At 43.8% G+C, this 104,871-nt stretch overlaps 3 protein-coding genes across 3 annotated transcripts in view; 1 reads left to right on the top strand and 2 right to left on the bottom strand.

The window, feature by feature from the left end:
* Positions 1 to 7,510: 7,510 nt before the first annotated feature.
* GID4 (GID complex subunit 4 homolog) lies at positions 7,511 to 40,395 on the bottom strand. The gene is made up of 6 exons (XM_077449448.1): positions 40,116 to 40,395; positions 33,301 to 33,360; positions 30,433 to 30,540; positions 28,751 to 28,852; positions 25,083 to 25,213; positions 7,511 to 7,816 (listed from the first exon to the last, which is right to left on the bottom strand). Exons 1-6 carry the CDS (start codon positions 40,371 to 40,373, stop codon positions 7,753 to 7,755), a joined length of 723 nt encoding a protein of 240 aa, XP_077305574.1. The 5' UTR covers positions 40,374 to 40,395; the 3' UTR covers positions 7,511 to 7,752.
* A 102-nt stretch (positions 40,396 to 40,497) lies between these two features.
* ATPAF2 (ATP synthase mitochondrial F1 complex assembly factor 2) lies at positions 40,498 to 71,177 on the top strand. The gene is made up of 9 exons (XM_077449447.1): positions 40,498 to 40,664; positions 45,630 to 45,781; positions 49,774 to 49,818; positions 55,217 to 55,362; positions 61,081 to 61,178; positions 62,146 to 62,226; positions 64,694 to 64,806; positions 67,840 to 67,955; positions 70,766 to 71,177. The coding sequence occupies exons 2-9, from the start codon at positions 45,661 to 45,663 to the stop codon at positions 70,901 to 70,903; spliced, it is 858 nt and encodes a 285-aa protein (XP_077305573.1). The 5' UTR covers positions 40,498 to 40,664; positions 45,630 to 45,660; the 3' UTR covers positions 70,904 to 71,177.
* A 31,330-nt stretch (positions 71,178 to 102,507) lies between these two features.
* ROGDI (rogdi atypical leucine zipper) overlaps positions 102,508 to 104,871 on the bottom strand; it is a 53,399-nt gene continuing 51,035 nt past the window's right edge. The window contains exon 11 of the mRNA XM_077449449.1: positions 102,508 to 104,871. This exon is cut by the window's right edge and continues 638 nt beyond it. The gene's annotated coding sequence lies outside the window, so the exon portion shown is untranslated.

The raw sequence follows: 104,871 nt of genomic DNA on the forward strand, positions 1-104,871 counted from the left end.
TATCTTAAAATTTTAGGTGGAGAGACCATTTTACAATTTTAAGAAGACAAGACCTATACATTATTAATACAGTTTAAGTATTTATATAGCAAAGTACTGTCTTACTGAGCTCTTACAGGTTATGATCCATCCTTAGGTGCCCTGAGTCTATTATTTCTATTAAAGAAAATGAGCAGGTTTTGGAATCCCAAACATGTCAATAGGATTGCAAAACCGGGTTGAAGCGGGGAAATGCAACCAAAGAATTATGAATGGTCTCCAAAGCATCTCAAAGCAATGGCACCAATCTGACATCCACACAGACCATTCTTGCTTCGTGACAGTGAACTAAAAGTATTGAAGCCATTGGCTTATCAGAACAGCCATCCAACTAGCGTTCTTTGATGGAGGTCAGCAATAGTGGCTTTTACATCTTTGGAGGTCAGCAATGGCGGCTTTCTCCCCAAAAACAGGTTCCATTTTAACAGATCCCCACGTGACAACACATTTCTCATTGTGTCTTGGAGAGAAGGTCATTTTTTTTTTTTAAACTCTAAACAAAAGGCCATGCCTGTAAAAGAGAATGGTTAATATGCATGCCTCTCACCACCTATGCTGTCAAAACTTATGGTGTTCAAGCACTAGCTGAAAGATCCACATGTGCTCCTTCATTGTCAGCCATGGTTCCCCTCTCCAACTCTTATGCTGGTCATAACCATGCCCAATTTCAAACAATTTTCCGCTTGAAAAATCACACCTTTGAATAATCATTTGATTTTCAACCATTAGTGAGGCCACCAAAATTTAAGTCATCGGGCATGTTGGATATTTTTAAAACTAACGAATTTCTAGTCAACGATGGGAGAATTGTGCAAGAAACATAAAAAGAAATGCACATGAGCTGTGACCTGGAAAGAAAAAGATGACCAACCACTAATTTTCTTTTCCATAACATGAGGTGAAATTGAAGGTTTGGTCAAATTTCAAAATCAATGGTGGCACCATCGGATTACAAAACGCAGTAAATTTTCAATCAACAAATCTTTCGGAATTTGAGGTATCAGGAAGAAGGAACCACAGCAAGCTAATGGAAACGAGGTGCAGAAGATATAATTTAAAAAAAAAAAAAAGGAAGAAGGATTACGGTTACATGCCACTCCCCAACCCTGTATTTTAGATCATTGATCTGGCTAGTTGGGGGCTGAATCAGGCAGAAGCTTGTTCTTGCGCCCAAATTGTAAATCCAAGAAAAAAGCAGCAGCACATTCTAAAAACCTTAGTAAGTGAAACTTTGTTCCGCACAAACACAAAGCCCCAACTGGGACCTTCAGATAGAGGAGTACGTTTCAGGCAGTGCTTTGTGTTGCTTGTCTGGGACAAGAAAAGATTAATTGAAGAAGGGGTCTATGGCATGCCTCTTGATTTTATTTTATTTTAATTTTTTTGATGTACAGGTGCAGAAGAGGTTTCAGTCAGCAGGTATTGGCAGAACACGTGGCATGAGGAGCAAGTAATAACCCTACACTTTGCAGACCTGGTTTTGGCTTGAGGTCTAAAATATTAATTGGGTTTCCCAGTATAAAACTGTCATACACTTCCCAGTAGCCACCAGTTTAAAAAAAAAAAAAAAAAAAGTTGTGGGACAAAAGATTAGCATGACCAATTTCTTGTGGGGAGTGTTTCGAAGCCTCCAGAATAATAAATCACTTCCAACGTGCATCACAAGCTGCACATATCTACCAGCACATCAGTGGATAGAACCAAAAGCTATGATGCGTTAAAAACCCAGCAGGTAAAGTATTAACTTACATTTCTGCCTTTCATTTATCCAGCCAAGTTGTTCTTCCTTATGAAAGCCTATCTGCTTCTCAGTAGGCATTGCAAAAAATCTCCCAGATAGCACAAAAGTACAGAATTGGCAAACTGGAGCCAGGCACCCAATGTTTAACAACTATAGTAGGCACCTAGTTTAAATTTCTGTCTAGCCTAGTGCTGTCAAAAGTTCAATATTCCAAATTAAGCTGCTCTCCTGATTCACAATTTCAGTCAACTGCATTGCTCAAAAATCTAAACAAAAAGGCAACAAGTTAAAAAAACAAAAAACAAAAAAAAAAAAAAACGTTTAAACCAGTATTTCTCAAACAGTTCCATGGATTCCTAGGGTTCCCCCAGAGTGGGGAGCATTTCACCGACCATGAATGTTAAGGGAGCCCTTCAATTACCAACACTGTTAATATGCACTTTACCATTGACCATCCATATAAGCTGCCATCTTTCCACTGACCACCAAGTGAAGGAACACTACAATTTTCACCGCCTTCCTTTTTCTGGCGATTATTCATTTTAATATAAATTGCTGAAAATTATTTTGTGGTTTTGAGCAGCCCAGGGTGTCAAACGCAGTAACAACTCCACATTCTTTACACGTTCTATTATTTTGCAACTTACCGTTTGTGCTTAGGTATCATAAGAATTATCAGGGAAACCCTAGCATCAGAACATTTTTTAAAGGGTTCTTCTATTTTAAAGAAGTAAAAAAATAAACTGGTCTACCCGATATGGTTAAAATTACGTGGACACCCCTCCCAATTATTGAGTTCAGGTGGCAAAAGTAAGCTCCACATAGACATGGTTTGAGAAGTTTAGTGTGAAGGAACTCAACAGCCCTGCACAACTCTATTGAACAGCTTTAGGATGAATCACGAGACAGGTCTCCTCAACAAATAATGCAAACCAGACCTCACAAATCCTCTTTTGGCTTAATGGACACACATTCCCAATAACATACTCCAAAATCTTGTGGAAAGCCTTCCCAGGAGAGTGGAGGTCGTTAGCGCTGCAAATAGGTGGCCAGCACCATATCATGGCCATGGTTTTGGACCGAGATGTCCAAAACATTATTAGGTACAAAAGTTAGGTGTCCACAAACTTTTTGATTAACTGTATATCAAATGCCCAATACGTTTATGAAAATGACTAGGTTCTTATGGTCAACACACACCACTTTGTACTAAACAAAAACACCTGGATGCAGGACATATGCTGTGCCGCTAGAATATTTCCTTCTTAACAGGCTGCCACTCATTTTGCAATCATGGAACAGATTCAAAAAATTCAAGTACAAAATAAAATAACGACCAAATAAGCTGACCACATTTGATGATTGTGCCCTGTAGCAATCGTTTATAAATCTCACTCACACACACACACTATATCAGGGATAGATGAAACCTAAAAAGGCCAAGTCACCATTGCACATAAAAAAAGAAAGGAGGATTTTTTTTGAGCCTCATCTTTTGTTGTAAATGGACATAACTACACACAACTTTTAAAGTAAACCCTACCAATGAACTTTTCTTATTTGTGCCCTGCTGGTCTAGTCATATTACAACTCCTAGCCCTTTGTTATATCTGCTCGATAAGTGCAAAAATATACATTGATTGTGCCAGAAATTCAGAGCTTCCCTGTGTTGTCTCAGTGGAGTGATTAACCCTCCCAAGTCCTTATAAGCAGACTACAGAATGATCAGCCTTCATCATGTGGATATGGAGGAGTACATGGTTCCAAGTAGTTTTGCAAAGAAAACTGGGCAAGGCTGACACCAGTCAGTTCACAAAATTGCTGTGCGTCATCAGCCCACAACAAGACTTGACAAGTATTTAGGATGTAATTCCTCTCCCCACACCTGCAGTCACATTTCAGAATCAGCGCAGCTGTGTAGGGGTTCTGCCCACACAGCTGCCCATAGATCTGTGAACGGGAAAACTACAAGCCCTGTCTGCCACTGCAGCGGATTGCTTATAGTTCCAAAACGGAATTTTGGAACTCAAAAACTCAAGCCCTGTGGCTTTCAAAACGGACAGCCCATACAGAAGGTTTGGGCAGAGAGCGGTAGGAGCCTGACATTGCACCCGTGATTTAGAGCTGCACTATTTTGGATAAAATGAGAATCAATGTTTTTGCTTAGAATAAAGATCGATTCTCAGTCTAACATCATCTTACAAAAAAAAATTGGGCTAACGTTGCTGTTCATTTTTTTATTCACTGAAGTGTATTTTTTTACCTATAAAAAAAAAGTTTTGGGGTTCCAAGTAATTTTCTAGCAATTTTCTACTGATTTTAACCTGTGAGTAACAAGTGTCTGAAAAGGCCTGAACTTTAAGTGGTTAAACTAACCCTTCATTTGCAGAAGTTCATTCCCTTGATCTAAAAAGGACCAAATGATACAATGTTTTTTTTCTCTCAGCGCTGAGCAATGTTGTGATAAACTTTTCTAGCTGTTTTTATTGTATTTTTTTTGATAGCTCTGAGCAGAGAACAGCTCTGCACTTGTTACATTAGTGGTGGTAATGCTGGATTAAGATCATGAGGGATGTTGAATCAAGATCGCAAACGTTTCAACTCCAGCTCTACCGTGATCCACTGATCACAGGTATAATGCTTTTCAGATTCCTTGGGGGAAAAAAAATAAAATAAAAATTTTTTATGCAAAAATATGAGCATTTAATATTTTTGTCCCAAAGTTAAAAACTTAGCCTTTAAATAAATAAAACCGAAGCAATGTGCATGTATTGCAAATATGTAATGCATGCTTTTTCTACCTGACCTTAACAGTTAAGCCCAAGAACAAACATGTATTATGTTGCAGCCTATTGGTCTTTCTTAAGATAGGGTGGTTGCTCTAGGTTTCCTTTTTTCAGACCATGTACTTTTTTTTTTTAGCAAAAATTGCTGTTGATTTTGGCAGAAATGCAGTGTGCTTGCCACGAAGAAAAAAAAAAAAAAAATACACAAAAGGGTCCTTATGTACATTTTGTAAACTTCGATTCAAATCAATTCTCTATATGCAGTGGAGATAAACAAAATCAAAACATGGTTGAAGTCCACTCTGTCTGAAAACCATAGATACCCCCATAGCTACAGTGGAGAAATGAACATAGCTGCAAAAAAAGGTACAGGAAGTGCATTAGTAGGATTGTTATGTGAACATAATGGGGGACAAAAGAAAACAAATGCAGGGACCACATCTAAGGAATGGTAAGTTGCAATATATTCATTTTTGGGGGGGGTTTAGATCACTTTAAATAAAATTGGAAGAGTAAAAAAGGTAGGTCGCTACCGATGATCTCTAATCTAAGGCAGGCCATACATGGGTCGAATTTCAAAAGAATTTTTTTTCGAAAACCTTAAGAATTTCCGTTTGTATATCGCACCATTAGTGGGCTGCAGCAACAGCCGATTTTCGTGTGGCCATTGAATTTGAGTAATCGAACATGTCAGATTTTTTTTGTAAAACTAACAATTTTCTAAATAAAGATGGAAGAAATGTAAATCAAAAGAGAAAAAAAAGAAAATTCCAAGAAGGATTCCCAGCCACGAAAATTATTTTCTGTAGCAACATGAGGTGAAATTGAAGGCTTGGGTTGGCCGAATTTCAAAATCAACGCTGGCACCACAGGATCACAAACTGCACAAATGTTAAAAAGAAAAATCTTTCAGAATTTGACCATGTATGGCCAGCTTAAATTTGTTACACCCCACTGACCTGGAGCACATAAAATCGGGTATGACCATACTGACTTAATTTTTCTGCTGGTTTCAGATCGGGATTAGAAGCGCTAAAGTCAAAAGGCCAGGCAGCTAGTAGTTTTTAGACTGAACCCAAAAGCTCCATTATTTCCCACGTGACAAGTTTCGGGGGGGGGGGGGGGGGGGAAGAAGTCTTAGAATATTTGATTTCTTACATTATAAACAATGATAATGTACATATACACTACTCAAGGTATGTTGTAAAAAAACACATTCAGTTAGACACCAGGGACCCATGATTATTGTTGTCTGCAGGCTTAGTACTATTCCCCCATTTACCACCCAACTTTTTTCCCATACCATCTCATAAAAATGCTCTAAAGCTATATATAAAAAATAAAAAAAAAATAAAGTCACCGGTATTGAAAATAACAGGTCTGTGAAAACTCACAGACCAGGAACTAGCAGAGGTATGTGTTTTGTGCAAATCAGAGGATCGGAAGGCAGGTTTCCCAATGGCTAACATTTGTGACGTTTCAGGCTCAAGCTGCCTATCCAGCACTGGCAGAGAAAAACCTAAAAAAAAAAAAAAAAAAAAACACACAAGGGGCGAGGGGGTCTTGTATATAAAAATCTGCAGGAAATAAAAACTTTATCTGAAGCTGGATTTATATGTAAAGCAGAGACTCCCCTCCTTTAAAAACACTCTGCTGGTTCAGAGGCTGAACTGGGCCAGCTACAGAATGGAACATAAATCTGTGCAGCCCGATAGATCTATAGAATGTACACATCACACTAAACTGACCATGGCATCCTTAAACCACGACCCCTCCTTGGTAACGCGCTTTCTACAAAACTCTGCGCACACAGATCTGCCTTAGGACTGCAAATGAGACAGTCATATTTTCTAACATTTTAGCTTCTTTTTTTTTTTATGTCAATAAAAAGATCTACACGCAATAAGCTAGCAATGCAATACAAACCAAACCAGTAGCGGCAAGAAAAGCTCTTATGACACTAATCCCCAACACAGAAATTTTGGCGGATGTAATATAGAAAACATAAATAAAAGCATTAATCGGTGTTTGCTGGTCAGGGCTGTGAGATGAGCGAAAGTCCTAAAGCATGATTAAAAAACAGCGAAAGAAGCCATCCCATGCTTTTATTCTGCGAGACCTTTTTGCTGAAACGGCAGCGGTCCCGCTGTAGCTCCTCGCGATAAGTCACTTGCATTGTAGTCTTTTTCCGGGAATTCTGAATGATACTGCAAAATACAAATAGCCACAAGATGGCACTTTTTTTACGGTCCTGATTCAACCCCCCTTCAGTAGGGTATTTGCACAGCAGAAACTGGAATACCTTGGGGAGGCCGGGAGCATGGATCGTCACCCAGTAGGTATAACCTTAGTCGATCAGACTTCCGCACCACAAGTCATCGAGCCTTCACCTAGTTGCTTCCTCTGGAGGTATCCATAGATTTAGATTTTTGATTAAATATATGTGCATTTATAATATATATTTATAGATATAAAAAAATCTGACATTTGCCATTTTCAATGTGAAAACGGGTAAAATGTATTGCAGTCTAGAGTAGATTCTTCTTTCGTTGGTAAAAGGAATCAAAAATATCACTCTTGTAAGAATTTTGGGGCAAAAGAACACATGTGGAGTAGGAAGGGGGGGGGGGGTCCAGGGCAAATCCTCTACAACAAATGGAGTGTTTAGCCCGTCTTGCAACTGTTGAAGTTGACACGGAACATGCCCAATTTGAAGTCAATAGAATAAGCAAAACCGGTCTCTGTCACTCAATCCGTTATATATATATATTTTTTTTTTAAATAACGAGATGAACGAGCAAATGACAACTTCCCAATATTTGCTGTGGTACACTCTCCATCGGCAGGAAAAGGTCCCTTGTTGGTTTGAGCTTGGGATTAAACAGAGGAGCATCATATCAAGCGCGGGGGGGGGGGGAGGGCGTTCGGTGGGGGGGGGGGGGGATGTCGTGGGGGAACAAAAAAAAAAAAATCATAAAACAAGAAAATCCGGCGGATTAAAATAAAAACTGCGGCAGGTATAGGAAGTGGACGCCAGTAGACCAGTTCACGCGTCATTGCTTATAACACTCATACATTCTTCTCAGAGTCTCTAGCTTGGACAGAAGTGGCGAGCAGCAGTTTTGGAAGCGGACAGCTCCGCTCGTTCTCCGTTGTGGGTTTTTTTGTTTGGTGTTCCACATCTTGTCACCGGAATTCATAGATGGGCGCGCTGTGTTCAGGGACATGTGTCAGATTTAGAGACTGGTACCTGCAGAGAAAAACATAAAAATTACCGATAAAAAAAACAAAAAAAACACACACACACACACACACACACACACACACACACACACACACTGCTCATTTGTTCTATCTTTCCCTTTAGCTTTTAGGCCTCATTTTTGCATCATGGAGAGAGCGCTGCAGCATACAGCTGCCTGTAGTAATTAAACAGTTGTACTCTACCTGTATACAGGTATATGTAGATGCATAAACTCAGACTTCTGAAGGCGATTGGTTGCACTAGATTTTAGTTAGGGGTATCAGAGTAAAGGGGGCTAAATACACATTTGTAAAAAAAAATAAAAAATAAAAAAATAATGAAAACCATAATTGTGCTGGTCTATCACATAAAATCACAATAAAATACATTTGAGTTTTTGGTTGTAACAAAATGTTGAAAATTTCTAGGAGCATGAATATTTTTTTAAGGCACTGTACCTCCATTATTATGGGTGGCTAAACACTTTAACGGTCTCTCCCGGGTGCAGAAATACACAGCAACTGACGTTAGAAGCCTCAAATTGCCCATATGAGTCCTTAGAAGTCCAGAGACACAGACAGCTGACCTTTTTACGCAAAAATATACACCTTAGAACAGAGCTGAACTTGGACCTCCCGGCCCACCATCTAAATTTCTCTATTGGTCTTTAAATGCGATATGCGACATCAATGCATATTTACAGCAGTTTGCCAGTGGTACAGCCACGCCGCCCCATTGATTTCAATGGGCAGGAGCGGGGGAGCAGCAGTATACACACCGCTCCTTCCCCGCTCCAAAGATGCTGCTAGCAGGATTTTTTTTTTTCGCCCCAGTGTGAAAGCCCTCAGGCTTTCACACTGGAGTGAATGGAGCGGCTCTTTCAGGGCGCTTTGCAGACGCTATTTCTATCGCTGTAGCGCCTGCAAAGTGCCCCAGTGTGAAAGGGGTTTTAGGGATCTTACAAATTTAATCTTTACACAGGGCACCTAACCCCCAATAACTGTAGAATCATAGCATAAGGGTAACCAGTATAGCAGTATGGGAGTGAAAGCTTGTATATTCAAATAACAGCAGGGGCTGAGGCTCCCAGTACATACCCATCAAAAAGGAAGGATCTCAAAGTCCTGCAAGACTCACTTCATTCCAGAAATAGTGTATGTTTAAATTATAGCTGAAGGGCAGATATAAAATCTCTCTCCGCATTCATCAATACAGCATTTGCCTAGTTTGAATGGATTAGAGGTTTGCTTCACTTTTATAAAATTTAAAAACTTGCAAGTTAAATATCTGTCCTACAATGTAAATCCCACTCTTCTACATAAAGGCGGGCCACCACACTGCAATGTTTCGAAAGCAGAAAGAGGATGAGGACTGGGGAGTAGGTGGGTAGTAATTTCTGTTATGCCACTTTCAGCTTCAAGTGATACTCAAATCTGCAGACCTATAGATCAGGGATATGCAATTAACGGACCTCCAGCTGTTGCAAAACTGCAAGTCCCATAATGCCTCTGGGTGTCAGACTTAACCACTTTCAGACCGGACCATTTTGCTGGTAAATGACCAGAGGTCTTTTTACACTTTGGCACTGCGCTGCTTTAACTGGTAATTGCGCGGTCATGCAATGTTGTACCCAAACAAAATTTGCGTCCTTTTCTTCCCACAAATAGAGCTTTCTTTTGATGGTATTTGATTGCCTCTGCGATTTTTATTTTTTGCGATATAAACGTAAAAAGACCGCAAATTTTGAAAAAAAAATGATATTTTCTACTTTTTGTTATTAGAAAAATCCAATAAACTCAATTTTAGTCATACATTTAGGCCAAAATGTATTCAGCCACATGTCTTTGGTAAAAAAAAAAAGTCAATAATTGTATATTTATTGGTTTGCGCAAAAGTTGTCACATCTACAAACTAAGGTACGTTTTCTGGAATTTACGCAGCTTTTAGTTTACGACTGCCTATCTCATTTCTTGAGGTGCTAAAATGGCAGGGCAGTACAAAACCCCCCCAAATGACCCCATTTTGGAAAGTAGACCCCCTAAGGAAACTGATAAGAGGCATGTTGAGCCCATTGAATATTTTATTTTTTTGCCTCAAGCGATTGAATAATGACAAAAAAAAATTTTTTTTTTTTTTTTTTACACAAAGTTGTCACTAAATGATATATTGCTCACACATGCTATGGGCATATGTGAAATGACACCCCAAAATAAATTCTGCTGCTTCTCCTGAGTACGGGGATACCACATATGTGGGACTTTTTGGGAGCCTAGCCGCGTACGGGGCCCCGAAAACCAAGCACCGCCTTCAGGCTTTCTAAGGGCGTAAATTTTTGAGTTCACTTCTCACTACCTATTACAGTTTTGAAGGCCATAAAATGCCAAGATGGCACAAAACCCCCACAAATGACCCCATTTTAGAAAGTAGACACCCCAAGCTATTTGCTGAGAGGCATGTTGAGTTCATGGAATATTTTATATTTTGCCACAAGTTGCGGGAAAATTACAAACTTTTTTTTTTTTTTTTTTTTTAACAAAGTTGTCACTAAATGATATATTGCTCATGCATGCCATGGGCATATGTGAAATGACACCCCAAAATAAATTCTGCTGCTTCTCCTGAGTACGGGGATACCACATATGTGGGACTTTTTGGGAGCCTAGCCGCGTACGGGGCCCCGAAAACCAAGCACCGCCTTCAGGCTTTCTAAGGGCGTTACAGTTTTGAAGGCCATAAAATGCCAAGATGGCACAAACCCCCCCCCCAAATGACCCCATTTTGGAAAGTAGACACCCCTAAATTTAGGGGTACACTAGTGAGACTAGGTAATAAATGGCGGGTGCCCTGAAACTATAAAAAAATAACTAACCAACCAGCGTCACCTGTAACAGTTATATGGTGATCACTGGTGAAAGGGTTAACTAGGGGGCAATCAGGGGGCTTTATGCGGTAGTATATGGGGGTCCCTGGCGCTATAAAAAGCTGCGGCGAACCTAAATACCTACCTGCCTAACTAGCGTCACCTGTGACACTAATACGGCGATCAGAAAAATGATCGCTTATTAGGCTGGGTTCACACTGGAGCGATGCGGAAACGCCGCGAATCCGCGGCGGGTTCCCGCATCGCATGCCTCCCGGCGGCAGTTCACACTGCCCTATGCGAACTGCTGGGAGTGTCAGTGAAATGTTACTGACACCCCCAGATCAGTTCGCATATCGCAGTGCGATCTGCAAACTCGGATCGCATGGTGTGAACACCCATGCGATCCGATTCTGCTGCGGGCCAAAAAAAGGGTCCCCTGCGAATTTGCGGCGGGTGTGGCGGGTGCGGCGAATGGCTGAACTCGAATCGCACAGAGATCGGATGTGATTTGCACTGCAGTGCGAATCACATTCGTTCTCATAAACCGCTGCAATGTGAACCCAGCCTTAGTGACACTGGCGACGGGGGGTGATCACGGGGTTAAACCTTTATTGGGGGGGTTAGGGGGGTACATTAGAACTAAAGGGGGCTAACTCTAACTGCCCTAACAGTTATTACAGTCACAAATGACACCAATGCAAAAAAAAAAAAAAAAAAAAATGACATTGATGTCACTGTGACTGGGGGGCAGGGGTAATTGGGGGGGTGATCGGGGGGGTGTGAGTGTGCCTGGCATGTTCTACTGTGTGTGTAGAGTGTTGGTGCAACTCACTGATCCGCTCTCCTCCGTGTCGGAACGAAAAATACCGACACGGAGGAGAGAATACATCACTTCCTCTCCTGTGTTTACATTACAGGAGAGGAAGTGATGTCACCGGGGATTTCTATTCGTCGGGAGCGATCGCGAGGGGGTGGCCATGAATGAATGGCCGCCCCCTCGTCCCGGATCGCTCCCGGACGAAAACCGACCGCCGCAGGCACCGGGCGGGGGCCCGATCGGGCCCCCGACCCGCGGGAGGCAAGGGACGTACATGTATGTCCTTATGCCTGCCCGTGCCATTCTACCGACGTACATCGGCGTGCGGCGGTCGGCAACTGGTTAATATGCCTCATGGGACTTGTAGTTCTGCAACAGCTGGGAGGTCTGCTAATTGCATATCCCTGCTATAGACTATTGGGTAGGATCCCAGCTGCAAAAGATGATCCAGCATGCAGAACAAAATGGGGTGGAAGGGGGCAAAGTTTGGCATCTTAGCCCTGGCCACTGAATGACCTTGTACTGGCCCTTTAAAATATATCTAAAGCTACAGTGTTTTTACTTTTAGAAAACGTATGGAAGGATTAGCACCCTGTCCGTTTACTACTGTCTATCACCATGGGGGGGAATTTTTTTTCAGATAGGGATGGGAGATCCAAAAATGTTAGTCATCATCGTAAAGGAATGAAGGGGAATCAACATCACCTGGAAAATTTGGAGAGGTGTCTTCAGGAAAGAATGTGAAGGGGCACATTTCTTTATTGGTCTGACAGGATCATCTGAAGGAAAATCTCCCAGTGGGATGCGTTTTTTTTTTGGTCTGGACAGGGTTTTACCATACCCCGTTTTAGGAAAACGTCATTCAGGGAGGAATGCATCTTTTGACAGGTACTCACTCCCATTAGCTCTATTATCACCTAGGCAAAAATCATGTGCACTTAGGCACGTTCCCCTGCCCGCAGCCTCCTGGGACAGGTCACCCATCCCAGGAGGCTACAGGACCAGTCTCGCAGCACCGCGCAATATCACACATGCGCAGCAGGAAGCAGACCCATTCCTAAGGAAGTCACAGCCAGCTCCCAAATACAAGATGGCGGCGCAGGGACCTGCAGTGGTAAGAAGAACCAGCTGTGGAAGACCGCGCTGGACTCCAAGCATAGTTACATACCGGATTTTTTAAAATCAGCAGATACATTAGTAGCCACTGCCTTTACATTTAAAGTGGAGATCCACCCGATTTTAAGACATTAGACCAATGCAATCAACTCTATCTCCTAATGTAAAAACTGAAGTTTTTTTTTTTTTGTGTTTGTAACTTACTTGTCATTGTAATCTCTATTTCCTGTCTCTCCTGTGTGCGGATAGAGGCGTGGCTAGTGCGGCTAATTTGTAATTTCCTGATAGCCGCACTGGCTCCTGGGAGCTTGTGTCATTGTTCCCAGGAGTCAGTGAGGCAGCCTGGTGTGAGTTATCGCGGGATTTAAGCTACGTTGCCATCACAACAGAGCGGGACTTCGACGACGCCGCCTGTTGCGATGGCAACCTGAGCTATTGACGGCGCTCCAAATTCAACTTACTGCGCATGCCCGGAAGAGGATGCAAGAGGCAAGATGAGAACGGCCAAAAAAATGGAATTACGTACCGGTAATGTCCTTTTCCAGGAGTCTTTCAGGACAGCCACCTTAGAGAGACACCGGCTCCTCCCCTCTGAGGAAACACCGCCTTCAATTTCATAATTTAAGCCTCCTCCTCCCTTCGTTCCTCAGTTCTTCCAGAGTACCTCCGGCCAAACTGGGGAGACACAAGAACACGTCAAACAAATAAACTTTTTAAGTCTTACCTGACGATCTCATGTAATGAGTTCCCGATGATCTGCAACAATTTGGGTGGGAACCGGTGCTGTCCTGAAAGACTCCTGGAAAAGGACATTACCGGTACGTAATTCCATTTTTCCCCAATCGTCTTTCAGGACAGCCACCTTAGAGAGGATAAGCGAGTATATTACCTTAGGGTGGGACTACTGCCTGTAGCACCTTACGACCAAAGGCTTGGTCTTTGGCTGACAGAAGATCCAGTCTATAGTGTCTCACAAACGTAGAAAAACTGGACCACGTTGCAGCTCTACAGATCTGTTCCGGAGATGCACCAGCCCACTCTGCCTGAGAAGTTGCCACGGCCCTGGTTGAGTGTGCTCTAATGCCAGCTGGAGGATCTAATCCCCCTGCCACATATGCCTGCCCAATGGCTAACCTTAACCATCTAGCTATGGTACGTCTAGAGGCTTTGGAACCCTTCCTGGCCCCTGAAAATAAAACAAAAAGTGAATCTGTCTTTCTGAACTGACTTGTGCAGTCTAAATAATAAAGAACACATCTTCTAACATCTAGTCTGTGAAACATGTGTTCCTGTTCTCTAACTGGATTTGAACAAAATGTAGGTAGCACAATCTCCTGCATCCTGTGGAAACTAGAGGCTACCTTAGGCAAAAAGGCCGGATCTATCTTCAAAACCAGACGATCCGGAAAAACCTGAAAAAAGGGAGCCCTGACAGAAAGGGCTTCGAGTTCACTTACTCTTCTTGCTGTAGTGATCGCCACCAAAAACACCGTTTTGAGAGTGATCAGCTTTAATGAGCAAGATTCTAACGGCTCAAAAGGTTCCCCTGTGAGAACCTGTAAAACTAAAGAAAGATCCCAAACTGGGAAGGGGGAGCTTGAAGCCGGTCTTTGCCTACCTAGGGCCCTGAAGAACCTTACGACCCAAGGATCTGACGCTAGATGTTTCTCTAAAAACACGCTCAAAGCGGAAACCTGAGCTTTTAGTGTTCCAAGCGCTAACCCCTTATCCGCCCCTGCCTGTAGGAACTCTAGAACGGCTACAGGGCTATGCACGTTGAAGGAACCCTCTGAACACCAGCTGTTAAACCGTTTCCATACCTTTAAGTAAATGGACTGGGTTTCCTTTTTCCTACAGTTTAGAAGAGTGGCTACCAACCGGTCTGAGAAGCCCTTGGCTTTCAGCAATTCTTCCTCAGAAGCCACGCTGCCAGGTTCCATCGTCCTACCTGAGGGCAGAACACCGGACCTTGAGACAGGAGATCCTCCTGCACTGGGAGAATCCAGGGGGGTTCTACAGACAGGCCCTTCAGGATCGAGAACCACGGCCTCCTGGGCCAGTGAGGTGCAATTAGAATGAGGGTAGTGTTCTCCACTTGAAATGTCCTTAATACTGCTGGAATGAGCACTGGAGGGGGGAAAGCATAGCACCTGGAGAAACCCCAACTCTGTGCTAGTGCGTCCACCGCCAATGCCCCGTCCCCCCTGTTTATGGAGAAGAACGTTGCTACCTTCGCGTTTTCCCTTGCGGCAAAGAGATCTATTGCAGGAATCCCCCATCTCCGGGTGATCATTTCGAATATTTCCTGCTTGAGAACCCAATTGCCTTCTCTCAGAGTTCTCCTGCTGAGAAAATCTGCCACCTGATTTTGTTCTCCCTTCAAGTGGATTGCTGAAAGGGACAGGATATTTGCTTCGGCCCATCTGAGGATGGCTTCCGCTAGGGCCCATAAGGACTTGCTCCTGGTGCCCCCCTGTCTGTTGATGTAAGCTACCACCGAGGAGTTGTCCGACCTTACCCTTACGCGATTCCCCCGGAGCTCCTTCTGAAAGGTTCTGAGAGCTAGATCTACTGCCCTCAGCTCCCTCCAATTCGAGGATCTCCTCGAGTCCCTCTTTTCCCAAATACCCTGTATTAATCGGGAGTCTAGGTGTGCCCCCCAACCTGAGCTGCTTGCATCGGTCGTGACCACCCTGGAGGTTGGCATGACCCACTCTAGACCTTGGGACAAATTTGCTCCCTTCCTCCACCACCAGAGGGACCTCTTTACCTGATCTGGAATCGAAACCAGAGAATCCAAAGATTCCTGGCTGTGATCCCAAACCTTCAGCACAAATAATTGTAGAGGGCGGTAATGTAACCCTGCCCACTGAACCGCTGGAAGAGCGGATGTCAGCAACCCTAGCGCTGACATGATCTTCCTTATGGAGATCTGGTGGTTGCCCTGAAGAAACAACAGAGCCCTGTCTATCTTTTGAATTTTTTCCAAAGGAAGAAAGACCCTTTGTACTGTTGAGTCCAACTCGTACCCTAGGAAAGTGACCCTCTGGGAAGGGATTAAGTTGGATTTCTCCAGGTTCAGGAGCCAACCCAGGCTTACTAACAGGTTTCTTGTGACCTGTAAATCCTGAATTAACTGTGCTGGGGAAGGGGCAAACAGAAGGAAATCGTCGAGATATGCGATCACCGAGATTCCCCTGAGACGCAGAAATGCCAGAACTTCTGCCATCACTTTGGTGAAGATTCGGGGGGGAAGAGGATAGTCCGAAAGGAAGCGCTCTGAACTGAAGGTGTAGTACTTCCATTGGAGTTCTCACTGCCAGTCTGAGAAAACGCTGGTGGGACTCTGCGATTGGAATATGCAGGTATGCATCTTTCAGATCTATTGATGCCATGAAGCAGTTCGGAGGTAGGAGTGCTTTTACTGAGTAAACCGAATCCATCCGAAACCTTCTGTAGGTAACTGAGACATTCAGGGGCTTCAGGTTCAGGATGAGCCTGAACTTTCCCGAAGGCTTGCGAATCACGAAGACGTGAGAGTAGAAGCCTCTGCTTGTCTCTCCTACTGGAACCCGTACTACCACCTCCTGTTCTTCCAACTCCTGAAGAGAGGAAAGAAGGGCAGATGATTTTTCTGCGCATTTTGGCAGCTCGGTGACAAGGAACCTCAGAGGAGGGAGTTCCGAAAACTCCAAATGGTAACCTCCTCTGACGATCCCCAAGACAAACTGATTGGAGGAAATCATTTCCCACTGTGGGAGGAAGGCCCCCAATCTTCCTCCCACCGTGACCCTGTCACTGAGATTTTTTGGGCTGTTCAGGAGGGCGAAAAATTGCTCCCCCGGGGCCCTTGCTTTTGAGTCCCCAACTTTTCTTCTGCTGAACCGTACGGGGTGGTACAACCCTTTTCTGGGGACGAGTCTTTTTGGCTTGTTCCCCAAATTTTCTTTTAACAGGAAAGGCCTTTCTTTTGTCTGCTGTGCGATCTAGCACTGTTTCAAGACCTGGTCCAAACAGTAGATCTCCTGTAAAGGGGATTCCACAAAGTTTAAGTTTGGATGCATTGTCTCCAGGCCAGGTCTTCAGCCATAAGGCTCTCCTGGCAGAGTTGGTCAGGGCCAAGGACCTTGCCGACATTCTCACGGATTCCGCCGAAGCGTCCGCTATGTAGGCTATCCCTTTAAGAAGCATGGGAAAGGAGGATAGAATAGTCTCCTTTGTTGTCCCTGCTTCAATGTGTGCGCTAATCTGGGTGAGCCAATACTCCATGTTGCGGGCCACCACCGTGGTTGCCATGGCTGGCTTAAGATTTCCCTGTGATGAATCCCAGGCCTTCTTAAGAAGGTAATCCATCCTTCGATCCATAGGGTTAGAAAGTACCCCCATATCCTCAAAGGATAGATCAGTGTGTCTGGACACCTGGGAAAAAGCAGCGTCTAGTCTGGGAGATTTATTCCAGACGAGAGTCTCTTCCTCCGAAAAAGGAAACCTACGACTTAATGCCCCAGAAAAGAAAGGTTTCCTTTCGGGATCCCGCCATTCCTTCTTGATGGTATCGATCAAGACGTTATGCACTGGGAACACCCGCTTCTTTTGTTCCCCCATGCCCTTGTACATCCGATCATGGAGTGACAATGTCTTAGTTTCTTCTTGAATGCCTAAAGTGGTATGAATCGCTCCCAAGAGCTCATCCACATCCTCCAGGGAAAGCTTATACCGCGAGATTCTGCTGGATTCCCCATCCAACACCTCGGCGTCAGACTCCCCCTGGGAGTCTGAAACGACACTGTCAATTTCCTCCTCAGCTTCCTCCCTGGGACCCTCTGAATTCTCTCCCCTTGCAGGAGGAACATCCACAGGGCTGGATGGTACACTCTGCTGCGCTGGTGTAGGAGTGCTCGGAGGCTGGGGCCACTGAAAACTGGAAAGACCAAGTTAGACTTACCGGTAACTTGTTTTCCAGAAGTCTTTCAGGACAGCACCTGAGAGATAGCGACTCCACCCTCCTCGTTAGGAAACACCTTCTTCCTCCAGACTTTAAAGGGAGGCGCCTCCCTACCACACATCAGTTGTAGAAGAGAACCTCCGGCCCCGGCTGGAACACATAAACACATACGTTAGTCACAGCGTAGCATAATATAATACCATAGGGCGGGATGCTTGCTGTCCTGAAAGACTTCTGGAAAACAAGTTACCGGTAAGTCTAACTTGGTCTTTCCCAAGGCGTCTTTCAGGACAGCACCTGAGAGGATAACAGAGACTTACCCCTTAGGGCGGGACAACAGCTTGCAGGACCTTTCTGCCAAACGCCTGATCGCTGGCAGAAGTGAGATCCAGTCTATAATGTTTCACAAATGTGTGAAAACTCGACCACGTCGCCGCCTTGCAGATCTGCTCAGGGGTGGCACCAGCTCTCTCTGCCCACGTAGACGCCAGAGCTCTGGTTGAGTGTGCACAAATTCCTGCTGGAGGAGATAACCCTGCCTGGGAATATGCCTCTGAGATAGCTAATTTCAGCCATCTAGCTAAAGTAACTTTAGAAGCCTGAAAACCCTTTTTTCTTCCTGAGAAAAGTACAAACAGTGAATCTGAACGCCTGAAGGACTCCGTCCTTTCTAAATAACTCAGCAGAGTCCTTCTGACGTCCAAAGTATGGAAAGAAGTCTCCTTATTTCCTTTGGGGTTAACACAAAACGTTGGCAGTACTATGTCCTGTATACGGTTCTGAACTGAAGCTACCTTCGGTAAGAATTTTGCATCTGTTCTAAGAATAACTCTGTCAGGAAAAATGGAAAGATATGGTTCTTTAATTGACAGAGCATTTAGCTCACTGATCCTGCGTGCAGAGACAATGGCAATCAGAAACACGGTTTTTAATGTGAGAAACCTAAGGGAAGCCTCCACAAGAGGCTCAAAAGGCCCTTTTGTTAGAGACTGTAGGACTACCGACAAATCCCATCTAGGAAAAACCTTAACAGGAGCTGGCCTAGATCTTTTAAGAGCTCTAAAGAACCTGATCACCAGCGGATCTGAGGCCACAGATTTTTCTAAGAACACCGTCAGGGCTGCTACTTGCACCTTCAGGGCACTAACTGCCAGTCCCTTGTCTGCACCATCTTGTAAAAACTCCAAGATGGAGACAAGGCTCCCTGTCACCTGGGCGGCTGACAAACACCAAGTTTCATAACACTTCCAGACCTTAGAATAAATGGCCCTCGTAACCCTTTTCCTACTTGCTAAAAGGGTCGAGATCAAACGGTTGGAAAACCCCTTGCTCCTAAGGAGCTACCTTTCAGAAACCAGGCCGTGAGAGCCAGGCTGGCCACTCCTGGATGGTTCACTGGGCCCTGCAACAACAGATCGTGTCTGAGGGGCAGACGCCAACAAGGCTTGATTGCCAGGCCTAGAACTGTCGAAAACCAAGCCCTTTTTGGCCAAAAGGGCGTGATTAGAATAACTGGTACCTTCTCCCTCTGAATTTTTCTTAAAATTAACGGGATTAACTGAAATGGGGGGAAAGCATAGCAAAGACGAAATTCCCATGGATAAGCTAGCGCATCTGTGCCCAGCGAGCCATCGCGACTGTCCAAGGAAAAGAACTGGGGAACCTGGGCGTTCACCCTTGAGGCGAACAGGTCTACTTCTGGTAAACCCCATTTTCCGGCAATCATTGTGAATACCTCCGGGTTTAGAGACCATTCTGCTTCCCGAATAGCGTTTCTGCTTAGGAAGTCCGCTACCCTGTTTAGATCCCCTTTTAGGTGGACTGCTGATAGGGATAACAAATGTTTTTCCGCCCACCGAAGAATCTCCATGGCCAGTACCTGAAGCGACCTGCTTCTTGTACCCCCCTGTCTGTTTAAATAAGCCACTGCCGTGGCATTGTCTGTTAGGACCTGGACGTGATGGGACTGCAGTTCCTGAACAAACAACTCCAGAGCTAAGGCAATCGCCTTGAGTTCCCTCCAGTTTGAGGACCTTATTGTCTCCTCTTTGGCCCAGGACCCCTGAGTGAAACGTGTTCCTAGATGGGCTCCCCACCCCCAGGAACTGGCGTCGGTTGTTAGTCTTTTCCCGACTGGACAAGCCCAGACTAACCCTTCCGATAAGACCTCCTGTCTTTTCCACCACCATAGGGACCTTTTTACCTGGGTTGACATTCTCACCTCTGCCTCTAGGGATGCCACTGTGTGATCCCAAGATTTTAGAAGGAAAGCCTGCAGACACCTGAAATGCATTCTTGCCCACTGGACTGCTGGCATTGCTGAAGTCAGAACTCCCAAAGCTGACATAACCTGTCTTACTGTCAGATTTTGGCTGGTCTGTAATAAAGACACTGCACCGGAAATCCTGTCCTTTTTGTCTAAGGGAAGGAAGATTTTTTGCTCCACCGAATTTATTAGAAACCCTAAAAACCGAATCTCCTGAGATGGGTTTAGGGACGACTTTTGGAGGTTCAAAATCCAACCCAACGCCTCCAGATGGCTGCGAGCTTTGCCTAGATTGGTCTGCAATTCCTCGCTGGATGGGGCGAAAAACAGCAGATCGTCTAAATAAGGAATAACTGCGATTCCCTGAAGACGCAGTGGCGCTAAAGCTTCTGCCATTATTTTGGTAAAAATTCGGGGAGATGATGACAGGCCGAAGGGTAGGGCCCTGAACTGGAGATGATGAACCATACCCCCCAACCTCACCGCCAGCCTGAGAAACTTCTGAGACTGGGGAGAGATCGGAACATGTAGGTATGCGTCTTTTAAATCTACTGACGCCATAAAACATCCTGGCGTCAACAGGTTTCTGACCGAAAAAATTGAGTCCATTTTGAACTTCCTGTACCTTATGGACTCGTTTAAAGGTTTTAGGTTGAGAATCAACCGAAACTTCCCTGTCGGTTTCTTTACTAGGAAAACATGGGAATAAAACCCCTCCTGCTGTTCTTGCAGGGGTACCTGTACTACTACGCCCTGTTGCATCAGTTCCTCTAGAGAGGACTTCATGGCCAGGGCCCTTACTGGATCCCGCGGGGTGTTGGTAATCAGGAACCTTTTTGGGGGGTCGTTGACAAACTCGAGTGAGTAACCCTGCGCGAGAGTGGTCAGGATAAACTGATTTGAAGTTATCCCTGACCACTGCGGAAGAAATTCTTGTAGTCTTCCGCCCACCCGCAGAGACGAGTCATTGCGATTTTTCGGCCTGTGTAGGAGGACGGAAGAGAATTCCGCCTCTACCCTTCGGCTTCGGGGCGGACCAACTTTTCCTTCTCCCTTGCAACTTGCTGTCCTGATCCTGAGTTTTTTGAGGTCGAAAAAGACGCTTTGGTACCTGCTTTTTCTTTTTGACCGGAAAGGATCTCTTTTTATCGGCTGTCCTGTCAAGAATATTATCGAGGTCAGAGCCGAAGAGCAAGTCTCCTGAAAAGGGTAACCCACACAGCTTATTCTTTGAAGCCGAGTCACCCGGCCAGGTTTTAAGCCATAAGGCTCTTCTTGCAGCATTAGTTAGAGCTGCTGACCTGGCCGATATCTTAATTGCCTCAGCTGAGGCATCTGCAACATAGGCCACTGCCGTAATCAGGGTAGGAAAAGAATCTAAGATTTCCTGTTTAGGGGAATCTGCAGCTATATGTGACTTTAACTGGTTAATCCAGTATTCTAAATTTCTGGCTACACACGTTGTGGCCATTGCTGGTTTTAAATTGCTCATAACTGATTGCCATGATCTCTTGAGCAAAAGATCCATGCGTTTGTCCATCGGATCTTTCAAAACTCCCATATCCTCAAAAGGACAGATCTGTGGACCTTGAAACCTGGGAAAAGGCGGCATCCAGTCTGGGCACCTTGTTCCATACTGCTGCAGGGTCCTCCTCGAAAGGAAAACGCCTTTTGTGGGCTTTGGAGAAAAAGGGCTTTTTCTCTGGATCCTGCCATTCTTTCCTAATGGCCTCAGATGACCGGATGAACTGGGAATGTTCGGCCCTTAGGCTCATCCAACCCAGCATACATGCGGTCATGGAGTGATAATTCCTTTTTTCTCCTCACTTAAACCAAGCGTAGCATGAATGGCTTTAAGGAGCCCATCGACCTCTTCAAGGGACAGTTTGAATTTAGAGGGGGCTACCTCAGAATCCTCCAACTCCTCTTCCGAATCTTTAACGGAAAGAGCAGTGGACTGCTTTTCCCTATCTGAAGGGTCTTCAGGCAGAGATTCTAACACCGGGATTGAGAGAGACCCCTGGGAAGACTCTGAAGTGGAAGGCTGACTAGCAGCCGGGTTTGCTAGTGAGTCACGAAAATTCTGGATCGTGGCGTACAGCTCCTTCTTTACAGAGGCCACCAGATCCTCACATACAGAGGCAGATTCCTCTTTAACTAAAGAAGTAATGCAGGGACTGCATAAGGTTTTCTTCCAATTTTCTCCCAGCTTGGCCCTGCAAGAAGGACATCTTTTCTTTGGGTCAGAGCTCTTAGCCTATGAAGAAAAAGACAAAAAAGGGAAAAAAACCAGGGAACCCTTAGTGAGACCCAGTCTCAGCTTTGATAGGGATCACCACACAGGTGCACTAAGAAGAAACCAGTCAGCTTCTAGTGCCCAGACAGGCCCCTTGCCACCAGGGGGGAAAAAAGAAAGGAGAGAGCGAGACCAAACGCCAGGAAATAGAAAAAGAAAGGCAGACTTTAACTGCTGCCTCTTACCTGGGCCTTGCTGGTGCCTGTGCCTGTCCCCACCGCTGCAGACGCTGAATCTTCCATAATCAGCTGTGCAGAGATCCACTTGTGGCTAAACGCCGCCTCCGGAGTCACGCCGTGCAGCTGCACCGGACCGGAAGCGGAAATAGGCACCAGCACCTGTCCTCCCTCCTCCCCCCTGCGTCCACGCCGGAAACGACGTTTCAGCTGACCCGATGACCCGCTCTGTCACTTCCGGCGCGACCGCCGAAAACAAACATGGCGGCGGCACACGCGCGCCGCCGCGCCTACGAACGTGCGGGCCACCGAGTCTTCGGCTCTCTCCGAGCACAAGAGGGGAAGAGGAGCCCGCTTGCTACCGCTGACGAGGCGTGGGTAGGTCGGGAGGACAGCGGGTCTCTAAAGGAGGAAAAAAAGGGAAAGAAGCCTAGTCCCTCAGGAACACCTAAGAGAAACAGACTCCTTCCCAAAAGGTGTTCCCTCCGGGCCGGAGGAAACACAAAAACTGATGTGTGGTAGGGAGGCGCCTCCCTTTAAAGTCTGGAGGAAGAAGGTGTTTCCTAACGAGGAGGGTGGAGTCGCTATCTCTCAGGTGCTGTCCTGAAAGACGCCTTGGGAAAAAAAGTTTTGGAAGGACTGAAAGGTACCAGAGAGTTCCTTCATAGAAGCTACCAGATCTGCACCCTGCTCTACTGCCTGTTCCTTAAGTAAATCCTCAATACATTGTTTGCAAATAGCTTTAGACCAAGAGTCTCCCATAGACGTTCTACATGAAGGGCACTTCTTCTTAGAACCATGGGGGGACTTGCTCGTGGCTTTCTGAAAGACACAAAACACAGGAAGGGGCAGCATGAGCCTAAAAAACAGCAACACCAGCGCTACATAGAGGACCACCGGGAGTGCCCCCCCTAGGATCAACCATCACCAGGATCCCAGACACACTACCCTTCCCCCCGACCACCAAGGAGGAACACCAGTGGAGCTACTGGATACAAGTAAGGGAACACCTCCCCAGGTTTCCTCTTACCTTCGAGTGGCTGGTGCTGTTATCTCCAGGAGTTTTTGAAGCCTCTGCCTCGGACATTCTCCCGTTGAGGAAGCGTGGTACGAACGCGCCTCTAACAGCTACCTGTGCAACTGTGAAAAGAGAGGCTGCACCAGCCGAACGCTAGGTTCCCCTTCACGTGCCGCGTCCGGAACCGGAAGACGCGGATCGAACGAAGGGGTCCGCCCCCACCGGAACTGACGTCGCCCGCCTACCGGTCCGGCTTCCAGCTCCCAGCCGGCTGCGTACACAGGGGGGCCCTGGACGCCTTCGTTCAGCACCCCACTGGGCGAAGCGCAGGGATGAACCTCTCCAAAGACTTCCTGCTTTCCCCAAGCGAAGATTGGAGTGCGTGTAAAGGTCAGTCGAGTATTCAGCTTCCCCAGCCGACTGGACTGTTTGTTCCGTTGAAACCCCCGCGGGTGAACGAACGGACGACCCCATAAACTTCCTGCTTTCCCCAAGCGGAGTTTAGGGTATATGGACAGTACGAACACTTCAGCTCCCCGCTGATAGGACTGTCCTGGACCGACCGATGAACGGTCGGATAGCCGAACGGGGCCAGGGCTCCGCTCGGATGGCTTCAGTTTCACCAACCGAATTTAGCCTTAAGGTTCCTTGGCGGTGTCTCCCCGCCGGAGGAAACACCATAACTGAGGAACGAAGGGAGGAGGAGGCTTAAATTATGAAATTGAAGGCGGTGTTTCCTCAGAGGGGAGGAGCCGGTGTCTCTCTAAGGTGGCTGTCCTGAAAGACGATTGGGGAAAAGAAGATTTAAATGTTTTTTTAAACAGAAAACTGACATCTTAACGGCATAAAAACTGAAACAAGTGAGTTTTAATTTTAAATAATTGAATCGGTCACTTTTTTTTGCTAAAAATGATTTAGGCAGTGGAACCCCACTTTAAAAATGTCTGAAGCTCCTCTTTAAAAGCAGAGCTCCACTTAAAAGGGGAAGCTCTGCTTGTTTGCGCCCGCCACTGCCACATTTGGCATTTTTTGGAGGGGAGCCGGTACCTGGTTTTAATAGGTAGCGGCTCATAGTTCTGGCTCAGATCGTGAAAATTGACGCCCCTTCTTCCCCCTGCGGTCTTCCGGGATGCATCACAGGTCCCAGAAGACTATGGGACCATTCACAGGCACAGTGCGACTCGCACATGCGCAGTTGGAAACCGCAAAACATCACTTCCGGAAGAATCACTTCAGGTGAGGACATCACTGGATTGCTGAACGGCAAAGTGTCCTTATACTAAAAAACAGCAGTTACAGTATGTGTAGCTGCTGACTTAAATTTTTTGGGGGGAGCCTGGAGCTCACAAGTCATTGAAAAAGGAACAGATATGCAGCAATTTGGGTCATAATGTCAGAATTTGTAATCTGCATATTTCCTTATCTGTTCCGTATCAGAAATTTAATATCAGAAAAGAAAGCAGATGAGCATGACAAGCAGGCAGGAGAAACAAGCAGCAGCCATATTTTCCTCTGTACAGGCTTCATGTAGGGTACTTTCACACTGGGGTGGGGGGGGGGGTGTGTTAGCGGTAAAGCAGCGCTAGTTTTAGCGGCGCTTTTCAGCTGCTAGCGGGGTGCTTTTAACACCCACTAACGGCCAAAGAAAAAAGCAAAAAAAAAAAAAGCCAAAAAGCGCCAGTCTAAATAGCAATTTGCAAAAGAAAAAAAAAAAGTTTCACCAAGGGAGCATGTATATCACTGCAGGTGACAGGAAACAAATTCTGGCTCCTTACCACTCGGAGCTCCGATGGTAGTAATAGCCTTCTATTGTTGCAGCAGACTTCTGAAAGCATATGTAATAGAAGCCAGCAAAGGAAGCGCCACTGATGTCTTTGATTGTGTGATCGGGGACTAAGAACTGCTCCTATGGAAATAGGGGAAGAGAGGTCAGTCAGACACAATATAATGAATACCAAAAACATTGACACATCTAAACATGTTGTACAAAATAGATGATTTTTTTTTTACTGATATCGCTTTTCCAGTCTGTGTCTATCTAGTCCAAATTAAAACAGGGGTCTTTCTTATATGCTTGCATTGAACACATTGAAAAACATTGAAATCATGCATTAGGGTCTACAGCTTCCTTATCCCAGCCTGGCAATAGGTCAGCTCCGCTCTCTCAAGTAAACCATTCATCAGAGGCTTTATCCAGATTATTTTAAGGCTGGATTTAAACTGTTCATGTGCATACAATGGGTGGTAAAGTACACGTGGATATAAAATTAGCACAGTTTCCCTTTTACGCTAAACTGCAGTTAATAGGAGTGAACCAGCCACATAGGAAAGAATGGGATTTCTACTTGAAATTCCTTTTTAATGCAGCAAAATGCAAGGAATTTGCTGCATTAAAAACAGAAAGGCGTAAATAGACCCTTCATGGAAACTAGACATGTGCAAATAACATTGTTCCGAATAAATTTTCAGATGAAATTCAGCATATTAGTTAATTCAGAAATATTTGAATTAACAAAACCCCGTTAATTTTTCCAAAAATCCAAAATGTGAAACATCAAAAGAATGAAAATCCGAAATTTCAAAAATAATTAAAAAAATTATAAAGAATGAAAATTTGAAAATCCAAAATAAACTAATAGCCAACTATTAAATTATTAGGTATTGAAATTTCTTTTCAAATTTGGCTGTCAGTGCACTTAATACAAAATGTATCCAAAGCTACGAATTATCCCAAAATAACGAATGCCGCATCTACACAAATGGAATGTAGCAATAATAATTTAAAAAAAAATTATTTTGTTACGTTCCATATGTTTACATACGGCATTCGTTATTTCAGATAATTCATAACTTCTGATAAATTCGTATTCGTTACGTTCGCCAACAGCCAAATTTGAAAGGAAATTCCAATACCTATAAATTAATAGTTAGCTATTAGTTCGTTATTTCGAAATTTCATTCTTTAAAATTTTCGGAGTTTTACCAATTTATTTGAAATAACATGTTTCGATCATAACGAGTGACCCAAAAAAACAAAAAAAAAAAACAAAAAAAAAAAAACAAACCCAAATTAAATAAAAACGAACAAATTTTTCGACCATGCACAGGTCTAATGGAAACCACACTAAAGCAAAGCTGCAAGTATAATAGTCGTGGGCACATACCCTTACCTATACTTGTGACAAGGGGATTTGACTCCACACTCCAGTCCCGAACAGGTCAGGTTTTAAAGAGGAAGTAAACCTTAATGGGTTTACTTCTTTGTCTCCCTGCAAAGGTAAAGCGCATAATGGGCTACTATGTATCGCATAGTAGCCCATTATGTGTCACTTACCTGACACAGGAGCCAGCGATGTCACTGCTGTCCCCTGTAGCTCAGAGCGGCCTTCTTCCGGGTATCACTGCTCCGGCCACGCACATCGTTGGAGCAGTGATGACGTCACTCCCACGAATGCACACGGGAGCCACCACTAACGGCATATCTCCGTTAACAGTGGCATTCTGCGATAGTACGTCATAGACAGTGGTGCCTGTCTTCTAGTAAATATCTCCTAAACCATATAGGTTTAGGAGATATTTCTTGGACCTCCAGGTAAGCCTTAATCTAGGCTTACCTGTAGGTCAAAGTGGTTTGTAAGGGTTTACAACCACTTTAAAGCTTGACTTCAGGATAAGCAAATATGGTCCTAATAGAAGAGTAGTGCATTTTTGTTTTTTTTAAACAGTAAGTTTTTATTAAAATCTGCAGGGTATACATGTGAATTACTTGTTTCTTTGTGCACTTTGCATCTTCCAGATCTGTGCAGTAATCGTAGCTTTTCTTTTGTGCGGGAACTTCCTGTAACAAAGATCACTCAGTGCTGCTCGCTCTCCTTGTGCGGGGTGACTGGTCTTGTCCCCACCCCCTCTGCAGGCAGCCTGTAGTAGGTGGAGCCTGATGGACCCTCCTAAAGCTCTGCTCTATGCACAGGCTATGTACAGCAAAGTGATGAAATTGCTAATTTTACAGGATATCATCTCAGATTGACTTGACATTTGATGCACAAAACTGGATTTATATCCTTTGTAGCTATTAAACATTTGCCAACGTATGTTAGGATGTCATTTTGTCATATGATGTCCTCGGTTTGCAGTGATTATACTGGGATGAGGTCTCCAGCTACAAGCATCATCCCAGTATCAGCATTTTCAGTCGGCAATTCCCTGCGTGGCAAAAGTGATTAGAGTGGCTGTTCAGCCAAATCACTTCTGCGGGTGGTGAAAGGGGGCACCCTCATCCTGTCGCTACCTTTTCCGGGCCCTGCCGTCCAATCGCGGAGCCTGAGAGCACTGCGACTGGCGGCGACAACTGCGCATTACAGGGGGAGAGAGAAACCGATGCTGTTCCTCCCTCTGTGACCCCGGAAACAACCTGTTTACCTGGCTGTTAGTGGCCAGGAAAACAACCAGCCGATCAAACTAATCTGTGTCTGATCTGTGGCATTGGAGGCCAGAGGAGTTCTGGGGTCTAAGATATAAAGAGGACCTGTCATGGCCCATGCTGTCACAAGGGATATTTGCTCATCCCTTGTGATAAAGTTATTGCTAATACATTAAAAAAAATTTAAAGCAACATGAAAAATGTTTGATAAAAGTGACCCCCCCACGCTTATGCGCAAATGTAAACCAATAAGAAAATAATGTTTTAGAGTGTTTAAGTATTAAGGATTTTTACATGAGTAGATTTTTATAAAGTGGTCCCATTCAGAGAATGCTTTGAATGTTCTCAATTACGTCACCACCCTGCCTCTCCACCTTGTCCAATCAGAGAATGCTTTGCAATCATTGAGACAATGCAAAGCATTCTATGAATGGCGCCTATGCCAAGCAGCTGACCATCTGTGCTCAGAATGCATCAGGCCAACCACTCACCACAGGACCTGAAAACAAGAGAAGATTAGGGGGGGGGGGGGGGGGGGGGGGCGTTGTCCATTTCAGTGATTTCCAGTTGCCAAGGGCATTGGCCAGGTATGCTATATACATAGTTACACTGCTCTAAGTTGAACCAATTATAACATACCTGGGATTCATCTTTAAGGTGTCCCCCCCCCATTGATAGAAGAGCGAGTGAAGCATGGCACTAAATTACTAAGTTTGCAAAAGGTAACATCGTCATTGTCTGGACAAGCTGAAAGGTATTAAGTGATGCCACAACAACAATTTTTAAACCAGACCAATAGACAAACACTGACTTTAGGTCTACTGCTTCAAACTGATTCCTGGGTTTTAAAAAGGCAAAGCTCACAATCGCGGTCTCCGCTTAATAAAGAGCAGTAGAAAAAATAAATCAAAACTGAGGGAAGCTGCTGGGGAAACCAGACTGAGCCCCTATCAGCTGACAGGGAAGAATGGCAGAGTTCTAAATGGTGATTTATGACTTTAGATTCACTAGAATGAAACTTACCTTCCATCTCATGAAGACATAGTCTCCAGCTTTCAACTCATCAAAACCAAAGTCATCTGAATTGAAGGTTTTCGCATACTGGTAGAAGGCTTGGAACTTGCCCTGTGGAAAGACAATATGGTTAATAAAAAAAGGACAATTTCAAACAGCTTTACTTGGTTCTTCTAGTGATGAAGGTTTTAAACATAATTTTTTTGTTTCATGACCAAGGTCGGCTCTGGGTATGAGTGACTTTCAAACCACTGGCCCATAGCTAGGTGCAACAGGTCCAGATGCAATTCAAAAACCAGGAAAAGGATTTTTGGGGGTCATTGAAGGAGGCCGATTTCTCTTCAAAAAAGGTATCAGCACAAGGGACACATCCTACTGCTTGTAAGCCATGTCCCTCGCACTGATTTTTACTTTTAGCTACACTAAGGGGTTGGTTTATCAAAGGCACTCTGCAAAGTGCAGTTGCTCCAGAGCTTAGTAAATGAGGCGAAGCTTCACTTTGCAAAGCATACCCAATCACATGCAAGGAAAATAAAACAAACAGCACTTTTGATTGCACATTACTGGATGATGGAAGATTGCAGAAGCAAACTTTCCCCTTATTTACTAAGTTCTGGAGCATCCATTAACCACCTCACGTACATCTACTGCGGCAGCTTGGCAGCCCTGCGTGAACTGCCGTATAGGTACGTTGGCTCCTTTAAGGGGGAAACAATGCGCGTGGCTGGCGGTCAGAATGCCCGTCGGCCACCTGCGACGGTGGGCACGAGAGCCAGAACGGGGATCTGTGTGTGTAAACACACAAAACCCAGGTCTGTCAGGGGAGGAGAGACAGCTTGTCTATTCCTAATCAGGAACAGCAATCAGTCTCCTCCAGTGAGTCCCAAACCCCACAGTTAGAAACACACATAAGGGAACACACTTAACCCCTTGATCAGCCCCTAGTGTTAACCCCTTTCCTACCAGTGACATTTTACACAGCAATCAGTGAATTTTTAGAGCTCTGATTGCTGTATAAAATGCCAATGGTCCCAAAAAAAAGTCAAAAGTTTCCAATCTGTCAGCTGCAAAGTCGCAGTCGAGAAAAAAAAAAATAAAAAAAAAAAATAAATGTAAATCCCTTAAATCTATCCCATATTTTGTAGACACTATAAACTTTTGCGCAAACCAATCAATATACGCTTATTACGTTTTTCCTTACCAAAAATATGTAGAAAACATTGGCCTAAGTTTATGAAGTTTGTTTCAAAAAAAGATTTGGGGGGATATTATAGCAAAAAAAAAAAAAAACACCACACACGCAGAGGTGATCATATACCACCAAGAGAAAACTTAATGGGAAAAAATAAAATACATGGACATCAATTTTGTTAAGTTACAACGTTGCGTGCAATTGTCAGTTAAAGCGTTGCAGTGCCGTCCGGCAAAAAATTGCCTGGTCATTAAGGGGCTATATCCTTTTCCGGGGCTGAAGTGGTTAAAGATGCAAAGCGACCGCACTTAGAGGCAGTCTAAAAATGTGGAGAGAAGCATACACAGGAGGTGCTCCTCACATCAGTCAGATTCACACTTCTAAAACTCAGATGGGAAAAAACCCACAAAATTCCGACAGGTTGGCTTCTTCAACAAAAACGTATTTTCTTGGAAAATGAACACAATCAGAAGTCTGGGACATCAATACTGCCACTTACCCAGTGTTTCCGATCCACATCTTCATCTGCATCCCACTTCCTTGTTAAAAATGGGTGTTTTCTACTAATTATTTCCCCTTCAAAGAAGGTAGTGAGGGTCGGGTATTCCTGGAAGCGGGAGAAAGTGATAAGTCGTGGCATGACTGTACGAGAACCAGAGACGATATAAAATTACATACAAGGATACTATTCAAAGAGTGCAGCCAGTCTGTCTACACATGTGAAGAACATTAATAATAGCTCAGTTTTTCATTGGCGTTTTACATGTATTCTTAGACCTTTATCAGACATTTTACAGATGACCACACACGGGTTGTACGATCTCCTTTATATTTAGGAACAACCTTGCAATGCAGGTGCAGGGATTTATCTGGCTGGGTAAGAACTAAATTGATTTGATTGGGTATGTCCTCAAACTGCAGACTTGATGGTAGATCCGAATCAGATCACTGCAATTACAGCTGCAAGTCTTTTTGGGGATGTCTCTACCAGCTTTGCACATCTAGAGAGTGACATTTTTGCCCATTCTTTGCAAAATAGCTCAAACTCTGTCAGACTGGAGAGTGCCTGTGAACAGCAATTTAAGCCTTTCCACAGATTCTCAGTTGTGTTTAGGTCTGGACTTTGACTGGTCCATTCTAACCCATGAATATGCTTTGATCTAAACCATTCCATTGTAGCTCTGGCTGTATGTTTAGGGTCGTTGTCCTGCTGGAAGGTGAACCTCCGCCCCAGTCTCAAGTCTTTTGCAGACGCTAACAGATTTTCTTCTAAGATTGCCCTGTATTTGGCTCCATCCATCTTCCCATCAAATCTGACCAGCTTCCCTGTCCCTGCTGAAGAAAAGCAGCCCCACAACATGATGCTGCCACCACCATGTTTCACAGTGGGGATTGGGTGTTCAGGGTGAGGTGCAGTGTTAGTTTTCCACCACACAGTTTTACTTTTAGACCAAAAGGTTCAATTTTGGTCGCATCTGACCAGAGCACCTTCTTCCACATGTTTGCTGTGTCCCCCACATGGCTTTTCCAAACGGTAAATGGGACTTCTTATGGCTTGCTTTCAACAAGGTCTTTTCTTGCCACTCTTCCATAAGGCCCCTTTCACACTGGGGCGGTGCGTGCGTCGGCGGTAAAGCACTTTGCGGGCAGTATAGCCGCACTGCCCCATTGATTTCAATGTGTAGGGGCGGTGAATAAACCGCTCCCAAGATGCGGCTAGCAGGACTTTTTTCACCGTCCTGCCAGCGCACCGCTCCAGTGTGAAAGCCCTCCGGCTTTCACACTGGAGTGAAAGGGCCGTTTGTTTTCAGGCGCTATTTTTAGCACTGTAGCGCCTGAAAACAGCCTCAGTGTGAAAGGGGCCTAAAGGCCAGATTTGTGGAGTACACGGCATTATAGTTGTCCCGTGGACAGATTCTCCCACGTGAGCTGTGGATCTCTGCAGCTCCTCCAGAGTTACCATGGGCCTTTCGGCTGCTTCTGATTAATGCTCTCCTTGCCCGGCCTATCAGTTTAAGTGGGCGACCATGTCTTGGTAGGTTTGCAGTTGTGCCATAGTCTTTATATTTTCGTATGATGGATTGAACAGCGCTCCGTGACATATTCAAAGCTTGGGATATTTTTTTTATATCTTAACTCTGCTTTATACTTCTCCACAACTTTATCCCTGAGCTGTCTGATGTGTTCCTTGGCCTTCAGGATGCTGTTTGTTCACTAAGATTTTCATTTTTGAAATACATACATAGTTGCTATATAACATTAATTGTACGCAGCACCCTTGAGGGACCTTTAACCTTTGTGAATGGTTCTCTAACAAACCTCTGAGGGCTTCACAGAACAGCTGTATTTATATTGAGATTAAATTACACACAGGGGGACTCTATTTATGAATTAGGTGACTTCTGAAGGCAACTGGTGCCATTTGATTTTAGTTAGGGGTATCAGAGTACAGGGGGATGAATAAAACTGCACGCCAAACCTTTCAGATAGTTGTAAAAAAAAAGTTGAAAATCATTTTCCTTCCACTTCACAATTATGTGCCACTTTGTGTTGGTCTATCACATAAAATACATTTACATTTTTGGTTGTAATGTGACAATGGGTTATGAATACTTTTTCAAGGCACTGTAGCTGAGAGACAAGCTGTAAAAATACAAGAAAATATGGGGACTCTGGATGCATTCTACTCATACTATCCCTTCTATGGAATCTGGCGTCTAATGATCTCAAAAGAAAACGGACTACTATACAGTATACTAGACTATACGTCCAACATGATCCTTTGCACTGTACCGACTGTGACACTGCCATGTTTATTTGAACTCAGAGGAAAAAAAAAAAAAAAAAAGCTCCTTATATGCAGGTAGTGTTTATTAACATTGTATTGCAAATTAAAAGCAGTACCCTGAAAATGTACCCTTTTCATGGATTTCTCTTGAAAAATTGTAGCGCACTTCCTGTGCTTTGAGCCCAATGGTTGTATATCTACAGTTTGAGATTATCTAAGGCAGTCCTGCCACTGACTGAGTTTCACCAGATGTGCAGCAAGATTTGGTGAGGTCACTAGTGAACGGCTCACTGTTCTCTTAGCTGAAGAGGAAGCTGTAACTGAGCACCGGCAGTGCAAGGATCTCCCTGCTTTATTCATTCTGTGGATCTGTGCTTTCGCCACCTCCCCTGCTGCTTAATTATTACCACGGCAATTATCTCATCATCAAGATAACCGCCTACAAAAACGGACAGAGTGCATAACAAAACATGGTAAACAGGAAAGATCAGCTGCAGGGAGTTTACAAGCAAAACAGATGACTAGACTTTGGCTAGTGTGTGTGTGTGTGTGTGTGTGTGTGTGTGTGTGTGTGTTTACCTCAGTAAGGCCTTTTATCTTCAAGTATCCACACAGATAGGCATTCTCCATGTCCACATGCTATAAAAAAAAAAAAAAAAAAGATTAAATGCAAATTAAACTGTAATTGTGCAGTCATGCAACTGTGCACTTACACAAAATGTATATAATTTTTTTTCCCCACAAATGGCTCTCTTTCGGTGATCTTTGATCACCACTGCTTTTTATTTATTTTTTTGTCCTATAATTGAAAAAAGTGCATACGTTTTGAAAGAGAAATAATTTTTTACTTTGTTAAACTGTGTAAAACATACCCAATAAATAAGAATAAAAAAAAAAAATATCAAATTCCTTTTCATACATTCAGGCCAAAATGTATTCTGCTACATGTCTGGTAAAAAAAAAAAAAAAAAAAAAAACTCCTAATAAGTATTCGGATAGGTTTGCGTGAAAATTATAGTGTCTACAAACTATAACATATATACTGTAAAAAAATATTTTTATACAAGTAATGGCAGTGATCAGTGACTTATGGTGACACTGATAGTAAAGCCGTCAATTTGACACTTTTTGGGAAAAGGCTAACTGCCACGGATACCTTGAGTGACCAATACAGTGATCAGTGCTAACAATATACACCGACACTATACTAATGACTGCTGGCTGGGAAGGGGTTAACATCTGGGACAAAGGGTTAAATGTGTGCCTAGTAATGCGTATACTGTGTGCTGTTTTTATTAAGGGATGTGCCTGTTTTTATTCCCTGCTTTGTAGGGAAACAAAAACCAGCACATCGCCGCTGTCAGAAGAAAGTGTTGTGTTGGTTACATACACAGAGCTCTCTCCTGTCACTCACCCTGCCAATCAGTGGGTTCGGATCATTGGTGATCGGGATGCGCTGGAGCCAGCGACAGCACAGCCGCACGTGCCCCCCCACCCAGAAATGCGAAATCACGTATATGTATGTGCGATTCTGCCCAGTTGGGCCACCCTGTAGCAGGAAAACTACAGTGTGCAGTCAGCAAGTGGTTAATGTGGTAACTCCAGGCAAAAAAACAAAACAAAAAAAAAAAAAACGCTCAAACGCCTTGGAAAAGGATTTAAAAAAATGTAAGCCACTGGCTTTTTTTCTGACTTGCAAAGTAAAGGCATAATGTGCTTGGCGGGGGTATAGACCGATATAGTTTTTTCAGGGACGATTTTTTGGCCACCTTTCAGACCGATAGCTGATATTTTGTACATTTTAAGTTTTTAATTTTACACTCACATTTTCATTTTATTATTTTTTTTCTTTTATTGCTTTCACAAGGAATGTAACATCTTTGTGACAGTAATATGGGGTGACAGGTACTCTTTATGGAGGGATCTGGGGGTTCACAAGACCCCAAACCCCTCCTCTGCACTTGAAAGTATTCAAACTTGAAGCAATAGCAGTACATTTCTGGCCGATACTGATTGATACTTTGAAAAAATTTGAATATTGGCCCCTGATAAATCGGTCAAACTCCAATTTGCAGTACCTATAGGTTTATTAAAGGCTTAACTATATAGACACAATTAATCAATGGAAGCGTACAACAACTTAAAGTGAAGTATGGAGGGTTGTTTTTTTTTGTATTATACTTACCTAAGTGGAAGCAACATCAGTCCGATGCTGCATCTGGCCCCTGCTGGCTCAACACCGAGAACCGAGCGATCAAACGCCACTGATCGCCTGGTTCTGACAGCTCCATGAGCAGAAAGCTGCAGACTGTCAATCAGCAGCTCCCCCCTCCCCCGTTCACTGAAGCGATGGGCTGTGGAGGGGCTCAGGCTCTCAGCCGCTCACTGAGAGGCTGAGCCAGGTGTCGGTCCAGGTACCTGGTGGATCCAGACTCCATGGTCGTGATGACGTGGTGCCTGGACTGACTTCTGTAAAGTCAGCAGAGAGCGGACTTCAGCCAGCTCTCTGCTGAAAACGGGTCACAGGAGTGCAAAATGAACTGCACTCCTGTGATCCCTTAGGAGACGTACAGCCAAACAAGCTTTGGATATACTTCTCCTTTAATGACAATGAACAATATGCATTGCATACTAGCCCATTATGTCCACTTACCTGCAAATGAAGGCCACACTGTCACTGCTGGTGGTCACATCCATCTTGGCCCCTCTTCCTTCTGGGGCCGCGGACTCCAGTTCTGTGACTGACCGGAGACGAGTGACGTCACAAACATGCACAGGAGCCGTCAGTAACGACACTTGCTAGTGAAGAAACAGCACGGAGGGGACGTTTCTTCACAGCGCATGCGCCAATGACCTCATCAGTGCACTACAAGTTAAAGATCTCCTAAACGGCGCAAGTTTAGAAGATATTTACAGTACCTATAGGTAATCCTCAATATAGACTTGCCTATAGGGGTGCAACGGGTCATCACCGATCCGTGATCCGAATGGGTCTGCCTGTTCGGATCGGCACACCACGCGATCCGCAGAGCGCTGTGCTGATCGTGTGGCTTAGGAAAGGCCTCAACTTTGGCTTAGATCTGGAGCGGCGCCCATCTTGGTACACCCAGCGGCCGCTGTGTCATCAGGAACTGACGTTTCGTCGCCATCTTGCTACACCCCACACTCCTGCACAGTAATGATAGTGAGAGGGGGCAAGTGGACATCTTGTTACACCCACTGGAGTTTTAGATTTCCGTTATTAACACAAAAACAGAGCTTATATGCTTAAATACAGCATTTGCAAATCCGACGGACTGTTTAGATGTTAACATTTTAAAAGCAGCGGCAGCAAACCTGCTGACCTTACATGGTTGCTAATGTGACAGAACACCTCCGATTTTCACATTTAACATTTAGTTAAAGGTCTTTTTTTTTGCTGATCCGATGAACGATCCGATACGTGAGTTTTTTGATCCGTTGCACCCCTACTTACCTAGAGGTACAACTTCCGCATTGGAGATATACAACCACTAACACGACTTGCATTGCCTTCTGTTAAAGAAGTCGTATGCAAAGCTGCGAAGAAGTCGCACGGGGATGTCAGGCTTTGATGCTGCGGTAGCGTGAACCAAGCCTAAGTGAATGAACAGTGTCTTCCGAAAAATGCGGGCCACCTGGCTGTCTGTCCTCAGTAGCTTCCGACTAACAGATCTGGAACAACAATGCAGCAAATCAAATCGCATTGCAGCTGGATAACCATGACAGCCAGAGAAAAAAAAAGACTGAAAATAAAAATCTGATGTTGCCTATAGTGGGATGGTCTGCAGTAGCACAGGTATAAAATCTATAGGAACCGTATTAGTGTACAGAACATAGGATGGAGATGATGCTTCTAGAAGGAAGACACACACACACACACCTGAGAAGTTTAGGAAAGCTGGTATATAATCTGTAACACAGATGTCATAGAACGGCTGTACAGCGCGGATCGCTCACAGATGCAGAGTTCATGTAAGGACGAGGCCAACATTTTTCCACTCACTGAGCACAGGAACAACAGAAAAACTGCAAGCAATGGCTCTGCTTACATCACATAGCACATCCGTAATACCCAGCGACCCACCACCACCCGCAATACCCAGCGACCCACCATACCTCCAATCCTTACAGCCACGTCTATGTGCTGCAATAAATCTAGGATACTTCTCTCATGTCCACACTATTCTCACACTTTAAACCTTTTGCTGCCAGAGCCATTTTTTTCATGCACGTTTAAAAGTGGTTGTAAACCCTTACAAACCACTTGGACCTACAGGTAAGCCTTAATCTAGGCTTACCTGTAGGTCAAAGAAATATCTCCTAAACCTACATGGTTTAGGATATATTTGCCAAAATGCATGCGCACTAAGCGTGCCGCTGTCAACGGTGATATGCCGTGACATTGCTGGACTCCAGGACAGGTAAATGTCCAATTGTTAAAAGCCAGCAGCTGCAGCATGTGTAGCTGCTAGGCTTTTACATTTTTTGGGTGGAACACCACTTTAAAATGGTTTCAGCAAGACTCAGTGGAGGGCGATTTCTGCAGCTTATAAATGCAAGTACAGAATCACAGTATATATAAAATATGCAAAGTGGTTGGAGGGAAGCTTCAGAATGGCAAAGATGTTTTTTTATTACAGATTATGTGAGGAGACTGCAGTTCCTTTTTAATTTAGGGCACTATAAAACCCCCCAAGATTTTTCTGTAAATTATAAAAGATGCGGTTGCTCCAAGTAAACAGAAACCCAATGTGTCAAACCCTGCGTGCACCCGTGAAATGGCGAAAAACGTTGGTACAGTATAGAGGTGCACCGAATGGAAATTTTGGTGCCGAAACCAAAAACGCAGGATGCACTTGGCCAAAAACTGAATGACAGTTTTTCTCTCTCTTATCGGACAAATGCCGATAATACCATTTTTGGTGGGCGAAATGACGGTGCATCTCCACTTTGGTAACCTATATTTTCCATAGAAGATGCTTTAAAAGTCCCCTACAGGTCATCAATAAGGAGTTAACCCGTGGGCCTAAAATTACTTCTCTCACTCCAGGGTGTACTGTGCGGCGATATGTAATGTATAGTGCAAGCACCATTTTCATGCCTATGCACCCCTGATGCACGCATTTATGTTCATATGGGTATCTATGTGGTGGTGGGGCTTAATCATTTTTCGGGGGGGGGATTTTAAAGTGCTTTGGTGTAACTTATATTTCACACACTTTTTGACATTTATTTATTCCTAAACTTCCTGCCGCCATAACCAACCATGGGGCACCATTCCTGCCGCCATAACCAGCCATGGGGCACCATTCCTGCCACCATAACCAGCCATAGGGCACCATTCCTGCCGCCATAACCAGCCATGGGGCACCATTCCTGCCGCCATAACCAGCCATGGGGCACCATTCCTGACACTGACACCAACAATGGGGCACTATTCTTCCACTGACACCAACTACGAGGCACTATTCCACCCACTGACACCAGCAATGGAGAACCATTACTCCCTCGAATGTCAAAGATGCATCGTTTACTCCCACTGGTGACAGGACAATTACCCCCGGCCAAAGTAATGCAGGCAGGCGGCAATCGGTTAATATGGCTTTGGCACCACCTTTGAAGATATAACAAGCCTCCCTTCTTCTGGGAAGGCTTTCCACAAGATTTTGTGAGTGTCTGTTGAAATTTGTAAGGTCAGATACTGATAACCGACAAGACGACCTGACTCACAATTGGCATTCCGATTCATGCCAGGGTGTTCAGTAGGGTTGAGGTCAGGGCTTTGCGTAGTACACTTGGAGTTCCTCCACACCAAACCATGTCTTTATGGAGCTGGCTTCGTACACAGGAAGACATGGTGGAACAGAAAAGGACCTTCCCCAAACCGTTACAAGGTTGTATAATGTAGTATTAACTGTACACCGTTATGAGACAGTTTTATAAAAATGAGGCAGCAACCAAGAAAATTTGGTGATCTACAATACATACTGGGCTCATCTTCCGCTAACAGAAAGAGAAAAGGTTTTATTCTTCAGTAAATGCCACAAATGCCATTTGGGACATCAGTAAATCATTAGATTGTTGATCTAAGCAATACAGTAGGCTCAAGGCTCTGTCCAAATTTGTATCTGGACTCTCCAATTCTAGTGCTGCATGTATCCCCAACTCTTTGGCAACTGATCTGTCACCTTGCCCACCTACATTCAAGATGCTACAAACTCCTTGGCCTAACCAATGCTTAACTATCGGTCTACTTTCCAAGCAACATCCATTCCTGGCCTCCCTACTGTTGTCCAGTATTGGCTCCCTGGTGAACTCCTATAGTCTTGTCAGCCCTGGAAAACATTACTAGCTCCGCATCACCTTAACAGGTATTATGGATTCCCCTACGAATCCATATGAGGTCCAACCTGACACCTTTCCACAACACAAAATCCATCACCTGTCCACGCCTCACCACCCTGTCACCTTCTTATGCCGCGTACACACGAGCGGAATTTGACGGACTAGGTCCGACGGCCTTTCCGACAGACTTTCCGAATGAACGGACTTGGCCACACACAATCAAACCAAAGTCAGACAGATTCGAACGTGATGATGTACGACCGGACTTGAATAAGGAAGTTCATAGCCAGTAGCCAATAGCTGCCCTAGCATTGGTTTTTGTCCGTCGGACTAGCATACACGCGAACGGATTTCTCGAGCTGGCAAAGCTTCGGTGGGAAAATTTAAAACATGTTCTATTTCTAAAGTCTGCCGGATTTTTGGCAAGCAAAGGTCCGATGGAGCCCACACACACGATCTAATTGTTGTTGTCAAAAAGTCCGGTCGTGTGTACGTGGCATAACAGCTGTAAACCCCTGGCCTCTCAGCACCCATCCACCCTAGGCCACTAGCCTTCTGCTACCTGTGCGCTCTCAGCTCCAAAAAAATCCATGTTTGCCTGTCCGCCCCCCCTTCAACATCCATCTGCCCATGGCCCCAAGCATTCATCATCTGTCTGGCCATGACCCCCTAACATCCAGATTGTATCAAACGGTAGCTCCCTTATATCCACTACCTGTCACCCTCTAAAACTCACATGGCCACTTGTGGCCCCCACAATACCTTTCACCTGTCCTCCAGCCGAACATCCTTCGCCCCTCCGCCCATGGCCCCTCGCCCTCCATGGCCTCTCCGCCCATGGCCCCTCGCCCTCCATGGCCTCTCCGCCCATGGCCCCTCGCCCTCCATGGCCTCTCCGCCCATGGCCCCCCGCCCTCCATGGCCTCTCCGCCCATGGCCCCCCCATCCCCCCCCACTACCGGCGTTTCCCCTCCATAGAACAGGACAGCCCCCCGCCCCTCCATTGCCTCTCCCCCGGACCGGCTGACCTGCAGCACCACCTCCACATCATACGAGTTCCCTTTACTCTTCTGGTGTCCCCGGAACTTGGAGCCGCTGTACAGCAGGCTGGTGGCCACCCCGGGCTGCTGCGTATTGATAGGCGGAGGAGGGATGAGGGAAGAGGAGCCAGAGCTGCTGGCCAAGGTGCGGACCGGCATGGCCCCCGGGCTGCCGCTTCTCCAGCCGGGGTGCCTGGGCCTTTCCTGCACCGAACCCGACGATTGGCTAAGCCGCAGCCAACCCATTCCTCCAGCCGAGTTACCGATTGGCCGCCACGACAGGCGGAGAAAAGCCGAAGGCGTGCCCCTTACACGCTGATGCTGTTTAGCGGCGGAGGAAGCTGATTAGCTGGGGGTGAAAGGTCATGTGGCGTGCAAGGACGTGCTGGGGGTCATCAATATGGCGGCGCCCAGTGTGTGACTTAACGTGAGTTCTGTCTGTAGGATGGATCCGGGGAGACCGTACACCGTACACTGCTGGGGCCACTAGTGCTGCTTTCTGTGACCCGGAGGAACTCTGCCGCCCTCTACAGACCGGTATGTGTGTAACACCGATATAGGAGGACTTGTCATCTGTGTGACCTGCTGGAAGGACTCCAATGGGAAGGCAGGAGATTGTTCTACACACAGGAGATGATGATGATCATCACCCCAATCACTTCACACTGCAACATCTCACCCACCATCCCATACATCCCAACCCTCGCTGGTTTCAAGGGACTGTCCCTCATGCCTCCTCATTTGTCCCTCATTTTGGTCTGATATAGTTGTATATAAAATGCACTTTTTATCTTTCAAAAAGCTAAACCTTTCATCTGATTTCTAAATTGCTGCATTTGTAAATTCCAAAAGCCAATATAAAGGAATAGTAATGGTAAAAAAAGCACTTGTGTGTTTAACCGCTTCGGCAGAAGGGCGCATACAGGCAGAATCATGTCCTGTACGTTGCCCTTTAAATGGCACGCGCCCACCGGCAGCTTCGTGAGTGTGATCGCGGGTCCGGTGGACTCGAGGTCCGTGGGGATACCCGCGATCGTCTCACGGAGAGGAAGAACGGGGGAAATGTGAACAAGCATCTCCCCGTTCTGCCTAGTGACACTGATCACAGCTCACAATATTTTTTGCTACAAAATTACGTGCAAAAATCGTGATTCTCATTTTAGCCAGAATTGTGCAGATCTACTCCTAAGTAACCGTGGCAGGCTCCCTCTGCGCCAGGTGGTCCCTTCAGTCTTCTCCAGTCCCGCGCCTGGCTCCTGCCCCACGAGGCTCTGCCCAGGCCATCATCATCATCATCACACCCCCTGCCAGTGCTGCCCAAACACACTGTAGCAGGCACTCAGATGCCCCAGCGGGCCCCGTCCTGGAACCGCACATGCCAAGCATCTCAGCCATATTTTTTACAGAAAGCCTTTTCCTGTCACTGGCATTTACTGGCAGGAGAAAAGTGCTGTTTTATTTTACTGGCTACCAGTAAAAATACTGATGGTTGGCTACACTGGCCACTATGAGGAATAGTGACTAGGGATGAGCTCTGGCGTGTTGGCATACGCCACGTGCAGACCCCGCCAGGAAGACGGCACAGCGCTGCAGTAATCACAGGCAGTGAGACATTGCCCGATCTCTGCAGCCGCGCATCGGGGCAATATCTCACTGCATGTGATTAGCACAGCGCTACGCCGACTTCCTGGCGGGCTCTGCACGTGGCTTATGCTAACACGCCGGAGCTCATCTCTACTAGTGACCAATCACTACTGGCTCCTGGATCAGTCTGTCTTATTAGAACATGGATTTTTGCCAGAGGCTGTCACTATTACTATATATGGAATTTACTTACCCCCCCCCCCCCCACCCACCTATCCTTGCCCTGCATTACTATTCTCCCCCCCCCCCCCCCCCCCCCACACACACACATTATTTTTCATCCCCACATTACTATTCCCCCCCACATACTACATTACCATCCCTACATTACTATGCCTCCCCCACCTTGCTATTCCCCCCCCCCAACCCACCCCCCACATTAGTATTACTATCATTACATTACCATCCCTACATTGTTATATCCATACATCACAGTCACTGCATTACTATATCCCTACATTACTACCCCTCTCCTTACTATCCTTGCCCTATGTTACTATCCCCTCCTCCCATTACTATTCATACCCACATTACTATTCCACTATAACATTACTAATCCCTCCCCCACCTTATTCTTGCCCTACATTACTATTCCCCCCACATTATTAATCCCCCCCCGTATTAATATCCCCCCCACAATTTGAATTATTATCATTACATTACCATCCCTACATTACTATATCTCTACATTACTATCCTATACACCCCCCTACTTGGTATCATTACATTACCATCCCTACATTACTATACTTATGTTCAAAAGTTTGCATACCCTGGCAGAAACATTTTGGCTCCTTTTAAACTGATAATGATAACAGAAATCACCCAAATGGTCCTTATTAAAAGGTGGCATACACGGGTTAAAATGGCAATTAAGGGTCAATTTCCCACATTTGTGGCTTTTTAAATCACAATTAGTGTCTGTGTATAAATAAATGAGTTTGATAGCTCTCGCGTGGATGCCCTAAGCAGGCTAGGTGCAAAGCCATGGGGAGCAGAAAAGAATAGTCAAAAGACCTGCGCAACAAGGTAATGAAACTGTACAAAGATGGAAAAGGATATAAAAAGAGATCCAAAGCCTTGAATATGCCAGTCAGTACTGTTCAAATCATTTAATAAGAAGTTGAAAATTTGGGCATCTCAATGCTAAGGTCAAGTAGATAAAGAAAGATTTCAGCCACAACTGCCACAAGAATTGTTCTGGATACAAAGAAAAACCCACAGGTAACCTCAGGAGAAATACAGGCTGCTCTGGAAAAAGATGGTGTTGAACAAAAAAGAGCTGCATGGTCAAGTTGCCAGAAAGAAGCCTTTACTGTACAAGTTCCACAAAAAAGCCTGGTTACAATATGCCCAACACCACCTTGACATGCCTCATTGGGCTTTTTTTTGTGGCATTGGTGCAGTAATGGCTTCCTTCTGACAGCTCAACCATGCAGCTCTTTTTTTGTTCAAGTATCATTGAAATGTGCTCCTTAACCCCTTTGCGACCAGCCTCTGCAGTTATACTGCGGCAGGTTGGCTCCCCTGGGAAAACCATCGTAGCTGTACGTCGGTTCGCCTTTTGACCACTAGTGGGGTGCGCATTGGCTCTGGCGGTTGCACGTCGACAATATGAGATCTGGGGTCAAAAAGACCTTAGATCTCATATTTACACTAAAATGCAAAAAAAAAAAAAATGTGAAAAAAAAAAAAAAATCTCCTTTAAAAGCTATGGGCAGAAGTTACGTTTGACGTTGCTTCCGCCCTCCCATGCTATGGAGCTGAGCGGGGGCCATCTTCCCTTCAGTTGTCAGCCAGACATCCAATGGAGAGGATGCGATCGTCTCTGGCACTACCTGCAGGTCCGGTAATCGGCGGAGACGACCGGAGGGGGATGGGCCCCTGTCCCACCGCCAATAAATGATCTTGCGGTGAATCCGCCGTGAAGACCACTTTTATCTTAAAGAGAAAAAAATACAGGGGTTATGGCAGCTAGTATTTAGCGTCGAAGTACAGGTATGGTGATTTGCGTTAAGTGGTTAAAAACAACCACACCGTCTTTTTGGAGAGCAGCCTGTATTTCTCCTTGCGGTTACCTGTGGGTTTTTCTTTGTATCCTGACCAATTCTTCCTCCAGTGGCTGCAATCTTCCTTGGTCTACCTGACCTTGGCTTGGTATCAAATGAGCCCCGAATTTTCCACTTCTTAATAAATGATTGAACAGTACTGACTGGCATATTCAAGGCTTTGGATATCTTTTTATATCCTTTTCCATTTTTATAACGTTCCATTACTTTTTTACGCAGGTCTTTTGACTGTTTTTTTCTACCTCCTCATGGCTCAGTGTCTAACCTGCTTAGGACATCCAAGTGAGAGCTAACAAACTCATTAACTATTTATACACAGACACTAATTGGGATTTAAAAAGACAGAAATTTGCCATTTTAACCTGTGTGTGCCACCTTTTGTGTCTGTACCAAGGCCAAACATTCCAGGGTATGTAAACATTTTGATCAGGGCCATTTGGGTGATTTCTGTTATCATTATGATTTAAAAAGGATCCAAAAAACTGTGATAATGGCTTCATGTGATTGCTATCCTTGAATAAAAGACAGTTTTTTTGTCATGATCAGTCATATTTTCAATATTAATGCCAAAATGTCACAATGTCTGCCAGGGTATGCAAACTTTTGAGCTCAACTGTATATCCATGCATTATAATCACCGCATTACTATATCCCTACATTACTATCCACCCCCTATTCAATATTACTATCCTATAAAATCGAAAATTTTACTTACTTACTAGTGTGGTTTGGCACGAAGAGGATAAGAACACTTTTGCACATGTGGAATATTTAGCAAATTAGATAATTTTGCACAGAGAAGCACTTACACTTTTTTACGTCGTTTTGCACATACAGAAATACTTTATATATGGTGGATGTCAGCAGTTACATAAAGTGATCCCTCATTCTGGAAATTTTTTCAAGCAAAAGATTGGCATTTTTGGACTATTATATCAGTCTATTGGTTGATGTGTATAGACTATACGTTACCAGATTGACTATATCTTATCTATATATTTTTTTTATATATATATATTTTTTTATATTTTATTATTTTTTCCTTGAGATTTAATTTTTTCTTTCACGTATGGGTATCAGCTTGCACATATTTTGCACAGGAGCACTTTTTAGGCACTCATTAAGGATATATGAGACATATGATATCAGTCTATCATATAGTGATATTTAGCACTTTATTTGAAGGTTTTTTTTGCAATTTTTTTTTACTTATTCAATTTGATTTCTATATGATGTTTACACATTAGCTATGTTTTGCACTGTGCACTTTAATATTTCTATACAGGCACATGTACCAAATGCAATCCTTTGCAGTATATGTTGAAGATTCTTTACACTATTGAAGATGTATTAGTATTATTCTTTCTAACCTGCTGATTTATGTTGTTTTGATACACACTGGTCTTATATTATCCCTGGGTAATTTTTACACTATTGAAGATTATTATTATACTTTCTAACCCACTGATTTATGTAAATTCGATACATACTGGTTTTATACTATTCATTTATTCCCTCTGAACAGCGCAACACCATTTTCTTTCTATATATTACTATCCTATACCCACACCCACACGCACACGTATCACTAAATTACCATCCCTACATTACTATATCTACATTACTGTATCCCTATATTACTATAGCAATACATTAGTATCACTAAATTACTATACAGTATTTGGCCCGTGGGCCTTGTGTTTGACATATGTAGACTAAGTTCAATTATATATATATATATATATATAATATAAATGTGTGTGTATTACATTCATTCATTCCCTTGCAGTGTCCTGAAACATCTTCCACTACCAGACATAATGCTGCAAAGTCTCCGCACTGTCTTTGCCCGGCGTGCAGCTCTGAACCCACGCCTGTATCCTGCCCTGTGTTCAGTGGATGGTGTCAGCTCAACGAAACGCTTCTATTCGCCATCTAATGGTGAGTAGAGAATGACAGAGAGCAGAGCCTCTGATTTGCTATCATCAATTTCAAGGCTAACTTGTTCTTTTACATAAACTGGCCCATGCAGAAACGGGTCCCTAGTAGTTTAAATGCTTGCCAACCCACTACAACAGTGGTCATCAACCCTGTCCTCAGGGCCCACTAACAGGCCAGGTTTGCACGATAACTGAAATGCATCACAGGTGAGATCATTTGTCTAAAACGCTGGCAACCACATACAGTACACACAGTAACCATTATAGGCACACAATTAACCCCTTAAATTCCCCTAAATGTCAACCCCTTCCTAGCCAGTGTCATTAGCACAGTGTATATTATTAGCACTGATCACTGTATTAGTGTAAGTTAGTTAGCCCCCGCCGCACTACTGCTGTCCTACTAAGTTGCCGATCACCGCCATTACTAGTATGTGAAAAAAATTATAAATTAATATTCCAGGATCTATACCATATTGTTTGTAGATACTAGAACTTTCACACAAACCAATTAATATAGACTTATTAGGGATTTTCCTTTTTTACCAAAGACATTTTTTTTTTTTTTTTTTTTGCATATGTTTTATAGCAGAAAGCAGAAAAAAAACAAAAAAAGACCCAACATTTTATATATCTGTATATATCTATATCTCTCTAATAACAAAAATGAGTACACCCCTCACATTCTTGTAAATATTTTATTATATCTTTTCATGTGACAACACTAAAGAAATGACACTTTTCTACAATGTAAAGTAGTGAGTGTACAGCTTGTATAACAGTGTAAATTTGCTGTCCCTTCAAAATAACTCAACACACAGCCATTAATGTCTAAATCGCTGGCAACAAAAGTGAGTACACCCCTAAGTGAAAAACATCCAAGTTGGGCCCAAAGTGTCAATATTTTGTGTGGCCACCATTATTTTCCAGCACTGCCTTAACCCTCTTGGGCATGCAGTTCACCAGAGCTTCACAGGTTGCCGTTGGAGTCCTCTTCCACTCCTCCATGATGACATCACGGAGCTGGTGGATGTTAGAGACCTTGCGCTCCTCCACCTTCCATTTGATGATGCCCCACAGATGCTCAATAGGGTTTAGGTTTGGAGATATGCTTGGCCGGTCCATTACTTTTACCCTCAGCTTCTTTAGCAAGGCAGTGGTCATCTTGGTGTGTTTGGGGATCGTTATCATGTTGGAATACTGCCATGCGGCCCAGTCTCTGAAGAGAGGGGGATCATGCTCTGCTTCAGTATGTCACAGTACATGTTGGCATTCATGGTTCCCTCAATGAACTGTAGCTCCCCAGTGCCGGCAGCACTCATGCAGCCCCAGACCATGACACTCCCACCACCATGCTTGACTGTAGGCAAGACACACTTGTCTTTGTACTCCTCACCTGGTTGCCGCCACACATGCTTGACACCATCTGAACCAAATAAGTTTATCTTGGTCTCATCAGACCACAGGGCATGGTTTCAGTAATCCATGTCCTTAGTCTGCTTGTCTTAAGGAAACTGTATGCAGGCTTTCTTGTGCATCATCTTTAGAAGAGGCTTCCTTCTGGGACCATAGCCATGAAGACCAATTTGATGCAGTGTACATTGTATGGTCTGAGCACTGACCGGCTGACCCCTTCAACCTCTGCAGCAATGCTGGCAGCACTCATACGTCTATTTCCCAAAGACAACCTCTGGATATGACTCTGAGCACGTGCACTCAACTTCTTTGGTCAACAATGACAAGGCCTGTTGTGAGTGGAACCTGTCCTGTTAAACCTCTGTATGGTCTTGGCCACCGTGCTGCAGCTCAGTTTCAGAGTCTTGGCAATCTTCTTATAGCCTAGGCCAGTGATGGCGAACCTTGGCACCCCAGATGTTTTGGAACTACATTTCCCATGATGCTCACCTACACTGCAGAGTGCAGGAGCATCATGGGAAATGTAGTTCCAAAACATCTGGGGTGCCAAGGTTCGCCATCACTGGCCTAGGCCATCTTTTTATGTAGAGAAACAAATATGTCATAGTTACCGCCACTGTGCAGCTCGTTTTGCACAGAGAGGCCCGATCCTTGACTTCTGGGGTCCCCCAGCGGCTCCTCCCGCATCAAATAACCCCCTAGGAGAAGCACTCTCCCAGGGGGTTACCTTGCAGCCACGCTCCTGAGTCCAGCATTTGCGTCTATAGACACGAATGCCGGACTCTGCCCCCCCCCCCGCCCCGGCACACACATCATTGGATTTGATTGACAGCAGCGGGAGCCAATGGCTGCGCTGCAATCAATCAATCCAATCAGAGAGGGACAGTGCATCTCCACCAAGTGAATTCCAGGTCTCAGGTAAGTAAAACGGGGGGCTGAGGGGCCAGTGACTGCCAGAAGTTTTTTCACCTTAACCACTTCCCACCCGGCCAATGTATATATACGGCCGGGTGGGAGCCGCCTGCTCCTGATAGGACGTTCAGGAACGTCATTCAGGAGCAGCGGGATCGCGCGCGCGCGCGCCCGCGCAGCGGCGCGATCCCGATGTGCTCGTGTCACCCGGACACGGCACATCTCAGATCGGCAGGAGGGCTCTGTGATTGGCCCTCCTGATCACATGACGGCCGTGTCCAATCACGGCCGTCATGTGATGTAAACAAACAGCCGGTTGCTAGGCAATCGGCTCTCCTCTCCTCACACGGAAGTCACCGCTGAGAAGAGGAGAGCAGAACGCTGCAGCCAGCTGATGATCAGTGAGTATGGGCTGCTTTTCACAGCTTTTTACTCACTGATCATCAGTGTAGTGTAAACACACAACACACCACACAGTGAAAACGCAGTCCCCACATATGTCCCCAAAACACACATGTCCCCAAAACATACATGTCCCCAAATAATAAAAACACATGTCCCTAATAATAAAAACATGTCCCCCACATATGTCCCACTAAAATCACATGTCCCAATGATTATCTGCACACATATGTACGTGATCACCTGCACACATATGTACATGATCATTTGCGTACATATGTCCGTGATCACACAAACCAATTATTATACACTTAACTGAATTTTTTTTACCAAAAACATGTAGCAGAATACATTTTGGCTTAAATTTATGACAAAATTTGATTTTATTGGATTTCTTTTCAAATAGAAAAAAGAAAATATTGTTTTTTTCCCAAATTTCCGCTTTTTTTGCGCTTATATCGCAAAAAAAAAAAAAAACGGAGTCGTGAATAAATAACACCAAAATAAAGCTCTATTTGTGCGAACAAAATGATAACAATTTCATTTGGGTACAGTGTAGCATGACCGCGCAATTGTCACTGAAAGCGCTAGAGCGCTGAAAGCTGAAAATTGGGCTGGGAAGGAAGGGGGTGAAAGTGCCCTGTATTGAAGTGGTTAATGCATAGGATGCATTAAGGTGACAAAAAACACAAGGGCTTACAACCCCTTTTAGGCTTTAGGCCAAGTGCATCCTAAATTTTTGTTTTCGGTGCACCACTAGTCTAAAGAAGAATTCCAGGTGTGGCATTTTTTTTTTTTTGCATAGTTACATTGGAATCCCTGTGGAAGCTGGAAATCGCTGACATTGCTACTTCAGTGACCTCCGCTTGTTTCCTGTTTCTCAGTCTGCATCTCTACCCCATTTGCGCTGACTTCTATAGGAGATTGGACAGGCTGCTGTGTAAAATCTTTGTCTCCTGTCCTCCTCTCTGTGCCTTTTATTGTTTTGAGTCATATATAGGGCAGTTGTTCTCAATCTCAGTCCTCCGGTACCCCCAACGGGCCATGTTTTAAGGTTTTCCTTTACTTTGAACAGCTGCTTTAAAATCAATATAAATGACATGATATTGATAAGAGCTATTTTATCTAAGGGAAGTTCCCAAAACATGTCCCGTTGGGGATACTTCACTGAGGTTGAGAACCACTTCTCTAGATTACTTCATTATTTCTGTCATCTGTAGTCGTTACACATTTCTGATGCTGTACTTTGTCCCATTTTTGCAGAAAGAAAGAAGTTCTATGAAAATGTCAGTATTTCCCAAGGTGATGGTAAGTGTTTCATGCCTCTCTTGACACCAAGCAATCAATGGTTAATATCCGAGATCTTTCTCAAATCAAATCTTTCTCAAATCCGCTTAATCTCTTCCACCATGGAAATGCACCACAGTGCCCTTCACCACCCCTTGTGGGTATCCTCTCACCTAGTACTGTGGACCCCAGTAGATTACATGAAGTCTAATGTGCTCTTACAACACTAACTCAGTTGCTTCTTCTCTCCATGTGCTAAACATTCAGATGGCAAACAATCTCTCAGGAGCAGGTGAATCAAAAAGGGAAGCACAGACATCCAATAGTGTTTTTAAAAACAAAGGTAATGCACAGTGCCTTGAAAAAGTATTCATACCCTTGAAATTTTCCACATTTTGTCATGTTACAGCCAAAAACATAAATGTATTTTATTGGGATTTTATGTGATAAACCAACACAAAGTGACACATAATTGTGACATGGAAAGAAAATGATACAGTGGTGTGAAAAAGTGTTTGCCCCCTTCCTCATTTCCTGTTCCTTTGCATGTTTGTCACACTTAAGTGTTTCGGAACATCAAACCAATTTCAACAATAGTCAAGGACAACACAAGTAAACACAAAATGCAATTTGTAAATGAAGGTGTTTATTATTAAAGGTGAAAAAAAATCCAAACCATCATGGCCCTGTGTGAAAAAGTGATTGCCCCCTAAACCTAATAACTGGTTGGGCCACCCTTAGCAGCAACAACTGCAACCAAGCGTTTGCGATAACGTGCAATGAGGCTTTTACAGCGTCCTGGAGGAATTTTGGCCCACTCATCTTTGCAGAATTGTCCTAATTCAGTTACATTAGAGGGTTTTCGAGCATGAACGGCCTTTTTAAGGTCATACCACAACATCTCAATAGGATTCAGGTCAGGACTTTGGCTAGGCCACTCCAAAGTCTTCATTTTGTTTTTCTTCAGCCATTCGGTGGTGGACTTGCTGGTGTGTTTAGGATCATTGTCCTGCTGCAGAACCCAAGTTCGTTTCAGCTTGAGTACATGAACAGATGGTCGGACATTCTCCTTCAGGATCTCTTGGTAGACAGCAGAATTCATAGTTCCTTTTATCACAGCAAGTCTTCCAGGTCCTGAAGCAGCAAAACAGCCCCAGACCATCACACTACCACCACCATATTTTACTGTTGGTATAATGTTCTTTTTATGAAATGCAGTGTTCCTTCTACGCCAGATATACTTGGACACACACCTTCCAAAGAGTTCCACTTTTGTCTCATCGGTCCACAGAATGTTGTCCCAAAAGTCTTGGGGATCATCAAGATGTGTTGTGGAGAAATTGAGACGAGCTTTGATGTTGTTTTTGCTCAGCAGTGGTTTTCTCCTTGGAACTCTGCCATGCAGGCCATTTTTGCCCAGTCTTTTCCTGATGGTGGAGGCATGAACGCTGACCTTAACTGAGGCAAGTGAGGCCTGCAGTTCCTTGGATGTTGTTGTGGGGTCTTTTGTGACCTCTTGGATGAGTCGTCGCTGCACTCTTGGGGTAATTTTGGGCGACCGGCCACTCCTGGGAAGGTTCACCACTGTTCCATGTCTTCGCCATTTGTGGATAATGGCTCTCACTGTGGTTCGCTGGATTCCCAAAGCTTTGGAAATGGCTTTATAACCCTTTCCAGACTGATAGATCTCAATTACTTTCTTTCTCAATTGTTCCTGAATTTCTTTGGGTCTCGGCATGATGTGTAGCTTTTAAGGATCTTCTGGTGGACCTTACTGTGTCAAGCAGCTCCTATTTAAGTGATGCCTTGATTGTGAACAGGTGTGGCAATAATCAGGCCTGGGTGTGGCTAGAGAAATTGAACTCGGGTGTGGACAACCACAGTTATAGTATGTTTTAACAAGGGGGGCAATCACTTTTTCACACAGGGCCATGATGGTTTGGATTTTTTTTCACCTTTAATAATAAACACCTTCATTTACAAATTGCATTTTGTGTTTACTTGTGTTGTCCTTGACTATTGTTTAAATTGGTTTGATGTTCCGAAACACTTAAGTGTGACAAACATGCAAAGGAACAGGAAATGAGGAAGGGGGCAAACACTTTTCACACCACTGTAAATGGTTTTCAACATTTTTTACAAATAAATATGTGAAAGTGTGGCGTGCATTTGTATTCAGCCCCCCGAGTCAATACTTTTGTAGAACCTCCTTTCGCTGCAATTACAGCTGCAAGTCTTTTTGGGGATGTCTCTACCCTGCTTAGCACATCTAGAGGGTGACATTTTTGCCCATTTTTCTTTGCAAAATAGCTCAAGCTCTTGTCAGATTGGATGGAGGGCATCTGTGAACAGCAATTTTCAAGTCTTGCCACAGATTCTCAATTGGATTTAGGTCTGGACTTTGAGTCATTCTAACACATGAATATGCTTTGATCTAAACCATGCCATTGCAGCTCTGGCTGTATGTTTAGGGTTGTTGTCCTGTTGGAAGGTAAACCTCCTCCCCAGTTTCAAGTCTTTTGCAGACTCTAATGGGTTTTACAGATTGCTCTGTATTCGGTTCCATCCATCTTCCCATCAACTCTGACCAGCTTCCCTGTCCCTGCTAAAGAAAAGCATCCCCACAACATGATGCTGCTGCCACCATATTTCACAGTAGGGATGGTGTGTTAAGAGTGATGTGCAGTGTTAGTTTTCCACCACACACAGCGTTTTGCTTTTAGGCCAAAAAGTTAAATTTTGGTCTCATCTGAACAGAGCACCTTCTTCCACATGTTTGCTGTGTCCCCCACATGGCTTCTTGCAAACTGCAAACGGGACTTCTTATGGCTTTCTTCCAACAATGTCTTTCTTCTTGCCACTTATCCATAAAGGCCAGATTTGTGGAGAGACGACTAATAGTTGTCCTGTGGACAGATTCTCCCACCTGAGCTGTGGATCTCTGCAGCTCCCCCAGAGTTACCATGGGCCTCTTGGCTGCTTCTCTGATTAATGCTCTCCTTACCAGGCTGTCAGTTTAGGTGGACGGCCATGTCTTGGTAGGTTTGCAGTTGTGCCATACTCTTTCCATTTTCGTATGATGGATTGAACAGTGCTCCGTGAGATGTTCAAAGTTTGAGATTTTTTTTTTTTTTTTATAATCTAACCCAGCGTTAAACTTCTCCACAACCTTATCCCTGACCTGTCTGGTGTGTTCCTTGGCCTTTTATGATGCTGTTTGTTCACTAAGGTTCTCTAACACACATCTGAGGGCTTCACAGAATACTGAGATTAAATTACACACAGGTTGTCATGTACCTGGTGGTTGAGCCCAGAATGCAGGGAGCGGCTTTTCTTATACCTCTGGCTTGAGAGTAGACAGGGGCTCGGGAGTGCAAAGGGGCACAAGTGCCTGACAGGTAACTGATGCTGGGGCTAGTCCGGACCTCTGATGTAACTACAAGGAAGCTGGCAGAAGGTAGCAGGCTGGAGCAGCGGCCGGGCAGGAAGCAGGCTGGAACCAGCAGCTAGGATACAGCAGACAGCAGGGAGGTGTTCTGTAGCACAGCAGGAACAACTGGAGATAGCAGGCTGTAGGGAGGTGTTCTGTAGTACAGCAGAAACAAGCGGGGTCAGACAGGCCGGGTCAACTCTGGCAGGCAGATTACATACCAAGCAGAAGGCGATGAGTAGTCGAGGTGCAGGCCGGGTCGGTAACTGGCAGACAGCAAATGGACCAAGGAAGAGGCAGTAGAGACATCTGGACAAGACGGGATCAGAGACTGACAGCAAGCAGGAGTAGTCAGGAGCAAACCGGGTTAGCAGGAACCAGGTAAGTAGTTCAACAAGTAGCAAGGGTCTCAGGAAACGCTGTAGACCGGACAGCAAGGCAACAAGGTGTCAGTCTCCTTTTAAATATCGCTTCTTGGCGCCAAGTGCCGTCACGAAGTGCACGCATACACGCGCCATCTTTTGCACTACCGCTCATGCGCCAGATAGCTCTTTTAATGGGAACTCTAAATTTTAAATGACCCTTTTTTTTTATTTATTATTAAACAAGTGTAAACGTAGTCAAAACATAGCCAGAGTTCATGAACCAGAACAGATAGACAGACAAGCCAAAATGTCAGAAAGCCAGAGAGGAGCGTAGAAGAACAACAAGCAGGATCTGGAGCCAGAAAGAATGTCAACCAAGCAAGTCTTTAACAGGAACACACAAGAGCGTCTCTAGAGATGTGACCAAGGCGAAGACAGAGATCATCTGGACTTGATGGCTTAAAGCGGAGGTCCACCCTAAAGTGGACCTTCCGCTCATTGGAATCCCCCCCCCCCCCTCCGGCACCACAATTGGCACCTTTCAGGGGGTAGGGGGGTGCAGGTACCTGTACAGTACAGGTATCTGCACCCACTTCCGGCGTAGATTCTGCAGAAGGTACGCCCCTTTTCCGCAGAATCTACGCCCCTTTCCGAAAGTCCCCCCCTGCCTGCTGGGAAACACACGGATCCCAGAGACAGCGGGGACCATCCTTATTGCGCAGTGCGACTCGCGCATGCGCAGTAGGGATCCGGGAAATTAAGCCGAAAGGCTCCACTTCCTGATTCCCATACCCAAGATGGCGGCGGCAGCACCCGAGAGACGATCGAGAGATCGGCTTCGGGTGCCGACATCGCGGGCGCGCTGGGCGGGTAAGTGTCACTATTTTAAAAGTCAGCAGCTGCAGTATTTGTAGCTGCTGGCTTTAAAAAAAAAAAAAAAAAAAAAAACGGCGGAACTCCCGGCGGACTCCCGCTTTAAGTAGGCAGGACTGATGAGCAGGATATCATCAACAGATGAGTCACTGTGAAGAGACTGGAGCTGGTAATTAGCCGACAGCTGAGTGGCCAGCTTTGAGAAGGAAGGGCTGAGCCCAGCCCTGACATTGGGTGATTTCTGAAGGCAGTTGGTTCCACTAGATTTTAGTTAGGGGTATCGGAGTAAAGGGGGCTGAATACAAATGCATGCCACACTTTTCAGATATTTATTTGGAAAACCCATTTTATCATTTTCCTTCCACTTCACAATTTTATGTGCCACTTTGTGTTTGTCTATAAAATTCCAATGAAATGCATTTGTTTTTGGCTGTAACATGACAAAATGTGGAAAATGTCAATGGGGTATGAATACTTTATCAAGGCACTGTAAAATTCATAGATGCAGGCATATCTTAAAAACAGGCAAAGGGCATTCACAAAGATGGCATCTTGACCCCGCCCAGCATGCTAACGTGTTGTGCCCTGATTGGCTTCATCTCCACTGGGAGGGGTCAAGACGCCATCTTTGTGAACGGTGTTTGCTGTTTTTTTTTTTTTTTTATACTGTACAGAGACTGCAAGAGGCTTCTATCAGGTCACATTCAGATACTTGCACTGCTTGTGTTTAAAAATTGCTGTGTATTTACAGGAGGATTTGAAATCAACCTTGATCGCAGGAAGTTAAGAACTCCACTAGGAAAAGTCTTTATGGTGCCCACCGAACCTCTAGCACTTGCTGTGGCCACAGAATGGGATAGTCAGAAGGACACAATAAAATTCTTCACTATGCACCTGGTAAGACATACACTGCTTTGTATTGTTTAACCACTTGCCCAATGGGCACTTAAACCCCCTTCCTAAGCAGACCAATTTTCAGCTTTCAGCGCTCTCACATTTTGAATGACAATTGCTAGTCATGCAACACTGTACCCATATGAAACTTTTGTCCCTTTTTCACACAAATAGAGCTTTCTTTTGGTGGTATTTGATCACCTTTTATTTTTTGCGCTATAAATGAAAAAAGACAGAGCATTTTCTAAAAAAAATAAATGCATTTTCTGCGTTTTCTGTTATAAAATTTAGCAAATTAGTAATTTTTTTAAAATATATTTTGGCCAAAGTTTATACTGCTACACATCTTTGGTAAAAAAAGAACCCAAATCAGTGTATATTATTTGGTCTTTGGGAAAGGTATAGTCCACAAGCTATGATGGCAATTATTGAAAATTGATCACACCTGATGTACTTACTTATGGCCTATCTCATTTCTTGAGACCCTAACAACCCAAAAAAGTACAAATATCCCCAAATGACCCCCTAGACATTCCAAAGTATTTAGTAATAGGCATGGTGAGTTTTTTGAAGATGTAATTTTTCCCATAATTCTTTGCAAAATGAAGATATAATATAGTGTGTGTGTGTGTGTGTGTGTGTGTGTGTGTGTGTGTGTTTTTTTACACAGAATTGTCATATTAAGGGGTTACTCTCACACAGCATATGCATACCACATACAGTGGTGTGAAAAAGTGTTTGCCCCCTTCCTCATTTCCTGTTCCTTTGCATGTTTGTCACACTTAAATGTTTCGGAACATCAAACCAATTTAAACAATAGTCAAGGACAACACAAGTAAACACAAAATGCAATTTGTAAATGAAGGTGTTTATTATTAAAGGTGAAAAAAAATCCAAACCATCATGGCCCTGTGTGAAAAAGTGATTGCCCCCCTTGTTAAAACATACTATAACTGTGGTTGTCCACACCTGAGTTCAATTTCTCTAGCCACACCCAGGCCTGATTATTGCCACACCTGTTCACAATCAAGGCATCACTTAAATAGGAGCTGCTTGACACAGTAAGGTCCACCAGAAGATGCTTAAAAGCTACACATCATGCCGAGACCCAAAGAAATTCAGGAACAATTGAGAAAGAAAGTAATTGAGATCTATCAGTCTGGAAAGGGTTATAAAGCCATTTCCAAAGCTTTGGGAATCCAGCGAACCACAGTGAGAGCCATTATCCACAAATGGCGAAGACATGGAACAGTGGTGAACCTTCCCAGGAGTGGCCGGCCGCCCAAAATTACCCAAAGAGCGCAGCGACGACTCATCCAAGAGGTCACAAAAGACCCCACAACAACGTCCAAGGAACTGCAGGCCTCAGTTAAGGTCAGCGTTCATGCCTCCACCATCAGGAAAAGATTGGGCAAAAATGGCCTGCATGGCAGAGTTCCAAGGAGAAAACCACTGCTGAGCAAAAAGAACATCAAAGCTCATCTCAATTTCTCCACAACACATCTTGATGATCCCCAAGACTTTTGGGACAACATTCTGTGGACCGATGAGACAAAAGTGGAACTCTTTGGAAGGTGTGTATCCAAGTATATCTGTCGTAGAAGGAACACTGCATTTCATAAAAAGAACATTATACCAACAGTAAAATATGGTGGTGGTAGTGTGATGGTCTGGGGCTGTTTTGCTGCTTCAGGACCTGGAAGACTTGCCGTGATAAAAGGAACTATGAATTCTGCTGTCTACCAAGAGATCCTGAAGGAGAATGTCCGACCATCTGTTCGTGTACTCAAGCTGAAACAAACTTGGGTTCTGCAGCAGGACAATGATCCTAAACACACCAGCAAGTTCACCACCGAATGGCTGAAGAAAAACAAAATGAAGACTTTGGAGTGGCCTAGCCAAAGTCCTGACCTGAATCCTATTGAGATGTTGTGGTATGACCTTAAAAAGGCCGTTCATGCTCGAAAACCCTCTAATGTAACTGAATTAGGACAATTCTGCAAAGATGAGTGGGCCAAAATTCCTCCAGGACGCTGTAAAAGCCTCATTGCATGTTATCGCAAACGCTTGGTTGCAGTTGTTTGCTTCTAAGGGTGGCCCAACCAGTTATTAGGTTTAGGGGGGCAATCACTTTTTCACACAGGGCCATGATGGTTTGGATTTTTTTTCACCTTTAATAATAAACACCTTCATTTACAAATTGCATTTTGTGTTTACTTGTGTTGTCCTTGACTATTGTTTAAATTGGTTTGATGTTCCGAAACACTTAAGTGTGACAAACATGCAAAGGAACAGGAAATGAGGAAGGGGGCAAACACTTTTTCACACCACTGTATTACACCCCAAAACAAATTTTGCTACTTCTCCTGAGTAGGGCGATACCACATATTTGAAACTTTTACACAGCCTGGCCACATACAGAGGCCCAACATGCAGGGAGCACTGTCAGGCATTCTAGGAGCATAAATTAGACGTATAATTTCTAGATTACCGCTTACACATTTGAAGGCCCTGGAGCACCAGGACAATGGAAACACCCCAAAAATTACACCATTTTGGAAAGTAAACACCCCAACGTATAATCTGAGACATTATGAATCTTTTGAACATGTCATTTTTTTCACAACTTTTTGTAAAATATGAAAAGAAAATGAAAACACTTTTTTTTATTTTTTTTACACAAGTTGTCTATTTACATTATAAGATATTTCCAACACATAGCATGTATGTAAAAAAAAGTTACACCCCAAATTACATTGTGTTACTCCTCCTGAGTATGGCGATACCACATGTGTGAGACTTTTTCACAGCCTGGCCACATACAGAGGCCCAACATGCAGGGAGCACCATCAGGTGTTCTAAGGACATACATTTCGACTCTAATTTGACTACCTATTACACTTTTGTGAGCCACTAATGGGCACTGTAGTGGCATGGATGAGTACTGATGTGGCATGGATTTGGCACGGATGGGTACTGATGTGGCATGTATGAGCACTGATGTGGCATGGACGTAGCATGGATTTGGCACGGATGAGCAGTGATGTGGCACAGATGATTACTGATGTGGCACGGATGGGGATGGATGAGCCATGAATGTGGATGGAGCAGGGATGGATGAGCCATGGATGGATGAGGCATGGATGGATTATGGATAGATGAGCCATGGATAGAGCATGAATGGATGGATGAGCCATGGCTGGGCACAGATTTGGCATGGATGAGTACTGATGTGGCATGGATGTAGCACGGATGAGCAGTGATGTGGCATGGATGAGTACTGTGGCATGGATTTGGCACGGATGAGTACTGATGTGGCATGGATTTGGCATGTATGAGTGGCGATGTGGCACGGATGACCACTGATGCGGCTCGGATGAGCATGAATGAGCCATAGATGGGGATGAGCCATGGATGGATGAGGCGTGGATGGATGGATGAGCCATGTCTGGAGCATGGATGGATAATGGATAGATGAGCCATGGATGGAGCATGAATGGATGGATGAGCCATGGCTGGGCACAGATGAGCGCTGTGGGAACTTAAGATCCAGCCCACAGTGCTGCTGCACATGGCTCCCCTCCTCTCCAATGTACGCACAATGTACGGATCGTAGTGAGGCGAGGAGGAATCCAAACCGGACAAGCTCCGTTTTGTTTACAAGTGATCACACTGTCATTGGCCCTTTACCCAGATTAATGACACACCTGGTCTGGGAGACCCGACTGTAACAGAGATTTCCGGGTGCACACCATTCTGGGAGGATATCACATGACGACCTCCCAGAGTTATCCGACCATGCTGTAGCTGTCATTCGGCTATGGCCCGGTCGGCAAGTTGTTAAGAGTCCAAGAAGGTCCTTTTAAAGTGATACTAAAGTCTCTTATTGTTTCGTTTTTTTATTTTTTCTATTAAAAATATGTTTTACTTACCTGCTCTGTTGCAGTGGTTTTGCACAGAGCAGCAGGGATCCTCCTTTTCTCGGGTCCCTTTTCTGTGATCCTGACCCTTCCCTTCTGTTGAGTATTCCCACAGCAAGCAGCTTGCTCTGGGGGGGCCCCTGAGCCGAGCCGCAGCTCCCGTGTGAGCCGAGCCGCAGATCTCCTCATTGGCTGACTGACTTTGACAGCAGCGGGAGCCAATGATGCCGCTGCTATGTGTCTCAGTCAATTAGGAGGTGAGTCCCGGGCAGCCGAGACACTCCTACAACATGCTGGATCTATATGGGCTCAGGTAAGTATGAGGGGGTGCTGCTGCACACAGAATGCTTTTTATCTTAAAAGATATAAAACCTTTTTGCCTTTTCAACACCTTTAATTTATGTGTATTGAAAGTAGTGTTTGCAGAACAGGCCATAGCCTAAGCCCTGAAAATTGCCTAAAGTCGATGTAAACCTCCTAAATGGATGACCTTTAGTTTGCGCACTAAGCTTAAACAATAATTGCCATGCTTTTTTTTTTTTTTTTTTTTTTTTAATCCTTTATTGCAGCTTAGTGTTGCTGATCCACCCTTGGCTTTTTCAGCCACTTCCTGTCCACATGCACTTGCTCCAGCATCAGCTGCAGTCATTGCCCTGCTAGTGACATCAATTGAACATGCCCAAGTGACATGTGTCAGCACTGCTGCTTGCAGTCCCCACCAGGGCAGCAGGTGACAGGGTGACAACGCAGGAACACACTTGGGAGACAGTTTTCACTCCATAACAAGATGTTATTTAACAGGGACCTTTGTGGCAAGAAGCATTACTTTATGAAGGCGTGGAAATTTTTTTTAGCTTGATAAAGGGTTACACATGGCTCAAAACGTTGCTGTTTGAGAAAGGAGACACTTCTATGCATTAAACTGGAAGAGCTTATACTTTTTTAAAGAAGACTTTGGCGCAGGTGTAAAATGTTTCTGCATGTCTGATTTGCCGAAGATGGTTTTATTTGGTTACCATACACTATACAATCATTCTGAAGAATCAGCTAAGCAGAATGCTAGACCCCAAAATCAAATTGGCAGCTTACATTAGATTAAATAGAGGTGTCAAGGTATGACTTGAGACTGACTCCCTCTAGTGGCAATTCAGGACATTACAGCATCTCATGCTCTATATCAGGGGTCTCCAAACTTTCTAAGCAAAGGAGCCAGTTTACTGTCCTTCAGACTTTATGGTCGCTAGACTGTGGCCAGTGAGAGTAGAAAATGTCCTGATGTCAGAGGGATTAAACAATGCCACATCTTTAGTGGGAGGCATAGCACCCCATCACTGGTATCTGTAGAAGAAATTGTGCCCCATCATTGGTGTCAGTGGAAGAAATGGTGACCCATCATTAGTGTCAGTAGGAGGAATAGTGCCCCATCACTGGTATCAGTGGGAGGAATTATTCCCCTATTGGTGGTGTTAGTGGGAGGAATAGTGCATATCATTGGGGGAAAGGGTGCCTATCAATGGGAGGAATAGTGTCCCATTGTTGGTGTCAGTGGAACAAATAAGCCCCCATTGTTATTGTCTGTAAGAGGAATGGTGCCCCATTGTTGGTGTTAGTGGCAAGACATATTCTCCTATTGATGGCGTCGGTAAAAAGAATAGTACCCCAAGGGCCAGATAAAGGCAAGCAAAGGGCCGCATCTGGCCCCTGGGCCGCAGTTTGCAGACCACTGCTCTATATACAGTTTTGTGTTCTTTTCATGTTGTATTGATCTGTTCTATTCATGTTATATTGATGTCTTCCGCAGACCACACTGTGTAACACAGTCTTAGATAACCCGACAATGAGGAATAAAGAGCAGTTGATTACAGCCTCACTGAAGTTCCTGGACACTGACACAATATGGTTAGTTCTTTATGGTGCTCTGTACAGGAAATGGGGAACTGAGGGGGGGGATTGGCCAGTATTTGTGTCTACTGTAAAATGTATTTCCCAATAGTGTTCCTGCCATTATTTTACATTTAATGATCCTCTCACATCGCAATGCAGAAAAGAAAGCTCATGACAGATAGTAAATGTACCTATAGGGGCTGGTTTACTAAAGGCAAATAGACTGTGCACTTTGGGGGGGCATTTGCTCCAGAGCATAGTAAATGGGGCGAAGCTTCACTTTACAAAATACCCAAACGCAAGTAAGGAAAATTAAATAAAATCAGCATTGCACCTGAATGGATGATGTAAGTCAGCAGAGATTCCCCTAAGGGCCGGTGCTACCACTAGGTAAACTAGGCAGCCACCTAGGGCGCCCTGTTGCCTAGGGCACCCGGCCACTGGTGTTCCTACTCTCTTCTCTCTGCAGCAAGCAACTAAGTCTCAGGATCAGCAGGCAGCCGTCACTCCATTCGCACATAGTGTCAGAGGCGCAGCGGCGGTGGAGGGCTGTGTTTGTTTCCCGACTTCCGAATGAATGGAAGCAAGCAAACATTCATTGATGGATGCTGGTAGGCTGCATTTGATGGGCGCCGGCAAGGCTGCATTTGATGGGCACTGCATTAGAAAGGTGGGGTATACACGGGCAGGGCAAAGTGGGTGGAGTCAAAATTTAGGTTTTGCCTAGAATGTCAAAAATCCTTGCACCAGCCCTGCTTCCCCTCATTTACTAAGCTCTGCAAAGTGCACAGTCTGTTTGCCTTTACTAAATCAACCCCATAGACTATGCAAAACTCATAAAGGATTGAAAATGATAGAGTAAAAAAAAAAAAATCATAATTGTTTTTATACCTATTCAGTTTTGTTTAACAAAAGAGTTTATAGCAGTTGACCATATAGATCATACGATGAGTAGTTAAACTGCGTTCAACTTATTTTCCAGTTACAGAGTGGAGGAGCCACCAGATTTGGTCGAGCTACAGAAGAATGCGTGGGACCCCGTGTTAAACTGGGCTGAAAAAAGGTAAAATACCAAGCTGGAGGGAAGAGTGTGCAACAATCCCCATTTTATTCTCTAGCGTCTCTGCTAAAAAAAAAAAAAAAAAAAAAAAAAAAAAAAATTATATATAAATGTTTGTTTGTTCTAAATTAATTTTCTACCAAAAAAATACGGATTTTAACCCTTTCATGACTAAGCCTATTTTTGGCATTTGGTGTTTACAAGTTAAAATCCATATTTTTTTTGCTAGAAAATTACTTGGAACCCCCAAACATTATATATATTTTTTTAGCAGAGACTCTAGAGAATAAAACGGCGATTGTTGCAATATTTTATGTCACGCGGTATTTGCGCAGCGGTGTTTTAAACGCAACTTTTTGGGAAAAGGGACACTTTCATGAATAAAAAAAAAAAAAAAACAGTAAAATTAGCCCAATTTTTTTGCATAATGTGAAAGATAATGTTACGCCGAGTAAATAGATACCAAACATGTCACACTTTTTATAATTGCACGCACTCGTGGATTGACGACAAAGTACGGTACCTAAAAATCTCAATAGGCGGCGCTTTAAATTTTTTTTACGGTTACCAGGTTAGCGTTACAGAGGAGGTCTAGTGCTAGAATTATTGCTCTCGCTCTGACGATCGCGGCGATACCTCACATGTGTGATTTGAACACCGTTTACATACGCGGGCGCGACTTCTGTATGCGTTTTTCTTTGCTTCGCGAGCTCGCGGGGACGGCGGGCGCTTTAAAAATTATTATTTTATATATTTTTTTTATTTTAAAATGACTAAATTGTTTAAAAAAATAAAAAATAAAATTGATCACTTTTATTGCTGTTACAAGGAATGTAAACATCCCTTGTGACAGTAATAGGTGGTGACAGGTACTCTTTATGGAGGGATGGGGGGGGTCTAAAAGACCCCCCATCCCTCCTTTACACTTCAATGTATTCACATCGCCGAAAACGGCGATTCTGAATACTGTATATTTTTTAAACCGGCGCCATTTAAACGGGAAGTGACGTCATGACGTCGCTTCCGTGTTTACTATTAGGATACTGGAACAAAGCCGATTACGGCTTCGTTCCAGCTCCTCCCCAGCAGCCGGAGGCAGCGGATGTGGAATCGGTGCTCCCGATAGAGCGGGAGCACCGGTAACAGCGGCGGGAGTCGGCGGGAGGGGGTTGTTAGCCGCATCGGTTGTTATGGCTGGATAGCCAAACGCCCGCTGGAAAAAAACGGTACCGGGATGATGCCTGCAGGTGCGGGCATCATCCCGGTATACCCCCCGGAAGCCCAGTACGCAGATCTGCGTACGCTCGGCGGGAAGGGGTTAACATGCAAGCAACAAATGTCAGAAATAGGCTTAGACATAAAAGGGTTATACGAGCTGAACACTCACTACTTTTCATTATAGCAAAGTGTCATTTCTTCAGTGTTGTCACAGGAAAAGATATAATAAAATATTTACAAAAATGTGAGGGGTGTACTCACTATTGTGAGATATACACACACTATCTATTTATCAATATAGATATCTATAACACACACACACACACACCTGGCTGCCCACAGTTAGGATGTCAGCGCCAGGAACCCGGGGGCTAGTGAAGAATTGGCCCAGGTGAAGACAGTGCTGGATCGTTGGACAGGTAAGTGTCCATTTATTAAAGTCAACAACTACAGGTTTTGTTGCTGCTGACTTTTTTTTTGTATTTTATTTTTATTTATTTACAGAGTAGACAACCACTTTTATGGCCCTATAATCTTCTTTCACACTTGTGATAATGCTTACTGCCCACTAAAGTGTGATCCCCCAGCGTATCACATTTCAGAGGGTGGTATAGAAACCCAGTTGGCAAGTGTCTGCTTTTTTTAAAATTGTGTCGTTATTTTTTTTAATCCCATGGGGGATTTTGTGATTAAAAAAAAAATTGCACCACAAGCCGAGTGTTTGGCATGCGGTTGTGGTGCACTCCCTTTTAACTCAATGGATGAGTTTGACAGGAGCGTTCATGTGCCGGCTTTTGATTTCTATGGTTTCCTGTTGGACGGGATAGCCAGAACACCGACACACAGCCCATCTCTTTTTTTTTTTTATTTTTTTATTTTTTTATTATTGCGATAGAGCTTGGGTGAGTTCTTACACATGAACTTGACAGGTAGTGCTGTCCATCAAACTCTGCAGTCTGAGCTAAAAATGCTGTGCCTGCAGCATGTCTATAGCCCTGTTGGGCTGTAATATTAGCATTCAGGTGGGAAGCCAGGGAAGATAAAACCTTGGCTCAGCCACCTGTTTCTATGGTCCCATGGTAGATGGCAGAAAGACCAGGTAATGAGAGAAAATTCCCCTAATTGAGACATGGGCACAAAGACTGCATTTAAAGTCTGACGGTATAGGCTTATCTGATTTACATACCTATTGCAGCAGTAACAACTATATTCTGCTCAGGAACTACAAGTCTGTGTATTTTTGTTTTTCTAGGTATGATGTTGTGATAGGATCTTCCACCAGCATCATGGGCCCAGTAATTCCTTCTAAGACCAAAGAGGTGTTCCACCGTCACCTGGCATCCTACAACTCCTGGGCACTATTAGGTCAGTAATCCCAAGATCACATTTGGGCAGTTTAAATATCTTTTACAGCAATTTTTTTTTCCTTTTTGTAGAGGACATTGTAAGAATATCACGTCCGGGACAGGAAATGTTGTAACTAGTTGTCATGTTGTGTGGAACGCAGCCATGACAGCTTGGCTACCTTGTAACATTACAGAAGAATCTGAACTTCCCCCTCCCTTGTCTTAGGAATCCAAAGCTTTTAAAATTTCAAAAGGAAAGAAAGGTCATCTCAGCAGAGGAAGCAGAACCAGGCTAGGTCAATAACCAATGCTCATGTTGCCTGGCAGGATACTCAGTCCTGTCATAAAACTGTCACCCTCTCCCTTCAGAAAACCAACAGATACCTGTCCTAAATACCTCAAACCACATAGAGTGCAGACAGATTAGTAAAGTTTTTAAACTTCAACATGTTTTCTTAACTTCCAAAGCAATCATAGCACAGCCATAATATGGACATATTTAGTTTCCTCAGATAATTTCTAACATTTCAAGTCCAGACACCCCTATGTCAGGTCATATGGGAAGCCACTGGGACCCTTTACTCCTCCTAGGTAACCCTGAAATGGGAAACATGTCATGTGTGGACTTGTTTTGAAGCAAATATCATGCTGATCACTAAAATGGATATCTGCAGTCTATAAACAGTCTACAGGCAGAGATATGAATATGTATCACGAAGTGTACCTGGGACAGGGTCATGAGTGTAGATGCCTCCCAGCAACCAATCCCTAAACAAGATGACCAGACGATTGGTCATTGGTCGCTGTCAACACCCCCTTTGATTTGACAGAAAAGAGGAGAGGCCAAGGCAATGGCCAGTTCTCCTTTTACCATCCAAGCAGGAAGATCTGCCAAGTTTGAGAACCAATTACCTTTGCTCATCGACCGAACTCTGATCAACCCTCGGACATTAATTGCAAGTATTCTTCCTTCCCAATTCTACCTTATTTCTTTTGTGGCTGTATATTGTCTTTATTTTTTGAAACATCCTTTTTTCTGTAAATGTTTTATTCGCACCAACCTTGACCTTTTCATAATAAACCCTTATGTTGAAAAGTGTTAACCTTGTCTTTAAAGCTCTTGATGCAAACTATAAACGAACCTGTCTCTTAAAAGGACGCTACTGTGGTAGAGGAAGGCACTGAGCAGACCTGTCTGTGGTGGCAGTGTGTGTTGCAGGCGCTTATTCTAAAATTATAATTGGTATTGCTAAAATTACGAGTCCCCCCCCCCCGGCTCTGTCTTTTTTAAAACGGGGGTGGTGGCAGTTAAAGGGTTAATTGTGTAATTAGCCCAGTGACAATCGCTCTCAGGCTGCCCGCACCTAGATTGTAGTCCCGCAAGCTGGAAAATCTTTGTGCTGGGTGCAGCTGAGTGTGGCATTGTTACGTAAGTGACAGCGTGGTGTGAGGTTGGCTGGTCCTTCGTTGCCAGTTAGTGAGGAGGGCAGGGATCTGACACAGACATGACTTTTTAAAAATATCTTGAACACCTGCATTGATGTTGCTTCAGAAAATGCTAGTTTACTGGCATTTCTGCCAATCCAGTGGCTTTTGTTCTGGAATCACTGGTCAGGAATGAACATGCACTAAGTGAAGTTAGGGTACAGATAGAACCCTGATCTGCATACTTGTTCAGGATCAGAGATACAAAGCACTGTTGGATTGTATTACAGCCAAAAAATAGCATTTAAAAGTAGCACTCAGGGCTGGTAGACTATTTATTTCTCTCATTACTATGCTCTGCATTAGGACTGAAACAATTAATCGATTATGAAATGAATCGATTACTAATTTCATAATTGGCCAGTAACAAAATGGGGTTAAAGTTAATGAGTCTGATGCTATTTACCAGATTGACCCTTTAATAGTATATATATATCTCTCTTCTAATAGTATATACAGTATATATCTCCTCTAATAGTATATATTGTAGCAGCAGGCAGGTAAAATCACCTGGTTGTATCCAGGATGGAAAATATGTATGCCCTAGATTCAGGCTTTATGCGGACTTGTACAACTAGAGGGGAGTGCTGGGAGTCCTATAGGGGAAGCGTTAATGAGCCCAGCTGAAGTAAGTGGGCTCATTAAGACCTCTACAAAAAACCGCAGCATGCTTAGGGAGATGCTCCATCCTGGAACCAGTTTTGTGTTTGTATAGACTGGGGAGTGTGACACCTGTTCTGTGCGGTGAGTTAACGCCTGTGTGGCAAACCTCTACAACAGAGACAGAGACAGGGACTGGTGCAGCACAAGTTTGCACTCAGTTGTTAGACAGGGAATCTATGTGTGTAATTAGAGGTCAAGCTGACCAGGATTTATTTTCATGTTTTTTTGTTTGGCTGTTATATTTTTCACTGCATGTAGCATAAATAAACCGCACCTTTTGTTTTTTCCACCTACAAACGCTGTCTGCTGTGCCTGATTTTGTGTTGTGAACCCATCCAGGGGGTCACACACACCCGCTGCCGAGCTAACCCCTCACAATATCCTCTAATAGTATATACAGTATATCTCTCCTCTAATGGTATATATTACATATCTTCTCTAATAGTATATACAGTATATCTCCTCTAATAGTATATATCCCCTCTAATAGTATATACAGTATATCTCTTCTGTCTGTTATTCTCTGAGGGGATTAGATACTTTGCTCCCTAACCATATAGTTGATTATTTATATTTACCATTGCATATAGAGATATTTAGTAATAAATTGCCTTTTTTTTTTTTTTTAAACTTTACCTTTCTTTCTTTCTTTCTTTCTTTCTTTCTTTCTTTCTTTCTTTCTTTCTTTCTTTCTTTCTTTCTTTCTTTCTTTCTTTCTTTCTTTCTTTCTTTCTTTCTTTCTTTCTTTCTTTCTTTCTTTCTTTCTTTCTTTCTTTCTTTCTTTCTTTCTTTCTTTCTTTCTTTCTTTCTTTCTTTCTTTCTTTCTTTCTTTCTTTCTTTCTTTCTTTCTTTCTTTCTTTCTTTCTTTCTTTCTTTCTTTCTTTCTTTCTTTTCTTCTGAGCAGGCATTGAGTACATTACTACACAGCTGAAGTCTCTGATTCTCTCTATGGGTCTCGTAGACCGTTTCCTGACTGTGGAGAAAGCTGTCGTTTTATCCCATTTAGAGGAGGATTATCAGGTAAGGAGGAAATCATTATTTTCTGCCTCTGTTGGGTTTTGACAGTCAAGATCTCCATGGCCTTTTCTAACTTTGACAGGTTATGTCAGACTAGCGAGCCAGGAAATTGACAGGATCCTGAGGAGCACAAAGAAACCAATCTTTTGCTCTGTGGCATTGCTCCCTATGCGCCCTCACCAACTAGTCATATTTTGCAATGTTTTAGCCAACAAGGTGGCAATGCCATAGAAGCTGATACGTTTTCTGTTTAGGGATCCTGTAGTGGAAGAATTGCCACTAGTGGCAAAATCGCTAGTCTGATATGGGCCTTAGCCTATGGGTTTATTGAGTCCTCTCTCTTTTTAGAGTGGAACTAAAATCCCACTTGTAAAAACTGTGAGCAGGCAGGTTTCGTATTGCAGAAGTGACATTCAAGGTATCTTCTGAAATAAAATAAACCTACTTGCTAGCTTGCAGTCTTCTTTGGAATGTACACTGAGCTGCGCAAGCGCTGCCCAGATTACATTCTGGCGCAGGATTGATGTCATCCCGTACTGGCCAGTGAGAACAGTTGCAGCCTGGCATCCAGAAGAAGGCCGGTAGATGCCAGTGTTGACAAGGGATGGGGACCCTTGAAGGGAGGTAAGTATAGCAGAGTTTAGCTTAATTTTAAAATGTAATTTCAGCCAAACTTTACTTTTTATTTTTTTTATTTTTTTCTCTTTTCTATACTCACAATATAGATGGAGTAGAACCTCTGTTAGGTCTAATGTTGTCTGTATTCTCAAAAGATTTCTCCACTTTCTGTTTTGGTGACAACATGGCTATCGGAACAAGAGAGAGGAACATCTCCAATACTTATACAGATATAAAGAGCTGACGGAGGTTCTATCCCTTCCTCTAAGTTGTCACTGAGACAGGAAGTGACAGAAACCTCTTAAGCAGGGAACAGACAGAAGTAAAATGTTTGCAGAGGTCCCGGTGCTTCCCATCACTGTTCAAAACAAAGAGAGTTTTAACTGGTTACACTTTAAACTTTTGACAACTGAAAGGAAGTTTTAAAACAGCTCTGTCACTAACACAAAGATTCAAAGTCCAGGGCTCCCTGCAAAGGAAAGGTAGAATATCTGGGGATATGAATTTTTTGGTTCCCTGCTGCAGTAGGTGGTTCCATCAACCAGCCCTTATGTCATTTCTATATCCTATAGTGATAGGGCCAACAGGAGGCTAGGAAATCAACACTTCCTGACGTGTCCAATTCTGAAGGATTCTTCAGCTGGAAGTTTTTCTTCTTTAGTGCAGAGATCAGCAGTGCAGGCAGCAGGAGAAATTAGTATTTCATGTTTTCTTTGCAGACTAGACTAGGGACAGTGGAGTGATTTAGGAGTCTAATAGACCCCTGACGTCTCTATAAAGAGTGCCCATCACCTGCCCAATGATATAACATATGGTGCTTGTTGGCCCCCCTTGTGATGGCAATAAAGTTAAAGGCCAGCTCCACCTTTTTCACCATGTTACACGCGTAACAAGGTGTAAATGGCACCACCTTCAAACGGCTCCCCTGTGACAGCGTGCAAGGTTTTTTTTTGTTCCCCAAGAACTGCGAGGAAAAATGCAATGCATTCTGTGATTTGCGCTTGTGCTGAGCAAGCGTCCACCTGTTTTCGCTATGCAACAAGGTAGCTGCTTGGCACTGGGCCCAGAAGATATCACTATAGTAGCTGTGACAACTGGGGGTCGACCAATTATCGGTATGGCCGATATTTGCTTTTTTATTTGAAGTATTGGTCACAAAACTTGCTGATGTTGCTTCAAGGTGTTGTCCCGGGGTAATGCTTGCAGCTGCAGGCATCACCCCGGTACCATTCTTTACAGCGCCTTCCACCACTCGTCCGAGCTCTCCCGCTCCCCTGGGAGACCCAAGCCACCAGCTGGCACATCTGCTGGCTGGCCAAAGACCCAAACAAGGCCAATGCTTTGTTTGTCTCTGATCTAGTAACATAGTGACATCACTTCCAGATTACTGGCATTGTAAAGGCACCAGTTTTAAAAATAAAAAGTATTCAAAAACGCAGATCTTGATGTTTTGAATACTTTCAAGTGCAGAGGAAGGACTTGGGGTCTTATAGACCCCAGATCCCACCATAAAGAGTAGCTGTGACTGCTTATTACTGTCATTCTGTCACAAGGGATGCTTACATTGATAAAAAAAAAAAAAAAGAAAAAATGTAAAAAAGCAGTGTAAAATGCTATCAGTCGATCCTAAGTGACTACTACAGTTATTCTTTGTTTCCATAATGGTCCAACAAGTATGGTATATGCATAACTATGCAAAAAAATAAAAAAAATAAATCATACTTGGAGTTCTGATTTTTAACTTGTGTGAAAAATTTAAGTAGAAGTTCAGCCAAAACAGCTAAATCTACTCTTGGCCACATTTTAAAACATCTAACCCTGTAAATCCCCATTCTTGCCTTTTTCTGAAGCCGATCCGGTCTCCAGCAGTGGAAGGTGTGTGCAGGAGAGAATCAACAATGGCTGGGAAGTGACGTCACCTATAGATCCATTATGGGGCTTCCGTTGTCTGCTACCTCTCTTGCACACACCTACACACGAAGCCGCCCCTGACAGCTCAGTGTGGGAATGGGGCGGAGCGGCTGCAGAACCGTAAGCATAGTGCTTTCTTTACAGGGCTAGATAGATTAGGTTTAGAATGTGGCTGAGAGTAGGTTTAGCGTTAGATAGTTTTTGTCTGAAGTTCCACTTTAAAGAATTGCTCCAAATATGAAGCGGTTAAGCACACTTTTATTAATTTTTTTGTTCTGGTCCAGATCCAGCGCTGGGGGAACGTAGCGTGGGCTCACGATTTCGATATACATGAATTATGTGCTCGGACGGCTGCAGGAACTTTATTCATCCATCTTTGTTCTTCAAGTACAACTGTAAAACACAAACTCTTACAGAACTGACCCTGGGCAGTGTAACTAAACCAACAAACCTTGGCGGCGGCAGCCATGTTTTGCAACATCCAGACATTTTAGAGGAAGGTATACAAACTTCTCTCTCCAACATTTTTTATCCTTTTTCTTTTTATTTAAAATGTTGTAAATAATAAATGTTAAAACAACAGACCGCAAGAAAATGAGAACATGTTTTAAGATGCAATATAAGAAGCACTTTGTGAATGCAGATTGTTATAAAATATTGTATAATGTTTCAAATAAAATGTTCCCGCTAAGAAAAGTGTCTGTCTTCTATCGCGGCTGCTATTCCTGGTAAGTGAACCCAGCAGTGAAACCTTTCAGCTTCACAGCCGGGTCCCTACTGCGCATGAGCGAAGTGAGCTGCGATTTCTTATTGTTCCGACGGCAGAGGAAGGAGGAGGGGGCTGAACTTCCAAGGGGCCGTGTCTCGGAGGTAGGGAACGGTACCTGTTCCCCCCTGAAAGGTGGCAAATGTTGCACTGGGGGGGGGGGGTAGATTGATAAGCGGAAATTCCACTTTTTCGTGGATCTCCGCTTTAAGAGCTGTATTTCCTAAATCCTTCCTCTGATTTGGATGTACATACCCTAAAATTAAAAAATGGGGGTGTGCACTTTCAGCCCATATCCATTATAGAACTATAGCTTGGTTATGATTTGGTAAATACCTGAAAAAAACTAAAATTATGTCATATATATATATATATATATATATATATATATATATATATATATATATATATATATATGGGGGACTCCATTCCACTACTTGTTTTAAATTGAGCTTGCAAAGCATGTCTAAATTTGAAGGTACCTATAAAATGAGTAATTTGATAAAAATTATTAACGTATACTCTGACTCGATCCAGGTTGAGAGAGGAACGAGACAGGGCTGCCCACTATCGCCCTTGCTCTTTGCTCTAACGATGGAGCCATTAGAAATTGCAATCAGATCAGCGACAGGAATGCAGAGGTTCCAGAGGAAGACTGGGGAGGATAGGATTGCACTGTATGCAGATGATGTCCTGTTTTGTTTGGGTGACACCGAGTCATCTTTAACTGGGGCAATGAACATAGTTGAGGAATTTGGACGGTTTTCAGGTTTGGTAATAAACTGGATAAAGTCAGCACTTCTGCCTATTGACCCATTGGGAAACCATATACCGTCTGGAATTCCCCAACTGAGAGTGGTGGAGAGGATGAAGTATTTAGGTATTTGGTTAACGAGGGACCCTCATCAATACATCAGTGATAACCTAATGAATGAATGATTTGTATAGCGCTACCTATGCGAACTGAATTGCCTCAGGGCGCTTTCTTGCCACTGGTGTCCATCTGCAGCTTTAATGCGGTCCTTTAACCTGTAGGGTTCCGACACGCTTACAACATTGACATACACATACACATATTATGGCCAATTTTTTTCGGACAGGGTCTAATTAACCTACCAGCATGTCTTTGGAGTATACTAATCCCACTTCTGCATACATTTAAGCGTAAAAGCGACATCTGGAGTCGACTCCCTTTGTCTGAGGTGGGTTGGAGTACTTTGGTTAAAATAATTTGGATGTCGCAATTACTGTACCTGTTGCATAACCCCCCAGTCTGGATAGGAAAAGAATGGTTCAAGAAAATAGAATCCCTCTTCAGGGAATTAATCTGGAAGAGGGACCAGGCCAGGATTAGTTTGCAAATGTTGCAGTTATCAATAAATGAGGGAGGAATAGCTGTTCCACACCCTCAAAGCTATTTTGTAGCTGCCCATTTGCAGCATTTGGGGGGGAAGTAGTATACCAGGAGGGGGGAATGCCAGTGACAGAATGATGCTACTGGAAGCCCCACATAACACTGTTATGGAAGCGTTGGAGGCGGATTCTTTTCCCCTTAGGAGTCCTACAGTAAAGCTGGCTATAAAGATATGGCTACCTGTCAAGGCAGTAATGGGGTATAAAGGGGCAACAGAATACGCCCCCCCCCCTCTGGAACAACAAACATCTGCAAGAACTATCGCCCATGGGTAAGATCAGTGTATGGGAAAAGCAGGTTATAGAACGACTGGCTCAGTTGTATGCGGGTTGTATTTTGAAAACATTCGCAGATTTAAGGACAAAGTACGGCATACCAAATTACAAATTTTATAGGTACCTTCAAATTTAGACATGCTTTGCAAGCTCAGTTTAAAACACAAGTAGTGGAGTGAAGTAAGGTCCCCATCTTTCAAAGGTTAATCAAACCAGAAATATCCAAAGGACTTATCTCAGATTTATATGCTCAGATATGCAGTAGAATTATCGCTGGGGCAAGGTCCACTAAAAACAAGGAAAGATGGGAAGTGGATTTGGGGGAAATAACAATGGAGCAGAGGATATTAAACTAGGTTCTTTGGTGTCAGTTTCCCCCTCACAGAAAAAGTTGCACTTGTTTTTGGTACATAGGGCTTATTACACCCCTTAGCCCCTGTACACACGGTCAGAGATTTTGACAACCAAATCCGTCGGATTTTGTCCATCGGATCTTGTCCGAAACTGTTGCATACACACGGTCGGACTAAGTTGTCGAAAAATCCGATCATTTAGAACGTGATGACGTAATTTTGTTATGATGGGACTACGTTCAGGCTAGTAGCCAAGAGCTTTGATGTAGGAATTTGATCTGAGCATGCGTGGCACTTGGTCCGATCAAAATTCTCTACACATGATCGGAGTATGTCCGATCGAACCAGTTGGTCGGGAAATATTTCCAACAAGTTGGAAAATTGGGTCCGACGGATATTCCGACGGAATCAGTCCGATAGGACACATTCCGACAGATTCTCCGACTGTGTGTACAAGGGCTAAGAGGCTGTTTTTATTTGTCTGGCGACCAGATGATAAGTGCCCCAGGTGTCAAGAGACAGGGGATCTTATACATATGATGTGAACATGCCCAAGATTGTTTAGGTATCGAACAGAGATACTCAACATCATAAATATAACCTTTGGGACTACACTGCCATTAGAAGATAGAGTATTGGGATATATGGAGGAATGTCGAGAGCAAGCACCATAGCAGTAGTGCTAAGGTGCCTACCGTATATACTCGAGTATAAGCCGAGATTTTCAGCCTCTTTTTTGAGGCTGAAAGTGCCCCCCTCGGCTTATACTCGAGTCATCGCTGTCTGCCCGCTCGATCAGCGTGTCGAGCAGACAGACAGCGGCCATTCTATAATTCAAAAGCCGCGCCTCCGGCTCCGCCTTCGCCTGTGATAGGCGGAACACTGAATTTCCCAGCAGCCTGTGTTCCGCCTATCACGGACATCGTATCATCCTCGTACTACGGACGAGGATGATACGATGTCCGTGATAGGCGGAACACAGGCTGCTGGGAAATTCAGTGTTCCGCCTATCACAGGCGAAGGCGGAGGCGCGGCTTTTGAATTTTACAATGGCCGCCGACGAAGAGGGCACGGGACGGAGGCAAGGCAAGGCACGACACGGGACGGAGGCAAGGAGGCAAGGCACGGGACGGAGGCTCGGGACAAAGGCTCGGGACACAGGTAGGCTGGACACACACACACACACACACACACACACGGATGGAGACACACACACACACAGGGATGGATGGATACACACACACACAGGGAGGGATGGATGGATGGATGGAGACACACACACACAGGGATGGATGGATGGAGACACACACACACAGGGATGGATGGATGGATGGATGGAGACACACACACACAGGGATGGATGGATGGATGGACAAACACAGGGATGGATGGACGGACACACAGGGATGGACGGACACACAGGGATGGACGGACACACACACAGGGATGGACAGGCATGTCTCACCCTCGGCTTATACACGAGTCAATAAGTTTGCCAGTTTTTTTGGGGGTAAATTGGGGGCCTCGGCTTATATTCGGGTCGGCCTATACTCGAGTATATACGGTACTTCAAGCGAGAAAATTAATTGCGCAAAATTGGCAATCAACGAAGCCCTCGACATCCGAAGAATGGGTTAAAATGGTAAACATGACAGTGTGGAGGGAAAAGATGGTATTTACTAGACGGGGTAACTTTAATACATTTTATAAAGGTGTGGAAGCCTTGGCTGGGTAAGATGGGCTGCCCCCCCCCCCCCCCCCCAATCCATGTACACCCGCCAACCTCTGGGTCCGATCGGGCCCTTAAAAAAAAAAAAAAAGGAGAGGACTCAGTCTTCAGTTTAAGGTGAAGCGGTTCCTGCTGAACTGTCCGAAATTCAAACCATGTATGGGCAGGCTGATTGTACCCAAGCTGATCGATCGATCAACTTGGGTACAGCCAGCCTGTTGGATTTTTCATGAGATCATTGCCAGCCACTATAGCCACTAGCAATAATCACTGTGGCTCTCCCCCATGAGGAGAACATGATAGCTCCGCAGAATGGGTTCCCCCATCAACACTGACTGTGTTGATGGGAAATCCACCATTCTTATTCATACATCACAGGACACAGAGCCATAGTATTTACTGAATGGGTTATATAGGCACCACTAGGTGATGGACAATGGCACACCCTAGACAGGAAGTTTAGCCCCCTATATAACCCCTCCCCTTACTGGGAGTACCTCAGTGGAAAAGCTTATTTATTCTGAGTGGGATCACCTGGATAAACATTTTATTCTCTCCTAAAATGTTTTCAACACTTTATCCTATGGAGGAAAAATTCACAAAGATGTGGGGTATACCAGCAATTGACGCCGCTATATCCTCTGTGAATAAAAGTTTGTCTTGTCCTGTTGACAATGCTCAAATGCTGAGTGAGAGATCGACAACTTTGTGTCAAGAACAAGGGATCCACTTGCATGTGGGACAGATGCGTTGGTGACTCCGTGGGATCAGTTCTCACTGATTTATGCACTCCCTCCTATTCTGCTGCTACCATGACTTCTTCGCAAGAAAAGTCGGTGCTTCTGGTGGCCCCAGTGTGGCCCAGAAGATTTTGGTACGCAGAAATAGTAAAGATGGCGGTAGGGTCCCCATGGACCCTACCTCCACGTCCAGACCTGCTATCGCAAAGGACCAGTGTTCCATCCTACCTTACAAATGCAAAATTTAACGGTTTGGCTATTGAAACCCACATTCTGAAGAATTGTGGGCTTTTAGGCTCTGTAATTTCTACCTCAATTAATGCAAGGAAGCCAGCTTCCAGAGTCATTTATTATAGAGTCTGGTAGGCATATGTCTCCTGGTGTGAATCCAGGGGTTGGCATCCCAGAAAGTATGTCATAGGGAGAATCCTTGCTTTTCTGCAAATGGGGTTAGAGATAAAGCTGGCCTTGAGGACTATCAAGGGCCAGGTCTTGGCCGTGTGAGTATAATGTGGCTTAATCCCTCGGTTGGAGCTCCCCTAAACCCTTGGGACTTGAATTTAGTTCTGTCGGCATTACAGAAACAGCGTTTTGAGCCGATACGACATATTCCCTTGGTCCTTTTGACAAGGAAGCTAATTTTTCTGGTAGCCATTTCTTCTGCAAGAAGGGTATTAAAATTGACGTCTCTTTCTTGTAAAGAGCCATATTTAATTATTCACAAGGATAGAGTAGTATTGCGTTCTCGTCCTAACTTTCTACCAAAGGTGGTTTCAGGTTTTCATCTAAACCAGGATATTGTTCTGCCTTCATTTTTTCCAGATCCCTGTTCTACAGAAGAAAAGTCACTACATTCTCAGGATGTAGTGAGAGCAGTCAAAACCTATTTGGAAGCGACTGCACAGATTCGCAAAACAGATGTTTAGTTTGTGTTGCCTGAAGGTACTAAAAAAGGACAGGCAGCGTACACACGATCGGACTATCCGGACAAACCGCCAGACTTTCCAAACGAGCGGACCTGCCCACACACGACCGGACTTGTCTGGTGGAAAAACCGCCGGACTATGGCGGGAGTCCGCCAAACTTTTCAAATGAACGGACTTGCCCACACATGGAGAAAAGTTAATTTTGGTCCAGGTAGATGGGACTAACAAAGGAGATCAATGTCGCCGCCTCCATTCCATCAGCGAGATTGACACGTCGCTAGCCTCGTCACCTGGTATGGACTTAAAAGGGAAGCCCTACGCCAAAAAACGGTGTGGGGGTCCCGCCCAAAGACCATATCCGACCCTTATCCGAGCATGCAGCCCAGCCGGTCAGGAAAGGGGGTGGGGACGAGCGAGCACATACCAGGCCGCATGCCCTCAACATGGGGGGGGGGGGCCCACCCCAAAGCACCTTGTCCCCATGTTGATGAGGACAAGGGCCTCTTCCCGACAACCCTGGTCGTTGGTTGTTGGGGTCTGCAGATGGGGGGCTTATCGGAATAAGGGGCCCCCAGATACCGGCTTCCCACCCTATTTGAATGAGCATTGGGGTACCATGTACCCCTACCCATTCACCTGGTGAAAAAAAGTGTAAAGGAAAAAAAACACGTTTTTAAAATAATTTATTGGACAGCTCCGGTGGACTTCCGTCTTGGGAGAGTCTTCTTGCCGGACTCCTCCGCTATCTTCTGCTAACTCTTTTACTAGCGGAGGACCCCGGCTTTCTTCTTCGTCGCCGCCCAGGGGTCTTCTTCTGACTTTGGGGGTCTTGTCCCCCTTTTCTCTTCTTTTTGCCGAGCCTCTTCTATCTTTTTATAGCTCTTTTACCAGCAGCGGCCCGGTCTTCTGTTGCCGCCGCCTCTTCTTCCGACTTCGGGGGTCTTCTCCCCCTCTTCGGTTCTTCTTGCCGGGCCCCCGCTTTCTTCTTCCAGCTCTTTTACTAGCGGTGGCCCGGTCTTCTGTCCGGCGGACAATTTTGAGTCCAAACTTCTTTCTAAGTTCGCCGGACTTTTGGAAAGAAAAAGTCCGCCGGATAGTCTGATCGTGTGTCCGAGGCATAAGTGGATTCGACAGGTAATTGTTCAAATCAAAGTGCACTCCACCAAGGCTGTTAGTGCTTCATGGGCAGTGCATCACCAAGCCTCCATCTGCAAGGCCGAAACTTGGTCTTCAGTCCATACATTCACCAGATTCCATCATTTGGATGTGAAAAGGCACGAGGATATTGCCTTTGGGCACAGTGTACTGCAGGCAGCGGTACAAGGTCCTCAGGACTGATTGCACCCTACTTTTGTTCGTGTCTCCCTCCCCTCAGATAGCATTGCTCTGGGACATCCCAGTCGGTAAATACTATGGCTCTGTGTCCTGTGATGTACGGAAAAAAATTAGTATTTTTATAATGGCTTACCTGTAAAATACTTTTCTTCAAGTACATCACGGGACACACCCTCCCCTCTTCTAATACACGTATATTGCTTTGCTACAAAGCTGAGGTACTCCCAGTAAGGTGAGGGGTTTTATAGGGGGCTAAACTTCCTGTCTAGGGTGTCCCCATGTCCGTCACCTAGAGGTGCCTATATAACCCATACAGTAAATACTGTGGCTTCGTGTCCCGTGATGTACTTGAAGAAAAGGATTTTACAGGCAAGCTGTTATAAAAATGCTATTATTCTCTTTCCTGCAACCACGGGCTGAAAATCTAACTATCTATGGCTGGCTTAACAGTCATCAGAGTTGCACCTGCTCTGACTAGATGCTACAAGGTTGGAATCAGATTTGCATTGCGTTTAGAACAAATAATAAAATAAAAATCTTACACACACTATTTATTTTTGGTATAATCAAATTTTATTAAATGTTTTGCACAATATAACAATAAAGTATATAAATAATTTCTTCTGCCATGATGAACCACAATGCATGGCAATGTGTTGATCTGCATTGTGTTTTGTATTGCAACTCGTGTGTGAAGGGCATTGTGTTAGGGTACCATTCACGATGGACGGCACTGCAACACACTGATGCTTGTAACGTGTAATGCACGTTACCACAACACAAAAGTGTCATTTGGAGCTTAAGCATGGCAGTTCACAGAACAGTCCAAAACACTAAATTCCCCAGCATATTTACCAGCTAGCCAGCAAAATATAAAGAAAAAAGTCCCGCAAATTTCAACCAAACCCTGACCACATACGAAACCTACTGCTCAGAAGAGGGAGCCATGCCCCACACTTTGTCTGCCATCTACCAATTATTGATCATACCACCGGATGACCATCAATTGCAATGCCTCGACACATGGGAAAGGGATTTGTAGTGCACCCTTACGACGGGACAAAAAAAAAACCATCATTTGCTATACTTATAAATCTTCGATATGCACAAAGATGCAGGAGACGAATTACAAATTGGTCACCAGATGGTACAATACCCCTGCGAAATTACAAAAGATTTTCCCATCGTCAGATCGTTACTGGAGATGTCAGGGAGACAGGGGAACGATCCTTCACATCTTCTGGAGCTTCCCCATTTTGGAGCAGTTCCGGAAGACCGTCCAAAATACAATACAGAGGTTCACTAAACATCCCATCCCAGCTGATCCAGCTTTCTTCCTACTGCCTGCCTCTGACATGTCATGTAAGACCTACAAAAAATCTGTGATCCGGCACTTATTAGATGCCGCCAAGGCATGCATCCCTTCATACTGGAAGTCCACACAATCATCGACCGTTGGCATGTGGCTCCAAAAAGTGGAGGATATAAAAAAAAATGGAAGATCTAATCCTTACGGCCCGCCACCAAAATGAACAGTTTATGAAAGCATGGACCTTATGGAATATGTTTATATTCTCAGATGAGGGTCGGGTCCTCCTGGGAAATGGTACTTCAGTTTAAAGCTGCTCCTCTATAGAAAATCTGATGGACAAAGTGGCATACCGATGCCAACTGGCCATATCCCCCTATGTTCGAGACCCGAATTGTGCAGGCACGCTGTCTCCATGTGCCCTCCCGTTCCCCCCTTGATAATCTACTCCTCCTGCCCCCTCTTTTCTACTCTAGTTTCTCTCTATCGCTTCTAATGTGAGTATGCGGGGACCCATGGTGTGTCCCCAAGCACCCACACTGCTCTGCTCCTACAGGAAAATCGAATAAAATAAAATATATATATATATATAAAAAAGAGGCGGGACTCATGGAACCGTCCTGAAAATCAAGACCACTTTCAGAAGAGAGATGCAGTTAGGCCGCGTACACACGGGCGGACTGTTCGCCCAACTTTGTCCGCTGAACAGTGTTTGGGCGGACAGTCCGCTCGTGTGTGGGCTTTCAGCGGACAGTTTCAGCGGACAGTTGGACGGACAAGGTTTTTCAGAATTTCCGAAAAACTGTCCGCTGAAACCTTGTTTGAGCGAACAGTCCGCCCGTGTGTAGGCTTGTTCGTCAAACAAAGTTGCGCGCATGCTCAGAAAGGATTTTCACGCCGAAAGCTATAATGCAGTGTATAGGACGTCGTATTTTTCGTCCCGTCGTACGTGCCGTTCACGTCATCGCGCACGGTTTCAGCAAACTGTTCGTCCGTCGTGTGTGGCCATGTCCGTCCATGCTAAGTTTGAGCGGACTGTTTGCCGAAACTGTTGGACGGACAAAGTTGGGCGAACAGTCCGCGCGTGTGTACGCGGCCTTAGGCCCCAGCAAGGGAAAGGGTTGTCTGCATCTAAGGAATCTCTCCATTATGGAGAAACTAAAAGATACTTATGGATACACTGGAGGGTTCAGGGGCTTAAGCCCTCCTTTTTTATACATGTATTCCCCATCAATGTTATGTTGTGTATTTCATCCCATTTTACACTACTATATCCTCTGTATTTAATATGCATGGATGTTGTATTCTATGTTTATTTGCCTTGCATATAAATAAAAGATTAAAAAAAAAAAAGTCTAAACTGTTTCCACAATTTACATCGGATGCAAATATATGTGAAACTGCAGTGCCATGTCAAGGCCCCTCTGCAAGTGCGGTCCCTAACTCTACTCTAACATTTCCAAATTGAGAAATATATAGCAAGAAATAAATTGAGTGTCTAAAATAGTTCAAAAATGTTAAAACAGAGGTTTTTGTTGCATATATTTGCATTTATAAGTGAAGCTACACAGAACTCCCAGTGATCCCATTGGATCTTCCTTATGGCTTGTGCTTGGTCACAGTGAGACCTTGTGTGATTGGGATTTCTGTGTCCCTCTAATGTAATGTTTCCAGGGTACATGCCTATTACCCCTCTAATATACTATTCGATTTTCTGCAGATTTTTGTCTTCAGAGGTTTTGGTAAATCTGAAGACAAAAATCTGCAGAAAATCTAACAGTGTGTTTGAGGCTTTAAGCTTTGTACACACGGTCAGATTATTGGACGAATTTTTGTTTTTTGTTGGATGCTAGTCTCAAATCGAAAGTGAAGTTAGTACTCACCATCAGAAAATTTTCTGACAAAAGAATTCAAAGTCAGAAGTGACGTAATGTGTTGAATTGTTTTGTATGCGTTCTTTCATTTCTGAGCATGCCTAGTCTTGCTTGTCAGATTTGTCAAAACCGTACTAATGAAAAGAAAATCGGACGTTGTGGTCACATCAGGCAAAAAATTTCAAGCCTGCACATCCAGTTTTTGTCTGCCGAAAATTTGTAATCAGCTGTAAAAGAAGCATACTAATGATCAGTTAGTTCATCGGACGAAGTTTATCTTCAGATTTTCTGACTGTGTGTATGGGCCTTCTTGGGTGCTCATAGTGATACTGGTGTTAGGTTTAAAAGGTCTCTAGCACTCGGAAAGATTATTTCCACCATTTATTGTGAAAAATTTTTACATTATTTCAGCCACTGTTTTATTGCTGGTTCGACAGTACCAAAGTGTGTGTGTTTCATTGTGCGTGTGTCTCATTATGCGCATATTTGCATGTCACTGTGTGTTGTGTTAGTGTACGTGTCATTGTGAGTGTGTGTGTGTATATATATATATATATTCATATATATTCCAAAACAGGTTGGAACGGAGTGGATAGAGTCTATAATGGATGAGTGAGGGTTCTGAACAGCACACTCTGCTGGAGCCTGAACAGCCCACCCTTCTGGAGCCTCAATGGCCTACTCTGCTGGAGCCTGAATGCCCCACTCTGCTGGAGCCTCAAAGGCCCACCTTTCTGGAGTCTGAACAGCCCGCCCTTCTGGAGCCTCAAATGTCCACTCTTCTGGAGCCTGAACGGCCCACTCTTCTGGAGCCTGAGCGGCCCACCCTTCTGGAGCCTGAGCGGCCCACCCTTCTGGAGCCTGAACGGCCCACCTTTCTGGAGCCTGAACGCCCCACAATTCTGGAGCCTGAACGGCCCACAATTCTGGAGCCTGAACGGCCCACACTTCTGGAGCCTGAACGGCCCACCCTGCTGGAGCCTCAAAGGCCCACCCTTCTGGAGCCTGAACGTGGGCGTCCCACTCTGCTGGAGCCTGAAGGACCCACTCTGCTGGAGCCTGAATGTGGGCATCTCACTCTGCTGGAGCCTGAACATCGCACTCTGCTGGAGCATGAACGGGAGTGTCTCACTCTACTGGAGCCTGAATGTCACACTCTGCTGAAGCCTGAATGGGAGAGTCGTACTCTGCTGGAGCCTTAACAGGAGTGTCGCACTCTGTTGGAGCCTTAACAGGAGTGTCGCACCCTGCTGGAGCCTGAACAGGAGCGTCGCACTCTGCTGGAGTCTGAAGGTGGGCGACGCGCTCTTCTGGAGTCTGAAGGTGGGCGACGCGCTCTTCTGGAGTCTGAAGGTGGGCGACGCGCTCTTCTGGAGTCTGAAGGTGGGCGACGCGCTCTTCTGGAGTCTGAAGGTGGGCGACGCGCTCTTCTGGAGTCTGAAGGTGGGCGACGCACTCTTCTGGAGTCTGAAGGTGGGCGACGCACTCTTCTGGAGTCTGAACGTGGGCGACGTACTCTTCTGGAGTCTGAATATGAACAATACTGCTCACTGTGGCAGGCCTGCCATGTGAGCGGTGTCTGCAGTAAATCTCGCCTTCATCTGCAATAAAGAAATAGGAATTCGCTTTAGCATCTTTACCTACATTTCATATATTTTTCTTTTATACAACATCAAATTATGAAGAAAAAAGTTAAAAGTTCCAGTGTCAGAGCCCAGGGACAATAAATTAAACAAACATGACACAGGAAAAACTGTTGTTGGCCTTTGTATAAAAATGTTGGTAGCCTTGCAGATATGTCGACCCATTAAAATTTCATGACTGGAAGCCAGCAACAAGTATTTTTAGCAAAGTATAATAAAACAGCATCTCCAAACATAGGTTAAAAGTAAATAGTGGTGCTAGGTAATGTGATAACATAAACAATACACATATAGAGTATATTACACACCCAGTGAGTAGCAATGTGCAAGCAATAAATAGGCAAAAACAGAGATAGCCCACAATCTGTGATATTAATACTGTGTAGTATCTCCGTGATAGATATTCAGTTGATAGAGTGATCTTACACCACACCACGTGATCAACTCCGTGTCTCCACTTCCCCAGTTAGATGTAGAAAAAGAAAAAGAAGAGAACTGCGCAATCCCTAATATTTCTATTAGGATATAGTGGATATAGGCCACTCCACCTTAAGAAGAGTGTTCCTTATAGTCTATAATTCTAACACACCAATCTTATGACTAAATGAACCATAAAGCATTGCTTGTGACTAATGAAATAAGCATATATATTGCCCCTCATAGGTTATGAACCAAAAGGAAAAAAAATATACAATTCTAAGTCAAAAATGTGCAAAAATTCAAAAAAGGAAAACCTGTAAAGTAAAATCCAACAGTACTAATAATAAATGTGATAACATAAAGTCCATTAAGAGTCCAACTGAAGAAACACCCCGTGTGAAAGGGATCTATTCAATCGAAAACCTTTCGGTCGACGTGAAGTGAAACCAGGTACACCTCCACCAAACAAGTAACAATAGCCCCTTACCAGATGCCCCAATAAGGAGCACTTTATCACAAAACGGGTCTGAAGATAGGTCAAACTTGGGCCATCCGAGTGGAACACTTTAACGTAGAACAGGTTAGGGGATACGCCAATCATGAACCATCCAGCAGGAGGAAACGCTGTTTGAAGCAGGACTCAGGTGTATAGTGTTGTAGAATCAAAGACGGTCCACCATAGGGAGGGAAGGATACTCCAGATAGTGTAAAATCATTTATTAAAACGTATAAATAAAAAAAAGAGATGCACTTACAAACATGAAAGAACATCGGGCATATAATCAAAATGGGCAAGCGTCGGCCGATCGCGAACTTCAATCGATATCCCTTCTGGTACCAGTTCACATGAGGCAAGTAAGCGTGTCACGCCACCCAACGCGTTTCGTGAAAAATTCACGTCGTCTGGGGTATGGGTGACACGCCATATTGCCTCCATTATATAGTAAATGCTGATACAAGCCACCTCCTCCATTGTGTGAGAATCTATTCCACTTCCGGGATCATCCCGACGGAAGTGACGCTCTCATGTCCAATGGCGTACAAGATCTGGGGGTCAAGTCGGCGGAAGTGATCCATATATCCCCCTCAGAGCGGCGTGACAACACGCCGTACGTAACGAGCGGGTGACAACACGTCGTACGTAACGAGCGGATGACAACACGCCGTACGTAACGAGCGGATGGACGGCGCACGTCACCCCCTACACGGAAGTGTGTGCGCTCCATCTAGTACCATATCTCGTTTTCGTTACGAGGTTGTCATGGTTACGGATATCCATAACAAATAAATCTTCCTCAAACCCACGAAAGAGGAAGAGTGAAACATTTATCTATACCTCAAATAAAATTAAAAATTAAAAAGGGGGAGGAGGGGACTTGTCCCAACATAGAATTGAAAAATATATAAAATCAATGACAATTGATGATATAAATAAATAAAGCATAAAAGGCACTTTGTGATAGATACCTAACACATTATATGGTTACGCACTTCCTGATATTATAATAGCAGTATTAACTAGGCTGCAAAGTTTACCCACAACTAAAAAGTGAGGGGGGCATACACAGCTATGTTATGCATAACCTGAATTCCCATCAAACACCCTAGACAGCCCAAACAAAGCGTGTTAATAAGGGCTGAAAAGGACTCTCAGTACATTATGAGAAAAAGGTAATCCTCTCTCATAATGAAAAAAATCAAAGCTACAAAAAAAGACCAACAAACACTACATTAGAGTGAAGAAATCCACAGGTGTCCAGATCCCACAATGTCTAATTGGAAAGTCATAGGCACCTTACGTATACACCAAAAAACGCTGGAAGGAACACCCCATTAAGCATTATTGATAAATGCATTAACGTCTGTGTTCATACCGTGAGGGGTGTACGTTTTTAGTCTATATACCCACGACATCTCCAGCCGTGAGATCTCTCTGACCAAAGCTCCCCCCCTCCAATGGGGTTTGTACTTATCAATCCCCATGTACAAAGTATTGGACAGATCCCTTCCATGTTTTTCATCATAATGTCTAGAAAGGGGATGTTTGTCAAAACCCCGTTTAATATTGGCGATATGCTCATTCAATCTAACCTTGAGGGCCCTCTTGGTTCTCCCCACGTACTGAAGCCCACAAGGACATTGGATGAGATAAACCACTGCTTCTGAAGAGCATGTGATGAACGGCTCCACTGTATATCTCCTCTGGGTACTAGTGGAGACAAATTCAAGGATTTTAGAATTTTTATTCCTATTATAGGAGCACACTTGACAGTTCCTGCATCTATAAAACCCTTTGAGGTTCTGAAAGAAGCATCTGTCTTTCGCAGGGGGGTTCTGCACACTTGGGGCAATCATACTGCCTAGTGAAGAGACTCCTTTGAAAATCACTCTAGGGACTTCCGGTAGGATAGTTCCTAGAGTTTGGTCGGTAGTCAAGATATGCCAGTGTCTACGGATAAGCTGTTTAACCTTCTGATGTTGCATCGAAAAGGTGGTAACGAAGGGTAGTAAAGACTGATTCGCATCATCCTTACTCTCCCTGTCAGCCAGCAGGCTAGATCTGTCTCTATTACGTGCTTTTGTATAAGCCTCAGAAAGCAGATCTGCCGCATACCCCTTTTCCGAAAAACGCTGAGACAGTAATTTAGCTTGTTCATCAAACTCAATGGTATCAGAACAGTTTCTCCTTAGGCGTAGATACTGTCCCAAAGGGACCGACCTTAACCAAGAGTCCAGTTAGATGTAACCTCGACAACAATAATCACATCCCATCCTAAAGGTGTTAGTGCAAATAACGATAACGAAGTAGGAGTTGTTAAACAAAAATATAAATATATAGATATAAATATAACTATCACCATTAATAGTTAAATAACAGGCAGCTATCTTGTATCTACTAATTCATTAGGTGCATTATGAAATCACCAACCCATAAGTCACTAGAATAATTCATAAATCTACATCAAAACTAATCTTACAGTATGGACAGGTAATAGGGGATGTACTAGTATCACCAATGTGGAGGGGAGAACCTTCCCCATTGATGAGTTTTTACATGCAATACCTCTCATGTTGTATACCTACTGTGATGTCCATGTGGCCTATTTAATATAGGATGGACTTAAAGACTGCTTAGGTATGTATATATGTATAGGGGAACATTTAACAAACATAATGAAATATATATATATATAAATAAAATTCATAGTGTGTCCTTACACTTTAGGGAGAAACACACATCTTGGAGGAGTACTAACCGAGTGAGGGACCTGTACCAAAGGGAAACGAAATGGATATTTTTAATGAAATGTCTTACACCGAATGGTTTAAATATAGAATTGGACCTAAACTGTTGTATTAATAATTTTAAGTTTTTCTGACTTACCTTTAAATATTAAATTAATATATTAGTGTTGATGTAGAGTTATGAATGATTCTAGTGACTTATGGATTGGTGATTTCGTAATGCACATAATGAATTAGTAGATACATGATAGCCACCTGTTATTTAACTATTCATGTAGGTGGTTATATTTATATCTATATATATTGTTATTTGCACCAACATCTTTAGGGTTTGAATTGATTATTTCATTTTATTTTTATATTGAATGAGGTTTATAAATTTGTGGAATTTCTTTTTGTATATTATATTATATTTATGCGTATATATCATGTATTGGATAAGATTCAGTGATTTTATATTTAATTCTGAGCATTAGACATGATGGTTGTAATTGCCATCATGTTTTTAATCACATGTGCAATGTGTATCTATGAAGGTATATCAGCTATTAGCTAGGTATATCATGGCCGCGGTGACATTGTGTGGTCGGGTAAGCAATAAGCTGACATTTACATATGTGGGAGTATTTAAATATGGCACTGCTGCAGAGAGGAGACAATTTCTTCACTTTCGGGTACTCTGCAGCTCTGATGTTTCTTACAATTTAACAAATATCCCAGCCACTTTTATATCAATCTAGCGGATTGCTCTGGTGGATTCATATATAGAAGAGACTGGGATTGAAGAATCGTCTCAGGTGAGGACAGCTCTGGATGTTTGGACAGGTAAGTGTCTTGATCCAGCAATGTGCACAAGAGCCAAAAAAGGTATTGGTAACTACAAGCGCAAATACACAGGTATATACAATACAGGGAATGTAAATGGCTCAGCGCATCAATCCATAATAGGCAGGCTGGCAGTTCAAGAGTTAAGCACGTAACTGACAGTTCAAGGGTTTGGATAATAAAATGGCGGCTGCTGTCCTCAGAGAGCTGGCTCTGTAGTAGGCAAGAAAAGGGTAGAGAAGAAAGCACCACCTCAGTGTATTATTAACAAATGCTTTTAATGACACTAGGTAAAGTAGCACTTAGGCTCCATGCACACTGTAGCTCAAAAAAGCTTTTTCTGGACGCCAGATTACTGGAAGAAAACGCTGGTTGAAAAACGTGCTTTTAACAGCATGTTTTACTAGCGTTTATGAGGGTTTATTAGTGTTAGCGTTTATGGGTGTTTTCAATAAAAATACACAGAGGACACTCCAGAAATCCCACAGTGCATTCCAAACTCCCACAATGCATTGAAAAAATAGAATGCCGAACACGAATTAACGCGTGTTTATGAGCGTTTATCGGCATTTGTCATTTTTTGCCGGGGAAAAGCGGCACTTTGAAGGCAAATTTCTGGCATTCAGAAAAAAGCCCATAAACTCCTCTGCTTATTAAAGCTAAAAAACGTCCACACATAGGCTAACATAGAGTGGAGTTTATGGGCTTTTAAAAAAAATGCCCAAACTCCAATAAACTGCAGTTTATGAGCTCCAGTGTGCATGGAGCCTTAGTGTGTAGTTCTCAGTGTGCCCCTCTGGTCCTGTTCCAGTGATGCTGCAGGGATGCTGGGCTGCAGGGGGTGGATTACCGGTCAGGGACTCCTTCTGTGGCCATCAGGAAGAGTCTGAAGCCGGGTGGAGCGCGGGTGTGACGCCACTGGTTGTCCAATCACTTCCGGGATCAGTTTCCGGGGGAGGGCTTATCCAGAGAGGAAGGCTGTGGATAGGCTATAAGGAGGCTACGCGCTCTACTGCTCCTTCACTAGGCTTATTTTTTTCTATTACAAGGGATGTTTACATTATTTGTAATAGGAATAAAAGTGACACAATTTTATTTTTTAAAAGAACAGTGTAAAAAAAAAAAAAAAAAAGTAAAATAAATAAGAATTTATTTTTATTTTTAAACGCACCCTGTTCCGCCGAGCTCGCGTGCAGAAAGGAACGCATATGTGAGTAGCACCCACATATGAAAACAGTATTCAAACCACACAGGTATCACCAAGATCGTTAGAATAAGAGCAATAATCCTAGCCCTAGACCTCCTCTAACTCAAAACATGCAACCTGTAGAATTTTTTAAACTTCACCTATGGAGATTTTTAAGGGTAAAAGTTTGTCGCCAGTCCACGAGCGGGCGCAATTTTGAAGCGTGACATGTTGGGTATCAATTTACTCAGCGTAACATTATCTTTCACAGTATAAAAAAAAATGGCTAATTTTACTGTTTGTCTTATTTTTTAATTAAAAAAAGTGTATTTTTCCCCCAAAAAAAGTGCATTTGTAAGACTGATGTGCAAATACGGTGTGACAGAAAATATTGCAACAGCCACCGTTTTATTCTCTAGGGCGTTAGAAGAAAAATATTTATAATGTTTGGGGGTTCTAAATAATCTTCTAGCAAAAAAAAATGTTTTTAACTTGTAAACACCAAATCTCAGAAAGAGGCTTGGTCCTTAAGTGGTTAAGCAACAGTGTCCCTTTTTGGTCTGGGGGGGTTCCTAGCTAGTATTAGCCTAGGGGTAGACATGTCCATTCAGTTTCGTTCCGAATCGAAATTTGGACGAATTTTCATTTTTCGGACATTCGGATGCATCCGAATTACAATGCTAACGAATTCAAACGAAATTCAAATCAAATTTGAAAAATGTCATTTTGCGACCTGAATTTGGGGCCACGTATCTCGGGGCCACTTGTAGCTAGAAACACCAAATTTGGCATGCAAACACAGTAGAGCTAGCACTACAACATCTCCATCTCCATCTGGGGCTTCTAGCTCCAAGTGACCCCGAGTTACGTGGCCCCAAATTTGGGTCACAAAATGTCATTCTCTGCTGCAGAAAAGTGCTTGACATTTTGCGACCCGACTTTGGGGCCCCGTAACTTGGGGTCACTTGGAGCTAGATGTTGTAGTGCTAGTTCTACTGTGTTTGAATACCAAATTTGGGGTTCCTAGCTACAAGTGGCCCCAAAGTCAGGTCGCAAAATGTCATTCTCTTGTGCAGAAAAGTACTTGACATATTGTCCATATCTCGGGGTCACTTGGTGCTAGGAACCAACTTGTGGCAGGTGACGTGGCAAGTGGATAATCCACATCTTGGTCATGTGGCACTCGTGGCAGGTCACATGGCACTCGTGGCAGGTGTCATGGCAAGTGGACAATACACAACTTGTGGCAGGTGATGTGGCAAGTGGACAATGACATACAGCATATGTACTTGCCTTGCAATCGACATCCGTGACTTCTTCAATCAGGCATGCTGACAACTTCATTGATGCGATAAATATCAATGAAATAAAATGTGTGTGTTTTTTTGCACTGGTACACTGCAAGTATGAGAAGTTGATGTGACAGATGTATATAAGTAAGTAACTAACCATCTTCCAAAATTTCTAATTCAAATAGAAAAGATTAGAAAAAAATATAATTTAATAGAATAAAATAGAAAGAATATACAACCATCTTCTGAAATTCAAATTTCAAATAGAATAAATTAGAATTTGAATAGTATGAATTCAAATTTTTTAATTAATTAATTTTAAATTTGGATAGAAAAGATAATAAAATAGAAAATAGACTAGAAAAACTATAGAACAGAACAGAATAGAATATATTATATTTTAATTCAAATTTAGTATATAATGATTTCGATTTTAATAAAAAAGATTTTAATAGAATATAAAAGAATAGACTAGAAAAGCAATAGAACACAACAGAATAAAATATAATATATTCTATTCTGTTCTATCGTTTTTTTTTATCTATTTTCTATTTTATTATAATCTTTTCTATCCAAATTTAAAATTAACCAATTTAAAAATTTTAATTCATACTATTCGAAATTCAAATTTATTCTATTCAAATTCGAATTTCAGAAGATGGTTGTATATTCTTTCTATTTTATTCTATTAAATTATATTTTTTTCTATTCTGTTCTAATCTTTTCTATTTGAATTAGAAATTTTGGAAGATGGTTAGTTACTTATACTTAGGGTCCTTTCACACGGGGCGGATCAGTTCTGATCCGCCCCGTGGATGTCCGTTTGCTCAGCGGGGATCACTCCGCCGATCCCCGCTGAGCAGGGAGATGACAGCTCCGTCTCTGCACACTGTGCAGGGACGGACCTGTCACAGCGCCGCTCTCCCCTATGGGAGATCGGATGACGACGGACCGCAGTGCCCGTCGTCATCCGATCCGATCCGCAGACGGATGGAAAAATAGCTTTTTCCTCCGTCACACTTTTTCGGATCGGAGCGGGTCGGATGTCAGCGGACATGTCACCGCTGACATCCGACGCTCCATAGACCTCTATGGAGCACCCGTTCAGGTCCGCCTGAAAAACTGACAGGCGGGCCTGAACGGGACGTAGTGTGAAAGAGGCCTTACTTATATATATATATATCTGTCATATCAGCTTTTCATACTTGCAGTGTACCAGTGCAAAAAAAAACACACACATCTTATTTCATTTATATTTATGGTATCAATGAAGTTGTCAGCATGCCTGATTGCAGAAGTCACGGATGTCGATCGCAATGCAAGTGCATATGCTGTATGTCATTGTCCACTTTCCACAAGTTGTGTATTGTATTTGTCCACTTGCCACGTCACCTGCCACAAGTTGTGTATTGTCCACTTTTCACGTCACCTGCCACAAGTTGTGTATTGTCCACTTGCCACGATACTTGCCACAAGTGCCACGTGACCGGCCACAAGTGCCACGTGACCAAGTTGTGGATTATCCACTTTCCACGTCGCCTGCCACCAAGTGACCCCAGATATGGGCAATATGCCAAGTACTTTTCTGCAGCAGAGAATGACATTTTGCGACCCGACTTTGGGGCCACATATCTCAGGGTCACTTATAGCTAGAAACACCAAATGGTATTGGTATGCAAACACAATAGAAATAGCACTACAACATTTCCAAATTTGGGGGTTCTAGCAGCAAGTGACCCTGAGATACATGGCCCTAAAATCGGGTCGCAAAATATTTTCGAATCCGGTTGAAATAGTTTGAATGTGGTTGAAATAATTTCGAATTATGTTGAAATTATTTCGAATCCGGTAGAAATATTTTCAAATTTGGTTGAAATATTTTCGAATGTGACCGATTTTTCGAATTCGGTAGAAAACTAAACGAAATCCGAAAAAGGATTTAACGAATTTAACTAATATAACTAAACAAAATTAATTAATTAACGAATTAAAACTAAACTAAACAAATTTTTTTCTTTTGCACATGTCTACCTAGGGGACAGTAAACAGCTCGGGGTAACGACAGGCTAGGCTTCCGACAGCCATTTAGATAGGTAGTGGTCTGGTCTCATTGATAGCCTAGCCCAGTGATGGCGAACCTTGGCACCCCAGATCTTTTGGAACTACATTTCCCATGATGCTCAACTACACTGCAGAGTGCATGAGCATCATGGGAAATGTAGTTCCAAAACATCTGGGGTGCCAAGGTTTGCCATCACTGGCCTAGCCTACCTATAGTCAGGTTAGGGACCAAGAGATAGGCTAGATAGGCCTGATTTGCCTTGCAGGTGACGTGTTCCAGACTTTTTAATAAACAGGATTACGCTATTGGTTCCTTATTATCTTTTCACATAACCCATCTACAATCCCTGCGGAGGAGAGGTTTCCTATATCCACAGCCTTCATCATTGCAGCAAGCATTATCTTTCTAAAGCTTTATCTGACTCACTTTTTAACAAAAGGAGTACATTTTCTCTGGTAAGCAGATTATATATAAGAGCATGTTGGGTGTATTTTGAACAGTCGGTGAAGGAATATTCACCATTTCTCTGGAAAGTTTTGAACACAGAAGTTTCTCTGGATTTATACATTGTTTTTGGGACTTTATTATACCCTCTTCACGTCTTTTTGGTATATTCATTGCCAGTATCACTTGTGGTTTATCACCGGTGTATATTTCTTTATGACATTGCACTTTATTTGCATATTTAATTTCAGTTGTTTGAGTTTAATTCACTTTTGCTCAGTTACCATTAATTGTTTTAGAGCTCCCTCTACACTTTAATTCATCAATAAAAATAAACTTACCTGCTAGCTTGCAGTCTTCTTTGGAATGTACACTGAGCTGCGCAAGTGCACATTCCAGCAAGACGGCTGCGTGCCGGAATGACTGAACTCCTGAACATGCACACCCGCCTACCTCCAATCCAAATCCGCAAAAAATAAAAAAAACAACGGGATCCGTCCCCCTCCATGTGGGCAGATAGGAGGGCCCATAGAGTAGAGTGGGCTGTGTCCATGTCTGTGTCTGCTCTGCTCATTGTGGCCTGCGACCGGGACCGGTTAAGTGGTCCTCGCTCTTCAAAAGGTTGGGTGACCCTGCTCTATGTTGTCGCTGGGACAGAAAGTGACAGAAACCCCTTAAACAGGGAACAGACAGAAGTAAAATGTTTGCAGAGGTCCCGGTACTTCCCTTCACCCCTCACGGAATCCTTTGCAATGCACACCCTAAAATTCAAAAATTTCCTGGCACTCGGAGATTTCAACCTTTGGGCAAACGAGCCTAAAGACCCCATCGCGACTGCCTGCATCAATCAACTAGAAGAACTGGGTCTACAGCAACTGATAAAGACTCCCACGCATGGGTCAGGACACACCCTGGACCTCATTTTCAAACAGAACATCGACGTCAACATATGCGACAACATAACTCTGCCATGGACGGATCACCACGCCATCAAATTCAAAATCACTACCAACATCACCAACGCAAAACGGAAACCTGTAACAACGCTCTGGACCAGATCGCATAAAAAACTGTACTCCGAAGCCTTCAAAACCACTCTGTCCAAAAAAATATCTACAATAACCTTAAACCACTCTACGGAGGAAACACTCAACTCCCTGAACAAGGCATTACTGCAATCAGCAGACTCGGTAGCACCAAAACGCAGGGCTCTCATCAGGAAGAAAAATGCTGGATGGTTTAATAGCTCCCTCTCCGTACTAAAGCAAGAACGCAGAAGAGCGGAAAGAACATGGAGAAGAAATCCCACCGAGGAAAACCTATTTAACTACAAAGGTCTGACAGAGAATTATCGGAAAGCAATCTTCAAAGCCAAAAAGGACCACTTCTCATATACAATCTCTACGGCCGCAAACCAACCACGGGAATTGTTTAAACTGGTTAATCAATCAATGAATCCGGTGTGCCTAGAACCCCCAGAAAGCGAATCCCAGGATTACTGTGACAAACTGTCAGATTTTTTCATCGATAAAGTCAAAACCATCAGGGAAACAATTTGTCAGAAGAAAACATCCGACCCCAGCCAGCAAATACATAAAGAGGATGTCTGCACCAACATACCGCAACCGCCGAAATTTTCACTATCCCCAATTACCGTAGACACCGCAAAAAACATCATTAATAAACTGCGTGACAGTACCTCACCTATTGACATCATCCCCACAAAACTACTGAAAGAATGCTCCGACATCGTGGCTCCAACCATAACCCACCTCATAAACCGATCATTCCACGAAGGGATTGTTCCCAGCATCCTCAAACAAGGCATTGTCAAACCTCTACTCAAGAAACCAAACCTGGACCCTCAGGATCCAAACAACCGTAGGCCAATTACAAGCCTCAACACCATTTCTAAGATCATAGAGAAAGCTGTAGTACATCAGCTACAACTTCACCTGGATACTCACAAACTCCTGGACCCGCTGCAATCAGGCTTCCGCCCGGGTCATGGAACAGAAACAGCTCTCCTCAAGATTTGGGATGACGCCCTCGAAGCGGCAGATGACGGAGAGCCGTGTCTCCTCGTACTGCTAGACCTAAGTGCAGCGTTTGATACAGTAGATCACAATACTCTACTCGTCCGCCTCACAGAAGTAGCCGGAGTCCAAGACATAGATCTCCAATGGTTCGCGTCCTTCCTAGGAAATCGGTCACAGACAGTGAAACTAGGAAAATTCCTCTCCGAAACTCGGGCAGTCACCTGTGGAGTCCCTCAAGGCTCTCCATTGTCACCCGTTCTCTTCAACATTTACATTCGCCCACTCCTTCAAATCATCAGGTGCTCAGATCTCTGCTTCCACTCTTACGCTGACGACACGCAACTTTATTTCCGGATCAATGGAAAAAAAGATCACCAACAACAACTTGAAAACTGCCTCAAATCAATAGAGGACTGGATGACCACCAACTCCCTCCAGCTGAACCAATCAAAGACAGAGCTTCTTATCTTACACCCAAATCATAAGCCCGCAACCAAAACCTCCTGGTCTCCACCAACCGTCTTTGGGCAGACTATCTCCCCAAAGACCAAAGCGAAGAGTCTCGGGGTTATTTTAGACGCACAAATGTCAATGGATGCGCAAATAGGAGCAGTAGTCAGTGGATCTCACCATCTGCTGCACATGCTTCGCAGACTCATCCCTTTTATCCCAAAGAATGACAAAGCAGTGGTAGTTGGAACAATCATTAATTCACGACTGGACTACGCAAACTCGCTTTACATAGGATTACCACAATATCAACTTGCGCGATTACAACTGATCCAAAACACGGCGGCAAGGCTGATAACAGGAAAAAAACCCTGGGAATCCATTTCTCCTTCACTGAGGAGCTTACATTGGCTAACCGTAAAAAATCGGATCACGTTCAAGACCCTTTGCCTCACCCACCAATGCGTGCATAGAGAAGCTCCGCAATACCTAATGGAGAAAATAAATCATTACACACCAAACCGCAGTCTTCGATCAGCCAACAAAAACCTCCTCCTCGTGCCCAAAGCCCGGTATAAATCCAAGGGGGATCGGAGATTCGCTGTCCAAGGGCCTCGGCTATGGAATGCTCTACCAATAAACATCCGCCTGGAAGAAAATCACCTGGCTTTTAGGAAAAAACTCAAGACCTTCCTCTTTTAGCAGATGATCAAAGCTCGCCACAGCGCCTAGAGGCGATTCAGTTCGCATTGTGCGCTATATAAGTATTTCATTCATTCATTCATTCATTGCTGTCCAAAACAAAGAGAGTTTTAGCTGGATACACTTTAAACTTTTGATAACTGAAGGAAGTTTTAAAGCCGCTCTGTCACTGACACAAAGATTCAAAATACATTGGAACCTCGAATTGTGAGTAACGCAGTTAACGAGCGTTTTGCAATATGAGCAATTTTTTCTTTTAAATCCTGACTCGGTTTGCGAGCGTTGTCTCACAAAATGAGCAGGATTCAAGCCTCTGAGGTGTGCAGTACCGCATTTGGCCAGAGGTGTGGGGGCGCCAGTGACACTCGGAATGGTTCGAAGCCGTTCGGAAGTACTTGGAAACACTAGGAAATACTCTGTTCCCAAGCCTTTGCGAGGGTTTCCGATGCAGCCAAGCGGTCTCCGAGTATTTCCAAGTCTCTCCGGTGCCCCCCACCTCTGGCCACATGCAGTATTGCATGCAATAGCAGGCAATGCGGAACTAATTATCTTAGTTTTCATTGACTTCTATGGGGAAACTCGCTTTGATATGTGAGTGATTTGGATTACAAGCATTCTCCTGGAATGGATTGTGCTCGTAATCCAAGGTTCGACTGTACAGTGACTTGCAAATGATATGTAGAACGTCCGGGGGTGTCAGATTCTGGTTCCCTGCTGCACTAGGTGGTTCCATCTACCAGCCTTTGTGTCATTTGCTATATCCTATAGTGACGGGGCCAGCAGAAGGCTAGGAAATCAACATTTTCCGGAGTGACGGATTCTGCAGGATCCTTCAGCTGGAAATTTATTTAGTTTATTAGGGCAGAGATCAGCAGTGCAGGCAGCAGGAGAAGTGAGTATTTCAGGTTTTCTTTGCAGGCTGGACTCTGGGGGGCAGCAAAGTCATTAGGGGTCTAATAGACAGGTGGCTGGTCTGTGTCTGCTCCGCTTATGCAGATTGGACACACAAACACAGCCCACTGTTCTTTATGGGCGGTTGGATGTAACCAGACCGGCGCTCACCCGATCCGCTAGATCAGTGATGGCGAACCTTGGCACCCCAGATGTTTTCGAACTACATTTCCCATGATGCTCAACTACACTGCAGAGTGCATGAGCATCATGGGAAATGTAGTTCCAAAACATCTGGGGCGCCAATGTTCGCCATCACTGCGCTAGATGGAAGTGTACTGGATCTTCATCTGTTGTAACCTCCCTGGCGGTATGATTATGTCAGATTTTTGCGTCTCAAAGCGGTACAATTATTTTACATAGAAATTTGGTGTTCTATATTGTAGGCCTGTAATTTTTAGCAATAACACATTTAAATCTGTCCAAACAAGAATTTAGTAGGCATCCCGGATATGATGAAGTTTGAAACACGAAATCATAAATTATAATATAATAAATAACTATTAATAATAATAAAATTAATTTCCCCATGATTCACTATTGCTCAATTCTGCAAGTGTTCTAATTTACTATTGCTGTTTTCTAGCTGGTCTAAAACCACTTTTGACGTAAAGGGACACTTTTTGGTTTCCATGGACAATCTCAAGTTTCCAAGCAGAAAAAACAGTATATATAATATAAAACTTCATGCAGGGCATTGGACAAAAGGGATGTGAAATGATTTTATAGAGTAATGTAATCTGTAATCTGATTACAGTGTACCCTATGTGTTATGAATTTAAACATTTTTGAATTTGCCACCGGGCTCCGCCCCCGTGCATCACAACACACGCAGCCGCAGGGAACAGAGTTCGGCATACAGAGGCATTGTTAACAGAAGGGGGATTTCGGACGTTAAATGTTTATTATTTATTAATTACTTTAAATCAATTTATTATTGTCTTAACTACATATATTCAATATGTATTCCCAGATACTCTTGCTTGATGAGCCACATACTATCATTGTGGCTATATGGGTATCATTCTTACACCCATGCACTTTCCTATACCATCTGATGCTGCATCCCTACGTATATGTCACCTCAGCTCCCAAGGTGAGTTTTATGCCTCTGGTCCACCCTGTGCCAGTTACCGCATGCTGTATCAACTGCCCAACTTGGTAAGTGTGCTTGGCTACTCATAGTACAAGATTACTTATTTTACTCCACTCTATACAGAGTGCGGTTTACCATATTTATATATTTTACAGGCGATTGTCGCATCTGCTCCTGATGAGTGGAGGTATTCACGAAACACGCCGAGCTACGAGTTAGATCTGATGCCACATTTATACCACTTATGTCCTGTTATACCTGCATATCATGTGATCACAGACACAGTTATCGGGCATGCCACCCCATATTATCGTTATATGCAATTACTTTTACTATCATGTATCCATTATGTTATGTGCTCATTGATATGTATTTTTTATCCATCATGCTTACATTTTGTTCTAATTAAATGTGTGTGTGTGTGTATATATATATATATATATATATATATATATATATATAAAATTATTACTCTATCATTACCATGTTATGAATAAAAAACTTTTTTACTCTTACCTCCACATTCCAACTGCTTCATTTAAAGTCCCAAAATATACACAGAGGCATCGGGCAGAGCCTGCAGACACAGCGGGGGGACAGGGCAGGATTCTGGGGACAAGGTAAGTATACCGCACCAGGATCCTGCAATGCAATCCCGGCATGATGTGTAGCTTTTAAGGATCTTCTGGTGGACCTTACTGTGTCAAGCAGCTCCTATTTAAGTGATGCCTTGATTGTGAACAGGTGTGGCAATAATCAGGCCTGGGTGTGGCTAGAGAAATTGAACTCAGGTGTGGACAACCACAGTTATAGTTTGTTTTAACAAGGGGGGCAATCACTTTTTCACACAGGGCCATGATGGTTTGGATTTTTTTTCACCTTTAATAATAAACACCTTCATTTACAAATTGCATTTTGTGTTTACTTGTGTTGTCCTTGACTATTGTTTAAATTGGTTTGATGTTCCGAAACACTTAAGTGTGACAAACATGCAAAGGAACAGGAAATGAGGAAGGGGGCAAACACTTTTTCACAACACTGTATATAGTGCAAGGGCCTGCAGGACTGGATACAAATTAGATCTTCATATTACATAGTGTTGGTAAATCTATAATCATGTATCTTGACCATAACATGGCTGCTGATAGAGGGGTACAGGCTATCCTTGTATACTGTGTATCCAGGCCCCTTTGGGTCAGCAGTCGGGCCCAGCAGAGGTTTCCTGTGACTCTTCTCTCCCCCAGGCTGCCTCAGCGGGTTCTCCCTGTACAACCGGAGGAGGTGCATCCAGGACCATACAACGCCCCAGATTGGGGATATCTACATTAAACAGCAACCATAAATCAGTCTCCAACATTTTGGTCGATCCTCGTGGGCCCCGGTGTACTTTGTCGGCAGAGATGCTTCATGTTCCACTCACGTCATACAACATGCTCTAACCAGTTTGGCATAGGGAACCGTGTATCACGTCATACAACATACTCTAACCAGTTTGGCACGGGGAACTGTGTATCATCTGCGGTGTGAGCAATATACTCAGCCCCCCAGCCATAATGGCAAACCTTGGCACCCCAGATGTTTTGGAACTACATTTCCCCATGATGCTCATGCACTCTGCAGTGTATGTGAGCATCATTGGAAATGTAGGTCCAAAACATCTGGAGTGCCAAGGTTCACCATCACTGTGACCTAGAGCATTCCACTATGTGATGGAGCAGCCCACAGATGGAAGCTGCTCCTTTGTGTGAACCCTGACGTGTACTTTAATTCACAAAAGATAGTTACACTACAAAACAGCTGGTCTCTAACCAGCCCCTGAAGGAATTAATTATCCATACCTTTATTCCGAAACACATAGGGACTCCTGTGTACACGCACATTGTTTGGCCTCTTATCGTGAGATCAGCTGTGTGTCTCAGAATCAAGCGGTTATGTAACTATTTAGTCTAATTTGTTTTTAGGCATATACCTTGTGCATGAATTCTAGTACTGCTTTGTACTCAATACATTTTTTTATATTATTCCTTTCTTTCCAGCAGGATAACGCACCATGTCACAAAGCTCAAATCATCTCATCACTGGTTTCTTCAACACGACAATGAGATGACTGCACTCCAATGGCCTCCACAGGCACCAGATCTCATCCAATAGAGCACCTTTGGGATGTGGCAGAACGAGAGATCTGCATCATGGATGTGAAGCCAATAAAACTGCAGATGCTATCATGTCCCTATGGATCAAAATCTCTGCGGAATGTTTCCAACACCTTGTTGAATCTATGCTACAAAGAATGAAGGCAAAAGGGGAATCCAACACGGTACTAGCAAGGTGTATCTAATAAAGTGCCCGGTGTTACACTTTATATACTGATAAATTATCAGCCGTTTTATCATTATTTGATGCAAGGATTAAAGTGGTTGTAAACCCTTACAATCCAATTTTTGCTACAGGCAAGCCTATAAGTCGTACATGTAGCTTCCCCCAGATATCTCCTAAACCTACATGGTTTAGAAGATATACCTTGTATCTGCATGACATCATCGGCACATGTGCACTGAAGCAACACACGTATGTGCAGTTTGATTCAGTAAGCCTGCCGTTATCAGCGGCTCCCACGCACATGCATGGGAGTGATGTCATTGCGGCTCCGGCCAATAACAGCGCCAGAGCTGCGATACCTGTAAATAACTCTGGGAAAAATGTTGCCCAGCGCTATGTACGGGCACCGCAGCGGGGGCTTCGATCTCAGGTGAGTATTACATAATGAGCTAGTATGCTATGTATACTAGCTCATTAAGCCTTTGTCTTGCAGGTCTCCCCTCCCCCCGTCGGTTTACAACCACTTTAAGGCTAGGTTCACACCAATGCAGATTGCGACTGATGCATTTTTTTTCTTCTACACGTTTTTGATGCGTGTTTGGATGGCACCTGCTGTCATGTGTGAAATACAAGCAGAGAACGCATCAAAACCTAAAAAACAAAAACAAAACGCACTGCATTGAAGTCTATGGAACTAAAAATGCAACCTGCTGCAGGCACAAAAGTCTGACCCTTTCCAAAAAGCGCATCGCTTGAAAACACACAGACGGGAACTTAACTTCTAGGAAATCATATCAAAAATGGACTGTAGTGCATTTCTAAAAAAGCACTGCAAAACGCATAGGTGTGAAGTAGGGCTGGGTTCACACTAGCCGCGGGCACGCAGCAGGGGGACCGGTGCGTCAAACCCGTACTCCGTTTCAGTGGTGAATCAGGTCCACATTTTTTTGTCTGAATTCGGACCAGAAACGGAGCCAAAAAATGCACAGGACCCTTTTCCAGTGCGGACTAGGGTTGCCACCTTTTCTTCAAATCAAACCTGAACACTTTAGCGGCGCACAGCAATTTTTATTTTTTTTATAGTAAAAACTATACATATTTGCTGTTAAACAACATTTCTAATCATATGACATTAATAACAAGTTACCCTTTTACATCTGACCTGGCAGAGTTCCCTTTCACTGTAAGGGGGGGGGGGGGGGACTCTGCAGACTCTGATGTAAGGGAGAACTCTGGAGTCTCTAACATAAGGGGTGCTCTGATCTAAAGGAGGAACCCTGAACACTCTGATGTATGGAGAAGACTCTGCAGACACAGAGGGGTAGGGGTGGAAGGAAGAGGAGCAGATTGAGCCCTCTCTCCTCTCCTGTCTGTTTTTTTTGGTGGGGGGGATTGTTAATATTGTTAGTGTTGGCTTTGGGCAGTGTGAAAGTGAGTGTAACAGACACTCTCAGCTTAGACAACTGCAGCCAGCAAACCTGCTGGGAAGCCATAGTCCAATCTCAATAATGTGTACGTGTCTCAGACAGTCTGAAACCGGGAAGTATGTGTCCAAACCAGAACTGTCCGGGTGAATCCTGGACAGGTGGCAACCCTAGCGCGGACCGCGGCTACCCTCAAGCACTGTGAACCGGCTTCCATTGAGAGCCGGTCACACTCTCCTGTACTGCGAATTTGCTGCAGGGAACAGTGTATGTGCCGTTCTTGAATGTCTGACACAGATCAGCCCCTCTGACCTCATGACTTGCTATATAGTTATAAGCTGCTCACTGGGGCAAGAGGAGACTGAGGAAATGCTTTCTTTTATCTGCAGCAGACTGATCATCATCTCAGCCTAGGCAGAGTCACTACTAGTGCACAAGGCTGGATTTTTAATCATAAAAAGTGAGTTTTTTTGGATAATTTCACTGTTGAAATATATCATTTATTGCCATTTGGGGCAAGGTTGTAAAATAAAAAAAAAATAAAAAATATCGATTACTTGAAAAAGAAAAAAAAAAAGAAAAAAAAAAAAACTGCATTGAATTCAGGTCAATTTTACTTAAATTGATCTTTTACTATGTATACAGTTTGTTTTCACAAATCAACATTTAAAAAAATAGGACAAAAATCCCGGCGCACTCTGGCTAAACAGAGAATATAGCAGTAATGGTCTCCTTTCAGATACTCCGAGGTCAATTCACAGCTCACCTTGCAAAGTGCATGTTCATTGTGCCAAGTTAATGTTAGTGATTAAGCTGAAAATGGGATCAATCTGAATACCAAATAAGGTGCTAGGAAAGAAAAAAAAAAAAAAAAAAAAAAAAAGATATATACACAATTGCACACACCTCCAACCCCCCTGCGCAGGATTGGATAAGATGAACACAGGTTCACCTTATTCACCAACATTCTCCTTGCTAGGGAAATGGCCTTTGCCCCTTTAGTAAATCAACCCCCTTGTCTCTGGTTGAAATGTCAGACAGATCCATGTATAGTGAGGGTCATTCGTATGAGCTGCTCATTTTTGTGTGACAATTTCAGCTTAAGCTATTGAGGTCTGTAAAAAAAAAAATTGTATGCATTAAGGGGGAGGATTGTCTGTAAATGAGAATACAAAAATGCATTTTGTTTCAGAATTAAAACAAACATTTTTACTTTTTTTTTTTTTATTTCTGACTCCAATAAAGACAGACCACTATACATTCTCTTTATAGTACCAGTAACCTGTCACATTCTACTCCACTATTGGTGGAATGGATAAGTAGTGCTGGAATCCTGGAGTTAACCCCTTGGTATTGTTATCCAATAGTGATGAAGTGGTATTTATAAAAGGGTGTTAGAATTTTAGGGTGGTGGCTTCTACATACCAAGGGATTTCTAGAGGTACCTTGGTTTGGAATATTAATAAATAGATCGGAGATTGAAGCACTACACCACAAATTCATTCCTAAGTAAAATCAGGTAGAAGATTATACAAGAAAGCCAACATGTTTTAGGGGCCCAAACTCGTCCTCTTACATCAGTTTTTAAGGATCAGAATGAATGTATACAGATTGGTTAAAACACCATATACGTTGTAGCTCCAATTAAGTGATGAAGCACAGTGATAGTCATCGGGCTACTTAAACTAGCTGTTAATGAGCACATCACTTAATTGGATAAAATACTATATACTTTGCATCTCCAGTCCATAGACAATATTACTCAGCCTTAGGCCCTGAGGAAGGGAGCAAGTTTTGGCTCCTTCAACAATGTTGGCTTTCTGGTATGGTGTCCCACCTAATTTTACAAACTTGAACAAATTTGTATCTCGACTATGAACCCATGGTGTGGCACTTTAACTGCAAATCCAGTGGCACTATATTACCAAAAGTATTGGGACACCTGCCTTTACTGGCATCCCAGTCTTCATCCATAGGGTTCAATATTGAGTTAGCGCACCCTTTGCAGCTATAACTGCTTCAACTCTTCTGGGAAGACGCTCCACAAGGTTTAGGAGTGTGTCTATGGGAATGTTTGACCATTCTTCCAGAAGGGCATTTGTGAGGTCAGGCACTGATGTGGGATGAGAAGACCTGACTCGCAGTCTCTGCTCCAATTAATCCCAAAGGTGACCTATCGGGCTGAGGTCAGGACTCTGTGCAGACTAGTCAAGTTCCTCCACCCCAAACTCGCTCATCCATGTCTTTAAGGGCCATGGTTTGTGCACTGGTTCAAATTATTTGGTGGAGGAGGAATTATGGTGTGGGGTTTGGCTTAGCCCCTTAGTTCCAGTGAAGGAAACTGTTAAGGCATCAGCGTACCAAGACATTTTGGACAATTTCATGCTCCTAACTTTGTGGGAACAGTTTGGGGGTGACCCTTTCCTGTTACAACACGACTGCGCACCAGTGCACAAACCAAGGTCCATAAAAGACATGGATGAGCGAGGTTGGGGTGGAGGAACTTGACTGACCTGCACAGAGTGCTGACCTCAACCTGATAGAACATCTGTGGGATGAATTAGAGCGGAGACTGAGCCAGGCCTCCTCGTCCAACATCAGTGCCTGACCTCACATTGTGCTTCTGGAAGAATGGTAAAACATTCCCATAGACACTCTCCTAAACCATGTGGACAGCCTTCCCAGAAGAGTTGAAGCCGTTTTAGCTGCAATGGGCGGGCCAACTCAATATTGAACCCTACGGACTAAGACTGGGATGCCATTAATGTTCATGTACGTGTAAATAAAGGTGTCATAATACTTTTGGCAACATAGTGTATACGTGCCTACTACGCCATAAGTCAGGAATTTCATGCCGCCTTGCTCATCTTTGCAGTGCTGGCCAAGCTCTGATTGTACTTGCCTTGGTTACCAACAATAACAGCTAATTATAAAAGGGAAACAGTACTCCAGGCTTAATTTATACATTTCTAAAATGCTGGGGGCAGAAAATCAACTGAATAGCTAGACCAGCGATAACAAAACCTTTGCATCCCAGATGTTTTGGAACTATATTTCCCATGATTCTCAGCTACACTGCAAAGTGCATGAGCATCTTGGGAAATGTAGTTCCAAAACATCTGGAGTGCCAAGGTTAGTCATCACTGAGCTGGACCCTTTACTATGAAAAAACACAACTGTAGGCATACAAAGGCCACTAGCAGCACTGGGGTCCTGGGTTCAAATGGTAAGCAGGACACTATCTGGAGCTTGCTTGTTCTTCCTGTGCTTGCTTGGGTTTCCACCCACACTCCAAAAGACATGGTGGTAGGTTAATTGGCTCCTGTTTAAACGGTCCAGGTATGTGGATGTATACAAGAAAGCTTAGGCTTGTAAGCTCAGGGCAGAAAGGACAAGGACTGATGTGAATACAGTAAGCAGAGCTGTGCCAATTGGCATCCCTGTAATAAATACATGATGCACTCTACCACTGGCAGAACAAAAAGGTATTAACACTATGGTATGCAAACTGCATCATAAAAAAAAAAAAATTTTTATATTATATATATATATATATATATATATATATAT

Source organism: Lithobates pipiens, unplaced genomic scaffold (assembly GCF_037356315.1).
Source record: "Lithobates pipiens isolate NorthernLeopardFrog02 unplaced genomic scaffold, aLitPip1_a1.2 Scaffold_22, whole genome shotgun sequence".
In the NCBI taxonomy this organism is placed as follows: domain Eukaryota; kingdom Metazoa; phylum Chordata; class Amphibia; order Anura; family Ranidae; genus Lithobates; species Lithobates pipiens.

Coding starts and splice junctions, on each gene's coding strand:
- ATPAF2 (XM_077449447.1), top strand. CDS start 45,661: ATGCTGCAAAGTCTCCGCACTGTCTTTGCCCGGCGTGCAGCTCTGAAC. Junction 45,782..49,773: donor CTTCTATTCGCCATCTAATG/GTGAGTAGAGAA, acceptor CCATTTTTGCAG/AAAGAAAGAAGTTCTATGAA. Junction 49,819..55,216: donor CAGTATTTCCCAAGGTGATG/GTAAGTGTTTCA, acceptor GTGTATTTACAG/GAGGATTTGAAATCAACCTT.
- GID4 (XM_077449448.1), bottom strand. CDS start 40,373: ATGGGTTGGCTGCGGCTTAGCCAATCGTCGGGTTCGGTGCAGGAAAGG. Junction 30,541..33,300: donor AGATAAAAGGCCTTACTGAG/GTAAACACACAC, acceptor TCCCGCTTCCAG/GAATACCCGACCCTCACTAC. Junction 7,817..25,082: donor TACCATCGGAGCTCCGAGTG/GTAAGGAGCCAG, acceptor TTTTCTCTGCAG/GTACCAGTCTCTAAATCTGA.